Consider the following 116,399-nt stretch of genomic DNA (forward strand, 5'->3'; position numbering starts at 1 on the left):
TCAGTACAACCGTGGACAGAAAGTTCTCTGAGGAAGAGAGTGAACAAACATTCGTGTGCTGCTGGTAGATGAGACCCATGACTTGACCTTCAGGAATTGGTGGAACACTCTGTGTTGTCTCCAATAGTTCTGATGCTTATGGGTAGGCAAAGGAGTCCCATGTGTAGATGTTACATGCTGCATCTGAGCAGCCAGGGAACATCTTCTTGCCTCTTGGATCATCCTTTCCTCAGCACAGGGGATGAGTAAGTGGCACACTTGGTCAAAAAGGGCCACAACCACTGAGCTGCTGACCTCTTAACCCAGCTTCACCTTCCCAAAACTTCTGTCCAGCTGGATGCACAGTTGAAGATTCTCACAGACTCATGACTTTGTGCCAGTGAGTGGTTTTCAGGTACTGAACCTCCAGTATCTCTCCTCTGAGCATCTCTGGAGGATGTCAACCCCCTTGAGTCTGGACCGCTTTTAAAGTGCAAGCTCAGAAAGGAGAGGAACTGAGGTGTGCAGAGACTGTGGTTCTAGGTACAAATCTATGGAGCTATTTGGGGCACTATGTTTCCACTGGTTTCTTAAGGCTGGACAGGCCCAGAAGAGTTGAGTGTGGAGGCCCTTTCAGGGAGCAGCAAAGACCAGCTGCTGCTCCAGGGAAGGGGAGTTGGGAGCCAAATGCACCAGTTGGGTGGGCGGGAGCAGTGACTTCATGAACACAGAGCTAGGATGCTGGAGGATAATTCAGGGTCAGAACTGGTTCCAGAAAGAGGGACCGGGATCAGGCACAGTCAGTGGTCACCCAGCAAGTTGGGTAACAGCAGGGACAGACCCTTGTTTCTTGCTTTCTTCTCAACAGCTCATATTGGCAAAGGAGCTGGCCTTGGACTCAGCCATCTAAACTGCTTGACTGAGCCAGCTGAACTCCAGGAGGGACACATGCTCCAGATCTTGAGTGACTACACCCCAAAGACTGACATACAGTACAAGTTCTGTATTCTTAAGCTACTTTTGTTCAAACTTGTACCATCCACCCAGACCTATTGTGGTATGACTAAGCTTCCAGGTGTGCTTCTCTCCCTCAGCTGGCAACAAAAGTTATCTGATATAGGCTCATTTTCTTTAAGAAGTCCCACTAGCAAGTTTTCAGAAACTTTGGGACTTTAAGATAGTTTCCATTCAAATGGACAGAGGAAGGGAAGGAGTCAAACGGAGGAGAACTGATTCCTGCTTCTCCATACCTTCCAGAAAAAATTACTCTGGTAGAAGTGATTTTCACACAGTTGGGAGCAAGCCTTCCAGCCTTTCTACATGTTACGGAAATCCTATAGTGGAGTAAATCCCATTGGTACTTACCGATTTGAAAGAGCTTAATACTCACCATAGTGCATTACTGCATTGTATCTTGGACTGGGCTTTCTTCGCTGCTCCCTCATACTCCCCATGCCTTATTCAAGGACTCCAGCTTGCAGACGTACAGGTTTTACAATCACAGCATTTCTATTAGGGAAGACAACTTCTCTCACATGTCATCAGTGTGAAGTCATGGTCATCCATGCCCAGAGAATTGTTCTTGGAAGTCAGGGTTAACTTCTGGGTGTAGACCAAAGGACCATATGGAGTCTTGTGGGTCTTGTTCAGCTTGTAAATAAGGGTTGTAAACTTTTTTAAGGGCATATTGAGTCTGAAACGTGATTTGCTAGTAATCACAGGCCAATGCAAAGTCTTAGACTCTTTCTGAAAACAGCAAGCAAGCTTTGAAACTTTAAGTAGACTCTCTGTAGACTTCCAGAGCTAGATTAGACTACAGGCAAGGCAAGGACTACTCAAGTCAGGATAGAGTATCAAGGCTAAGGGGATGTCTGAACAAGGCTAAGGGGATGTCTGAAGCATGGACACAGATGTGTTACTTGCATAGGTAGTTGTCAAATATTGCAAGGTAAGGGATGAACTTCAGTTTGTGATAAAGGTTGAGAAATTCAGTTGTATCACCCTAAGTACCTTTTACCACCTGGGATGCTCCAGCCATGCAGATAAGTTTGGCAGATAGCAAAGCCCTCTGAATAACAGCTGACAGTTGTGGGAAATAACTTCCAGAGCCACATACCATGTTAGAAACCCATATTAGATGACTAAATCCCTTCCTAAGTCAGCTGAGGCATTCAAACTCCAGAGCTGGGAATGGAAAGAAAAAAGCAGGATCAGTAGGGTAATGGGTAAGAAAAGCATCTCCTCAGTTCAGAAACCATATAATGGCACAGTGTGCAATTTCTTCTAACAATTCGGCACGAGCACCAGACCAGGACAAGGAAAACTACAGTATAAAGGGAGTGTGATTCATCATCCCAACATCTGGAATTCTGGAGTACATGTCCAGAAATGTCTCTGGCAACAAATCTTTCAACAGCTCTACCTCAAGAGATGACTCCACCCTTTGGTCCGTAACTCACTTGAACCCAAGGAGCTCCCTATGCTCCTTGTCCTCCTCCCAGGGCCCTCTGACAGTTTGTCACAGACCCAAATGGTCTTTTGATATTAAATCAATCACAAGAACTACAAAATCCTCAGGGTACTTGAACAGTAAAGGTTATTTATTTCTTCAGCAAAGTTTGAGAAACTTGTACTTTCAAAATTTGTTCTGCTTTTTCAATGTGTAAATATTTTCTTTCTAAAACGTTCTTGTTATACTGTTATTCCACCCATGACCATTCTTATTCTTTCTGCTTTCAATAATAATTCACACAAATGTTCATAACATAAGGGTATATATGGATTTTCAGTAATAGAGTTTAAACATGATTGATGTGGGTTTGAAGGCTCTGACCTGATCCAGTCTATTTTAAGATGTAAAATTCAGTTGCCAAAGTGCAAAATACATGTATATGCACAGATAAAACACAGACATTGAAAGAACACAGTTTAGGAAAAATAAATCATTTTAATGTGACAAATATAAGCAGCTTCTTGGGTTTTTTTGACTAATAATGGGAAACAAAGTAGTACAGAAATTAAATTATAAGATGAATGGGAAAATTACTTGTAAAGATCTTATTTCAGACTGAATATTCTATTTCCACATTATTCCAGCTTCCTTTTCATAGTCTGAAAGAGATGCCTTCATACCAGGGTAAGTGTCCAAGAGCAGAGAGAAACAGGGTTGCAGAAGAGGCAGCTTTTCAGTTTCCTCCAACTAAACGTCTTGTTCACTTGTGGTTTGGCTGGGGTTTTGTAGTATGGGTGAAGTCAAAAGTTTATGGTAAGGTCTGCCTTGAGAAAAAGATATTATCTGAATTACTTCTGGCCACTGAAGTAAAATTTAGATGAGAAGTTACTGAGGAAGTAACAGGTTCAGTTTCCTTTAGTGTTTGCTTGTTCATCAGCACCCTTTAATCTGTGCAGTATAAGATAGTGTTTCAATCAGCAAATGAAAAGGAGATGAAATCCCACATGAGTACCTCGTGTCTCTTTAGAATGGGCAATCTGACTTGGCTTGTGGAGAGTATTTTCCTTTCCAAATACTCTTTTTTTCCTGACAGATAAAATCCAGTGTAAGGTTCCAGGCAATCCACGAAGATTTTGGTTGCTGTTTAATTAAATACATCCACAGAGATGAATGAGGCCTAAATAGGAAGATGGACAGCTCTGGTTCAAGGCTGAACTCAACTAATGGAGTATAAAAAGGTAAAGGAGGAATTAATGGAAATAACCAGTTTGTAATATAGCTAAATAACTTGTCCATTACTGTGCCAGGCTCACCAATCGAGAAGTCTCTAATTTTTGATCCCTGACAAGTTCAAACTTTCCAGGTGACATGAAGTGAGAAGTGTTTACTTTGTGTAATAGAGATGATGATATAAAAAATATGTGTGGAACAAAGTAATAAAGCCCATTAATTTTTTGCAATACCTACTGTGAACTCTGTAATAGAGGAGGGTACAAATAGGAAGAATACTCAAGTGGAAAAAGAGGAATTCCGATAAAAGCTTTCAAAAGGGTTAGTATATGGTTTTTCTCATTTTTTTTCTTGTGGTTTCTCACATTGTCCTCCCCACCTAGAAAATGGGGACAGTGTTGCAAACTACACAGGCTTCTTAAAACCTATATTCACTTTAAATGATAAGAGAATATAAGAGTTTTCATGATGATTCCTTTGACTATGAATGAAACACAAACCTTTCACTTCAATGCAGTGAAATTTAGCTTCTTTCAGAGAGGAAGGTGAGGAATCTGACCTTTACTTGTTCTGAGATGCCTGCAAAGTTCATTGTTTTCCAGGCCTCTTTGACAACCTTATTGCTTTATTCTGCCCATCCACTTCTGGAAATGTCACCTCTCAAGTGTGGTGGGAAAGGCACCCACCCATTGTTAGGCTTTGAGTCCTTCAGGGGTTCCATTGAGCAGCCCTGGAGGGATGCTGACCTGAGATGATTCAGGGCTCTAGATCTGGCCCCTGGAGCTCAGGACACCATGGAGTTTCTCCAAGAGCACTGCAGAGTTGGGCTGTGCCTCTAAGGAGACCATGAGAAACATTACCCCAGAGCCAGAGTGTGACTGGCTCACAGTGAGAGGTGACTGCCTCTCCCAGTGAGAGGTGACTGCCTCTCCCAGCCACTGTCTGTAATTAACACCTTCAGAGCTGCACTGAGGTGACCTCAGCTCTGTGTATGACTGGAAAAGGGAAGGATGTTATTGTTAAATGCAAAGCTCAACCTGGCACCCATCCTCTCTGATGTGCACTGTAGAAACATGAACATCTGGAGAGAATTCTTTCCTTTCTCTAACATTTCTGTCAGAGGAATGGTGGTGTTATGTCACTGCAATGTGGTTGGCTCAGCCTGCCTTGCTGTCCTGGCTCAAATGAGATTTTAAAGGCTCTAGGTTGACATTGGTAGGAATAAAAATAAAGACAATACTGCATCATGACCACAACATATTGAATCCAATGTAAAATCAAATACAGAGAGACAGATGTGTTTCCAAATACAAAATAACCCCAAACAGCTAAACCTCAAAACAAACCAAAAACCACAAGAGGGAAAAAAGGAGAAAATACTTCATTGTAAAAGGAAAGTCACAACAGTACTTGGATAGAATGATACATATTGCAGTTGTAATAATAACATATAAATAACAAAAATTCATCTATGGATGCAGTTCTTCAAAGGATTAACGGGACTCTTTGGCTTTCTTTTTTCCCCTTTTTTCCTCAGAGTAGTTTTAAAGCAATCACATTGCATAGTGGGTTTTCCCTGCCTGTAGTATGGACGTGGCCTTCTGCACATGAATACCAGAACAGAGATGCTGAGCCCTAATTTCTGCCTCTTTTGGAGGGCTCTTTGGATACAAAATGAATCTGCACTGGCAAAGCTATTGACAAGGGTGACATTATTTGAAGGGTGACATGCCTGAGCATTTGTGCTGATTGTCCTCTAGGGATGTGGCTGATCAGATAGAGATCAGAAACTGCCTGCAAGAGGATTTACTCAACATTTTGAGACTGGAGCTATGTCTAGGCTTGCCTTTCACCAACCTTGACTGCTGCTACCTGAGACTGGAGAGCTTAGTTCAGCACTGTAGTCACGACCTACAATGTGTGGAGTGGGACCCAGAGAGGTTTGTGAACTCCTTTGCTGCTCAGGGAGAAGTTTCTCCTTGTTTTCCCTCCTTGACAACAACACTGACATCAGTAAAGCTGATTTCTGCTCAGAACTTCTGCTGGAGATTCTTGGGCTTGAAACCTGACAGTGTCCTGAGCTGCACCATGAGAAGCAAAGTCTATGGAGGGAAGTGTTTGTCCCCTTTCAGGCAGCACTGATGAGATGGGCTCTGCAATAGTCCCTCCAGTTTGGGGTCCTCCAGTATGAGAAAGGTGTTCATAAACTTGGATGAGTCTATGGAGGTGACCAAGATAGCCGAGATGCTGGAAGAACACAGTGTATTTGGTGAGACATGGGGAATGGGGGAGTTTCTTGGAGACCAGAAGGCTTAGTGTACCTTATGACACACTCCAGTACCAATGGAGAGGCTACTGAGAAGGCAAACACAGGCCCTTCAGAGGTACGTACAGGAGGATGAGGCAATGATCACAGATCGAGAAAGCAGAGGTTCTAAGTGATTTTCAAGAAAAGTAAAAATGGCTCTGACCAGAACTGTGCATTGACAGTGGTCTGTGGAAGTTCATATTTCAGGGCTTGCAAGATGTACCTGGGCTAAGGCCTGAGCAACCCAGTCTGCGCTGAGGGTTGATCCTGACTTGAGCACGAGGTTGTAACAGTTGGCTGCTAAGGCCCCTCCATACCTGCATGAGTCTGAAACCCCAGGGTTTCCCGACCTTTTGCAGACAGGTGGTTTAAAGGCCAATGTCAAATGTACCAGGCACCATGGGGAAGGAGATCCCTGTGCCCACTGCAGACCCTGTGCCAGGGGAATCTCTGGGGCCATTAGGGCTCCTTTACAAAGTGCTGATGGGGAGGGGGTGTTGACACACTTTCACCCATCTCCCAGTGTATCCCATGGAAGAGCACTTTGGATTTTCCTCATTTCTTGTATCTTTACCAGACAGGCGGCTCTGTGATCACTCCCTTGCTAATCCCCCTCCCCAACATTTTCACTGACACTGTGCCAGCCCTTGCTGGTTGTGGTGTTAAATATCTATATGTAAATACACAGTTCTGTATAAATATATAACATATTTATACAAATGCTTTCAGGTTTTACACAATTGTAACATGAGCTTCTATTTGCTTTTTATTTTCCTACTGACAAGTTGTAGAAGCTTCTTAAAAACAGAATTTCAAATAAAACTTCTAATTTATATGAATGCTGTAGGCTGTGATAGTAGTAGGAAAAAGTAGGAAGGAAATACCTACAGGTGTGATTATCTGATGTATATCAGGTTTTACTTAACTTGCAAAGAGGGTGAGTAAAGAGCAAAATAAGGAGCAAATAAGCCAACATTCCAGGTGCAGAAAGCAAGGAAAGGTAAGTTGTTGCTTTACTTTCATCCTACACAGCAGAAACCCTGTTCTACAAGAGAGCTGAGTAAAAAGTTACTGAGAAAATACTGAAGAGTCTTCAATTTGGATGGGGATAAGCAGGGTGGTCCCTTCAAATAATCAATCAGGGGCCCCAATGGATTTACACACGTGGAAATGATGTATTCATAAGCGACTCTCTGGCACATTTCCTTCTTACATCCTCAGGCTATGTTTTTGTAATGCAAAGAAGAACAAGGAGCATCAGCTCCTAGCCAGGAACAAAAGGACATATCTGTGTTTAACTGCTCTTTCAAAGACTGGGGAAGCAGAAAAAATGTTAAAGGCCAACCTGCCTGCCTGAGGAATAATCCAGTTCTTAAATCTCTATCAATGTAGATGGGTCTATTAGTCTGTGCTTTCTGTAAAAATACTTGGAGTTGAAAGCTGATGCAGTTTGGGAGGATACCTGGTCAGCAGGTATTCAGCATTAAAGAGGGCTGGGGTTGGGTGAAGGGAAACAGATAAAAGGAAATTAAGGAAACAATAAATTTCTGGACACTCTAGCACTGATGAGGAGATATCTGAGAAAACAAAGTTTACTAGAGCTCACCCTGGACGTCCCCTGATGAAACCTGAAAACTGCTGTGACAACTATTGGACCTGTGCTGGATGCATGTTAACGTGGTCTGCCCCCTCTCACCCCACTGGAAATCCACACCCTTGAGAATGAACATTTACTCTTTGTGCAGAACACATCAGAGAAGGCTGGTATGTAATGTTGAGAGGATATAATCTGTTGGACCTGGTGATATAGCACTGGTCTTTGAAAGTCTGACTTGTTCAGGCCTTGGTAAGACATGCAGCTGCAGTAGGTTTTTGGTCTGGCAAAATAAGAACACGAATACCAAAAGGTATTTAAAAAGAGCAACTCTGTTCAGTGTCTGAGGATGGGACATAATGAGTCTTCACTCAGACTGCATAGTTCGGAAGGAAAAATACATGCCTGTAGGAAATTTCTGCTTGAGTGGTACATCCAGTGGTACATCCAAATACATCAGACAGAAATCCATCCCCAGACTTCAGTGCCTTGAAAGACAAAAAAGCAGCACTGTGGGCTCCTGCAATTGGTAAATTACAGAGGCTAGGAGATGACAGGGAGTATGTACATTTGTTCTTGCAAGGAGATTTAGCCAATAGGAGTAGAGATTCTTCTCTGTTGTGGCAGCCCTGTTAGAATCATATAATAGATATTAGGATTTAAAATTACCGATATCAGGTTTTTACACTTAAAATTTTGGAGGAAAATACATCATCCCAGATCCACCAATCTGAAAGAGGCAAGACTGCCACGGATCTATGTCCCCAGGGCTACCCAGTAGAGAGGCTCGAGATATATTCCTAGCAGGCACACACACAAATAAACCCATATAGACTACGTGGGTACATATATCTATACATACATTCATGGTTGGGCAGACAGATCCCAGACAGACACTCAGAACATTCACACAAACACAGGCAGCATCAATGGCCTCATCTTGCTCCCCTCTCCAGCTGGACAGAACAGAAGTGCACTGGTGAGAATAAAGAGATATACAACAATGTACGAGGTGGATCCCTTCAGTAGCTGGGCTCAGACACTTTCTGCCCAGTAGCTGACCCCTGGGTTCCAGTCTCTGACCAGGACTGACCAGGTCCCAGTAACTACATTGCTGTGCTCTCACCCCTGGAGACCCTCTCTCACACTCAGCCCATAGCTAATCCCCCTGTGCTCTCATACCACGAACTGCCCTTAAAGACCCTCTCACCTCCTCCTTCCCAGACCACTTAATCTGCTCACCAGCTCATCTGGTTGATTTTCCATAGCTGTTACACTTTCACTTGCACACCTGCACTTCACTCCGTTCACTACCCCAGGGATGCACAGACCTTCTGAGCCATGGTCTGGCTCTGGGTGCCACACTCACATCCTCATAAACACATGTGCATACTGAGTAGGGAGCTCTCACCCAGTAGAGAGTCAGTAAGGACTTTTTGAAGAAGACAGGATAGACTGTGCTGATCAGGGCAGGACATGGCCAGAAAAGTCAACTATTTACATGATGAGCTAGTTTTTATCCCCTTCCCCCTCTATTTTTCCAACATTGTTCCCCCCCAAATCACCTAGACCCCATCATTTTTCTGCCTTTTTTTCCTCCCCTAAGTATGCCTTAAGAAGTCCTGTATGATCTCAAGCTGCTTTTCCTCTGCATCATAATGTGTCCCAGCCTTAGGTAGCAGCACCCCTTAAGTCCCAAAGGTGATCTGGGAAGTTGATGGGTGTCATGCCCGGACACTGGGGCTGATGGCTTTGCTGAGACATAGCACTCCTTCCTCAGGAGTCCTTGATTTTGGTTCCCACTAACATGGTTTGTATCTGTGCTCCTCTGGGCTTTATTGGTTTGATGGCCCCTATGATGGGCCCAGGTCCAGCCCAGCAGGATATCTGGGCTCCCTTCCTGCCACTGTCTCTTTCAGCTGCTTTGTATGTGATCAGAGGAGCTTTATCACACACTATAACACAAAACTGTCACAGTCTATCACCCCATGGCTCCTCCTCTACAACACATCTTCTTATGTCTATACTAATGTTTGCAATTCATCATGGCTAGGCTTCGTGAACTAGAGAAGGACAAGCAGTAAATTGAAGGCTATAGGGACAAATGTCAGAGGGAACCAACACTACACATTCATCATCCTCCCTTACTCTTCTTTAGGCAGGTTGAACATGACATTCTCTGGTTATAACCTCACTGTCCAGGAACTTTGCAGGGCTTCTTTTCCTGACCAGATCTCACCTAGTACAAAGGTCCCAGGTCCACATTACAGTGATACAAATGGTTTATGTTATTCTAGAACCTAATTTTGTGAAATAGAAAAGTGGATTCTTGATTTGAGGCCTTGTTCAGTAATAATGTTTTGTAAATGTTCAGAGTGATTTTTGAGGAAATTTTTTTCTTATGAAGAAACTCACAATGGCAGGAAAAACCCCACAAAGAATGAGGTACACACTGGCCCTTCTGTTGAATTATTGCAACTCCAATGTGGAAGAATTAACAGCAATAAATTACTTAAAAGGTCTGATATACATCTCTGTTCACCAGCTCTCTTTTAATAGTCTGGTATGTATATACATGTTAATGAGAAAAATCTGTTTAATATGCGTTATCATGAAAAAAACAGTGCTATATAACTGTTAATTCCTTTCCTTCCAGCTCAACAGGAATAGTTCCAAGGGAATGGCTAATTCAGCCAATATGAGGGAAAATCATGACTACTATCCTAAGACTGAGCACATAATTGTGCTGATTAAATTCTCATGATGTTAAATGATTTCTTTAGTAAAGATCTGATTTTATACTACAAAGCTTTAAAAACATAAATATTGGATAGTTTATCAACAGTTGGTCTGAGGTAATTGTAGGAGACCATTCTCCTTTACAACAGGGAGAAACAGACCTCCAAGGTACAATTTCAGAAGCAGCAGGAAGTCTGGAAAATTCAAATGAATTCCATCCTTAAAGTGTTTTTTCCTCTCTGCTGACCAAATAGGGGAATTGATTTTAAGGCTCACCAGCATTTTCACGTCATCAGATGACTACAGACGAGTAGCAATCTGTGCTTGCTAAGAAGCTCTAATCTCAGCTCATAAACAGAACTATAAAGCCTCGATCAAAGCAACTGCAAAGTCATCTCCATTGAGTTTGTGCTGCTGCTCACCTTCCTAGAGGGTTCAGAGTAACAAATACTTCTAAGATTCACTCACCTCACCCTACTCTGGGTATGCTCTGGGTATTTCTCCTGAATATCTTCCATTGTTGTGGTCACAGGAACTTCAGTGAAAGCAATGTCACCCTTAAAGGCAACAAGGGTTACAGCTACCCCAAAGTGTGGATGATGTAGAACACGGCTAGAAAGCACAGATGTGTGGCTCTGGGTCTTACTTTGCCTTGTGAAATGGTGCTATTTTATGGTGTATTATTACAATACATGAATAAGTTACACGGACCCAACTAGCTTCTTGAGGGGTGCTGAGGCAAATCCCTTTATTTAATTCAAACAACACCTTTTATATGCATGTCAAAGTAACATGTGACTTTCTTGACCAATTACCATGGGGTATCTTACTGCCCATGTGCCTGGGAGTACATAGGAACTACACCTTGCAGGGTGCTGTTCGGCACCCTTTCCCGAAACCCGACTCTTACACTATTTCCTACAACAGCACTTCGATCTCTTTGTTGCACAGACTGTAGGTCAGAGGATTCAGAGTGGGAGTCCCCAGAGCACACACAGTGCTCACTGTTTTCATTTTCTTCCCTAAGTAGTGTTAGTTAGCTGGAGATGGGTGTGGATGACAGTGGAGTAAAACAAGTCACCGGCAGCAGGTGTGAGGGGCAGGTGGAGAAGGGGTCTTGAGGGAATTGACGGCACCGATTCCTCAGGCTCTGAACATTCAAGGGATGCAGGTCCCCTTGCTCATCATGGTTACGTAGTGAAGGGGCTGGTAAATGACCAGGTACAGGTCATAAGACGTGACTGTTAATAGCATAAGTTCTGTAGAGCCTGAGAAAGTAAAGGAGTAGGGCTGTGCTGTACAGACCTCAAAGGAGATGCTGTTCTTGCCCAGGATCAGGTTCTCTGACATCTTGGGCAGAACTGAGGAGGCACCTACCAAGTCAAGGATGGCCAGGTTGGAGATGAAAAAGTACATAGGGGTGTGAAGTTGTGAGTGGGCAATGGTAGCTATAAGGCCAAGGGAGTTGGTGAGGTACACCAATATATTGTAATATAGAGACTCTGGAGGTGAGGGTTGTCAAAAACACTGTGAAAGATGAATTCAGAGACCTTGCTGAGATTCTGTGGATGCATTTGCTTGGTACCCCCTACATAGGAATAAAAATAAAGACATTACTGCATCCTGGGCATAACATATTCAATTCAATGTGTTGGAGGGAGGCTGAGGTGTGTAATATGGCAAATAGACACCGAGGCAAATCTGGCTGATCAACAGCATTGGCCTGAGACATCCATACTGAGAGATAAGGAGGTGAGCTGGTGTGGAGCAGAAGCAGATTTGTGGCAGGGCTGCTGAGCACTGAGCTCTTAACTGCAGCACTGTTTTCATAGAACACTGCTTGCTAGGGGAACGGTCATCATACCCTAGTATGTCATAAGAGAGCAGAATCACCACTAAGTGGTGAAATTCAGCATCTGTCATGGGCCTAGAAGATGATCTACTCCATCTTGTTATCTAGAGAGAAACGAGGACCTTGAAGAGCCTGTTTTCTTCACTGCCTGTAGAAGGAGGCATGTTACCTGGTCCAAACACTGACATTAACATCACAGAGATTTGGATTGAGATACTTACTGCCCATCTTCACAGGCAGCATCCAGTTTCCTCAACATAACCACTGAATTTCATTTTGGATCCTCCAGGGTGTCCTCCTCAGCCTCCAGCTGCAGCTCTAGCGAGGTGCTGGTTTCCCTTAGGTCTGAGACACTTCAAGCTGTCCTACACTGATAACTCACACATCCTAGAGCATCCAAGCAACACCAGATGCCTTCCCATACATGTCCAAGTTGGCTCTAGTCACTACGACCTGTGAAGTGATTCATCTTTCTGATGACTCATCCTCTGAACACTGAGATGAAGACTGTGCCCCTGGTCGGGGTTATTTCGTGTGTTACACAGAGTCAGACAGAAGTTTTGCTGCTGCCTTGTTCAAGGTACTTTCGCGGTTTTTCACTGCTCTTCCTTTTCCTTTTGGACTGCAGTAAAATGTTGATCGTTTGGACATCTTTGGTCATCATGATTTTTTCTGTCAGTGTTTTGAACTGTCAGTGTGGCACACAAAAACTGTGAGATGGTTTAAGCTAAATATTGTGTCTTCCAGGTGCTGGATGTCAGTATTGACGATGTATTGAGGTTGATTGTGTGTTTCTAAACTGCATAAGAGCACAATTGAAGCATATACTCATTTAGTGAAGATACAACATTTAGGGTTCTTAGAGAATAACAAGTTTTGGCTGGTTTTCCTTGGCAACAGAATTACTAAGGAAGAATATGCATTACAATTCTATTTCTGAGCAAAAACTGCCTTAAGGCCACAAAACTTGAGGTGTTCATATCTAAACATTTCTGATTTTCAGTCGAGTCCAAAGGATCCATCAATGGCTGGTTGAAGCTGATACCTTCTTCATAGCAATAGATGGGAAAGATCATGGGAAATAATGAAGACAAATATTGAAATCCAGATCTTTTAGCTGTGAAAATAAAGTAGAAAAGGAGAAACAAAAGTGAAGGAGTGAAATGAAAGCAGTGCAAATGGGGTGGAAACAAAGTTTCTGCACTCAGTGACCAAATCTTTTAATTTCTCAGAATTGGCTTCTCATCCATACAAGAGAGGTTGACTAAACTTAAGTGAAACACAGCTATAGAATAGCTACTCAGAAATCTTTTCAGGTTGGTGATGGATACAAATTTAATTCCAGTAATTCCAATCAAATCTGATTTTTATCTGTTTGGTTCTTTTTTCCTACTGCAAGAAATGAACAGTCTCCTAGGTGTAGAGATAGGAGGCAGAGTTTTAGCTGTGTTTATTCCACACCACCCACGTCACAACAGGGATGTGGTTTTCAGCAGGAAAAGCCAAGAGCCAGAACCCAGGAGTTTGCCGTTTTGGCTGGCTTGCCCCAGCGGAGGGACTGCTGCCCATCGACTCTGGCAGATTCGGTCCCTCTGCTGGTCCTCCCTCCTGTTTTCCACATGACTACAGACCTTTTCTGTGCTGCTGAACTGGCAGCCCCAGTGGAGCACAGCCAGGGGAAGCCATAACTGTTGCTGGAGATGGGAAGACACAACTGCTGCTGCTGCTGCTGCCATCGGAGTCGGCATTTCAGCAGCAGAACTCTTTATTCTGGATGAACTATCTCTCCAGGTTTTGTTTTTTCTTCCTGTCTCTCCTTTGTTTCTGGGCTGGAAAACATAAACAGGCTGGAAAAAACCACACTGGGCACTCTCTTCCGGGAGTGTTTTTGTTTGGTTGGTGGTGGATAACCTTTTTGTGGGTAAACCATTCCCTCTTTTGTACAATCTTTTATTATTGTTGTTATGATTCTTGTGGTTTCCTCAGTAAATTGTGATTCCAACTTATAATCTCTCTGAGTATTTTTCCTCTGCTATGGAAAGGGGGCAGCTTGAGTGGGGTTAATTTCCCCCCTGGGTTTTTAAACCAGCACAACCATTAATTGTATTGCTTTTTGTAGGCTCATGAAAGAAAGAAAGTAGGAAGCAAGGAAGGATGGAAGTGGAAGAGGAGGGGGAAAAAGGCAAGGGAAAGGGGCTGTTACAACCCACCCCAGAGGGCAAGGGGAACTCAGGTTCTTGTTAATAGATCCCTTGGGGTGGATTAGAGTGAAGTAACACTGAATGGTTGGTGTTTCTAAATATATATATATATATATATATATACTGGGGGGTTGTTTTAGAAAAAATTGGCTGCAAAGGAAAGCAGATTTTGGTTATAGTTATCTATAGTAATACAGCAAGATAAAAGCATAAAAATAACACTTAAGAAAATGTGTAATGGAAAAGAAAGAAAGAGAAAGAAAGGATAAGAGTAGAAAGATCTCACCACCCAAGGATGCTGCGACAAGGCTTCATCGTTGCAATTTTGATGGCACAGTGATGAAGGTGATGGTCACAGTCTTGACCCATTGGGGATGGGGGAAGCCCATGAAGCACAAAATTCTGTGGGTTAATACACGCTCAGATTTTGGTGGAGCACCCAGGTACCTCCCTTGGCAGGGCAGGGGGGAATTTTACACTGTCTGATGTAACGCTGTGGATCATGTTAAGTCCTCTGGTGAAAGCCCCAGAAATAAGTTGGGGGTGCTTCAGGGGTCTTCGATGGTTCTTCGAAGACATGACAGCTGTCTCACATCAGCATAGTTGAGCCAATTATGCCCCATCAGAAGTGATGAATAATGTGAATGTCCCAATACATTCCCCAGGGTGGGGGCAGTTTTTCAACTGAGCCCGTTGTGAAAGGGATGACAATCGGCCTGGTAAAATGCGCTATCCTGCCTCTGCAGGGTCTGCTTCTTGTGAGCCTTCTCCCTTACCTGGCTCAAAACCTAGCCTCCAGTGCTGGCTGCTCACCCCCTCTGTCTTACACAGAGCAGAGGTTTCGCCACCATGCACAAAACACTGTCCTCTTTCCCTTTGCAAACCCGGCCCCAGTAAAACACCCCTCACATGGCTGGTTGTTTTGAGTCATTTGAACCTCTCACAGGAGTAAATGATTCAAAGATGACAAGTAGTCACTTAAGACTGAAGATTGAAATGTGAGCAGCTGGAGTTGAATGAAATTTCTACAAGAGACAGCATGGCCCCTAAAGGCACCCAGTCAAATTAAACAAAGGCAGGAGGCTTTATCAGACTAATTCTGTCCTTGGAGTCACATATCCCTTGATGTTCCCAGATATTTCTTAGAGCTTTTAGGTTAAAAATTGATCACCAGCTGGCTCGGGATGCACAGTTCATAGAGTTAGACATGTAAGACATGACATGCCTACGCCTGAAGGAGTCTCTCCTGTCCCACTTTACAGGCAAGGGAGGGAAAACTGCCATTCGGAATAGCATTTCAACTGCTACTGCAAGTGTGTAATTGGTTGGGGACATCCCCTTGCCCTCAGAGGGAGCATAGTTCTGAACCACCATCCCTGACCTGCCTAAAATCAGCTGAAATCAATCCCACCCACAGGGGAATTAGGGCTTTCAAGAGACTCTTCTTAAACCTGGAGTGAGTCATGTGTGGTGGTTTGGGCTAGGCCTTCCTTGGTGACCAGTTTGCAACCAAGGAAGGGTTCAGATCTACCCAGTATTCCCTACGATTTTTACGTAAGCCAGACTATAAGAAGAAAGGAGGAGAGGCCTTTGCTCTCTTTCCTTCCGGCGGCTTGGAGGTGCAGGTTCCCTGCTGTTGAGTCTGCCGTGTTGGGGAGCGAGGCCTGGTAAGACCTTGTCGACCTTGGGAGGCGGAGGTTGCCGGTGATCGTCCCGGAGCGACTCTCGGTTGTCCCAAGGAGAGTGGTGGGATATTTCTTTGCTAACTCTTTAGTTCCTAGATCTCGGTCTACTGATTGAGATATATATATATTTTATTTTGGTTTTGTTCCCTTTCCCTTCCCCCTTCCCTTTCCCTTGTGAAATTGTATATATTTTAAATTGTATATATTCCAATTGTAACATAAGTGCAAATATATTTATATATATCACTTTAGCTGTCTCTCTCTCTCGTTTCGAGTTTTCTTAGTTGGTTGTTTTTCTCCCTCTTCTCCCTGAGGTTTTGGGGGGGGGGACACTTCTGGTGGTAAGGTTTGAAAACTTGGCAGGGAGGCAGCTTCAAACCATATCATCATGTGTCAGAGGCAGCTCAGCTGTTCACTTCTTGGGAAAAAAAAAGAGACGCATTGAGGTTGCTGCCTTTTCAGCTGCAGCCAGTTCAACGGAGTTGAAACAAATCTAAAAATTCCTTTTTTTCCTCTCAGTGAGGCAAGGCTTTGGCTGACTTTCTATGGAGTATGCCATGTACTAATATCAACAGATTGCTCAAGCTGTGGCAGGAGATCATTTGCACTTAAATATAACTTTTAACCTGCAACTTAAGCTGACCGTAGGAATCATCAGCCCAACGCTATCCCTAATGTAGGAAAACAAGGGAAATACTTGTATCCAAATTTGCGTGACCCACATTGGAGGAATTGGATGGCAGAACTGTTGCAGGTAGGACACTTGAAACTGTTTATTGTGAATGTATAAAGCAAATACAAGGAAGAACTAAGGCCAAAACTTAAAGGGCCTCAGAGCCACTACGCACGAATTACACAAATTGAGAGTTGTGTCTGAGAGGTGTTCTGCGTTAGGAAATAAAAACTAACCTGTCAGTGAAACAATGACTGCTGTGAGGGATGTTGACTTAAACAAAGAACTAATGCTCAAAGCCATAGTCTAAAACTTTCATATGGGTTCGAAGAGCAGAATCAAGAAGCTTCCGCTTCAGCCACATGGATCTAACAATTAAGAAAACCAGTGTGAATGGGTGCCAGTGGAGAATGCAGGGAGTTTTTTATGTCATTCTCTATCTGTCATGCACAGGCTATATTGGGATATCACTCAAAAGTGTCTTCTTTCATTTCTACGTTAATGGAATCAGTCAAACCCAGAAAGATTCCTTTTAAATACACCAGACCATTAACTGTCTGAGAATTTTAGGAGTTTAGTTACTATGATTACAAGTTAAGGTTGCCTGTGGCTCCAGAATCTACAGCTTGCACCTTCATGTTCATGTCAAAAAACCCACAGACAAAAGAGGGCAAGTTGTAGCCAAAAGAGAAATTAGACGGAGTCAGTCCGAGGAGTGACTGAGTCATGGCAGGGTTGTGTGCTCTGCTCTTGCTTTGACAGCGTGTCCTTCTCTGGGTGCCAGGTCTGTTGAGATGACGTGTCTGAAGGGCACACAACTAACGCCCCCTTCCTCCTGTGCGTCAGGCTAATTTCTTCTTTCTTTCAGTGCGTCGGTTTCCCATCTCAGACATTACGAGCACACAGAGCTGCCACGGCTGGTCCAGCACTGCCTGAATTTGCCCCTGGCCTTGCACCCACAGCAAAACTGCTCGGGAGAACGGGCAAATGTCACTAATGAAGTGAATGGTGCTGAGCTTCACCCTCTGCACTTTCTTACCATTCTCTGTGGGCACCTCTCCCTGTAATTTTTCCTTCTTCCTTTGCCTGCCTGCAGACAGAATTTGGGTTTGGTTTACTTTGGTGCTGCCTTCTTTGGTCTGTGGGTGTTTCAGTTGTCAGCTGGGCTTTCCTCCAGTGACAGGAGTTGGCTTAGGTCTTCCCTTCACAGCTTCTGGTTCCTCCATTTGAGGGTGCTTTCCCCAGAGCTGGGCTCTTTGAAGTCTTTCTGTCCCACCGACAGCTGGGGAGTGACGTGAATATGAGCCAAAGCCTCCCACAGCCTGAGCTTCCCTGGCTTTCACCTAAAGTTGAGTTGCTCTAAAGGTAACTTTGGATATCTCAGAGGAAGCTGCCTGCCCTGTCAGTTCCACTCTGTAGAAAAAGCCAGGTCCCAGCAGAGTGCAAGGAGCAATGCCCACTGCTCCCTATGTAGCAAAATGGTTATTCTTTCTTAGGTCTGTGGGTGTTTCAGTTGTCAGCTGGGTGTTCCTCTCAGTGCAGAAAGTGCCTATGGGACCAGCTGGGAGCACAGACCTGACATTTGAGGGGAGCACATATTCTCGGCAATTAACCCTATGCCCAGAATGGAGCCAGCCCTTAAATGCTAACTCCTCATAGTCGAAGGCTTGGTCACTGTCCCAAACAATGCCACTTGGAGAGCACTGACACTGCACACTCCCACTACAGTCGTTGCCTTCTTACTTTGCTCAACTCAGCCTGTTCTACAGTTACACCCTTTGATCCAGCAGCTCTCCAGCAGTTCCCAAGAGACTCTTTGAGTAACTGGCTGAAGCACCGTCATGTGACTACAGCTCTGATAGTCTGTCTGCTTGATTCCTCCCAGATGGAGTCAACAGAGGAAACAGAATCAGGAAACCACACTCTGCTGACTGAATTTGTCCTCTCTGGATTGTCCAGCCGCCCAGAACTGCAGCACTTGCTGTTCTTCACATTCTGCTTAGTTTACACCATGACTGTCGTTGGGAACCTTCTCATCTGCGTGGTCACGGTGCACCCCACCCTCTGCACGTCCATGTACTTCTTCCTCCGGGTCCTGGCCTTCCTGGATGTTTCCACAGCATCGACTGTTGTCCCCAGGATGCTGGTAAGTTTCCTGTCGGAGGACAGGAGCATCCTCTACATGGGCTGTGCCACACAGCTCTACTGTGTGATTTTCTTCGGAGCCGCTGAATGGTACCTTTTGGCAGCCATGGCCTATGACCGTTGCGTGGCCATACGCAACCCCCTGAGATACACTGTCATCATGAATGCCAGAGTTTGCCTTTCCTTGGTCCTGCTGTCCTGCTGCAGTGGCAATGTTGTGTCTGTGGTGCAGACAGCTTGGGTGTTCACGATGCCCTTTTGTGGGCCCAGGAAGATTAACCACTTCTTCTGTGACATTCCCCCGCTCATCCTGCTCTCCTGCACTGACACCTCGCTGTATGAAAAGCAGATGGTTGCAGCCACAGCGCTGGTCATCTTCACGCCATTCTGCCTCATCCTGGTGTCCTATGCCTGCATCATCTCCAGCATCCTGAAGATTTCCTCTGCAGAGAGCAGACACAAGACCTTCTCCACCTGCTCCTCACACCTTATTGTTGTAATATTGTACTGTGCAAGTGGAACCTTGAATTACTTACGACCGAATTCCCATAATTCACAAGACACTAAGAAAGTTGTTGCTGTCATATACACAACCATAATTCCCATGTTAAACCCCCTGATTTACAGCCTGAGGAATAAAGAAGTGAGAGAAGTACTAATCGTAACTATGGCTGTGTTGGTGAAGAAATAAGTCTGTTCTGGCCCATGAATGTGTGTATTAAAAATCTTATTTCCATTTTTGGTGTGTGTGTAAGGTTCACCAGCTCAGTGGACACAGCAGAATCAAAGAGAAATTTCACATAGTGCAGGGCCAGAGGAAATGGCATGAAGCTGTGTTGGGAAGGATTAGGATAGATACTAGGAAAAGGTTCTTCATCCAGAAGGTGGTCAGACTCTGGAACAGGCTCCCCAGGGTGGTGGTCACAGCCCCAACCTTCCAAAGTTCAAGAAGCATTTGAACAATACTCTCAGGCCCATGGTGGGATTCTTGGGGTGTCCTGTGCAGGGACACAAGTTGGATTCAATGACTTTTGTGGTTCTCTGGCAATTCGGGAGGTTATGTGATTCTCTGAGTCTAAGAAAGCACCTTGGGATTCATCTCCACTAAGGTGAGTCTTCTGCTGTCAGAAATCAACATACACCTTAAGAAACCTAAATACAGATTTAATGCAACTGTACCCCCCTAGGGATAAATTTCCACGTTCTCTGTAGTTGCTGTTTTGGATACAACGATGGGGCCTGTGGATGTAACCCATGGCATACATGAAACTTATGCTTCTTTGCAGTGATACTCTGTGTGGAAGTGCTCTAGATGAGATGAGGTTGTCTAATTTTGAATTTTGAGGTATCTGAGTAGTTTCAGACTATTGCTGAGTCTTCTTGAAAGTCAAAGGAATGTAATGAAGAACTCCAGAAGGAAAGCTGGCCCAGTTCTATGTCTCCCTCTATGATTATATCCTTATGCCATTAGTTATAAAAGCATCCAAGACAACTTATTCCTGGTTCCATACAGGGACTTGTACATTCCCCTCAGATCAATGGTGCGGGAAAATGTGGTTTCCAGAAAGGATAAACAGTCAGGAAGCATGGGAGCAAAAAGAATAATAGAATCCACAGACACGACATGTCTGTGACTCCCATGGGAATAAATTCTGTCACCATGGCATGGGTTTGCAAATGAAAAGTCTCTAAGTATCTGTATCTAAGAGCTTTCCAAAGGGACAAAGGAATACACAGCATTCTCTCTGTGGATGGAGTTTAGTGACCTGCTATGAGCACAGGTTTCTGTTGGGATAGGGCTGTGTTACACTCAACTATGAAACCACACGCTGTGCTTATATTGGGGTGGCACGGCAAGGGTTGAGGGTGGAAGGGGAGCTGCAGAGGTGTCCTCAGTGAGAAGAGAGCAAGAGGTGCCCCCATGTCAGACAGAGCCAAGACTCCAAGACGGACCCACCACTGCCAAAAACAGAACCAAAGAGCAATGGTGGTGGTGGCTCTGTGATAACAGACTGACACTGCACAGCAGCTGTGAGAGAGGAGTGAGAAATTGTGAAACATCCCTACAGACACTGAGGTGAGAAAAGAAGGTGGGGGAGAAGGCATCCCAGGTGGCAGGCAAAGAGTCCCTTGACCACCGTGGAGAATCTCAGAATCACAAAATGGTTCAGGTTGGAAGGGGTCACAGTGGGTCATCTGGTCCAGCTCAAGTAGGCTCTTCCTTGAGCACATTGCACAGGATTCAATCCAGACAGTTCTGGAATATCTCCTGTGAGGGAGAATACACAGCCTCTCTGGGCAATCTCTTCTTCATTTGCTCTCTCTGGATCACAAGCCCCACGCAGCTGTGAGCCCGGGCTTTCCGGCTTTGCTCTTTTCCGCTTACTGTGGCAATAGATGTTTATGCATCTTCATACATGTTTTCTTTCTCCTTGGAGCTCGACTGTTTGGCCAAACTGCTCCCCTGATAGATCTGCTTGTTTTCCTGTGTATCCCAAAGGACCATTTTCATGCTTGAAGGAGATTTGCCTTGAAGACCTGTTGAGCTCTCTTGTGCTCCTTTGCCCTTTACAGAATATACCTGTGGGATCTCATCTACTGTTTCCTTGTCGGGATGGGAGGCTGACATCATCCTGGGATCTGTCAGCAGAAGACTAGCCAGGAAATCTAGGGATGTGATTAGTGCGCTTTACTCAGTACTCACCTGACGACACCTACAATGCTGCATCCTATCTTGGGCTCCATAAGAGAAGGAAAATGGGGATATACTGGACTGACATGCCAGGAAGGAGGTTGGGGCTTGAGGACAAAACCTACAATAGGAATCTTTCCCACAAGTTCCCAGTTGGCCCACTGCCCACCCATAGAATTGCTGCTCCTTCACATAGAAGGAAACCCCTTCCCTCTGTCCCTGCCTGTCTTTCCTGTACATCCCTCATGTGGCGCAAAATCGGTCAAATGAAGAGCTCAGGTACTCCAGGGACATCAGGGTTGTGCTTGCAGAGCTCTGACAAGCTTCTGGTTGTGTGTAGCCATGTGGCAGAGAGCCCAGTTTTATGCTGTTTCATCTTTCTTGAGCGTCTCCCCCCCTCATTCCCCTGCCCCATGGATTCAGCGCACAGAGCCCTGTGCCCCCTTCCACCAGTGAGCTGTCATCCCTAACCTCAGGTGCACCTGGTTTAACGTGTGTCTCATCAGTATGACTTCTTGACAGATATCTCACTACACTTCCTTGCACCTCTAGACAAGTGAGTGAATCACACATGACGTCTGGGTTTTCTTCATGTTTCAGGCTGAGAAATGGAGATGTATCAATGTGGCACAAATCCAGTGAAAAACCTGAGCTCACTTAACACAACAGATATCAAGTAGTAAGGGTTGGCCACTGCCATTCCTGGGAGACAAAGTCAACAGCCACCTGGGCTGCCTTAGCAGGGGCATGGCCAGCAGACTGAGGGAAGGAATTAGCCTCCCTTTGCTCAGTACCTGTCAAACAACATCTAGAATTCTGTGTTCAGTTTTGTGACCCACACAAGAAAGGCACTGATAATCGAACCCAGGGGAGGTTTAATGAACCCATCCTAGAGATGAATCAACACAAAGCCAGAAAACACAGATGAATGCCTCTTCCACAGTACATCAATGTGAGGTCAATCTCTAGCTGTCCTGTGCAACAAAATAGCTAATTCCACATGGAACTGAACTCATCATGAGCAGTTCACCCTACAAATTCTCCCACAGGTCTTTATGGAGGAAATCAGGCTCTAGTCCCTCTTCTCTACACAACTTTCTGATACTTCCAGCTCTATGTTACAGCCCCAAACACCTGCACACCACCCACGATAGACTCCACTCACAGCCCCAGTTTCATGTAAAGCAATTCTTCTCTTTGTCGCTTGGACCGTCATCTTCTTATTTCAAGCTCTTTGAAAGTAAGAAAAGTTGTTTTGTCTAAAAATTCTGAGGAGGGGATCACCGTCTGACGGAGATCTTGGCAAAGGGCTGCATGGGGGGCCGTGGTGACCTCTGTGGGTTCCTCAGCCACAGTACGAAGCAAAGCTGCTTTGCACTTCCCTGGTCTGAGCATCAGGGATCACTCACTGGAACAGTTTCTTATACAACTGTGAATATATCTTCATCCTAGTCAGTGCACAAGGCAACTCTCCTCTATCAACCTCTTAGCTAATGAGCTAAAATTCAGGTTATATCTTTTCTGTCTTTGTGCAAGACACTAGGAAGAGTTTCCAGGCCACCAAAGGTAGGTTTACAAAGAGGTTGCTGTCCAGAGCTTGGAGTCCCTGTGGTGGGACATGTGCTGTGCACAGGACACTTCTAGAGTCTTCTCCCAGACATCAATGATGCTGAGATAAAGGGGAGTTTTCTCTTGAAGGAAATGTCCAGTTTATAGAGGCTGAAGTTAAGACACACTCACTCATGCAGCAAGTTACCAGAGGCTCTACTTTTGATGCTTTTTCTTTTTAATTTTTTTTTTTTTTAAACACATCACCCAGGTTGTTTGCTGCAGAACTGGAGGGACACTGTGAATGAACATTTTAAAATGCATGATCTGCTGGGCTATTGATGGAAACAAACTTAGCGTGATGTTCATACTGTTTCTCTGCAGCAATGAGTTTTCCTCATGCATGGAAAAAGGTGTTTCAGTTCAGTAGGAAGCAGTTTCAGTTTTCAGTTCAGAGGACTTAATACATCCATACATTTATCAAAGCACAGAACAGAGTTTATATCCAGAACCAGACAACAAGCTCTCAGTACTCTGCAGAAATCTCAGTGATGCTTTGAAAGAATTCTGAGAACTTTTCAAAGGACATTTTTAATAATCAGCATTGGAGAAGAAAATTCCTGAAAAGCAACACTGAATCATCTTACTGAAAATCTGCGAGGTAAGGAAAAGAAAACTTCACTGTTCCAGGAGCAAATCAATATTGACCATGTCTGTCACTGCATAGTCATGCAGACGGACATCAGACTACCCTATAGCTGCTCCTCTGACAAGACTGGGAGCAAGCTACTGAGTGCACTTTGGGGCATTAGGTAACCAACTGGGTAACCAAGTTAAGTAACCAGCTAGGTAGCCAGTTAGGTAGCCAAGCCAACCTCAGGTACCACCACACTCTTTTACTCTCCAGCTCTCAGTATAAATGGCATTCACTTTTCTGCAGGTATATGGCTCTAAGCAAGCTTGGCAATATCTAGAATAAAGATCTAAGGCAACCATCTCTTCTTCTAAGGTTTCCTAACTGGTCCAAAACTGTCTTCCTACCTGTATCCTCTTGGAGCCAGTGAAGCCCACTGGAAAACAACAAGTCAGAGGAGGATGTCAGGAAGGCCACCTGAAGCACTTGTGTGGGCAGGAACGGAATGGTTCCCTTCCCAGCAGCCGCTTGCACTTCTGGTGGGGAAATGCCTCCTACAGTAAAAATGGGAGCCCAACCCCCAACACTTCAAAGCTCTCCCGTGGGGCAGGTGGTGCTGGGCAGCACCCCCCACCCTCTGCACCCTGTCCAGCACTGCTGCAGTTCACTTCCCAAGACATGCTAGCTTCACAAGAAGCGTTTCCCAGGCAACATCCCCAGCTCAGAGACCCCAGGATGGAGTCAATTCACAGCATGATCTCTATTATTGCCCCTGGCTCCCCATTCTGGGCACAAAAGTCACCCTCCATGTGGGTTCTGCATTGGTCCTGCTTCCTTCATGGTTCCATCAAACTCTCAGAGCTGCCCAGAGACCTGGAACACCCCTACACCCAGTGCCTCCCACCCATCCCAGCATGCAGGGCTGGCAGCACTTCTGGTTCCCAAGCGTATATCCCAGAGTGCGTGTTTGGCAGCATTCCCTTTCCTGGAACTGCCCAGGCACTGCGGCTGTGATCACAGCTCCCATCAATCCCTGTCGCTCACTGTGAAGACCAGCCCTTCTCCTCCTCCTCTTCCCAGCACGCCTGGGAACATCCTTCCCTGCCGCAGCTCACAGTTTTCAGGCCCGGGGCCTTTCCTGTATCTGTCTGCCTGTCGTTCCTGTTGCAGTCTGCTGTTTCATGGTGAGTGCATTTTGTGCATCCATCCTTCCCTGCCCCCACATGGAAATGTTGCAGTCCTGTTCTGTGTGCACATGTGCATTTGTCTGTCTGTTTGTGCTTTGTACCCTGGCAAAGGCTTGGCAGCTTCTGTGTATCTGTGATTGCTGCCCTGTCCTGCCAGGCTCCTTAGTTCGAATGGTACCTATGCATCTGGGATCTCTGAGATCAAGGACAGCAGGTTTAGGTCCAAATTCACAATGAGGCACATACCCAGTTCATGATATTTCCAATATATTGTAAATATACTTTATATTTCTAAAATACAGGAAATAGATGTGCAGGCAGAGGAACTTCGTTATGGGGATCCTTGAAGGCAGGTATCAGTAAATCAGGATTTTTACTATGAACAAAGAATCATATCTTCAGTCTTTTATCAGTTTAATGACTGTTTCATCTAATAGGAGCTATCTTATGGGCGCTGAAGAGAATGAGGCTGCACACCACACAGATTTTCATTTCGGGATTTGTCCACTGATAATTTTTGGCGTTCCCCTTTTATTCATGTTCTCTCATAAATAGCACATGGTGTTTGTCTTTTAGTTAACCAAAATTCCCAGGATTGTCCTAAACCAGTGCTTTGATCCCACACATTCACCTTGCGTCATGTGGTGGCTGTGTTCAGCCATGAGAGAAAAACACACACTATCATGCAGACCGTTGAAGTGGTTTTCCACTTTGAGAAACACAACATTCTCTCTGTCAAAGCACTTATCCAAGATCAGTCCTCCCTTTTGATTCCAATTAACTAAATGCAGGTGCAGAGTGACTCAGCTTCTGCCAATACTATCTCCCCAGGAATTCCTCTGATGAAGGGGCCCTCCAGAGTCAGGAGAATTATCCAAATACAGTTTAAAGAAACTGACAGCACAGCTATGGAGTAACAGACATCATCAAATTCTAATTTAATTCTAGATTAGTGAAGTTTTTTTTGCTTCCCTTGTGACATTTAAGTAAGCTGGGTTTTCCTTGTCTTTTCTTTGTTCTAATCTGTGTTCCTTGAGTCATGTTAATACTTCATCTGGGCTGAAATATTCTTCTGGGACATTCTCACTGGGAAGACCATCTGGGCCAAGTTTCTTGTGACCCTTCCTCTTTATCCTTTCTCTAGAAGGGTATTTTTCTCTAGAAAAATATTTCTTACTGGGACCCACTGAGTGCACCAAATGCATTACCCCAGGAGATAAGTGCTGTTTCACAGTGATCCCCAAGAAGAAAGATATTTAGGTTCTGCAAAGTTTCATTTGAAATGTCATTGCTTAGAGCTAACACTAGAAAGAAAGAGAGAACAGCATCAACAATCTTTCATCCCCTTGGATGCTGAGACCCTCAGGCTGTGCAGCACTGAAAGGTCTCTGATCAGCAGTATATTCCCTGTGCGTGCTCTGTCTCTGTTACAATGAGCTGACTGGGGTTATCCTGTGGCCATGGGATTGGTGCAGTCCAGCACAAGCCTGAAGGCCAAGCCAGATGTGCAGCACAGCACAGTCCTGTCCTGTGCCTCCTCAGATCAACTGCTTCAGGGGCCACTAACTCTGAGGTGCAACAATCCCCCAGTCAGGATCACTACAGCAGAGAATGCACATCCCTCTTCTCTTCCTTGTTCTATCCCCCCTCACATTCCTCTCATTCCCCATTCATTCCTTTGCCCCGTTCTCACTCCCTCTTTCCGAACTCTCTGGCAGTCCTCCTCACAGGGGTTTAGAACTTGATCTGAATGTATCTGAATGTACTGAAATACTTACTTTTATACATAATAATATTGAACTGAATCATACTATCGTGCAATTTAGGGGTGAGATGTCATTGAATGGGTATCTAGTACCATTTTAGATGTCCTGTCTGTTCCAAGATAGACACCCGATGCCAATATCTATAGCACAGAACCCCCAGGAGGCAGCTAGAAGGAATTTCCTCACCTTTGCTAGGATCACTCACCTATGCTAAGCCTTCTCACTGCAAATGACCCTCCTGTCCAATGTTTTGACAACAGAGTCAAGGCTCTACTCAGAGTTTGTAAGAGTTTACTGACTGTACACAGAACTGGTGGGTTTAGGTGCCTAACTGACAGATCGGTCACAAATCAGGCACTTTTTATAATCCTCTCCCTCACAGTCCACATAACTCCAGTTGCTCCTCAGTTCTGCCATTGTCCTCTTGCCTCCCATTTTTCTGGATGTGCATCCATACATCCCAGACACAAATTAATTCATCCATTCTTTTCCCCATTTCCCCGATGTAAGGATGCAAGGAGTTATCTTGACCCATGTACGTGGGTGTGAGCTAGAGATCATGGAGGAAGGGAAGATCGAAGTTTTGTTCTTGCTGGTTTTTTGTTTGGTTTTTGGTTGGTTGGTTGGTTGGTTTTGTGTGTGTGTGTGTGTGTGTTTTTTGCTTGTTTGTTTGTTTTTTCCCCAGAAGGTCCTCGTAGCCCATTTTTGCTCTTTTCCTCACAGAAGTTCTCTTCAACCAAAAAGTCAAGATGAGGAAAAGTGGCATCCTGAGCAAACAGTATATGTGTAGGGGTAAGTTGGGGACAGAAGGGTGGCACCTGTGAGTGGTGGAGAAGATCTTAGCTGAGGAGTAATGTGGGAAGAATGGATTTTTTGGCTGGTTGACAGGCAGTCACATCTCACCATGTTCTGGGAACCCAGGAACATGGCCTGTAGTCAGCCTTTACATTCTGTCACTGGCATAGCAAACATCATTCTGTAAGCGTGATTCATCTCACTCATAGTGCTGAAGGCTTTCCAGGGAAATGATTACAAAGTAGTAGGAGGATGTAGGCGAGATATCTACTACTGTGGGAAGCTGGTAACCCTCCTCAGTGCTATGATACTGCATCATCTCTACTGTGGAGCTAAATGAACCCCTGTGGTTGTCTGATACCTTAGTACATCACTTGATTAGTGAGTTGAATCATCCTCTCCAGGTGAACTCTACCATCTTAGGTACACCGTCTCCTTCCAAGACATTACAGCAACCCCTATGACGGTCTTATACCTTCCTTTGCAAAGTGTCACTCTCTTCCTCCTACAGTGTTGCACCATTCTTGACAAAGACACTACTCCAATGTATTTTACCAACAGGTCTGATGCCTCACTGATGCCCAGCCTTCCCCTAAAATGAGTGTTCTTTACCTCAAAGCAAGGGCAAAAGTATGGAGAAGGTTTCCCTCCATTGGCTGCTGTCACAGCAGATAGAGAGATAACCAAGACCATCTTCCAACCAAATTCAGATCTACACATTGTTGGTCTCAGATAAACCATAGGCTACAAGTATGACAGATAAGAAAGGGAGGTCAGTGAGAAATATCTCTGCTGTCAACAATGAAAAGGAGATAAATCATGGAATTACAGCATGGGTAAGATTGAAAGGGACCTCTGAAGGTCATCTAGTCTAACCTCTGCTCAAGCAGAGTCCTGTAGAACACATTACACAGGATTGAGTTCAGACAGTTTTTGATTATCTCCAGAGAAGGAGACACCAAAACCTCTCCGGATCTCTCTGGGAACCTGTTCCAGTGCTCAGTCACCCAAACACAGCTGGCCTTGGCAGTGAACGCTGAAGCAAATCTGCTTGGCACCTCCTGCCATATGTATGAAGCTCCAGTGTGAGACTGTCTCAGGCTATGTGCTGGGGGACAGACAGACTCTTCTTAATGTCATGGTAGGCCTGAGCTAAGATGAAGCATGGCAGGTGGCAATCTGAGGGTACAGCTGCCATGTGCTTTGGACAAAGAGGGGCTTAGAGAGCTGAGAAACTTTGGTCTAAGGGAAACTTTGGCAGCCTAAGAGACCTTTCATTTCTGTTTATCAGCTTCTGCAACTGACATTTCTGTGGCAGGTTTGGACACACAACTCTTTTCCACTACAAGCAGACACCTCAAATTTAAAGATTCCTACAGACAATCAGGGAGTTTGAGAACTATTGTATCTTCCTCAGGCTTATTCCAGAGGGGAATATGGTTCTTTTCTTCCTATCCTGAAGTGGAGCTGGAAACTGTGACAGTAAATGTAACCATTCAGGACTTTGTGGCTGATGTGGTGTCTGAGCTGGTTTTCCGCAACGTGCAGCAAGTCTCCAAGGAGACCATGTTCATCTTTCCTGTGGATTCAAATACTGTTGTAGACACCTTCCACGCTACCATGGGGGACTCTTGCATTGAAGCAATGCTCTGGGAGAAGGAGGAGGTACTGGGGTTGTAGTGGGAATGGGTGGTTTGTGGACTGGGTGAGAGGATCCTGTGGATTTAATTTCTTTCATTCATTCTTATGGAGACCTCAGTGATACATTTTTCTCCCTTTGTGGCAGGCCCAGAAGCTGTGCAAAGCTACTCCAGGCATGGAGAATTTAAGATACCTGCAGGATCAGTGGGATCTCTGGGGTCGTGTGTTCGCTTGTTTCTTGGGAACTCTGCCTCCTAACGGGGAGGTGACCGTCAGCCTGTGCTACGTCCAGGAGCTGCCACTGCAGCCGGATGGGGCTGCCCAGTTTTGCTGGCCACATGAACTGTTCCCGTGGATAAAATACACCAGTGAGTGATGCAGGGAGGAACAGGCGGCTCCCCAGCATCCCTCAGGGAGGGGCTGGGGGTGTGTATTTGCAGGAGTGCCTCAGTGAGAGAATCTGAATATTGCCCCTTGCCCCTCATAGTCATGAACCCCACAAGTCTCCTCATATATACCACAGCAAGAGACCCCCACAGAGCCCTATGCAAAACACAGTGTGTGTCTACAGATTCACCACCACCACAACTAAACACTACAGTGAGGGACTTAGATACCACATTTTCTCTCTAGAAATGAGAGACAGAGCCCCACCACAACTGAGTGCTTCAGTTTCTCACACCTCTCTCTCCTTGCAGGCTGGATCTCTTCCAAGGAGGAGATGTCCAAAAATCTGCACTTCAGCATCTCCCTGAAGTCAGCCCGTGGTGTGTCCCATGTAGTCATTAACAGCAGCCACACTCCTTTGCAATACACGGCTTCTGATCACACGTCTGCTCAGGTACATCACTGCCAGATGCTTCCCAAAGTGGGAGAGTAGATAAGGATCTGCAGCCTGCTGGTGCTCCTTAGGACTCCTTAATCCACTTATTTGGTTCTCTTTTATCCACACACCCTACTTATCCTCAGGTATTCTTGAAATCATCACCCTGGATGCAGGATGATCTGAACTTAATGGTATATTACAAAGGGCCTCACACCCTCAGTGCTGTGGTGGAGAGGAGAGATCCTAAAGCCCCACCTGGTGAGTGAGTAGGGTGGAAATAGGCATTAGGGAGAAGGTATCAGGGAGAGTAGGAGGATCTGGGGGCAAAAAGTCAGAGCTGAGGGCAAAAGAAAAGAGACAGGGAAGGATGCTCCAGTCTATAAATCCTTCTTGTTTCCCCACACACACCCTAGGCTCTCTGCTAGGACACCCTGTTGTGATGCTGACACTGATGCCAAACATTCCTGAAGTAGTGCCCAGTCCAGGCCATCTGGGGGAATTCCTCTTTCTTGTGGACTGCAGCCTCTTCCAGGATGCACAGGTACCACTGGACGAGATCTTCAGGGGACATTTTCCTCACCTGTCATGCTCAGGTGATGGGGATAGAGGCAAGCTGCTTCACGTGGGCAGATGTTCTGCTTAGCTTCCCCATCTCAGTTCTGCCCATCCCTCCGTCTCTCCACAGAACACACTGTTATTCCTCCTCAAGAGTTTGCCTCTGGGCTGTTACTTCAACATCTACAGTTTTGGGGCCACTTTCAAAGCCTTCTATCCGTGAGTTCAGGGTGATAAGGGAGTAGGGTCAAGGGGTAAGTATAGCATGACTTTTCTCCCCCTCTCTGACACTCTGGGTGCCTTCCCACAGGCAGAGTGTGGAGTACACACAGGAAAACATGGACAGTGCTGTGGGGCGCATCTCCTCCATCTGCCCTGATCTGGGGGGCTGTGACCTGTTGGGTCTCCTAAGGTCTATTTACAGCACTCCTCTCCTTTATGGGCACCCCCGTCAGGTATGAGGGGCCAAAGGATTTTGGGGAGGGGAATGGGTGTAAACAAATGTAGATTTCAGGGCTAAGGGTGAGATATTCTGATGCTGTTTGCGAGGAGAGTTGGCATGTGAGAGGCATCCTCATGGGAGAAAGTGACACCATCTTTGGACTGAGCAGCTTGGAAGGACTTCTGTTCAATTGTCCTGCACATGAGGGAGCTGGATCTTCCTTGTAGGGTGTCTCTTTGTGCTGAGAGGTGTCCTGGTGCTAATGAAAGGAGAATCACAATCTCTTTTCCTATGTCAAGGCCAGTGGGCATGAGAGTGTAAGGGAGCAAACTGGGAAGGCTGCCTGCATTTTAGAAGAGTGTCTTTCCTATGTAGGGGTTCCAAGACCTGAGAATCCTTGTTTCCTTTCCTCTCTCCCTCAGCTTTTTATCTTCATTCAAAGGAAGATCTCCAGTGAAGAGGAAGCTGTCATGGCTGAGGTCTACCGTTACCGAGACCACCACCGGTAATGCCTACACTGTTCACCTGATGGGCCTCCTCTCCCAGTCCTCTCTGCTCTTCTCAGCAGTATCTCAGCAGTATTCCTCTTTACCCTCATTAAGCAATACCTCAATGCACTCTTCAGCCCCAAAACCCATTCTCATGGTCATCAGGCAACATCTCTTATCCCAGAGTGAATGGGAAGACACAATATCGGTTTCATTTTTGCAATTAGAAGCTTCATTACCTCTCGAGACTTTGTCCTTTGGACCACTCTTGTTCTTCGTACCTCTCACCTGTGTCCCACTTCTAACATCTCCCTCTTTTCCTGTACAGGTGTTTCTGTTTTCCTGCTAACAGATGTGTCAACTTTCACCTTTCCCAGGCCATAGCCCTGGAGACAAAAGGTGAATGTGTGTGCATCCACTCTAGAGTGGACATGGCATCCAAGGTAATGACCTAGGTACCTGGGCTTCCAGGATCCCCTCTGCTCTATTCAATGCTTCCCATGGCTCACATAAACATGCAATGCAATTAAATACCACCATCCACACAAACTCCAAGACCCCTCCCAAATTCCCATCATCCCAGAACTGGGAGGGAGTCCAAGTGGTTTGTGCTCTCTGCTTCCTGTGTCACCAGGCAGCGAAATGTCTGCAGCGGGCTCTGCAGCCTGTGGCCAGTGGGATCTCACTACACTGGGACCTTCCACCTGGCCTGGAGGTGTCACTGATCAGAAAAGCTCCTGAGATGATCTTCCAGGGACATCAGAGCTCCATCTATGCCCAGATCCGTGGGCAAGCACAGGTGAGAGGGATCCAGGAACCATATGCACCAGGGCATGACTTTCTGGAAGGTAAAGGACCCACGTCCTGTTCCACCTTCCCAGTACTGAGAGTCTTTCACCTGCGTTAGACCTGGGAGAGACCATTATCAGGGCTCTGTAAACCTTCATTGCCTCTGCTCCAAGCATGGGTATGTACTTCCTCAGTAGAGCAGGAAGGGAATCTAGGTAGCCAGGCTGCCTGGGCCCAGAATATGAACTTTTCTGTCTGACTCTTCCCTTGCATTACCAGGATGCAAAGGTGGATGAGGGAGCTGTGACTCTTCAGTACCATGTGGGCAATCAGTTCTTCGATTACACACTCAGGTTCTCATTGTCCCCATCGTCAGATGACAGGTGAGAGGGTAACACACCTTGCACATGAGGCAGAGTGACATTGGCAGGGTCTGCAGGAGGAACAGCAGAAGTCCTTCACTTGCACCCTGAGGTGGGAAGAGAATCTGGGTATCTGGTGCTCCTGCCTTGTCCCTTCTGTGCTGACCTTGGGAGAGGAGCTCAATGACCATTAATCCACTGCCCTCTCCTCTTTAGTCCATGCATCCCTTGCCCCTCCCTGAGGTGGAACCAAGGACTAACTCCCTGCCCCTGCAGGCTGCCAGTGCATCGCATGACCCTGATGCACCTGCTGTGGGAACGAGCCTGGGAGGGGACAAGCAGGACAGAGAAGGACACCTGGCAGAGCACAGTGAAGTCCAGCCTCACCCTGGGGGTTCCATCTCCCTTCACATCCAGTGTGGCTGTACGGATGAAACAGAGGGACGCCTGGCACCACGGTAAGGCTGGAAACAGTGGGGATACTGGAAGACCTGGTGGTCTGATGCCTTCTCACCATCTGTAGCCCCTGGTCCTGTGGGCCTGACCACCCTTTTGCCTGTCTCTAATACCCACAATTCTACCCCTACCTCCCTGCCTTTCTTCCCAGATTCTTTGCCTCCAGACTCTTCCACGTTGCTCTCTCCCTCTTTAAACCTGGTTCCCTGCCAGTTGCTCTGGTTGCGTGGATTCAGGCCTGGGTTGTTCAAGTCCACCAAGTTTTGGATGGTTCAGAAATGCCAGTTATGCCTTGAGATGCTCGGTCACAAAGCCCCTGACACTGAGATACTCACCCAGCTTTCGACATACTGTAAAGGTAAGGAGAAAATTCTTGGCTGAGCATTCTCAAAATGTGTTAGACTAGGGCTGAACTTTCAGAATCACTAGACTTTCTGATTGTCACTATGCTGGGGATGGATGGAGTGACAGACCTACAAAAGTCTATGGGATTGGGTGCATCCAAAAGTGCCAAAGGAGTAGGCTGATGCAACTGCCACTCTATCATCTTCAAAAGATCATGGTAAATGGGAGAGGTTCCCATGGTTGGAAAATAGTCAGATGTCTCACCCATCTTCAAGAAGGGGAAGAAGAAAAATTCAGAGACATACAAGCTGGTCAGATTCCCCTTAATCTGAGGAAAGGATCTGGAGCAAATAATCCTCTTAGAAGGGCCATCCTGTATGGGTTTTGAAAAGAAAATCATGCCTGACCAACCTCACTGCTTTCTTGAATGAGGTAGCTGGAACTGTGAGCAAGAGAAGGGTAGTGGATTCTCTATACCTTGACTTTAGCACGGCCTTTGACAGTCTCTTAACTGAGACATGAATGAGATACTGGCTGGGATAAAGGATCAGTAAGGTTGGTGGAAAATTGGCTAGACTGCTGAGCTCAAGGAACAGTTATCAGCAGTTCAGAGTCCAGCTGGTGCCCAAAACCCCATGCAATTCCAGAGAGATCTCTCATGGTAGCAGTACCATTTAATATCTTCGTTAATGACCTGAACATTAATGGACAGAGTACACTCCCAGCAAGTTTATGAACAACACCAAATTGGGAGCAGTAGGTATGTGGTCAGTACAATAAAGCTGGAGAAACGGTCTGACAGGAACTGTGTGACATTCAGTAACAAAAATACGAAGTCTTGCATCAGGAATGGATCAGGAATTGGATAACCCTACAAACAATACGGGCTCAGGGCATGCACGTTGAAGGAAGCAGCTCTACAGGAAAGGATCTTGGGGTCCTAGAAGACAACTGCTTGAACAAAAGTCAGAAGTGTGCCCTGCAACCAAGAAAGCCAACAGCATCCCAGGCTGCAGAAGCAAGAGTATAGCCATTGTGCAGGGAGGTGATTGTGGGGCATTGTGTCCAACTTCTGCTTCCTTAACCAGAAAGGTATCGACACACTGGAGTGACTCTAGGGAAGGGCCACTGAACTGAGATGGCTGAGCACATGGCGTGTGAGGAGAGGCTGAGAGAGCTGGGTTTGCTCATCTTTTAGAAGAAGATACCTGTCTACTTGTCTAGTTGTCTTCCTTCAGTTGGCTGACTGAAGGAAAAAAAGAAAAAAAACAGAGGAAATTCTTTTTCGAAGTGCCCAATATTAGGACTTGAGGCAACAGACACAAGTTGGACCATGGGAAATGCTGACTGGGTATGAGGAATTATTTATTTTTTATTTAATCATAAGAAAAATATAAAAATTGGTGGAATCTCCATCCTTAGAGATATTCAAGACCTGACTACACAGATACCAGAGTGAGCTGTTCTAATGAGACCTGCTTTGAGCAGGAATTTGATCAAGAAGACTTCCAGAAGTCCCTTCCAATCTCTGTATACCTTTAGGCCAGTCTTAAATGATGCCTAGTTTTGCCCTAACTACTCTGTGCCCAACTACTTCATTTTCTGACCATAATAACTTTTCAGTCTGCTCCAGAATTGAGCCTAGGACTATAATAGTCATGGGCTGTGCTTGGCTCTCTTCATCTTCGCTCTCTTGTGATGCAATGGTGCTGTAGCTCCAAAGAAGTCTTATATCTTAGAATGAGGAAAAGAAGGACTCATGGTGATGTTGGTGGGTTTAAGAGTGGATGATGCAGAAGGACCACTGTGGGACCCTCAATGGTGAATGTGAGCCATAATGGGGGAAGTGACAGGAAGGAATAACATGAGTGATGTTCATGGGTGGAATTAGGCATGTTCCTACCCAGAGATAATTACTCTGGGTAAACTAGAGCATATAGGACAAATTTTAACATAGTTGTGACATATTTGAAAGACCTGAAGATACTCTGGGAGGTCTGGAAAAAATTCCAGATGCTTGTGTATGACTGGAAAAATTGAAAAATTTGGAGAGGATGGAGTAGAGCTAAGTATACTTGGAGAAGGCAGAATTTAAGGTTAGTGGTCATTGCCCGTCTCCATGTGAGTTGTGTGAACATTTCTGTCTTCCAGAGCAGAAGCTTTCTCCTGAAGAACAGGTGATGGATGAACTGCCAGCATTTAATATTAGTTGGGACTGGGCAATTTCACCGCTGGCAACAAGACTGTGTGACTTCTCTGGGCTCAGGGCAGTGGTGGCACTCCAGAAAGCAAATGGCTCCTGGGCCCTCACCACAGCTCTGGCCTCTGCCTTGGGGCTCAGCAAAGCTGATATTGAGGGACAGAGGCCCAGTGAGGTAAGGAGATCAGGGACAGGAGGGGGGCGCTCTCACGAGCTGAACTTTCCTGTTCCAAACAAATTTCTAGTCTGAGCTGAACTTTCCTCTTCCAACCAAATTTCTAGTCTGAGCTGAACTGAGAGGAAGAGATCAAGGCAGTGGAGTTTATCCTCTCTGCTTGTGGAAGAAGGTCATGGAGGGTGTGGGATGAAATCCAGAGGTACTAGGGAAGTTTCTGATGTTGAGGATTTCAGAAGCTTAAAGAGTTTGTTTGTATGCATTGAAGTCTTCTTCTCCTTGGTTGTTCTGTTTTCCCTCACAGGATGTGGAGCCAGCTGTCTGGGCCACAGTTTTGGCCTTGGTCTTGTTGCACAAGTATAAGTGGAAGGTACCTTGGTCAGAGCTTCTGGTGGCCAAAGCATGCAGGTGGCTGCTGGACCAAGATGGTAAGAAGATTTTACTGTGAGGAGTCACACTCTGGACTTTTCCCACTAAATCCACAGCTGACACCCACTGATTCATATTCCTCTTTCCCAGTGCTCCTGTGCTGCAGTCTGTGAGACTGTTGGTACACAACGTATTCCCTTAGTTGTAGTCCCTCTCTGCATTTTCTCTCTTCTTGCAGAAGTCCAACTGGATGAATGTCTGGAGGCAGCAAATTCCCTGCTGGGCTGCTTTGTGGAGCCCGCTGTCTTCAGGATGTGCACTTACCTCACTGCTGGGGGTGGAAAAGAAGCTAGGTGGGAACACAACCAGGAAAGCTGACCCAAACTAGTCAAAGGGACGTATCACATGCCATTAAAATCACACCCTTGTGGGATGGAGCGAGTGAACTGCTGGGTGGGTGCTTAGTTGCTGTCCATGGCCAACTCACCAAAGCTGGCTTGTTCACATATTTGTTCTCTACCATAATCACTGTGTTCTGAAAAATAATGCTAATCACAAGTACTAAAATTTGCTTCATTTCCATATTCTGCTTTTCTCTGAGATTTACTCAGTCATCAGTTCAAAATACCAGACTGCAGGGAGAAAAATCTGTTAAGATAATACAGGAAAACACCTTCATGTATCTGACTGTCTGTTTGTTTCCCTCCTCTCTTCCTGTGTGCCTTTCTGGCTTTTTATAGAAAGGTAAAAATAATGTTATTTGCTAGAGGAACTTTTTTTTCTTTTTCTTTCTTCTTTTTTTTTTCCTAAAAAACGGTTTGTCAAGTAAAGGGGTGGATTTCACTGGATCACTGCAGTGTTTACCATAGGTGTCCAGTGCTATTTCAGCTGTCCTGAGATATCTGAACCACCTGTCAGGTAGGAGGCAGGATAGAAAGGACTGGTTTTCTGAGGTGACAGCTGGAGAGTGAGTGAAATACCATTGTGGAATGGTATTTAGCTGCCTATGTATTGAAGTCCAGTGCCATTTATGATGTTCTAGGATTTTTAAGCATATTAGGTTTACATGACAAGGTTTTGGTAGTGGGCAGGTGTAGGAAGCGCCTCTGAAGGCACGAGGGATGTGCCAGGGCAGTGGGCGCAAGAGAGCATGCGCGGTCACATATAACTCTATTGGCTGAAGAAGTCACATGGCATACAGGGATATAAGGAGCGGGAATTTTGAAATAAAGGCTCTTTGTCCACACCACCGCACGAGGAGCGTACTTATTCCTTGTTATACAAGGACCCCGCTGCTACAAATGGCAACCCGAACGGGACCCTTTTAGCTTATATTAAGCAAATAATATCTGTCCTGAGTCAGGAATTAGCCGGTGGTTCCGGGATCGTCTCGATTTTGCAGAGACGGGAGCCTTTACCGCAAAAAACCTTGACGTCAATAATTCCGTGGTCTTAGTGGCATCTAAGAAACGGACAGTTAGTTCAGGAGCTCCAAAATATTAGAAATAGTGCACAAGAAAAGAAGAGAAGAAAGAAGAAGAAGAAACCGAGAGGTCAAAGCAGCCACCGGAGAGAGCGGAGAGGGTCAAACGCAACATCAAAAGCGGTGAGTCCAGCTGGGAGGCATCCCGCACGTCTAAGACTGCTCTCTGGGCGAGAGCGTGCCTGCAGCTCGGAGACCCGGGCCACGGAGCACCTTAAGATCGTCAGGGAAAAGCCTGTTGGTCCCCTGTGCGTCGGTCTCCTGGTAAAAGCGGTTTGCCGCTGCCGACAGCACCGACCGGACCACGTGCGAGAAGCGGTTTTACTGCATCTCAACACCCCCAGCCACCGCTGACCCCCGCGGAGCCCCGTTCCAGTTTCTCTGTCCAGCAGAAACTGTCGCGGCTCCCCGCCTGCTCGCCACCGCAGACTGACCCTGTGGGCGTGCTTAAAAAGCACTGCCACAAAAAAAGCCCCCGCGCCGCATTCAAACCGCGCGGGCTTTACCGAAGGTGCCGCGCCGCGCCTTCCTGATACAGTGCGCCCCGACCCCTGCACCGCCCAGTGAACTGCGGGAGCCCAGGAGCCGCTGCCACGCCGAACTGCTGCCGCCGCGAACGCCGTCCTCGTCGGAGACGGAACCGGACCCGGACTCGCGCCGAGCCGCCGTTCACCGCTTTTGCAGCCGTGCACACACCGATCGCCTGCAGCCCCAAGCCGCCACTTCTGCAGCCAGCCCCGTGCCCGTCGCTACAGCTGCCCCGTGCACTCGCCGCTTGCCGCCTGCACCGGGACACCAGCCGCCGCCGCCGGGACGCCACAGCCCAGCCGACAGAGAGCCAACACAAATCAACAAACCGACAGACCTCTTCAGCAGTGCATGCTAGCAGCGCCGAGACTCAAAGGTAACATGGGAAACTTCTTCCCCACCGAACTCTCACAGGACACAGACGCGCTAGCCACACTGCTGAAGCCTTATTATGTACAGGTCACAAGGGCTGAATTAACAGAGTTGGTACGGCTCATTAAAGCAGCCGTACCAGAATTGCCTCTGGTTGAAGCCCTCCACATACAAATTTGGGACAAAATAGAGAACCTCATCAAACTCAGGGCTCAGGGAGGAGACTCCCAAGCAAACAATGCTTACCCAGCCTGGCAAGCTATAATGACTGCCTTAAGCAGAGCCCACCAAAGAACGACAACTCACACACCCCCACTCACGCTGCAAGCAGTAGCCCAACTTCTACGCGCTGCAGTTTAAACACACAAAGCTCGGCAGGAGGAGGGGGTGGAGCTGTTCACAATTCCACTACGGGGAAGGAAACCAGGAGCCCAAGGGACACGGGTCGGCGGGAAGGAGTGGGACCCCAGATGCGAGGTCCCAGTCCGTGGGACAGCCGCAGGGGGTCCCGTGACAGGAACAGAGGGGTAAGCCCAGATTACTTGCCAACCCATACCGCGGATGATCGCCGACCGCGCGCCCAGGGGCGGGCACCGCCATCTCGCCAGCCACGCAGAACGGACAACAACCCGCCCTTCCCCGCCCCCGCGCCGTACACCCCCCCCCCCACCACCCACCCACAGGCAGCCGCTTTCGCCGAAGCTGCAAGGGGGGAGGGATGGGAGGAATGGGGGGAGGAGGAAGGGGGGGATTTCAGGATAGCTTTGCCGGGAGGGGAGGAAGCAACATACCGAGAAGGTTCGATTGATAGATGGGCTTTATGCAGAGAGGAGGCATTGCGAACTGGGGACTTACAAGTTATACAAGCATGTCCAGTAATTATCGGGCCACGCCAAAGCCGCAGGTTTCAGCCATTGCCACATGAACTAACCAAAGACCTAAGACAGTTGATGAGAGAAACTGGTGTATCTTCCCCTAACACACTTGCATTCTTAGAAACACTGAGCACCACGTACATTTTCATGCCACACGACTGGAGAACCATGTTGAAAATAAACCTCACTAATACACAGTATAATGTATGGTTGAACGATTTCAGAGAAATCTGTTCCACTTATGCTAATGACCCACAAGCAGGGGTGACTGCACACCAGCTCACAGGGGATGGTAACTACCGTTCCATAGATGCACAAACCGGGTACAATAGAGAAATGTATGAAGTCATAGCAAAACATGCCATGCAGGCAATGAGAAAACTACCCACATCAGATAAAGACACAAACCTGTCATTCACAAAGGTAATGCAGGGCCCAACGGAACCTTATTCACAGTTCCTAGATCGGCTGCAATCTGCCCTAGATAGGCAGATTGAGAATGAGGAAGCCAGGGAAATCCTTAGCAGAAGACTGGCTTTCGAAAATGCTAATGTTGATTGTAAAAGAGTTTTGCAAACCCTTCCTAACAGGGAAACTTGCAGCATCTCAGAATTAGTTCGTGCCTGCCAAGAGGTTGGTTCCTTCACACACCAAACTGATTTACTGGCAGTAGAACTGAGTGCTCAATTAAGAACACAGCAAGGGGCCAGATCCAGGGATGGTTGCTACATTTGTGGGGCCCCCGACCACTTCCAAAGGGACTGCCCTCAGAAACCTCTAGTAGTGGCACCTCGAAAACAATCCAAAGCAAAAAGGGTACCAAAAAACCGGAGGAGAGGGGCGCTGTCGCACGCCCCAATACAACAAACACATGTGACACAAGAGAGCAGACTGGCGATTTGTGCCCCCCCACAACAGCCAGCAATCTGTGCCCCTACACCCCAGTCAGCGCTCTGTGCCCCGCCACCCCAGGCAGCGCTGGGCTGGACTTATCCAACAGGGACACAGTCTTCATAACTTCCACTGAGGTAGTGCTAATCCCAACTGGACGTTGGGGTCCCCTTAGCCCAGGGGTGCATGCACTGCTGATTGGAAGATCCTCCACCACCAGAATGGGTTTGTTTGTGCTGCCAGGTGTAATAGATTCAGATTCTCATAGCGAGATTCTGATAATAGCATGGACCCCTTCACCCCCCTGTTTCATCCCAAAAGGACAAAAGATTGCTCAATTAATCCCCTTCTACAGTGCGTTGCCTGCAGGGGAGGGGGGGAGGGAGCGGGGTTCAGGGGCCTTTGGCAGCATGGGACACCCACAGGTTCACTGGGCAGCAGCCATTACAGCCTCACAGCCACTGATGACGTGCCAGGTTAATGGGCACCGATTTACAGGCCTTGTAGATTCTGGGGCTGATATTTCCATAATAAAAGACTCAGAATGGCCACTTGACTGGCCTACTGTTCGCCCAGCTGCAACCATTCAAGGGGTGGGAGGCACACAAAGGCCCAGACAGAGTGCTCAAATACTCACTGTCTTGGGACCAGAGGGACAATTAGCAAAGGTAGCTCCGTTCATAGCTCCAATCCCTTGCTCTTTGTGGGGACGGGATATTCTTGGACAATTCGGCACAGTAATGCAAATTCCTCCTGCAAGCAGCCAGGTTTTTCAATAGGGGCCATTGGTCAGCCGTTCCAAGCACCGATTAAGCTAGTCTGGAAAACTGACCAGCCGGTCTGGGTAGATCAGTGGCCCATGAAAAGGGAACGGCTTGAACATTTAAAGATGCTTGTAAAGGAACAATTAGAAGCAGGACACATTGTGCCGACAACCAGTTCCTGGAACACCCCTGTATTTTGTATCCCCAAAAAGACTGGCAAGTGGAGAATGATTCAGGACCTCAGGGCAGTAAACTCAGTCATTGAGTCTATGGGGGCACTGCAACCAGGGTTACCCTCACCTGCTATGCTCCCAGCGAACTGGCCACTAACAGTAATTGATTTAAAGGACTGCTTTTTTACCATCTTTCTGCACCCCGAGGATGCCCAGAGATTTGCATTTTCCATCCCGGCATTAAACAGCTCAGAGCCTATGCAAAGGTATCACTGGGTTGTCCTCCCTCAGGGGATGAAAAACAGTCCCACCATTTGTCAAACAGTAGTTGCAAATGCTATTCAACCCATCAGAAAGCGTTTTACCTCTGCAATAATTTACCAGTACATGGATGATATTTTAATAAGCATGGCCACAGAAAATGAACTGCAAATTGTTGTTACTGCTCTGATTGATGCTGTCCAAGAAGCAGGGTTGCAGGTTGCTACAGAGAAAATCCAGCGATCGCAGCCCTGGAGTTACCTTGGATGGAGAATCACACAACAACAGATTTCCCCACAGCCGCTGCAGCTCAAGGTAAAGGACACCCTAACCTTACATGAGTTGCAAAAACTCCTGGGAGCTATTAATTGGTTAAGGCCTATTCTGGGCTTAACCACAGAGGAGCTACACCCTCTCTTTGTGTTACTAAAGGGGGGCTCTGATCTAACGTCTAACAGGGCTCTGACAGCAGAAGCCAAACAGGCGTTAGACAATTGTGCCAAGGCAATAGAAACTAGGCAAAGCAGAAGGAGAGATCCTGAACTGCAAATCTGCCTGGCCTTAAATTCCCAGCAGGTACCAGCCATTTGCAGTCTTGTTTCAGTGGGACCAGACTGAAAAGGACCCACTGCTGGTTCTAGAGTGGCTATTTCTGCCCCACATACCAGCTAAAACTGTATGGTCGATTAATGAAATGTTTGCTAAGCTTGTTATTAAAGGCAGAGGACGATTACAGGAACTCGACGGAAGGGATCCAGCTGTCATCTACATTCCAGCCACGAAGGACAATTTAGCTTGGATGCTGGCTGAGGACGCCGAGTTCCAAGCTGCCTTAGCAGGTTTTGATGGTGACATTTCAGTTAATCTCCCTAAGCACAGACTATGGGCAGAAATCAACAATTTACCTTTAAAAGCCACAGCCAGATGTAAAACTGAGCCGGTAAAAGGCCTCACAGCCTTTACAGATGCATCTGGGCGATCACAGAAGGCTGCAGTGACTTGGGTATATCCTGATACAGGACAATGGGAACGGGAGGTACAGACCATGAACCAATGCTCTGTGCAGGTTCTGGAATTAGCTGCCATTCGTATTGCCTTGGAAAAGTTTTCTGAACAACCGGTTAATATTGTCACTGATTCTTGTTATGCTGCAGGGTTAGTTTCACGCCTGGAATGTTCATTTCTTCGGGATGTTTCTAATCCTCATTTGTTGTTTGAAATGCGTTCTATTTGGGTTCTTGTCAATCACAGAAGGTTTGATTTTTACATAATTCACATCAGGTCTCACACTGACATGCCAGGGCCAATAGCTGAAGGGAACCGGGAAGCTGACAAAGCAGCAATGTTCAACACAGTACCCAGGACCCTTGAGCAAGCAAAATTGTCCCATTCATTTTTTCATCAGAATGCACGCTCTTTAAAGAGACAATTCAAAATTACAATTAATCAGGCTCGAGATATCATATTGACTTGTCCAGACTGTCAAAAAATAACCCCTATGCCATCCCAGGAGGGTGTTAACCCCAGAGGGTTAATATCCAATGAGATCTGGCAAACAGATGTTACACATATTCCCGAATTTGGCACCTTGAAATATGTACATGTAACTGTAGACACACACTCACAGTACATCACTGCGACAGCACACACAGGTGAGAAAGCCAAGGATGTAATAAGACACTGGCTAAGCTGTTTTGCTACCCTTGGCACTCCAAAACAGATCAAAAGTGATAACAGACCGGCATACGTCTCTGAAAAGGTAAGGAATTTCCTATCAGAATGGGGAATCTCACATATCACAGGAATCCCACACTCACCTACTGGACAAGGAATTGTAGAAAGGGCACACCGTACACTGAAAGAGATGTTAGTAAAACAAAGAGGGGGGGAGAAGCTATGTAGTCCGCAAGAACATTTGTGGAAAGCCACATATGTGATCAATTTTTTGAATTGTGACAGTGCTGAAAGAAGTAGGTATGAGAAGCAGCACAAATCTCAGGCGTTTGCCTCTCCCAGGCCACTAGTCATGGTAAAGGATTTGATTTCAGGGCAATGGACAGGACCTTTAGACCTTATGACTTGGGGGAGAGGTTACGCTTGCGTGGCAACAGGAAAAGAACTGAAGTGGATCCCCTCCAGGTGTGTAAAGCCCTACTTAGATACACAGTCACAGCTGCAAGAACCAGATAACACAGGAGTTTAAAAGGAGTTATGTTTCAGTTTATATTAATGACCAATGTGGTAACAAGCAATCTACAAATATCGGTGTGTGTATGTGTGTGCGTGAATGATGACGGCCGTCAGTGAGTGAGATGAGTGAATGAATAAAAGAATTGTATGACTGGACAAACATAAAAACACAGAACACCTCACAAAAGCACATTACCTACACCACAAGGTCACTTTAGAAGAATTGAATTTTTTTGATATGCTTACCTGTTTCTTAAATAAAGTTTGAAATCCCCAGTTATTAAAAAAACCCTCAGATTAATAAAGGTTATAGTTTACACACGGTTGGGCTAAGGCCCTAAGTTAATAAATAATTATCCAAGTTGCACTACCCTATAGGACTATAAGAAAGTTATAAAAAAGGTTTACAATAGAAGTATAAGGAGCCAAGCAAGCAATGTACTGGGTTACTGCGAGTTTGACAGTTTACAATGTTTTGAATGTTTTGCACTGTTGTTTGCACTGTTGTTTTGCACTGTTTTTGTGACTTCTTTAGATAATTAAGAGAGGGGATGTGTAGGAAGCGCCTCTGAAGGTACGAGGGATGTGCCAGGGCAGTGGGCCCAAGAGAGCACGTGCGGTAACATATAACTCTATTGGCTGAAGAAGTCACATGGCATACAGGGATATAAGGAGCGGGAATTTTGAAATAAAGGCTCTTTGTCCACACCACCGCACGAGGAGCGTACTTATTCCTTGTTATACAAGGACCCCGCTGCTACAGGCAGGCTGCAGCAGTGACCTCTGTGGGAATCCCCTATGTGGGATTTTCCCATGCCAATCACAGGTGGTTCCAAACCAGACCCACTTACAGAGGCAGTCAGCAAAGCTGGTGGCCTCCCTATAAAAATCACATGTAAGAAAAGGCAAATAATGCTATGCAGACAGAACAGGAGGGAAAAGAAGAGTGAGAACAGCAATGCAAACACCACAGTAAGAGAGGGAGGAGGAGGAGGAGGAGGTATTTCCCTACAGCCCATGATGGAGCAGAGATTCATGCTGCAACCCATGGAGGACACTCTGCTGGACCAGATGGAGATTTGCTGAAGGAATTGCAGCCCATGGGGAGGACCTGTGCTGGAGCAGAAGAAAAGTGTGAGGATGACAAAGGTCCAGAAGGAAATTGCTGTGTATTGGTCAGAGGCCCCAGTCTGCCATCCTCCCTGTACAGATGGCAGGGCTGGGGAGCAAAGGAAGTCAGTAGAGAAGTGAAGCTGTGCCTGGGAATAAGGGGACATGGGGGAAGGGTGTTTTAGTTTTTGCTTTTATTTCTCACCCTCCTACTCTATTTTTAATTGTCAGTAAATTATACCAGTCTTCCCCAAGTTGAGTTTGTTTTGCCTGTGACAGTAATTGCTAAGCAAATGCCATATTTTTTCTTACCTCACAACCTTTTTCATTTATTTTTCTTCATGTCCTATTGAAGAAAACGAGTGAGGGAGCAGCTGTGTAGGTGCCTGGCAGCTAGGCAAGGTCAAACCCTGAAAAAATTCACCATATTTCAACAATGGTTACTTTTCTACATCTACACTTTTCATGGAGATTTTTTGTGTAGTTCAATCTCACACTTAAGTTACCCTTCACACTCCATGCATAGTCAAAGATGATAAATAGGTATTTCTTCTCATGGGGTTATTGGATCTGAAAGCAAAAATAGTATTCGGTGTTTAGAATCTCACACCAAACTTTTGGGATTTCCAACAAACAACAGTAATTCAGCTGCTCAAAATCAGGACACAGTGATTCCATTATGTAAAGGTTTAGGGGTGAGACTGGGAGGAAATGGAAAGCAATGACAATTTACTTTGGAAAAGAACAACGTGCAATTATATGGGTAATTTACAGTACAAAGCAGATAATGTGAACGAACATTTATTTAGCTTTAAATGATGATAATAAGTGATGATAATAAGATAAGTGATGATAATAAAGATGCACATCATGCACTCTAATCACCATAGCATGTAATGGACCTGATGTAATAAAGCAAAAACTCCAGTGGAGACATATCTAAATGGACACCACCAAAACCCTTCCCTGCGTTTCTCCTCATATTCAAATAAACATCATGACCTATTGGGCAGTTTCTGGAAGTTCAATAGTGGGCCCAGTATTGTTTAATTTATTTATCACTGGTTTGGATGAAGGGGCAGATGCATCCTCAGCAAGTTTGCTGATGATACAAAACTAGGAAGAGTGGCCATTACCCCAGAGGGCTGTGCAGCCCTTCAGAGGAACCTCAACAGCTTGGAGAGATGGGCAGAGAGGAACCTTCTGAGATTCATCAAGGGCAAATGCAGGGTCCTGCAGCTGAGAAGGAACAATCCCAGGCACCACTACAGGCTGGGCGTGACCTGTTGGAAAGCAGCATTTTGGGGAAGGACCTGGGGGTTCTCACAAGCTGCCTATGAACCAACCGTGTGCCCTGGGGGCCAAGAAGACCAATGAGATGCTTGGTACATTAGGAAGAGCATTACCAGCAGGTCAAGGAGGTGATCCTGACCCTCTACTCAGCCCTGGTGAGGCACATCTGGAGCATTGTGTCCAGTTCTGGTCTCCTCAGCACAAGAGAGACATGGTGCTCCTGGAGCAGGTCCAGTGGAGGCTGTGGAGATGGTTAAGGGACTGGAGCATCTTTGTTATGAGGGCAGGTTGAGGGAGCTGGGCCTGTTCAACCTCGAGAGATGACTGAGAGGGAACCTCAACAATATCTGTCAGTGTCTGAAGGGAGGAGGGACCAGGGTCTGCTTAGGGGTGCTGAGCAATAGGACAAAAGGCCATGGGCAGAAACTGATGCACAGGAAGTTCCACCTGAATATGAGGAAGAACTTCTTTACTGTTGTGGTGGATTGAGCTTGGCAGGACGCCAGGTGCCCACCCAGCCTCTCTATCACTCCCCTTCCCAGCAGGGCAGAGGAGAGAGTAAGGCGGGAAAAGAAACAACTCGTGGGTTGGGATAAGGCAGTTTATTTAAAGCAAAAAAGTAAAGCGAAGTTTGCGCGCGTAGAAGCCAAAGACAGCAGGGTTTGTTCTCTGCTTCCCATGAGCAGCCATGGTTGGCCACTCCTGAGGAGCAGGGCTTGGGGATGTGTGATGGTTCCTCAGCAGGCTGCTGTGGGGAAATGAGCTCCAGCTCAGCCAGACCCAATACAACTGTGCAGGTGACTGAACATTGGAACAGATTTCCCAGAGAGGTTGTGGAGTCTTCCTCACTAGAGATATTTCAGAACCATCTGGACACAATCCTGTGCCAGGTTCTCTGGGTTGACCCTGCTTGAGCAGCGAGGTGGGACCAGATGACCCACTGTGGTCCCTTCCAGCCTGACCCATTCTGGGATCCTGTCATTCATTCCATGATTCTCACATATACACACACATTGAGGTGTGTCCCTTTTATAAAAGAGCCCAATTATAAATTATATTCTATAAGCAGATATAAAGCAAAGAGAAGGTGAGATAGAGACATAGGCAGGCAGGTATGCACAAAGGGTTTGTGAGCATTACCCTGGATTTGTTCCGTTCCATTCCATATATCATTCTGTGAAAGCTGTTGCCATCAGCGGGTCAAAATTGCATGTATAATGAAATCTTTACAAAATCTTCTTCAAAAATAGGTCAATATTTTCCTCTCATTACAGTGATATAAACTGTTTGCTACTGGAAAATTAATCACAGAATCATGGAATCATTTTGTTTGGAAATGATTCTGAGATCATCAAGTCCAACCTTTGACAAATCCAGTTGCCTTATCAGCTAGACCATGGCACTAAGTGCCACATCCATTCATTTCTTGAACACTTCTAGGGATGGTGACTCTATCTCCTCCCTGGGAAGCCTCTTCCAATGCCTGATCACCCCTTCCATGAAGAAATTCCTCCTAATGTCCAACCTGAACCTCCCCCGCTGCAGCTTAAGGCTATTTCTTCACATTCTATCACTTGTTGCCTGGGAGAATAGACACCTTGCTACAACCTCCTTTCATGTATTTGTATATAGCGATAAGGTCTCCTTTGAGCCTACTTTTCTCCAGGCTAGAAAACCCCATCTCTCTCAGGTGCTCCTCATAGGACTTACCCTTGAACCTTTGCTCATGAAGTGCTCATTTCCTGGAACATAGAGGAAGCCTGATAAAAACCCTATTTATTTCTGTATAATAATCTGCAGCCAGTTAATTTTTGCATGGCAGCTTTGATGTCATTGTTCCTCATGGTGTAAATGACTGGATTTATCACTGGTGGCAACACAGAATAGAAAAGAGAAACTGTGAGATCCAGAGCTGATGGGGAGTTAGAGACAGGCTTAAGGTAGGCAAAAGAACCAGTGCTAACAAACATAGAGACCACAATGAGATGGGGGAAGCAGGTTAAAAATGCTTTACGCTGGATTTCCCTGACAGGAATTCTCAAAACCACAGTGAAAATCTGAATATAAGACATACTTATAAAAACAAAACAGAGGGCAACTAAAAGAAAACTAAATGTAAGAACCCCAACTTCACTAAAATATGAATGAGAACAGGAAAGCTTGAGAAGCTATGGAACTTCACAAAAGAACTGTTCAATAATGTTGGACTTGCAGAAGGTTAAAGAAAAGATGTTCCCAGTGTGGAGAGCAGAGTAAGGGACACAGCTGAGCCATGCACTGACTGCCATGAGGCTGCAAGTGCTCCCCTTCATGATGATATTGTAGTAAAGAGGTCTGCAGGTGGCAATATAACGATCATATGCCATGACAGTCAGTAAAGTAAGTTCAGCAGCGCCAAAAACATGGAAGAAAAAGACTTGGGCAACACAGCCGGAACAGGAGATGGATGTGGTATTCCATAGAAAATTGGCCATGGACTTTGGGAGGGTGACAGAGATGGTTGAAAGGTCTAAGATGGACAAATTCAGCAAGAAGAAGTACATGGGGGTGTGAAGGTGATTACTGGCAGCTATAACCACAATAATGAGAAAGTTTCCCACCATGGCAGTCAGAAATAACATAAAGTGGAATATCTGCAGTTCTCGAGTGTCAGAGAATCCCATGAGAAGGAACTCAGCCACAGTGCTTTGGTTAAACATTTTCTTTCCAGTGTGTTGGTGAAAACTGTGAAGAGAAAGTCAGGGATTTTGGTTGAGACTTGAAGATCTGCTCTGTAGTCTCTCCACCATATGAATTTCACAGTTGCCCTAAACATGTTTTGCTCACTGAAGACAAAGTTCACAAATCCCACATGATGTACCAAACTGTCAGAAACAAATCCTTCAGTAATCACAGTTCCATATATGAAATACACATCTATGCACGTATATACTATATGTATACACATATATGTCTAGTCTACATATGGTTTATATATGTGTATTACATAGAAGTTTTATATGCATGTCTCTCTCTATATATGTGTATATAAACACTGCTCATATTTCCTATAATTATTTTAATATATGTTCATGTTCATATTTATACATACATACCTATATATATGTATGATGAGATCCCATAATCTCCGTGATGAAAACCCAGTGTAGCAGATTTTTACCCCAGAAATATGTAGAGATAGAAACAGGAGTCCAAACGTGTCTGCAGTGACCCAACATGGACCTTTCAATGTATTTCTCCCAACAGCAGTCAGAGCTGCTAATATCACCTGTTATGGGGTGTGACTTCAGCCTTTGCTAATGGGATCCTGGTGCCTAAATGGAGTTAGAAAGTGCCAGTTGAGATGTACTTCCCCTCTTGGATTTTCAGAAAGTGGCAGGTAATCAGCAGCTTCATGCAAATATATTAGCAACCTCAGGGCATCTCAAAACATGCTAAACACACATTTAAGAATCTGCCTCCCACTGTAGGATGTTTTTCACGGGAGACAATCTCCCTTGATTACTGGAGAGAAAACATCAGAGTGGATTCCTGTGACCTCGTGTAAATGTCCTGGCTGAGGATGGACTGCAAAACCCTCTTTTATTGCTAATAAAATAACCACTTCTGCTAATAAAAGGAGTGCAATATGATTAGTCTGGATCTAAATGGACAATTCTAGATCTCAAAACTGTTGGCTAGATGAATACTTAAGTCTTCTAGGTCCCTACTTTTCTTCTCAGTCAGAGATTCACCCATCTCCACACGAGAATTCATCCTATTGCTGTAGGGCACATCCAGTCTGAAAGAGAAAAACCATTTATGGTCTCTAATTAGCTTTTACAAAATGTTACAAGTGCCTGCAAAATTAACTTTTTTTCTTGAACATTTTGCAGGGGGAGTAAATATGGAGCAAAATGCTCAAAGTGGCCTTGGAGGGGGCACAGGGCTCTGTGCGCTGAATCCATGGGGCAGGGGAATGAGGGGGGGAGACGCTCAAGAAAGATGAAACAGCATAAAACTGGGCTCTCTGCCACATGGCTACACATAACCAGAAGCTTGTCAGAGCTCTGCAAGCACAACCCTGATGTCCCTGGAGTACCTGAGCTCTTCATTTGACCAATTTTGCGCCACATGAGGGATGTACAGGAAAGACAGGCAGGGACAGAGGGAAGGGGTTTCCTTCTATGTGAAGGAGCAGCAATTCTATGGGTGGGCAGTGGGCCAACTGGGAACTTGTGGGAAAGATTCCTATTGTAGGTTTTGTCCTCAAGCCCCAACCTCCTTCCTGGCATGTCAGTCCAGTATATCCCCATTTTCCTTCTCTTATGGAGCCCAAGATAGGATGCAGCATTGTAGGTGTCGTCAGGTGAGTACTGAGTAAAGCGCACTAATCACATCCCTAGATTTCCTGGCTAGTCTTCTGCTGACAGATCCCAGGATGATGCCAGCCTCCCATCCCGACAAGGAAACAGTAGATGAGATCCCACAGGTATATTCTGTAAAGGGCAAAGGAGCACAAGAGAGCTCAACAGGTCTTCAAGGCAAATCTCCTTCAAGCATGAAAATGGTCCTTTGGGATACACAGGAAAACAAGCAGATCTATCAGGGGAGCAGTTTGGCCAAACAGTCGAGCTCCAAGGAGAAAGAAAACATGTATGAAGATGCATAAACATCTATTGCCACAGTAAGCGGAAAAGAGCAAAGCCGGAAAGCCCGGGCTCACAGCTGCGTGGGGCTTGTGATCCAGAGAGAGCAAATGAAGAAGAGATTGCCCAGAGAGGCTGTGTATTCTCCCTCACAGGAGATATTCCAGAACTGTCTGGATTGAATCCTGTGCAATGTGCTCAAGGAAGAGCCTACTTGAGCTGGACCAGATGACCCACTGTGACCCCTTCCAACCTGAACCATTTTGTGATTCTGAGATTCTCCACGGTGGTCAAGGGACTCTTTGCCTGCCACCTGGGATGCCTTCTCCCCCACCTTCTTTTCTCACCTCAGTGTCTGTAGGGATGTTTCACAATTTCTCACTCCTCTCTCACAGCTGCTGTGCAGTGTCAGTCTGTTATCACAGAGCCACCACCACCATTGCTCTTTGGTTCTGTTTTTGGCAGTGGTGGGTCCGTCTTGGAGTCTTGGCTCTGTCTGACATGGGGGCACCTCTTGCTCTCTTCTCACTGAGGACACCTCTGCAGCTCCCCTTCCACCCTCAACCCTTGCCGTGCCACCCCAATATAAGCACAGCGTGTGGTTTCATAGTTGAGTGTAATACAGCCCTATCCCAACAGAAACCTGTGCTCATAGCAGGTCACTAAACTCCATCCACAGAGAGAATGCTGTGTATTCCTTTGTCCCTTTGGAAAGCTCTTAGATACAGATACTTAGAGACTTTTCATTTGCAAACCCATGCCATGGTGACAGAATTTATTCCCATGGGAGTCACAGACATGTCGTGTCTGTGGATTCTATTATTCTTTTTGCTCCCATGCTTCCTGACTGTTTATCCTTTCCGGAAACCACATTTTCCCGCACCATCGATCTGAGGGGAATGTACAAGTCCCTGTATGGAACCAGGAATAAGTTGTCTTGGATGCTTTTATAACTAATGGCATAAGGATATAATCATAGAGGGAGACATAGAACTGGGCCAGCTTTCCTTCTGGAGTTCTTCATTACATTCCTTTGACTTTCAAGAAGACTCAGCAATAGTCTGAAACTACTCAGATACCTCAAAATTCAAAATTAGACAACCTCATCTCATCTAGAGCACTTCCACACAGAGTATCACTGCAAAGAAGCATAAGTTTCATGTATGCCATGGGTTACATCCACAGGCCCCATCGTTGTATCCAAAACAGCAACTACAGAGAACGTGGAAATTTATCCCTAGGGGGGTACAGTTGCATTAAATCTGTATTTAGGTTTCTTAAGGTGTATGTTGATTTCTGACAGCAGAAGACTCACCTTAGTGGAGATGAATCCCAAGGTGCTTTCTTAGACTCAGAGAATCACATAACCTCCCGAATTGCCAGAGAACCACAAAAGTCACTGAATCCAACTTGTGTCCCTGCACAGGACACCCCAAGAATCCCACCATGGGCCTGAGAGTATTGTTCAAATGCTTCTTGAACTTTGGAAGGTTGGGGCTGTGACCACCACCCTGGGGAGCCTGTTCCAGAGTCTGACCACCTTCTGGATGAAGAACCTTTTCCTAGTATCTATCCTAATCCTTCCCAACACAGCTTCATGCCATTTCCTCTGGCCCTGCACTATGTGAAATTTCTCTTTGATTCTGCTGTGTCCACTGAGCTGGTGAACCTTACACACACACCAAAAATGGAAATAAGATTTTTAATACACACATTCATGGGCCAGAACAGACTTATTTCTTCACCAACACAGCCATAGTTACGATTAGTACTTCTCTCACTTCTTTATTCCTCAGGCTGTAAATCAGGGGGTTTAACATGGGAATTATGGTTGTGTATATGACAGCAACAACTTTCTTAGTGTCTTGTGAATTATGGGAATTCGGTCGTAAGTAATTCAAGGTTCCACTTGCACAGTACAATATTACAACAATAAGGTGTGAGGAGCAGGTGGAGAAGGTCTTGTGTCTGCTCTCTGCAGAGGAAATCTTCAGGATGCTGGAGATGATGCAGGCATAGGACACCAGGATGAGGCAGAATGGCGTGAAGATGACCAGCGCTGTGGCTGCAACCATCTGCTTTTCATACAGCGAGGTGTCAGTGCAGGAGAGCAGGATGAGCGGGGGAATGTCACAGAAGAAGTGGTTAATCTTCCTGGGCCCACAAAAGGGCATCGTGAACACCCAAGCTGTCTGCACCACAGACACAACATTGCCACTGCAGCAGGACAGCAGGACCAAGGAAAGGCAAACTCTGGCATTCATGATGACAGTGTATCTCAGGGGGTTGCGTATGGCCACGCAACGGTCATAGGCCATGGCTGCCAAAAGGTACCATTCAGCGGCTCCGAAGAAAATCACACAGTAGAGCTGTGTGGCACAGCCCATGTAGAGGATGCTCCTGTCCTCCGACAGGAAACTTACCAGCATCCTGGGGACAACAGTCGATGCTGTGGAAACATCCAGGAAGGCCAGGACCCGGAGGAAGAAGTACATGGACGTGCAGAGGGTGGGGTGCACCGTGACCACGCAGATGAGAAGGTTCCCAACGACAGTCATGGTGTAAACTAAGCAGAATGTGAAGAACAGCAAGTGCTGCAGTTCTGGGCGGCTGGACAATCCAGAGAGGACAAATTCAGTCAGCAGAGTGTGGTTTCCTGATTCTGTTTCCTCTGTTGACTCCATCTGGGAGGAATCAAGCAGACAGACTATCAGAGCTGTAGTCACATGACGGTGCTTCAGCCAGTTACTCAAAGAGTCTCTTGGGAACTGCTGGAGAGCTGCTGGATCAAAGGGTGTAACTGTAGAACAGGCTGAGTTGAGCAAAGTAAGAAGGCAACGACTGTAGTGGGAGTGTGCAGTGTCAGTGCTCTCCAAGTGGCATTGTTTGGGACAGTGACCAAGCCTTCGACTATGAGGAGTTAGCATTTAAGGGCTGGCTCCATTCTGGGCATAGGGTTAATTGCCGAGAATATGTGCTCCCCTCAAATGTCAGGTCTGTGCTCCCAGCTGGTCCCATAGGCACTTTCTGCACTGAGAGGAACACCCAGCTGACAACTGAAACACCCACAGACCTAAGAAAGAATAACCATTTTGCTACATAGGGAGCAGTGGGCATTGCTCCTTGCACTCTGCTGGGACCTGGCTTTTTCTACAGAGTGGAACTGACAGGGCAGGCAGCTTCCTCTGAGATATCCAAAGTTACCTTTAGAGCAACTCAACTTTAGGTGAAAGCCAGGGAAGCTCAGGCTGTGGGAGGCTTTGGCTCATATTCACGTCACTCCCCAGCTGTCGGTGGGACAGAAAGACTTCAAAGAGCCCAGCTCTGGGGAAAGCACCCTCAAATGGAGGAACCAGAAGCTGTGAAGGGAAGACCTAAGCCAACTCCTGTCACTGGAGGAAAGCCCAGCTGACAACTGAAACACCCACAGACCAAAGAAGGCAGCACCAAAGTAAACCAAACCCAAATTCTGTCTGCAGGCAGGCAAAGGAAGAAGGAAAAATTACAGGGAGAGGTGCCCACAGAGAATGGTAAGAAAGTGCAGAGGGTGAAGCTCAGCACCATTCACTTCATTAGTGACATTTGCCCGTTCTCCCGAGCAGTTTTGCTGTGGGTGCAAGGCCAGGGGCAAATTCAGGCAGTGCTGGACCAGCCGTGGCAGCTCTGTGTGCTCGTAATGTCTGAGATGGGAAACCGACGCACTGAAAGAAAGAAGAAATTAGCCTGACGCACAGGAGGAAGGGGGCGTTAGTTGTGTGCCCTTCAGACACGTCATCTCAACAGACCTGGCACCCAGAGAAGGACACGCTGTCAAAGCAAGAGCAGAGCACACAACCCTGCCATGACTCAGTCACTCCTCGGACTGACTCCGTCTAATTTCTCTTTTGGCTACAACTTGCCCTCTTTTGTCTGTGGGTTTTTTGACATGAACATGAAGGTGCAAGCTGTAGATTCTGGAGCCACAGGCAACCTTAACTTGTAATCATAGTAACTAAACTCCTAAAATTCTCAGACAGTTAATGGTCTGGTGTATTTAAAAGGAATCTTTCTGGGTTTGACTGATTCCATTAACGTAGAAATGAAAGAAGACACTTTTGAGTGATATCCCAATATAGCCTGTGCATGACAGATAGAGAATGACATAAAAAACTCCCTGCATTCTCCACTGGCACCCATTCACACTGGTTTTCTTAATTGTTAGATCCATGTGGCTGAAGCGGAAGCTTCTTGATTCTGCTCTTCGAACCCATATGAAAGTTTTAGACTATGGCTTTGAGCATTAGTTCTTTGTTTAAGTCAACATCCCTCACAGCAGTCATTGTTTCACTGACAGGTTAGTTTTTATTTCCTAACGCAGAACACCTCTCAGACACAACTCTCAATTTGTGTAATTCGTGCGTAGTGGCTCTGAGGCCCTTTAAGTTTTGGCCTTAGTTCTTCCTTGTATTTGCTTTATACATTCACAATAAACAGTTTCAAGTGTCCTACCTGCAACAGTTCTGCCATCCAATTCCTCCAATGTGGGTCACGCAAATTTGGATACAAGTATTTCCCTTGTTTTCCTACATTAGGGATAGCGTTGGGCTGATGATTCCTACGGTCAGCTTAAGTTGCAGGTTAAAAGTTATATTTAAGTGCAAATGATCTCCTGCCACAGCTTGAGCAATCTGTTGATATTAGTACATGGCATACTCCATAGAAAGTCAGCCAAAGCCTTGCCTCACTGAGAGGAAAAAAAGGAATTTTTAGATTTGTTTCAACTCCGTTGAACTGGCTGCAGCTGAAAAGGCAGCAACCTCAATGCGTCTCTTTTTTTTTCCCAAGAAGTGAACAGCTGAGCTGCCTCTGACACATGATGATATGGTTTGAAGCTGCCTCCCTGCCAAGTTTTCAAACCTTACCACCAGAAGTGTCCCCCCCCCCCAAAACCTCAGGGAGAAGAGGGAGAAAAACAACCAACTAAGAAAACTCGAAACGAGAGAGAGAGACAGCTAAAGTGATATATATAAATATATTTGCACTTATGTTACAATTGGAATATATACAATTTAAAATATATACAATTTCACAAGGGAAAGGGAAGGGGGAAGGGAAAGGGAACAAAACCAAAATAAAATATATATATATCTCAATCAGTAGACCGAGATCTAGGAACTAAAGAGTTAGCAAAGAAATATCCCACCACTCTCCTTGGGACAACCGAGAGTCGCTCCGGGACGATCACCGGCAACCTCCGCCTCCCAAGGTCGACAAGGTCTTACCAGGCCTCGCTCCCCAACACGGCAGACTCAACAGCAGGGAACCTGCACCTCCAAGCCGCCGGAAGGAAAGAGAGCAAAGGCCTCTCCTCCTTTCTTCTTATAGTCTGGCTTACGTAAAAATCGTAGGGAATACTGGGTAGATCTGAACCCTTCCTTGGTTGCAAACTGGTCACCAAGGAAGGCCTAGCCCAAACCACCACACATGACTCACTCCAGGTTTAAGAAGAGTCTCTTGAAAGCCCTAATTCCCCTGTGGGTGGGATTGATTTCAGCTGATTTTAGGCAGGTCAGGGATGGTGGTTCAGAACTATGCTCCCTCTGAGGGCAAGGGGATGTCCCCAACCAATTACACACTTGCAGTAGCAGTTGAAATGCTATTCCGAATGGCAGTTTTCCCTCCCTTGCCTGTAAAGTGGGACAGGAGAGACTCCTTCAGGCGTAGGCATGTCATGTCTTACATGTCTAACTCTATGAACTGTGCATCCCGAGCCAGCTGGTGATCAATTTTTAACCTAAAAGCTCTAAGAAATATCTGGGAACATCAAGGGATATGTGACTCCAAGGACAGAATTAGTCTGATAAAGCCTCCTGCCTTTGTTTAATTTGACTGGGTGCCTTTAGGGGCCATGCTGTCTCTTGTAGAAATTTCATTCAACTCCAGCTGCTCACATTTCAATCTTCAGTCTTAAGTGACTACTTGTCATCTTTGAATCATTTACTCCTGTGAGAGGTTCAAATGACTCAAAACAACCAGCCATGTGAGGGGTGTTTTACTGGGGCCGGGTTTGCAAAGGGAAAGAGGACAGTGTTTTGTGCATGGTGGCGAAACCTCTGCTCTGTGTAAGACAGAGGGGGTGAGCAGCCAGCACTGGAGGCTAGGTTTTGAGCCAGGTAAGGGAGAAGGCTCACAAGAAGCAGACCCTGCAGAGGCAGGATAGCGCATTTTACCAGGCCGATTGTCATCCCTTTCACAACGGGCTCAGTTGAAAAACTGCCCCCACCCTGGGGAATGTATTGGGACATTCACATTATTCATCACTTCTGATGGGGCATAATTGGCTCAACTATGCTGATGTGAGACAGCTGTCATGTCTTCGAAGAACCATCGAAGACCCCTGAAGCACCCCCAACTTATTTCTGGGGCTTTCACCAGAGGACTTAACATGATCCACAGCGTTACATCAGACAGTGTAAAATTCCCCCCTGCCCTGCCAAGGGAGGTACCTGGGTGCTCCACCAAAATCTGAGCGTGTATTAACCCACAGAATTTTGTGCTTCATGGGCTTCCCCCATCCCCAATGGGTCAAGACTGTGACCATCACCTTCATCACTGTGCCATCAAAATTGCAACGATGAAGCCTTGTCGCAGCATCCTTGGGTGGTGAGATCTTTCTACTCTTATCCTTTCTTTCTCTTTCTTTCTTTTCCATTACACATTTTCTTAAGTGTTATTTTTATGCTTTTATCTTGCTGTATTACTATAGATAACTATAACCAAAATCTGCTTTCCTTTGCAGCCAATTTTTTCTAAAACAACCCCCCAGTATATATATATATATATATATATTTAGAAACACCAACCATTCAGTGTTACTTCACTCTAATCCACCCCAAGGGATCTATTAACAAGAACCTGAGTTCCCCTTGCCCTCTGGGGTGGGTTGTAACAGCCCCTTTCCCTTGCCTTTTTCCCCCTCCTCTTCCACTTCCATCCTTCCTTGCTTCCTACTTTCTTTCTTTCATGAGCCTACAAAAAGCAATACAATTAATGGTTGTGCTGGTTTAAAAACCCAGGGGGGAAATTAACCCCACTCAAGCTGCCCCCTTTCCATAGCAGAGGAAAAATACTCAGAGAGATTATAAGTTGGAATCACAATTTACTGAGGAAACCACAAGAATCATAACAACAATAATAAAAGATTGTACAAAAGAGGGAATGGTTTACCCACAAAAAGGTTATCCACCACCAACCAAACAAAAACACTCCCGGAAGAGAGTGCCCAGTGTGGTTTTTTCCAGCCTGTTTATGTTTTCCAGCCCAGAAACAAAGGAGAGACAGGAAGAAAAAACAAAACCTGGAGAGATAGTTCATCCAGAATAAAGAGTTCTGCTGCTGAAATGCCGACTCCGATGGCAGCAGCAGCAGCAGCAGTTGTGTCTTCCCATCTCCAGCAACAGTTATGGCTTCCCCTGGCTGTGCTCCACTGGGGCTGCCAGTTCAGCAGCACAGAAAAGGTCTGTAGTCATGTGGAAAACAGGAGGGAGGACCAGCAGAGGGACCGAATCTGCCAGAGTCGATGGGCAGCAGTCCCTCCGCTGGGGCAAGCCAGCCAAAACGGCAAACTCCTGGGTTCTGGCTCTTGGCTTTTCCTGCTGAAAACCACATCCCTGTTGTGACGTGGGTGGTGTGGAATAAACACAGCTAAAACTCTGCCTCCTATCTCTACACCTAGGAGACTGTTCATTTCTTGCAGTAGGAAAAAAGAACCAAACAGATAAAAATCAGATTTGATTGGAATTACTGGAATTAAATTTGTATCCATCACCAACCTGAAAAGATTTCTGAGTAGCTATTCTATAGCTGTGTTTCACTTAAGTTTAGTCAACCTCTCTTGTATGGATGAGAAGCCAATTCTGAGAAATTAAAAGATTTGGTCACTGAGTGCAGAAACTTTGTTTCCACCCCATTTGCACTGCTTTCATTTCACTCCTTCACTTTTGTTTCTCCTTTTCTACTTTATTTTCACAGCTAAAAGATCTGGATTTCAATATTTGTCTTCATTATTTCCCATGATCTTTCCCATCTATTGCTATGAAGAAGGTATCAGCTTCAACCAGCCATTGATGGATCCTTTGGACTCGACTGAAAATCAGAAATGTTTAGATATGAACACCTCAAGTTTTGTGGCCTTAAGGCAGTTTTTGCTCAGAAATAGAATTGTAATGCATATTCTTCCTTAGTAATTCTGTTGCCAAGGAAAACCAGCCAAAACTTGTTATTCTCTAAGAACCCTAAATGTTGTATCTTCACTAAATGAGTATATGCTTCAATTGTGCTCTTATGCAGTTTAGAAACACACAATCAACCTCAATACATCGTCAATACTGACATCCAGCACCTGGAAGACACAATATTTAGCTTAAACCATCTCACAGTTTTTGTGTGCCACACTGACAGTTCAAAACACTGACAGAAAAAATCATGATGACCAAAGATGTCCAAACGATCAACATTTTACTGCAGTCCAAAAGGAAAAGGAAGAGCAGTGAAAAACCGCGAAAGTACCTTGAACAAGGCAGCAGCAAAACTTCTGTCTGACTCTGTGTAACACACGAAATAACCCCGACCAGGGGCACAGTCTTCATCTCAGTGTTCAGAGGATGAGTCATCAGAAAGATGAATCACTTCACAGGTCGTAGTGACTAGAGCCAACTTGGACATGTATGGGAAGGCATCTGGTGTTGCTTGGATGCTCTAGGATGTGTGAGTTATCAGTGTAGGACAGCTTGAAGTGTCTCAGACCTAAGGGAAACCAGCACCTCGCTAGAGCTGCAGCTGGAGGCTGAGGAGGACACCCTGGAGGATCCAAAATGAAATTCAGTGGTTATGTTGAGGAAACTGGATGCTGCCTGTGAAGATGGGCAGTAAGTATCTCAATCCAAATCTCTGTGATGTTAATGTCAGTGTTTGGACCAGGTAACATGCCTCCTTCTACAGGCAGTGAAGAAAACAGGCTCTTCAAGGTCCTCGTTTCTCTCTAGATAACAAGATGGAGTAGATCATCTTCTAGGCCCATGACAGATGCTGAATTTCACCACTTAGTGGTGATTCTGCTCTCTTATGACATACTAGGGTATGATGACCGTTCCCCTAGCAAGCAGTGTTCTATGAAAACAGTGCTGCAGTTAAGAGCTCAGTGCTCAGCAGCCCTGCCACAAATCTGCTTCTGCTCCACACCAGCTCACCTCCTTATCTCTCAGTATGGATGTCTCAGGCCAATGCTGTTGATCAGCCAGATTTGCCTCGGTGTCTATTTGCCATATTACACACCTCAGCCTCCCTCCAACACATTGAATTGAATATGTTATGCCCAGGATGCAGTAATGTCTTTATTTTTATTCCTATGTAGGGGGTACCAAGCAAATGCATCCACAGAATCTCAGCAAGGTCTCTGAATTCATCTTTCACAGTGTTTTTGACAACCCTCACCTCCAGAGTCTCTATATTACAATATATTGGTGTACCTCACCAACTCCCTTGGCCTTATAGCTACCATTGCCCACTCACAACTTCACACCCCTATGTACTTTTTCATCTCCAACCTGGCCATCCTTGACTTGGTAGGTGCCTCCTCAGTTCTGCCCAAGATGTCAGAGAACCTGATCCTGGGCAAGAACAGCATCTCCTTTGAGGTCTGTACAGCACAGCTCTACTCCTTTACTTTCTCAGGCTCTACAGAACTTATGCTATTAACAGTCACGTCTTATGACCTGTACCTGGTCATTTACCAGCCCCTTCACTACGTAACCATGATGAGCAAGGGGACCTGCATCCCTTGAATGTTCAGAGCCTGAGGAATCGGTGCCGTCAATTCCCTCAAGACCCCTTCTCCACCTGCCCCTCACACCTGCTGCCGGTGACTTGTTTTACTCCACTGTCATCCACACCCATCTCCAGCTAACTAACACTACTTAGGGAAGAAAATGAAAACAGTGAGCACTGTGTGTGCTCTGGGGACTCCCACTCTGAATCCTCTGACCTACAGCCTGTGCAACAAAGAGATCGAAGTGCTGTTGTAGGAAATAGTGTAAGAGTCGGGTTTCGGGAAAGGGTGCCGAACAGCACCCTGCAAGGTGTAGTTCCTATGTACTCCCAGGCACATGGGCAGTAAGATACCCCATGGTAATTGGTCAAGAAAGTCACATGTTACTTTGACATGCATATAAAAGGTGTTGTTTGAATTAAATAAAGGGATTTGCCTCAGCACCCCTCAAGAAGCTAGTTGGGTCCGTGTAACTTATTCATGTATTGTAATAATACACCATAAAATAGCACCATTTCACAAGGCAAAGTAAGACCCAGAGCCACACATCTGTGCTTTCTAGCCGTGTTCTACATCATCCACACTTTGGGGTAGCTGTAACCCTTGTTGCCTTTAAGGGTGACATTGCTTTCACTGAAGTTCCTGTGACCACAACAATGGAAGATATTCAGGAGAAATACCCAGAGCATACCCAGAGTAGGGTGAGGTGAGTGAATCTTAGAAGTATTTGTTACTCTGAACCCTCTAGGAAGGTGAGCAGCAGCACAAACTCAATGGAGATGACTTTGCAGTTGCTTTGATCGAGGCTTTATAGTTCTGTTTATGAGCTGAGATTAGAGCTTCTTAGCAAGCACAGATTGCTACTCGTCTGTAGTCATCTGATGACGTGAAAATGCTGGTGAGCCTTAAAATCAATTCCCCTATTTGGTCAGCAGAGAGGAAAAAACACTTTAAGGATGGAATTCATTTGAATTTTCCAGACTTCCTGCTGCTTCTGAAATTGTACCTTGGAGGTCTGTTTCTCCCTGTTGTAAAGGAGAATGGTCTCCTACAATTACCTCAGACCAACTGTTGATAAACTATCCAATATTTATGTTTTTAAAGCTTTGTAGTATAAAATCAGATCTTTACTAAAGAAATCATTTAACATCATGAGAATTTAATCAGCACAATTATGTGCTCAGTCTTAGGATAGTAGTCATGATTTTCCCTCATATTGGCTGAATTAGCCATTCCCTTGGAACTATTCCTGTTGAGCTGGAAGGAAAGGAATTAACAGTTATATAGCACTGTTTTTTTCATGATAACGCATATTAAACAGATTTTTCTCATTAACATGTATATACATACCAGACTATTAAAAGAGAGCTGGTGAACAGAGATGTATATCAGACCTTTTAAGTAATTTATTGCTGTTAATTCTTCCACATTGGAGTTGCAATAATTCAACAGAAGGGCCAGTGTGTACCTCATTCTTTGTGGGGTTTTTCCTGCCATTGTGAGTTTCTTCATAAGAAAAAAATTTCCTCAAAAATCACTCTGAACATTTACAAAACATTATTACTGAACAAGGCCTCAAATCAAGAATCCACTTTTCTATTTCACAAAATTAGGTTCTAGAATAACATAAACCATTTGTATCACTGTAATGTGGACCTGGGACCTTTGTACTAGGTGAGATCTGGTCAGGAAAAGAAGCCCTGCAAAGTTCCTGGACAGTGAGGTTATAACCAGAGAATGTCATGTTCAACCTGCCTAAAGAAGAGTAAGGGAGGATGATGAATGTGTAGTGTTGGTTCCCTCTGACATTTGTCCCTATAGCCTTCAATTTACTGCTTGTCCTTCTCTAGTTCACGAAGCCTAGCCATGATGAATTGCAAACATTAGTATAGACATAAGAAGATGTGTTGTAGAGGAGGAGCCATGGGGTGATAGACTGTGACAGTTTTGTGTTATAGTGTGTGATAAAGCTCCTCTGATCACATACAAAGCAGCTGAAAGAGACAGTGGCAGGAAGGGAGCCCAGATATCCTGCTGGGCTGGACTTGGGCCCATCATAGGGGCCATCAAACCAATAAAGCCCAGAGGAGCACAGATACAAACCATGTTAGTGGGAACCAAAATCAAGGACTCCTGAGGAAGGAGTGCTATGTCTCAGCAAAGCCATCAGCCCCAGTGTCCGGGCATGACACCCATCAACTTCCCAGATCACCTTTGGGACTTAAGGGGTGCTGCTACCTAAGGCTGGGACACATTATGATGCAGAGGAAAAGCAGTTTGAGATCATACAGGACTTCTTAAGGCATACTTAGGGGAGGAAAAAAAGGCAGAAAAATGATGGGGTCTAGGTGATTTGGGGGGGAACAATGTTGGAAAAATAGAGGGGGAAGGGGATAAAAACTAGCTCATCATGTAAATAGTTGACTTTTCTGGCCATGTCCTGCCCTGATCAGCACAGTCTATCCTGTCTTCTTCAAAAAGTCCTTACTGACTCTCTACTGGGTGAGAGCTCCCTACTCAGTATGCACATGTGTTTATGAGGATGTGAGTGTGGCACCCAGAGCCAGACCATGGCTCAGAAGGTCTGTGCATCCCTGGGGTAGTGAACGGAGTGAAGTGCAGGTGTGCAAGTGAAAGTGTAACAGCTATGGAAAATCAACCAGATGAGCTGGTGAGCAGATTAAGTGGTCTGGGAAGGAGGAGGTGAGAGGGTCTTTAAGGGCAGTTCGTGGTATGAGAGCACAGGGGGATTAGCTATGGGCTGAGTGTGAGAGAGGGTCTCCAGGGGTGAGAGCACAGCAATGTAGTTACTGGGACCTGGTCAGTCCTGGTCAGAGACTGGAACCCAGGGGTCAGCTACTGGGCAGAAAGTGTCTGAGCCCAGCTACTGAAGGGATCCACCTCGTACATTGTTGTACCTCAGCCTCCCTCCAACACATCATAACTGTGCATTCTGTTCCCACTGTCTCTTTGCTCCTTCCCTATTTTCAGAACTCCAGACAAGCTTTCATTCATTTTGTGCCTCCTATAACCATGTCTTTAGGCTTCCCCAAAGGATCACCCACCATCTATGCTGCTTCTACTATTGCTGGTCTTTTATGGTATCTTCCAACTCAAACCAGGCTCTGGTTCTACAGGTACTTTGCCAACCACTACTTGTCCTATTTACAGACAACTCCTGGGATGGCAGCAGTGTAAAACAACACCCTCCTAACTCCTCCTTCTAGCCTTAAAGTTGATCTTAGGACAAGGGTTAAGTGCTCTGCCCTTTTACTATCTCAAAGCACGAGACAGCTCTGCAGGTGTCTCCTAGGTTATGCCATCTCAGAAAACACTTCTGCAGATTGAATCCTGAGTGTCCAGCACAATAAGTAACTATAATAAGTGGATAATTCAGATAAAAGGAGTTTTCCTTTGGGACCTCTTAAATAAAAGCATTTTTGTTTTCCATCTTTGACTATGTAAGGAACACATATATTTCTGTGATTTTATGTGGATAACATAATTTTCTTGGGGTCAGGCACTTAGTGAAAAAATAACCCAAACTGGTATATCAGAAGGACAATTAGGTGACAGATTCAATGGATCTGTGATATTTGTGTCTTATTTCTATGTACTGAAAATTCTCCCAAACATGGTCTAGTAATTTAGTGCAGCTGAGACCACATCCACCGTGTCCTTTATGCTATGTTGTCCAAGTTTGTCTTCCATGGATACACTGGTCCCTCTACTCACTGGGACAACCTCTCCTGGTTCTGCCTCTTTGCTTACTCCCACTTCCCACAACATCTTCCTTTCTCTAGGGAATCCATGATGCTGAAGGAAAGGGATGGCTGGATCTAAAGACTACAGCTCCCTTTACACCAGGGCTGAGATCACCTCAGCGCAACTCTGAAGGTGTTAATTACAGACAGTGACTGGGAGAGCCAGAGTCACCTCTCACTGTGAGCCAGTCACAGTCTGGCTCTGGGGAAATGTTCCTCATGGTCTCCTTAGAGGCACAGCCCAACTCTGCAATGTTCTTGGAGAAATTCCATGGTGTTCTGAGCTCCAGGGGCCAGATCTAAAGCCCTGGATCACCTCAGGTCAGCATCTCTCCAGAGCTGCTCAGTTGAACCATGAAGGACTCAAAGCCCAACAGTGGGTAGTGGCCTTTCCCACCACACTTGAAAGGTGACACTCTTAGCAGTGGATGGGAAGAATAATTCAAACAGAAACCAATAGGGCTGTCAAAGAGGTCTGGAAAACAATGAATTTAGTGGGCACCTCACAACAGGCAAAGGCCAGATTTGTCACCTTCCTCTCTGAAAGAAGCTTCCTCTCTAAATTTCATCCCATTGAAAATGGTAACTCTTATATTCTCTTCTTATTTAAAGTGAATACAGGTTTTGCAGAAGCCTGCATAGTTGGAACACTTCTCCCCTGCTCTAAGTGGAGGGACAATGTGAGAAACCACAACAAAAAAATGAGAAATACCACCAACTAATATTTCTGAAAACTTTCATGGGAACGCCAACTTTTCCACTTGAGTATTTCTTCTCTTCAAGCCTTCCTCTATTTCAGAGTTCAAAGTAGGTATTGCAAAATATGAATGGGTTTTATTACTTTGTTCCACCCATACTGTTAGAGTTTTTTATATCATCATCTCTGTTACACAAAGTAAACACTTCTCACTTCCTGCCACCTGGAAGGATTAGTTGGTGTTTAGGTTTGAACTTGTCAAGGATCAAAAATTAGTGACTTTGTGACTGGTGAGCCTGGCACAGTGTTGAAACAAGTTATTTAGCTCTGTAATAGACTAGCTATTTCCTTAATTTCTCCTTTTTTTTTTTTTTCCTATTGGATCAGTTGAGCTCACCTTTGGACCAGAGCTGCCCATCTTCCCATTCAGTGGTTGAAACACTGTCTTTTACAGGAAAGGTCAAAGGGTGCTGATGAAGAAGCAAATGCTCAAGGAAACTGAACCTGTTATTTCCTCACTTCCCCCATCTAGATTTGACTTCAGTGGCCAGCAGTAATGCAGATAATATCTCACAGACCTCACCATAAACTTTCAACGACACCTGCACTACAAAACACTCCTCTCCTTAATCATCCTCACTGATCTTGAGCTTAACCGCAAAAGAAGCAGAAGTTTAACTGGAAGAAACTGTAAAGCCGCCTCTTCTGCAACACTGTTACTCTCTGCTCTTGGACACTTACACTAGGATGAAGGCTTCAAATCCATGGATGGAACACACATCTGAAGGTCCAGCTCCCACGCATGGCTGGACGTGTCGCGATGAGGGAAGTGAGGGACCCTCAATATGAGAATCAGCAAACTTCGTTTATTGATAAGTGCTAACAGCTTAATATAGGCCTCATAATTAGCTCATGCATATTGCAAAAGTCGAGCTCACCATTGGCTCTGGCTCAAATGTTGATTCCACCTCTCACTCCCTTCTCATGTTGACACAGGTGGCTCTCTTAGTTGCTTTTGCTCCGTTCCTGTTTACCATCCAACTAGCAGGCACAAAAACACCGTGGCCTTGGCATGGCCTTGCTGTCTCAGATCTTCCCACGGGCCTAGACAGGCCGTGTTCTATACTCTGACAGCTCGTCCATAGCCTTAGCCATGTCCATATGCCCTCGCCCTGCTAGCCAATCCTCTACAATACCCCCGTTTTTATTTGAGGCCAACAATACTTTCTCTGTCATAGCACTTACATGTTTAACAATACAAGAAAAAGCAACACGAACTATTACTAGAATTACAACAATTGTCAATAACCATTGTAGGCTTTCTTTAACAAAACTTAGAACCCATTCAGACATAGAACCAAAAACAGACTGAAGCCATGAGTCTATAGGACTAGTTGCTACTGTGTCACTACAAATAAGAAACACACCTGGTGGAAAAGCACGTGCAGTGTTGTTAACCCAAATGCCCGGAGAGGAAGGTCTTACTTCAGCCCCATATGCCCCAAGGCCTTGGTTGTTACTATTATTAGTACCACAATAGTCTCTTGTATTTTTTGTAATTAAATCCAGGGGTATGTGAAGTGACGTTAGTCCAGCTGGACAAGTCGTGGCTTTGATAAACACTTAACCCAGATTGAAATAATCCCAACATAAAACAGGTTTGAGTCCCATTATCACTTGTGTTACGTACAGACAGTGATCCCATTAAATCTAACTCTTGGGGATCCCAGGGCGAAGAGGTGTTGAGAGCCTTCATAAGGCAGGCAGATGCATTAGAAATAACTGTTTCACTCTTACAGACGATGAAACCCAACCAGTAAACACTAAGTTCAACTTGTATACTGAACTAAAAAGCATGCCAAATAAACAAGTGTGAAAAGGATCTGAGGCAGATGCTAAAGACAAACAAAAGGACGATTGACCTGTTATAGTTATTGGAGGGGATCTTCTTGCCAGAGTAAGACCACCCACTCCTGCAACTGTTGCTCCTGAAAGTTGTCAGAATGTTTGAGCAGGTCAAATAGAGGTGCCAGCTGGGTGTTTGGCAATTGCAAGTACGATGCAATCTAATTCAAAGACTTTAATAGCTACTGTATGTCAGTAAGAGTTTTAACATTAATACCCAATTGAACTGGTTGAGGAATGACTGGTTTCTGTGTACGTGAACCCTAAATATTTCCAGGGTATTTTTCACTGCACCGTGTCAGGAGCAACTACTAGGCCAAAGAATTGTAGACTCTTTTTGGTTTCAGCGTCTAACACACCCAGCTGATCCTCAGTGGCTACAGCCAGCAGAAATATCATCTATATAATGACAACAAAAGACAGTCAGAAAATTGCATTAGTACAGGGAATAATGTTGGAAACATAAACCACTGACAAATTATAGAAAAGCCTTTCATTCTACGGGAGAGGGTTTTCTATGGATAACACTCATAAGGTTCTGCACGAATAATAGATGGAACTGAAAATGCAAATTTTTTCTCTATCACTGGGATCTAACTGGATTGTGAAAAGATAACCTGTCAAATCAATAATAACAATAGGTTATTCAGCAGAAGGCACAGAAGGGGTCAGTAAGCCAATGCTTACTAACCATGACTGCACCAACCCGTCTGAGATCATGCAACAGTTTTCAAAGACAGGGGTAATCAAAGGATTCTGAGATGGTTCAATGTAATCAGCATCAAGCTGCTTTTTGACAAGCTGTTGCAGGGCCAACAGCTGCTCTGTAGGTAGGAGCCATTGCTTAAGTCACACAGGATCTGTATGTTCTAAAAGAAAACTCTGAGCAGTACCTCCTAGTATTACAACTCTAACCCTTGGAATGACTACAGAAGTTTGTTTGTTTGTTTGGACGATTAACAGCAAGCTTTGAGCATTACAAAGAGTACAGGTTGCCTTCTACAACCCTAAACATTCACTAGTCAAATTATGCAAGCAATACCTCTGGTATGAAACAAGTAGTAGTCACAAGTAGTGAGGCTATTTTGCTGAGAACACAACTGCAATGGGTAGGGCATATTTTAAGGAGGAGAGACTAGCCGTTTTACAATGAATATTGCTACCAGCTGTTGCAGGGGAGGGGTTTTGAAGACAATATATAAGGACTCTTTAAAACAACACTTCAGCTCTGGTCACACTGATCAACGTAACTGGTCTGCTCTGGCCTCCAGCCAGGAGGCCTGAAGACACACTATCCACAACGCTGCAGATGTTTTTGAGAAGGCACACAGGATGGCCTTGACAGTCTGCAAGGGCCCCCCCTGCAACGAGCTGAACAAGCAAGGCAGCAACATCGACAGCACCTGATTTAAATCCTGGAAAACACAGAAAAGCTCAAAACGACCCTCACTACTGCCATAGCAGATGCAACTGCAATTATTTGATGGTCTGAGGACCCCACCCCAGCACAAGCCTGCATTATCTCTAGCTAGTTATGTAACTAGCAGCTTCTGTAACTGTCACAAAACTTGTTTCTCTACAGCGTCTTGCAGCTTCTCTACGAATTGTAAGAATGGTTCCCGGGCACCTGGACGCATAGTGGTGCACCTTGCTCCGGGCTCTGCTAACCTTGCAGTCTGCACTAATGTTTGCTGGCTTATGGTTTTTTACTTGCTGTAAGACTAGTGGTCTCCTGCGCAGCTCGCACAGCTGAGGAACAACAGCAGTGGAAAAACTCCACCTGAGACTTAACTTGCATTAATTTCATACAAGGCTGTAATAGAATACCAAATTTTTGTAAGAATCTCTTATTTAACTTCAGTCTTAACACCTTGTTAAAATCTCAACACCGACGGAAAGTATTTTTAAGTTCACACAGTTACACATTCATGTAGCTTTTCTCTTTCACACAGTCTTTTTCCATACACTCTTAGGTGGCCACCTCAGACATTCATCATGCACACACACATTTTCAAGTAGTCATTGGCTGTGCGCTTCTTATCAGTTTCATAATTCAAAGGAAATTCATGGCATAGTCACCCGACAGCAATCTGCAAATCCTGCACAACTCTCCATGTAAAAGACAAATGCAGCAAGAAAGAACAGAATATTATCTTGGAAATTTTCAACCCTTCTTATAGAGCAATGATATTCTGTCATAAAGGCAATAAAACTACTTCTGCAGGCGGCAGAACTATATCCCCTTTTGTCTCATCGTTCCGTCTGCAAACCTTCTACCTGCACCCTGCTCCCGGGGGAAACAGCCAAATTTCATGTAAGAGAAGCAAAATGGCAAACTATAGGAAATTCCTAACAGCTTTCTGCAATATATAAAAAGCTAAGCACGGATGTTGCGTTATTTCTAATTTGATTTATAAGTTGGGGTATTGTTAATCTTGTTTTTTCCCTTTTCCCTTTTTTCCGTGTTTTACCGTTTTTGCCCCCCCACGCCCCTCATTACCGAAGGACGAAGGAGGGGCCGGGCTCACCCAGAGAAAATCAGCAGAAGGAACTTAACTTAATCACAGGGTCTGCTTAAGAAAAGACAAAAACATAGGAGAGAGAGAAAACAGCTGCAAACAGGCACGTTTCAGAGAGGGGGTGATTGGTGTAACGAGGAAAAAAGAGAAACAGCTTCCCCCCTCCCCCGACCGCACCTCCGAAGCCTTTGCTACCGTCATTAACTCGACACTCTAGGAAGAGGAGCGGCACTAGGGAAAAAACATTCGCTGTAAAGAAGGGGAGGGGAACCTACATCTCTTGGGACCATGGCTGTCAGCAGTGCGGGGGAAACAGAGCCCCCCCGCCGCCCGCCGCGCCCAGGGCTGCCAGCGTGCACACGCACAGGCGCACCGCTCCGAGCCGGGGCCGCGCACGGCACCGCGACCACCGCCACTGCCCCGCCGCCCGGCACCGCCCCGGGTTCACTCAGCACGGCGGCACAGGCACCTAGCACCGTGAACACAGCCACAAATGCGCGGCGCAGTCCCGCAGCACAGTTCAGATGAAAAGCTGGAAATGTCTTAAGGTGGAACTCAGTCATAGTGTTCGTAAAGTTCATCCCCGGTCCATCAGCAGTACTTTCACGCCGCAGCCGTCGTCTCCGATTGTCCTGGATATGCACTGCCGAGACGCTAGCACCGCGTTCATTTTGCCGGGGCCGCTCGGTTGTCCCCGGCCCTGCTCCGTGATCTCTGGTCCCGCTCCGGCTCCTTCAACTCCACTCGACTCCCTTTTTGCACGATTTCTCCGTATGATGGTATCTAGTAGCATTCTAATGTCCTCAAACTGTGCTTTAATGTCTTTTACTGTTCCAGATAACAATCGCCAAGTTGTAAGGAGGGAAGCAGCAACTTTTTCTCCCTTAGAGTCAGCAGTAAAGAGCTTATCACTAAGTTCTTTCCAAATAGAGATAGTAAAGGCAGTTACAGCGTTCGCTTCAAATCCCTGGCCCTTACACGAAAGCAGCATCTGTTGCAAAGCCAGTTCGTCTAATTTTTCTCCTCTTTAAGCAGGGTAGACTTCCATATAGATGCAACATTAGATCCCTCTTTTGCTAAGAGTTGTCCCCTTCATCAAAAACTGTATTAGGGTCCACAAAACAACCTTTAGCAACCCCCGCCGCAAGCAATCTTGGTAATTCTTTTTTCAAATCTATACCCTTAAGTCCCCGCTTTTCTAAAAAGCACTGGAGTAATAAAAGCGCCGCTTGTCTTTCCATACCTATTCAGTGCGCTGTTGCAGCCCTTTGAAGACTTCGGCGGCGTTGTCGGCCAGGACCCTCCAGTGAGGTCGCCTGGGGCACGGAGTCCAGCTCTTTTGCCTCTTGTGCTGCTCCAAGACCAACCAGCTGCTGCGTCAAACCATGGCTTCGGGGAGTGCAGATTTAACTTAGGCTCTGTTCAGGTTTCGGGGACCGCAGATTCAACTTAGTCCCTGGGACCGCAGATATAACTTAGCCCCCGTGCAAGCTTCGGGGACCGCGGGAACCGTGCAAAACTCAGCAGAATCCTTGTTTATCGTCCCTTGCTTCGGGCGCCATTTGTCGCGACGAGGGAAGTGAGGGACGCTCAATATGAGAATCAGCAAACTTCGTTTATTGATAAGTGCTAACAGCTTAATATAGGCCTCATAATTAGCTCATGCATATTGCAAAAGTCGAGCTCACCATTGGCTCTGGCTCAAATGTTGATTCCACCTCTCACTCCCTTCCCATGTTGACACAGGTGGCTCTTAGTTGCTGCTGCTGTTGCTTAGTTCCTGTTTACCATCCAACTAGCAGGCACAAAAACACCGTGGCCTTGGCATGGCCTTGCTGTCTCAGATCTTCCCACGGGCCTAGACAGGCCGTGTTCTATACTCTGACAGCTCGTCCATAGCCTTAGCCATGTCCATATGCCCTCGCCCTGCTAGCCAATCCTCTACATGGACGTGCTTCAAATATCTCTCCAACATTTTTTTCCTCATATATCTATTGAGAATGACAGATGAACAAATTATTCTTTCCAGTGGTATTCCTGTGATCCAGATCATCTCTGGCTGACATGTCTATTCCTCTCTCTTGCCGTGTGAAGGCAGCACTGCTGCAGGAGGCATTTCAGATGCCTCCATTGGAGGCATCTGAAATAAAATTCAGAGCTTAGGCTTGAGTGGAGAGCTTTGTTTTCAAGGCCAATGTCTATTAAACACACACAGCTGAAGTGCAGGCAGCAGGGAGAGTCGGTGGCAGAAATCTGAAGCAGGAAAAAAGCACACCGAGCAGTAATCCATGACAAGTCCACGAGGACAGCTCAGGTGAGATCAGAGTAGGAATAAAAGGGAGACATCATGCAGTACCCAATTTACTACTACTTCCGTATGGATGCCCAAAGTTTGTTTCCTTTTGTGCCAAAGTAGAAGGATCTGTTGGACATAGTGATGTCCAAGCTACCAAGAAGGGCTCCTTGCTGTAAGGCCTGGGTAGGATCTGTGGGAAGCAGATCCAGTAGCTCCCACCATGTCTCCCCAGTGCGGTTGAGCCTTCCAGGCACACAGAAATGGGCACCCCAGGCACTCCAGCACATACACACCAGGGACATGTGTCAAGGCAGACCAAGCACCGCCAGCACCCACACCCAGGCACAGGGATCCCCCAGCAACACTGAGACACTCAGCCCGCATTGACCCAGCAGCTGCCCTGGATCCCAGGTATCCCAGTTGTTGGCACCCTGAGGCCCCCAACCCCACTCCAGCCGTGGGGACACAGAACCCCTTGCCTCACACACAAACTCCTCCACAGACGCGTGGGTGTGATGGATCCCCCAGTAACCAGAGCCTGATCTCCCCCTTTGCATGAAAACACCAATGGAGTGTGAAAAGCTGTTGGAATCATTGCAAGTGCTGAAAGGAAGAGCCTGGTATTCTTCCAGGGAAAGTAAAATGTCTGAAGCAAGGATGGTGCTTGTTTGAATGAGCCTTGTGGTCTGGTGCTGGGAGAGGGAGGGGCAGAAGCAAGTGTGGATATATGGTCAGTCAGGTGTCCCCGCCCATGGCAAGGCGTTCGAACGAGATGGTCTTTAAGGTCCTTTCCAACCCAAGCCAGTCTATGATTCTGGGATTCTATGAACTCCTTTTCAGCAGTGGAAGGATGTGCCCGGATTCATCTTCCTGAATTTCGATCTTTCAAAAGCCATCTAAGTCTAGTACACTCTGCTCCACCCATGTCAAGGCACAGAGGATGTGTCTTTGTTTTCATGAAGGTTTCCCTCCAGTTCATGCTCAGGTTCTGGTCCTCTGAGCATCCCAAAAGGGTGAGAGCACACTCAGTCTCTGCTTTACAGCAAATCAATCAGGTACCTACCTCCATGTCCCTGTGACTCCCAGAGCACTCAGTTCCCAGGAAGCCTCCAAGTAGTTGGTATGAGTGGGATGGCTCAGGTTTGTTTCTCTCCATGTTCTGTGGTTGTCTGAGGGCTCAATCACCTCCCGTCAGCCTCCTGAAACATCCCAAGAGAGGCAGCACACATTCACAGTGCTCACCTTCAGAAGCACTGCCCTGGTGAGCTGCAACACAACCATGTCCACTCTGGTTCTTTCCATGTTTGGAACAGGAACATACAGGGGAGCACAGAACAATAATTCTATAATGGCATCATGACACAGGGTCTGGACATGTCCCAGCCCACATGCTCAGTAGTGGGGTTGCACAAGCCCATCCAAGAGGTCACAAGCCTTGCAGAGGGTCTTCTCACTTGGGAAGACTCAGTCTCCTATTTACAGCTTTTTAAGCTTCCAGCCAAGAGAGGAATTGCGGAGAACATCAGCACTTTGCTGGAAACATCAGAAGGCTGAAGAAGAGTCTGGATTTGCTGAGGTCATGTTGATGAATGAAAAGGTGAAAGCTGAAAGAAGAGGAGTGTAGCAGGGAGATTGCCGAAACTGAAATCAGTACACCATTGAAAGCTCAACAAAACAACATTTATTACAAAGAAATAGTAAACAAAATGAGAAATCAAGAGACAGGAAAGAGAAGGGAAACAAATCTCCAAGACAACACCCCACTCACTCAGGTGTTACTTTCGAGGTTGTCTTACAGACCCCAGAATGCCTAGAATTCCCCATAGCAGAAGCTGCATCCTCAGAGCATCGGCAGGCTCACACAATAGCAGGCATCCCTGCAAAGGCAACGTTGTCCTCCCTGTGAAGCTTGAATCCACTCTCAGCAATTTTTATGCAATTAACCTGTGACATCTACCTGGGCAGGTGTGGCCAGCACTGCCCAGCCAGAGGCCCTCGGTCCCTCCCCCTGTGATGTAAGTGGTGCCCCTGCTGCACCTCGGGGGTCTTTCCTAAATGAGTCTGGGGGCTTATTCATCCTCCTCCTCTTCACTTTTTTCTTCAAATGCCCTTGGAGGGCTGTCAGCCAATAGTGAGGCCCCAATTAATTTCGGTTTATACAAGATGCTTCCTTCAAGGACAAAGTTCTCGTTTATCAGTGCTTGTTTTCACATAACTTGGCAGGAAAAGAACAGACTCTCACAGGTGGCTGGGCTAAACACAGACCAAAAGTAACAGCATCTAATTAAGCATGAATACAAGGAGGGAAGCCAACTTTTTCCAAGGAGTCTGGAAAACTCACAGAGCAATTCCTCTCATAATGCACGTTAGGGCACATGGAGCAGAGGAAGGGGATGGCAACAGTCAGCAAGCACTTACCAAGTGTAAGCCAGGCTTGACCAAGGTGATTTGCTTCTCTCATTATGGCATTATGAAGGAAGGAGAGCAGTGAGTGTCCTTTACCTTGACTTTAGCAAGGCTTTGGATATTGTCAGGACCCAGCATATTCTTCTCCGTGGGTTAGAATGTTATGATCTAAATGAACAACTTGATGGGTAAAAACAGGTTGGATGTTCGTGCTCAGAGAGTGGTGATGGTGGTTCATAGGCCATACTCTATGTGGAGGTCTGTAACAAGTTCAGACAGAAGAGAAGCTTTCCAATGCCTGCAAGCTACCACTAGGAAGATGAACCAGGCTCTTCACCGCAGCCAGTGGTGGCAGCATGAGAGAGAAAGATAATGGGTAGACAGTAGAAAATAAATTAAAAAGTCAATGTGTAAGAAAAAACTAAAAGTGTTTTCATGATGAGAAGACTGAAGCATTGGAATGAGATGCCCAGACAGGATGTCCAGTCTTCCTCTTCTGTGTCAGTGCCTTAAGTGCATTCCCCTTCCTGGAGGTTTGAATGGCTGGACTCACGGCAAAAGGAGAGTCAGCAAAACTGGGGGCTGAGTCCCTTCCAGCTTGAAACCCTGGAGCCAGTGCAGCCAGGGAGGACCTCAGAGAGGCCTCAGGCAGGGCTGCTGCCCTTCTCCTGGGGGCTGCTTTGAAGAGGACACTCTGACTCTGGTCCCCACCTGAGCTCCAGCTCCAGTAGTGTCTCAGCCAGGCCTGCACCTGGCCATGGTCTCTGCTGATGTGGACCTGGGCCCATGGACTGACTTCCCAACTGGACTTCAGATTTTTCTCAGCAAATGGACTTCTCAAATCATCTAGAACACAAGTGCTCAGGGATGTGAGGTTCTGAACAAGCCCAGATCTCTCCAGCTTCTGGAGGAGATGGTGACAAAAACCAGAGCATGTGCAATGAACTCCCTCACCAAGCCACAATCTGGGGGTTGCAAATAAAAAAGCAGAAAATGACACAACCTAAGAGCAGGCTGAGGTTTCCTGTTTCAACTCCACACTGCGTATATAGAGATTGCCATTCTGTACCTATCTCCTGCCTGGCCTTAATAACTGCTTTAGCTCCTCAGGACAGTGGTAGAAGATGCTGCTTCTCCTACTCCCAAGTGCTTTTCTCCTTCTACCATGGGCTGGAGCTGGTGAGTATACCAGGACAAGGACATGCAAGGGTTCAAATGGACACTAACAGGAAATCTCAGGAAATGTTCCTGCCTGGTCTTCTCTCTTATCGCTGCACTCCTACTCTCCTCTTTTTCAGCTCAGACTGTGCCTGAAACCAGTGATGCATTACAGGGATTAGAGTTGTGCCCTTTGATAACATTTCAGTCATCCAGAGCCAGGTGTGGTCAGTCCTCCCCAGGTAGTGCTGCTTGTCTTTCTCTCCACTGTGCACCAGCAATGCTTTGGACAGCCCAAGGAAGGAGAGTTGTGGATATCATTTGCATATGATGTTAGAAGAGGTCCCTCTCTCCTCATGCAGTTCCAAACTTGGTAGGAAATATTGGTATATGTGATATTAACACTTCTCATCTGTCTTCCAGGAAGGATCATTGGAGGAAGGGAAGTTAAGCCCCACTCCAGGCCCTACATGGCTTACTTACAAATTGAAAGTGGCTCAGATACTTACAGATGTGGAGGGTTCCTGATTCAGCCAGATGCAGTGCTCTCAGCAGCTCACTGTGTGCATGGAAAAGGGTAAGACCCTCTGTTTCTTCTGTGTGGGATATTTTCAAGTCTCACACAGTCCTGAAAGGCCCCAGTCCTGGTCTGGGCTGAAAGAGTTCTCTGTGTCTCTTCAGGCAGAGCAGGGATCTCTGTGAGCTGAGCTCCCCCTATGAGTTGCAGGAATTGTCTGCCAGGTTGCTGTGTGCTCCTGGGGACAGGAATGCTCAGCAGTGATCTCCTGATTCATGGCTCCTACCATGGCTCAGAGGTACTGCTGCAAAAGAGGGGCTAGTGTGTCCCATTCCCTGCTTCCCCTTTGTCTTCAGAATGGGACAAGTCAGATCTATGTGAGTGTGTGGGGAGGGACCCTCAGTTGAACGGTGGAAGGAACCCAGGTTCCAAAAGGGAATTTGCTGAGAGCAAATCTCTGGGGAGGTACATCCCAGTGCCACCTCCCTCCAACCACCTGCCATGGAGCTGTGCTGCTCTGGCCAATGCAGCTGCAACATGTTGGTGTTTCCTGGCAGAAAGGTGAATATCACTGTGACTCTGGGAGCCCACAACATAAAAAAGAAAGAACTGAGCCAGCAGAAGTTTCATGTTGGATGTTGGGTCATCCATCCCAGATACTTAAATTATAGATCTGGAAATGACATCATGCTGCTGAAGGTATGTTCTCACACATCTTTTCTGCCCAAGGGATCTCCTCCCTGCTCACCTCACCAAACCCATGAACTTGTTCCCATTCCTTTGCTGGCTCTAACCCCATGTTCTCTCTGCTTAATAGCTGAAGAAAAAGGCCAAGATGACTAAGTATGTGAAACCCATCTCCTTGCCCAGTCATAACGAAACTGTCACACCAGGAACTAAATGTAGTGTGTCTGGCTGGGGCCAGACATCAGTGACAGCGCATAGGACTGATGTGATGCTAGAGGTGGACCTGGAGCTGCAGCGTGAGGAAGTGTGTGAGGAGTCTTTCAAAGGCTATTGGTGCCAGTCTATGATCTGTGCCGGTGATATGCGTGGCAGAAAATCAACTTACAATGTAAGTGTTTGGATGGTGCTGGGACCACAGTCAGTCAGGTTCTCAGATGAGGGTCAAAAGGGCAGTACAATGAACCAGATTCTTCAGGAGGATGTGCTGAGGCTCCTCACAGCAGCTCTGAAGCTGATGTGCTCCCTGAGCTGGGGTGCACTTGCCCAACTCCCAGCATCAATTTGCCTCTTTACTCACTTGGGGATGTTCTACCTATCCCAGCCAGTGCCCCAGCAGGCTGTAAAGCCTGTGTAAATCCTTTGTCATATCCTCACTGGAAGTGTTCAGATAGTCCCCCACGTCTAAACTAGGATTAGATCCTTCCTTTCAGAAAGGTTTTGAATCTCAAATAGCCTCCAGTCCTGAGTTGCTTCCCAGAAGGGCTTAGAGGAGTAGTGAGGCAGCTACAAACACTACAGAGCTGGGTCTGGAGGGAGGGAGGGGGTCAGAAGAGGAGATTCTTTACATGGGAAGAGGGAAGTGGAATAGTTTGTTCCTTAGGGCAGGGAGAGCTGTGCTGTGACAGGTCTGACCCCTTTCACTCCTTTCACTCCACAGGGTGATTCTGGAGGCCCATTAGTCTGCAATCGGAAGGCTCATGGCATTGTTTCTTATGGATATCAAAATAAACCCTTCCCTAAGGTATTTACCAGAGTCTGCTATTTTGAGCCCTGGATCAATGAACAGTTGAGGAAGTTTGCAATCCAAGAGGCTTCCAAATGCAGCTAAAACAGAGTCAGAGATGCCTTGCCAGGTACATTTTCTGCACTAAGGAAAGTCTCCCTGGCAAGGTAAGAAAGCAAGTCTCAAGCACATCCAGTTTCCCATTGTTCCCTTCCTCCCACTATTGCCCAACAGTGCCACCTCCTGCTCTGCTTTCTGTCCATCAATAAAAGCTCCTTCAAACTTGCTGGTGTGTGCTGCCTTCTTGGGGATGGGATGCAAAGCCTGAGCATGAGAAGGAGGAGATGACACTCCTTGGGAGAACCTGAGTGGGACTGTAGGTGGGACACACAATACAGATCTTTGTTCCTGAATTGCTTCAAATGCTCTCTCTTGTCTCCCTCAATCTCTTGCACTCAAACCAGCAGGTAGAGACAGCAGCCTTACCAAACCATTTATTCAGCCTTTCAGAAAGAGAAGCTTCTCTGCCTTCAAGGGGGGATCATGTGGGTTTCTATTACCAACTTGAAACCATCTCAGGATCCTCAGACAGACCAGCCAACCTTACATCCCATCTTCCCTTTCAACCCTCTTGAACCTCAGATGAAGTATTTTCTCTGCACCAAGGGCAAGTGTGGGGCCCTCCACCTGGGGAGGGATAACCGCAACTACCAGAACAGCAGCTCTGTGGAGAAGGACCTGCAAGTCTTGGTAGATGACAAGTTGACCATGAGCCAGACACATGCCCTGGAGGCCAGGAGGGCCAATGGGATCCTGGGGTGCATCAGGAACAGTGTGGCTGCAGGTCAGGGAGGTAATCCTTCCCCTCTACTCGGCCCTGGTGAGGCCACATCTGGAGTGCTGCATCCAGTCCTGGGCTCCTCGGTACAAGAAAGACAAGGAACTACTGGAGAGAGTCCAGTGGAGGCCACAAAGATGATTAAGGGACTGGAGTATCTCTCTGATGACTAGAGACTGTGGGAGCCAAGCCTGTTCAGTCTAGAGAAGAGAAGACTGAGAGGGGATCTCATAAATACATGTAAATATCTCAAAGGCAGTTGTCAAAAGGTTGGTACCAGACTCTTTTCAGTGGTGCCCAGTGACAGGATGAGGAGCAATGAGCACTCCCAACATGAGGAAGAACTTCTTTCCACTGTTGCTGTGGGATTTAGGTGCTGAAAAAATCTCCAGAGCAGTTAATTAGGGGTGAGATAAGAAAGGGTTTATTTGCCAAGGCTAAGATGTTACAAGACGCGCACCGTGCCCGAGAGGTTACATTTTATAATACCATCCATCCAATCCCAGATGTGTCCACCCTGTGGCCTTTACTCTGGTCCGCCCCGGGTCCACCCCCTTAAAATGGGTCTGGGGTGTATTTCAGGACCCCCCATTCATCCCTTCTTCACCATCATCAGAGCACACAGGGTACATAGTTACCCAGTTTTTGACCTATTCTGTGGTTTAGGCCCTGATACACTGTTCTGTCAACCATCTAGGCCTTGCCTTGACAAAAGACTAAACATTTCTGCTGTATTCAGAAGTAGGATTGATATGGGGAGCATAGAATGGGGTAAGAGGGTTAAGGAATGTATAAACAAGGGTATTGGAGAAAGGGAAAGGGACAAGGGACAAAGAAGGGAGGGTTTCTGCTTTTAGAATCTACTTATAAAACTTATAAGGCTTACCAATATTAGAATTATAAAAAACCATTAGGGGCTTAAGGCATCACACTGAGAGTGGTAGAGCACTGGATCACCTTACCAGGAAGGAATCACCTTGCCCTCTCTGGAAACATTCAAAATACTCCTGGTTGCATTCCTGTGTCACCTGCTCAAGGTCACTCCGCCTTGGCAGAGGGATCAATCTAGATGATCTCCAGAGGTCCCTTCCAACCCTAACTGTTCTGGGATTGTGTGATTCCTGTTGGCTGGCTGGCAGGAAGGAAAAGGACACATTGGATTTGAGCTGCTCTTTTACACAAACTCTGCTTCTCACCCAAATCTTCACTGTCAAAGAAGCATCTGCTCCAGGAAGGCGCCAGTTCTGAGGAACAATGGGCCTCAGATCCCTCCCTTTCTCCTCACAGCTGTGGTTAAGCACCAAGTCAGCCAAGACCCTGATAGTACCCATAAGTTCTGCATTACCCACCTCAGCTACAGAAGCACATAGTTCTGCATCTGTGCGAGGACAAAAGCAGCCCCAGAGGCTCCAGTGAAGCTGTTGAGAGATATCTCCACTTTTTGAAATCCTCCTGTTTCACTCCAAATACTTGTCTCCCTTCTACCATAATTTCAAATCAAATAACATCAAGATTGCCATAGGATGAATACAGGAGGTTGCAGGATGTCCAACCATTTCATAACAATTCGCAAGCCTTCTTTTGAGTCATCCCAAACACACACCTCTATTTCTGGCCAAACAACACTCAGTTTGCAGCCCTGAAACAGGAGAAAATAACATCTCCAGAAGGGACAAAGGGATGCCATCCAAGCTTTCCATCCAGTCCTGAGCCACACTGGCTTTGCTCTGCCCCCCCCCATAACATCCCTTTCCTCCCAAATTCCACTCCAGAATACCCCTCCCTAGGTCCAGCAATTTCTTCTCTCTCATGCAGTCAACGTGTGCCATGTGAGCAGGAAAGGAGCAGTCAGTAGCACCAGTGACCGTGGGGCAGATGAACACGGGCCCCACAGGCTCTGGAGCTGAGAGTCACCACAACCAACAAGGGCTGGCACAGTGTCAGTGAGAATGTTGGGGAGGGGGATTAGCAATGGAGTGATCACAGAGCTGCCTGCCTGGTAAAGATACAAGAAATGAGGAAAATCCAAAGTGCTCTTCCATGGGATTCACTGGGAGATGGGTGACAATGTGTCAGCACCCCCTCCCATCAGCATTTTGTAAAGGAGCCCTAATGGCCCCAGAGATTCCCCTGGCACAGGGTCTGCAGTGGGCACAGGGATCTCCTTCCCCACCCCACCCCATGTCATTCTAGGGGGGCCACAGGAACATCCATTGCCACAGGACCAGGCCCAGACACCTCCCAGGACAGGGGCTTGTGGGAACTGTGGGAGGGAGAGCAGGATTGTGTCCCCAGTCACAGATGCTGCTTTTCTTGCTGCTTCTCAGTTGCCAGAGCTGCCTGCCTTTTGTCAGAAGGCTGCAGAGGACCATCTGGGCATGAGGTGAGGGGTGCAAGCACATGCCCAGAGCAGAGCTCTCCTGTATAGTTTGCAGTGTCAGAAAGTGCCTGTGGGATGGTCTGCTTTGAACTACTCCAGTGCACTAGGAGCACAGGGTCAGTCTGCATTCCGAGCTCTGAGCTCAGGTGCAGGGACCTTGACAGGTCTGGGAGGTGTTGAGAGGTGCCAGCCCTGTTCCTGGAAGCACTGAGCTCTGCCAGGTGCCTTCCATACCTTGGGGGACCTCACACGTTGCTACTCTTGTTTTTGCAGCCTCAGCTGCCCAAATACCAGTGTAATCTTTACCTGCCCTCTCAGTGTGGTCCTGCAGATTCAGGCAGCGCTCAAATAGGAAGCCCAGGCAGAAGCACGAGGAGCAAATAAAGTGCAAAAGAGTCTCCAATCTACGGGCTCACATTTGAAAGAGACATGAGGCTTGAGGAAGATTCTTTTCAACCACCTCTCTGGAAAAGGTCGGGAAACCCTGGAGTTTCGGACTCATGCAGGCGTGGAGGGGCCTTAGCAGTCAATTGTTACAACCTCATGCTCAATTCAGGGTCAACCCTGAGGGCAGCAAAGGAGCTCAGAAACCCTTGTGGGTCTCACTCCACGCTCTGGCGGGTCATGACTTCAGTGCTGAGCTAAGGTTCCAGCACTTGGCTCCTCTTCTTGGGTCATGCTCTTGAGTTCATTCTTGGCTGCCTTCCGGAAGGAGGAGAAATCTCCAGAAGAAATTGCCTGGATAGATGGGGCATAAGTTTGGATCTCTTTTCAGGAGGGCTTGTGAACACTGTTTGGGCCTCTGATGAAAGGTGAGAATATTAGTCCTTTGGGGTTGGCTCCTTTTCTGTGCTGTGTTTTTCTCTTTTGAATGTTCTTCACTGGGTCACTAACACAAAAATGAGCTCTAGTTCGTGTTCTGTATTTGTCTGACACTTTCAGTGTCGTAGGTAAACTGAACTGTTACCTTTTTTTCTGATTTCTCTCTTATCAGCCATGTTCCCGGAGGATAATCACCACAAATGCTCAGACATATCACCCTTCAACTAATGTCAGCCTTGTAACCAATAGCTTTGTCAGTGCAGATTCATTTTATATCCAAAGAACCCTGGTGGGAATTAGATCTCAGCATCTCTGTTCCGGGATTCATATGCAGAAGGCCACATCCATACTACTGGCAGGAAAGATCCACTGTGCAGTGTGATTGCTTTAAAACTGCTCTGACACTGAGTAAGGAGAAAAAAGTAAAGAGAGGAAAAAAAGAAAAAAAATGAAGAATCCTGTAATAGTTTGAAGAACTTCACCCATATATGAATTTCTGTGATTTATCTGTTGCTGTGATGACTGTCATATCTATCGTTCTGTCCAAGTACTGATGTGACTTTCCTTGTATACTGAAATATTTTCTCCTTTCTTTTCCCTGTTGTGGATTTTTGGTTTGGGGTTTGTTTGTTTGGGGTTTTTTTGTTTTTGTTTGGAAGCACATCTGTCTCTCTGCATCTGATTTTTACCTTGGATTCTGGTCAAGATGTAGTAATGCCTGCATTTTTATTCCTACCAGTGTCAACCTAGAGCCTTTAAAATCTCATTTGAGCCAGGACAGCAAGGCAGTCTGAGCCAACTACATTGCAGTGACAGAATGCCACCATTTCTCTGACAGAAATGTTAGAGGTGGGGACACAATGTAAGAAACCACAAGAAAAAAAAGGGAGAAACTCCACCAACTAGCCCTTCTGAAAACTGTTACGGAAATTCTTCCTTTTCCACATGAGTATTGTTATTATTACAGCCTTCCTCTACTTCAGAGTTCACAGTAGGTATTGCAAAAAATGAATGGGTTTTATTACTTTGTTCTACCCATACTGTTAGCGGTTTTTATCACACCATCTCTGCTACACAAACTAAACACTTCTTACTTGGTGCTATCTGGAAAGATTCGTTTGTGTTTAAGTTTGAATTTGTCAAGGAACAAAAATTAGAGACTTCTTGATTGGTGAGCCCGGCACAGTAATGGACAAGTTATTTAGCTATATTACAAACTGGTTATTTCCATTAATTTTTCCTTTTTCTTTTTATACCCCATTAGTTGAGTTCAGCCTTGAACCAGAGCTGTCCATCTTCCTATTCAGGCCTCATTCATCTCTGTGGATGTATTTAATTAAATAGCAGCTAAAATGCCTGGAGCCTTACACTGGATTTCAACTGTCAGGACAGAAAGAGCATTTGGAAAGGAAAACACTCTCCACAAGCCAAGTCAGATTGCCCATTCTAAAGAGACACAAGGTACTCATGTGGGATTTCATCTCCTTTTCATTTGCTGATTGAAACACTGTCTTTTACTGCACAGATTAAAGGGTGCTGATGAACAAGCAAACACTAAAGGAAACTGAACCTGTTACTTCCTCAGTAACTTCTCATCTAAATTTTACTTCAGTGGCCAGAAGTAATGCAGATAATATCTTTTTCTCAAGGCAGACCTTACCATAAACTTTTGACTTCACCCGTACTACAAAACCCCAGCCAAACCACAAGTGAACAAGACGTTTAGTTGGAGGAAACTGAAAAGCTGCCTCTTCTGCAACCCTGTTTCTCTCTGCTCTTGGACACTTAGGCTTACTTCAAACCATGGCTGAAACACAGATCTGAAGGTTCAGCTCCCACTCACAGCTGGGCCAGCTTCAAATGTCTCTCAGGTTGTTCATGGCTTTGATCACACAGATTGAAGTCTAACTATCCTCTCCAACATTTTTTTCCTTATATCTGTTGAGAATGACAAATGAACAAATTATTCTTTCCAGTGGTATTGCTGTGGTCCAGATCATCTCTGGCTGACATGTCCATTCCTCTCTGTTACAGGCAGTGTCCCTGTAAGTTAAGGGATGCTTCCATGCCTGGGAGCCCTCCCAGTGATGGTGATCTTGGATCCAAATTCGCCAGGTTTGAGATAACCTGCAAACTCATATTATGAATTTGCCCTGTGCCAGCATATGAGGAAACTGGGAAAAATCCTGCCCATCCTGATCTAAACTAAGGGGTCAGTGGGGAGTGTTGGTGGCAGAAGTCTGAAGCAGAAGCAAAGAAGACTGAGCAGTAATCAATGAGGACAGCTCAGGTGAGATCAGAGTACGAATAAATGGGAGACCTCATACAATGCCCAATTTATTACCACTTCTGAATGGATTTACAAAGTTTGTTTCCTCTTGTGCCAAAACAGTGGGACCTGTTGGACATGGTGGTGCCCAAGGGACCTAGAGGGTACCTTGCTGTAAGGCCTCGGTAGAATCTGTGGGAAGCAGCTCCAGCAGCTCCCACTACGTCTCCTCAGTGTGGCTCAGACCTTCCAGGCTGTAATGCTGGGGGTATCCCTGAGCCAAAGTTGACTTATAGCTGAACCCTCTGTAACAGGGAAAAAGGGAGAAAAAATATGTCAGGGGAAAAAAAACAGGTTCGAGGGATTCTGGAACGTGAATAAACCAAACACCGTTGCTAGTTGGCAACAAATAGCTATTTATTAGAAAAGGTGGCAAACAGGGAAAAAAGTGGAAAAAACAGGCGCCTGAGGGAAAAGAATTAGGGCGGAGGAAAAAGTGCACAAAAGCCCAAGTAAGATAGCTCGACACCCTACTCACCTAGGTGTCACCTGTAAGAAAGTCTTACCCACTCTAACTAGTAATAAAACCTCTTTGTAGCAGCTGCGTGTTCCGGAGGGGTGGCAGGCTCCCGCTTCACCAGGTGTCCCCGCTAGAAGCAGCTTGGTCCATTGTGAAGAGCCGGCGCCCCCACAAGAAACGAGTCTGCCTTTATAAAGTTTATTGAGAGCACCTGCCCCGGGGAGGTGTGGCCAGTACCGCCCTGTCAGGGGCTCTCAATCCCACCCCTTCTGTTATGTAAGTGCACCCCTCCTGCGCATGCGTGAGCACCTTGGAAATCCCCTGACACAGGCGCAGTGAATTGGGGGGGGTCTTTCCAATTGAGTCTGGGGGATGCCTTCCTCACCTTCCTCATCACTTTGTCCTCCAACTGCACTTGACGAGCAATGAACCAATCACAACAGACCAATTAAAACAGTTTACACAGAAGTTCTCCCTCCAAGGCCAAGTTCACTGCTTTATCAGCAGACTTGGCAGGAGAAAACATAAACTACTGCAGGTGGCTAGGGCCAAACACAGACCAAAAAATAACATCCCAACTTCGTCCTGATACACCCTCCAACCTAATATTATATTTAGCTTAGTATTGTATTTAGCCATTGTCGTGACGAGGGAAGTGAGGGACGCTCAATATGAGAATCAGCAAACTTCGTTTATTGATAAGTGCTAACAGCTTAATATAGGCCTCATAATTAGCTCATGCATATTGCAAAAGCCGAGCTCACCATTGGCTCTGGCTCAAATGTTGATTCCACCTCTCACTCCCTTCCCATGTTGACACAGGTGGCTCTTAGTTGCTTTTGCTCCGTTCCTGTTTACCATCCAACTAGCAGGCACAAAAACACCGTGGCCTTGGCATGGCCTTGCTGTCTCAGATCTTCCCACGGGCCTAGACAGGCTGTGTTCTATACTCTGACAGCTCGTCCATAGCCTTAGCCATATCCATATGCCCTTGTCCTGCTAGCCAATCCTCTACAAGCCATATATCTGCTTATTAACCAAGATGCTATATAATCCTTAGTAATGCTTTAAAAGTAGCACAACATATTATTAATAATTAGTATGTCAAGGCCATGAAAGCAGTAGGCCTCACATGGTTGCAGATAGCCTTAGCCATATCCATATGCCCTTGTCCTGCTAGCCAATCCTCTACAATACCCCCGTTTTTATTTGAGGTCAACAATACTTTCTCTGTCATAGCACTTACACGTTTAACAATACAAGAAAAAGCAACACGAACTATTACTAGAAATACAACAATTGTCAATAACCATTGTAGGCCTTCTTTAACAAAACTTAGAACCCATTCAGACATAGAACCAAAAATAGATTGAAGCCACGAGTCTATAGGACTAGTTGCTACTGTGTCACCACAAATAAGAAACACACCTGGTGGAAAAGCGCGTGCAGTGTTGTTAACCCAAATGCTCGTAGAGGAAGGCCTTACTTCAGCTCCATATTCCCCAAGGCCTTGGTTGTCACTATTATTAGTACCACAGTAGTCTCTTGTATTTTTTGTAATTAAATCCTGGGGTATGTGAAGTGACGTTAGTCCAGCTGGACAAGTCATGGCTTTGATAAACACTTAACCCAGATTGAAATAATCCCAACATAAAACAGGTTTGAGTCCCATTATCACTTGTGTTACGTACAGACAGTGATCCCATTAAATCTAACTCTTGGGGGTCCCAGGGCAAAGAGGTGTTGAGAGCCTTTATAAGGCAGGCAGATGCATTAGAAATAACTGTTTCACTCTTACAGACGATGAAACCCAACCAGTAAACACTAAGTTCAACTTGTATACTGAACTAAAAAGCATGCCAAATAAACAAGTGCGAAAAGAATCTGAGGCAGATGCTAAAGACAAACAAAAGGACGATTGACTTGTTATAGTTATTGGAGGGGATCTTCTTGCCAGAGTAAGACCACCCACTCCTGCAACTGTTGCTCCTGAAAATTGTCAGAATGTTTGAGCAGGTCAAATAGAGGTGCCAGCTGGGTGTTTGGCAATTGCAAGTACGATGCAATCTAATTCAAAGACTTTAATAGCTACTGTATGTCAGTAAGAGTTTTAACATTAATACCCAATTGAACTGGTTGAGGAATGACTGGTTTCTGTGTACGTGAACCCTAAATATTTCCAGGGTATTTTTCACTGCACCGTGTCAGGAGCAACTACTAGGCCAAAGAATTGTAGACTCTTTTTGGTTTCAGCGTCTAACACACCCAGCTGATCCTCAGTGGCTACAGCCAGCAGAAATATCATCTATATAATGACAACAAAAGACAGTCAGAAAATTGCATTAGTACAGGGAATAATGTTGGAAACATAAACCACTGACAAATTATAGAAAAGCCTTTCATTCTACGGGAGAGGGTTTTCTATGGATAACACTCATAAGGTTCTGCACGAATAATAGATGGAACTGAAAATGCAAATTTTTTCTCTATCACTGGGATCTAACTGGATTGTGAAAAGATAACCTGTCAAATCAATAATAACAATGGGTTATTCAGCAGAAGGCACAGAAGGGGTCAGTAAGCCAATGCTTACTAACCATGACTGCACCAACCCGTCTGAGATCATGCAACAGTTTTCAAAGACAGGGGTAATCAAAGGATTCTGAGATGGTTCAATGTAATCAGCATCAAGCTGCTTTTTGACAAGCTGTTGCAGGGCCAACAGCTGCTCTGTAGGTAGGAGCCATTGCTTAAGTCACACAGGATCTGTATGTTCTAAAAGAAAACTCTGAGCAGTACCTCCTAGTATTACAACTCTAACCCTTGGAATGACTACAGAAGTTTGTTTGTTTGTTTGGACGATTAACAGCAAGCTTTGAGCATTACAAAGAGTACAGGTTGCCTTCTACAACCCTAAACATTCACTAGTCAAATTATGCAAGCAATACCTCTGGTATGAAACAAGTAGTAGTCACAAGTAGTGAGGCTATTTTGCTGAGAACACAACTGCAATGGGTAGGGCATATTTTAAGGAGGAGAGACTAGCCGTTTTACAATGAATATTGCTACCAGCTGTTGCAGGGGAGGGGTTTTGAAGACAATATATAAGGACTCTTTAAAACAACACTTCAGCTCTGGTCACACTGATCAACGTAACTGGTCTGCTCTGGCCTCCAGCCAGGAGGCCTGAAGACACACTATCCACAACGCTGCAGATGTTTTTGAGAAGGCACACAGGATGGCCTTGACAGTCTGCAAGGGCCCCCCCTGCAACGAGCTGAACAAGCAAGGCAGCAACATCGACAGCACCTGATTTAAATCCTGGAAAACACAGAAAAGCTCAAAACGACCCTCACTACTGCCATAGCAGATGCAACTGCAATTATTTGATTGTCTAAGGACCCCACCCCAGCACAAGCCTGCATTATCTCTAGCTAGTTATGTAACTAGCAGCTTCTGTAACTGTCACAAAACTTGTTTCTCTACAGCGTCTTGCAGCTTCTCTACGAATTGTAAGAATGGTTCCCGGGCACCTGGACGCATAGTGGTGCACCTTGCTCCGGGCTCTGCTAACCTTGCAGTCTGCACTAATGTTTGCTGGCTTATGGTTTTTTACTTGCTGTAAGACTAGTGGTCTCCTGCGCAGCTCGCACAGCTGAGGAACAACAGCAGTGGAAAAACTCCACCTGAGACTTAACTTGCATTAATTTCATACAAGGCTGTAATAGAATACCAAATTTTTGTAAGAATCTCTTATTTAACTTCAGTCTTAACACCTTGTTAAAATCTCAACACCGACGGAAAGTATTTTTAAGTTCACACAGTTACACATTCATGTAGCTTTTCTCTTTCACACAGTCTTTTTCCATACACTCTTAGGTGGCCACCTCAGACATTCATCATGCACACACACATTTTCAAGTAGTCATTGGCTGTGCGCTTCTTATCAGTTTCATAATTCAAAGGAAATTCATGGCATAGTCACCCGACAGCAATCTGCAAATCCTGCACAACTCTCCATGTAAAAGACAAATGCAGCAAGAAAGAACAGAATATTATCTTGGAAATTTTCAACCCTTCTTATAGAGCAATGATATTCTGTCATAAAGGCAATAAAACTACTTCTGCAGGCGGCAGAACTATATCCCCTTTTGTCTCATCGTTCCGTCTGCAAACCTTCTACCTGCACCCTGCTCCCGGGGGAAACAGCCAAATTTCATGTAAGAGAAGCAAAATGGCAAACTATAGGAAATTCCTAACAGCTTTCTGCAATATATAAAAAGCTAAGCACGGATGTTGCGTTATTTCTAATTTGATTTATAAGTTGGGGTATTGTTAATCTTGTTTTTTCCCTTTTCCCTTTTTTCCGTGTTTTACCGTTTTTGCCCCCCCACGCCCCTCATTACCGAAGGACGAAGGAGGGGCCGGGCTCACCCAGAGAAAATCAGCAGAAGGAACTTAACTTAATCACAGGGTCTGCTTAAGAAAAGACAAAAACATAGGAGAGAGAGAAAACAGCTGCAAACAGGCACGTTTCAGAGAGGGGGTGATTGGTGTAACGAGGAAAAAAGAGAAACAGCTTCCCCCCTCCCCCGACCGCACCTCCGAAGCCTTTGCTACCGTCATTAACTCGACACTCTAGGAAGAGGAGCGGCACTAGGGAAAAAACATTCGCTGTAAAGAAGGGGAGGGGAACCTACATCTCTTGGGACCATGGCTGTCAGCAGTGCGGGGGAAACAGAGCCCCCCCGCCGCCCGCCGCGCCCAGGGCTGCCAGCGTGCACACGCACAGGCGCACCGCTCCGAGCCGGGGCCGCGCACGGCACCGCGACCACCGCCACTGCCCCGCCGCCCGGCACCGCCCCGGGTTCACTCAGCACGGCGGCACAGGCACCTAGCACCGTGAACACAGCCACAAATGCGCGGCGCAGTCCCGCAGCACAGTTCAGATGAAAAGCTGGAAATGTCTTAAGGTGGAACTCAGTCATAGTGTTCGTAAAGTTCATCCCCGGTCCATCAGCAGTACTTTCACGCCGCAGCCGTCGTTCCCGATCGTCCTGGATATGCACTACCGAGACGCTAGCACCGTGTTCATTTTGCCGGGGCCGCTCGGTTGTCCCCGGCCCTGCTCCGTGATCTCTGGTCCCGCTCCGGCTCCTTCAACTCCACTCGACTCCCTTTTTGCACGATTTCTCCGTATGATGGTATCTAGTAGCATTCTAATGTCCTCAAACTGTGCTTTAATGTCTTTTACTGTTCCAGATAACAATCGCCAAGTTGTAAGGAGGGAAGCAGCAACTTTTTCTCCCTTAGAGTCAGCAGTAAAGAGCTTATCACTAAGTTCTTTCCAAGTAGAAATAGTAAAGGCAGTTACAGTGTTCACTTCAAATCCCTGGCCCTTACACGAAAGCAGCATCTGTCGCAAAGCCAGTTCGTCTAATTTTTCTCCTCTTTAAGCAGGGTAGACTTCCATATAGATGCAACATTAGATCCCTCTTTTGCTAAGAGTTGTCCCCTTCATCAAAAACTGTATTAGGGTCCACAAAACAACCTTTAGCAACCCCCGCCGCAAGCAATCTTGGTAATTCTTTTTTCAAATCTATACCCTTAAGTCCCCGCTTTTCTAAAAAGCACTGGAGTAATAAAAGCGCCGCTTGTCTTTCCATACCTATTCAGCGCGCTGTTGCAGCCCTTTGAAGACGTCGGCGGCGTTGTCGGCCAGGACCCTCCAGTGAGGTCGCCTGGGGCACGGAGTCCAGCTCTTTTGCCTCTTGTGCTGCTCCAAAACCAACCAGCTGCTGCGTCAAACCATGGCTTCGGGGAGTGCAGATTTAACTTAGGCTCTGTTCAGGTTTCGGGGACCGCAGATTCAACTTAGTCCCTGGGACCGCAGATATAACTTAGCCCCCGTGCAAGCTTCGGGGACCGCGGGAACCGTGCAAAACTCAGCAGAATCCTTGTTTATCGTCCCTTGCTTCGGGCGCCATTTGTCGCGACGAGGGAAGTGAGGGACGCTCAATATGAGAATCAGCAAACTTCGTTTATTGATAAGTGCTAACAGCTTAATATAGGCCTCATAATTAGCTCATGCATATTGCAAAAGCCGAGCTCACCATTGGCTCTGGCTCAAATGTTGATTCCACCTCTCACTCCCTTCCCATGTTGACACAGGTGGCTCTTAGTTGCTGCTGCTGTTGCTTAGTTCCTGTTTACCATCCAACTAGCAGGCACAAAAACACCGTGGCCTTGGCATGGCCTTGCTGTCTCAGATCTTCCCACGGGCCTAGACAGGCCGTGTTCTATACTCTGACAGCTCGTCCATAGCGTTAGCCATATCCATATGCCCTTGTCCTGCTAGCCAATCCTCTACAAGCCATATATCTGCTTATTAACCAAGATGCTATATAATCCTTAGTAATGCTTTAAAAGTAGCACAACATATTATTAACAATTAGTATGTCAAGGCCATGAAAGCAGTAGGCCTCACATGGTTGCAGATGGTTCATATTTGAGATATAAGTGTAGCCACAGATCTGTATTCAGAGACTAGTCGAGGCCATGGGGCATTTGGTAGTAGTTAGTCCAAACTGACTCCCTGACTTTGTCCTGGGCCCTGGCCAGACTTCAAGGGAAAACCAAGGAGGGAAGAAAGCCAGATTGTTTTTCTGCACCAATCGAGTGATGTCAGCTGTTTTGTTTAACACTATATAAGCTGGACTCTCTCACAGCAAAGATGGAGGCCACCCCTGTGAGTAGATGCACTGCGTAGGATTTCCAAATTAGCAGGAGTGGTTCTCCAGCCCTTTGCTGTGATCAGGGGCCTCTCCAGCTGATGTGCAGGTCTGGATGATGGTAATGTAAATAGGGTAATTGATGATGTATCTCTCTCTTAATCACTATAGACACTTTTGTAGTAATGATTAGTTGCATTTCTAAGTGTATCCTTTCATAAGCCTCTGCTTCCTTTGTAATTCTTTACTGTTTTGCACTGTAGTAAACTTACACATTTATTCTTTAAAGTTGGTGCCTGTATTCCTTTAATCCATCTTCGTTCGTGGAGCAAAACAGATTGGCAAAACACAGGCACACAGATATGTGCACCCCAGGCACTTCAGCACATACACACCAGGGACGTGTGTTAAGGCAGATCAAGCACCGCCAGCACCCACACCCAGGCACAGGGATCCCCCAGCAACACTGAGACACTCAGCCTGAGATGACCCAGCAGCTGCCCTGGATCCCAGGTGTCTCAGTTGTTGGCACCTGTGCAGGGAAGTCCCTGAGGCTCTCATGAGCTGCAAGGCAAACCTGCTTCAGCGTGGGCTCTCCACAGGTCACAGTTCGTTCAAGGTAAATCCGCCTGCACTACCATGGTCTCATCCACTGCCTGCAATGTGGAGATCTTTCCCAGTGTGGTCCTCTTCACAGGCTGCAGTAACATCCCTGTTCCACCATGGTCTCTCCCCTCTCTGACCTGGCACCTGGAGCACTTCCCTCTTCTTCTATGACTTTGCTGTTCACAGGATTGTTTCTCACCTTTTTTTTTCCCCTCACTCCTGTGAGATCCTGGATCCAAATCTCACTAAATTATTGATACAGGTCAGAACCAACACACTCTGTGTGTGTGTGCATGTGGGGAAGGGCTGGGCCCAGACCTGCAGGAACGTGGTAAGGCCTGCACATAAGGCCTGTGCTGAGAGCACAGGGCAGAGCTGGAAGGCAAGGCCTGCACCCACACAAAGCACACAGCAGAGCTGAAGGCCTGCGGTCCATGCAAAGCACATGGCATCACTGAAGGCCTTTAGCTGGGCTGTCGGTAAAGGCAGACCTACCTGGTAGCCCACCCACACCACACCCCTGGAGCCTGTGACTGGCTACAGCACAACTCTGGTCTGGAAGGCACTGACCAGATATCCTGCCTGGGAGGGAAAACTGAACTCTGTAAATACATGAGACTCCATGAGGTCTCCCTCTCTCTCTTTCCCTCCTGCAGCCTGAACTATGTGAGTCAGTAACACTTTTTTCCTCCTCTTCCCTTCTCCCTCTCCAGCCATGTGAACCATCAAATCTTGTCGGTAACTATTCTCCTCTCTTTTCTCTCTCTCCTTCTCTCTTCTCCCTCTCTTTATTTCTTTTAATCTGTTTTCTTTTACTCTTTTTATCCTCTTGCGGGTAACTTACAACCAATGAATTGTGTTTTACTAAAACTGGTATATGGATTGTTTTAGTGGATGTTTCCTGTGGAATGGGTTTTTGTGCTGAATGTTTTAGTGAAATGCTTTCTTGGTTGTATTTTACTCCTGTAAAAACCTTTTGCCAAAATATCTTTTTTTTTCTCACTAAATTAAAAAGAAATTCTCTTAGAGAAGAATGCGTGACAAATATTGCAAATATTTTTTTTTGAGAGGCACCATCAGCTTCATTGATTGGCTTAACCCTGGTTTGAGGTGAGTCCACTGCCAAGCCCTCTGGAACTCTGTGTCTGGTATTAGGGTACCATGAAGGCAGCCCCTGGTCTCCTCTCAGGGAGGCCACCATGCTGAACACCACCTTTCTTTCCTGCTCTGGTTGTAGCACCCAAACATTTATTTTCTGTGTTGCATCAAGCTTAGCCTTTCCCACCATGAATATCTATCACTGTTGAGTCACTGTCTGCAAACCTCTGAACTATGAGTCAGTGTAGTAGTTTTAGTCTAGGCCTTCCTTGGTGACCAGTTTGTGACCAAGGAAGTGGCCAGATTACCCGGTGTTCCCTATGATTTTTATGTAATCCAGGGGTATAAAGAAAAAGGGAGGAGAGGCCTTTGCTCTCTTCCCTTCTGGTGGCTCTGGAGGTGCGGGTTCCCTGCTGTCGGTTCCGCCATATGGGGAGTGAGGCCTGGTGAGGCCTTGCCAACCTTGGGAGGCGGAGGGTGCCGGCGGTCATCCAGAGTGATTTCTGTTGTCCCAAAGAGAGTAGTAAGATATTCTTTTGCTAATTCTTTAGTTTGCTAGATCCTGAGTTTCTGATTGTGTGTATATTTATTTTTTTTGTTTGTTTTTTCCTTCCCTTTCCCTTTTCCTTTTGGAACTGTACATAATATTTCAATTGTATATAAATGTAATATAAGTGTAAATATATATATATTGCTTTATCTCTCTCTCTCATTTCAGTTCTCTTGGGTTTATTTTTTCTTTTCCCTTGGTTTTGGGGGGTGAGCTCTTGCAGGGAGATTTCAAGACTTGGCAGGGAGCCAGCTTCAAAGCACTACAGTCGGGCACAGGAAACATTGCATGCAGACAGTCACTAAAGCATGAATTAGAGCTGTTTTCTACTCTGTGTTGCACACTGAGTCCAGCACTCAGTCACCGTCACAGAAAAATGTGTTTCCTGATATTTGAACAGAACATCTCATGTTTCAGTTTGTGCCCGCTAGCTCTTGTCTTGTCCCTGCATAACTCTGTGGAAAGAATCTGTCTCTCTTCCACTTACACCCTATTTTCAGGTATTCCTATACATGGATAACATCCCATCAGAGCCTGCTCTTTCCAGGGTAAAAAGTTGAATTCCACCCTTTCTTAGCTTCAAAAGATGGTGTACATCCCCGTGCTGGTGTAAAAGTAAATCGGTGGGAGAAATGAACCCAACTCAAGAGAGATTACAAGTCAGAGTTACAATTTACTAAAAAGATTAGAATAAATACGATGATACAGAGTGGGTTTAACCCACAAAGCCAGATGTATAACCCAGCCCCCCTGGGACAAGAACAGAACAGTGCTGAGAACATGAACTGGAGTCTTGTGCACTTTTCTAGACAGGTCAGAACATGCAAGGCTCAAAGAAGAAAGCTACTTTATTTATCCCTGAAATAAATATTGATACAAAAAAGTGAAATGTTATGAACACATTAATAAAAAAGCAAGAAAGAACCATTAAGCTTCAGAAGGAAATATTACTTCACTCCCTCAAAACAATTCTTTTCAATCCATAGATTTTAACTGTAAGAAATATTGCTATTTACTTCTTTCACTTCTATTGTTTCACTTATGATTATGTTTTTGTTTTGTATTGCTAACAAGGGTCCTTACCGTTCTTTCGGCTATAAATAATATATCATAGAATCATAGGATATTTTGGGTGGTCATGAACCTGGTCTTTACTTACAGTAGGGAGCACTTTGCTCCCCCATCCTGCTGTCCATCCACTCAAGAGGTGTGGGAAAAGAAGTTGCTATTGAAGACTGGGGCAAAAAAGTTGTTGAGCACCTGAGCCTTCTCCTCATCTGTTGTTACCAGTTTTCCAGCAGTGTTTCTTTGGGAGGTAACATTTTCTTTGACCTTCCTTTTCTGGCTGACATACCCATAGAGGCCATTCCTATTATTCTTTGTGTCCATTGCCAGGTTCAGTTCCAGCTACTCACCCCATCCCTGCACAACTGAACTTCATCTCTAGACTCTTCCCAGGTCATCTGTTCTTCTTTTCATTCCTGTGCATTTGTATCTTTCCTGTTTTTGACCAGCAGGTCCCTACTCAGCCATGCTGGCCCTTTGCTTTCCTTACCCAATTTCTTGCTCCTAGGGATCACTGGCACTTGTGCTCTGTGGAATATTTCCTTAAAGATCTGTCATCTCTGCTCCACTCCCTTGTCCCTGAGGAACAATATGAATTTTAAATCAACAGTTCCAAAAATTATTTTGACATTTTCTAAAAAAATTCATCCCTGTGTTCTAGTTGCTTACATTTGAGCTTTCTATGTTATAACTTCCCATGTCATGAAAATGTTGGGAAAATGTGGCAAAATGGTATTAAGTTTAAAGAAAATAAGCCATCTCAAGTGAATGCTCCTCTCTGTAGCTCTATCTCATTCACTCTGTAATTCCTGAACCAGGCAAGTGGATACCCAGCTGCCCTGTTCACCTGCTAAATTATTTGCAAACCAATGCCATTTCCTTCCACATGTGCATTCAGTTTTCCTTAATTTACTTCTGTTCATTCTGTTGTTTAAATATTTCTTGGTCTAATTGTCCCTGAAAATTTCTGTCACCTGTCCATCTCTCCCCTAAGCCAGCTCTTTTCAGGGTTCATGTCCTGAGGAAACTGGAGTTCAGGGGGATCAGAGTAAAAGGTATGACTTTTTTGTTAATCAAGGTTTTTTTGTTTCAATCATTAGGAAAGGCCTTGAAAACCTTTTGCAATGGTAATAATTATTCCTCCTGTTTCTGTGTAGACTTAGTACAGTAGGTAAGGGTAGTGCTAATTAGAGCAGAGAAAGGCTTTGCAAATAAAGCCTTTGGTATTACTATGGGTTGCAGTAACAGGAGAAGGGACTGGAATAAGAATTGCCTTACTGCCAGCACATGAATCCAAGTCTGACTCTCCTCAGGTCACACTCTGCTTGATCACAAAGATACTTTTCCTCTCTCTGCCTGGTTCCTTCCAGGGCATAAGCTGGACTAATTTCCTTTCAAAACGGCTCCATTTCCATTCTTCCTGTCATACCTAATTAAAACAAAAGATAAACAGAAATGGTGCTGTAGGTATTCATTGAAACACATCTGGGAGCTCCCTAATTAACTACACAATGCTCACAGCTCTGCAGGGAGGGCAGAAAAACAACACAAAGCACATTATGGCTGTCAACATTTTAATGAGCCCCTGAGGACCATGGTACCATCTCCCTGTTAGTTGTAGCAGTGGCAAAATCTGGCAAGGTACCTTGGGGAAATGACAGGCAGAAGCAGAAACAAAGTTGCTTGGAGCAACTTTAATGGAGCCCTGTGTGAGATGGGCTTGGACAAAGTGTTCTCACCAGGGCTCATTACAACAGAAACTCACAGATTTTGATCACAGACAGCTCAGAAAGCCTCAGACTTCTCCTGTATCAACCTTCCCTTACAGAAGTCAAACGGTAGTGCCCAGGTAGGACAAAGGTGGTGCTTTCTGTCAGCACCCCGTAGACACAGCAGGTGGAAAGGAAATGCCATGGACCCACCTCTCCAAACCTGCTCTTCCAAAACGCTGGCAGATGCACAAGGCCTTGCTCCCAAGGCTTCAGTTACAGTGCTTAACACACGCTGTGACTGTAACACACTGTGACTGTAACACGCTGTGACCGTAACACCTTGTGACTGTAAGACAGTGTTTTGCTGACAGGCAGGGTACTCAAAAAAATGCCTTCACACTAGTCACTTTATAGCATGAACAGTTATAGAATATAAATCATTATATCATCCATATAATGTATCACTTGTACTGTCTCTGGCAAGGACGATTCATCCAGGTGTTCTGCCATGATTCGATGGCAGAAGGTGGGACTGTGGAGCCACCCTTGAGGTAAGTGGGTAAACACATACTGCCTGCCTTGCCAAATAAGAGCAAACTTATCCCAATGTTCCTCAGCAATGGATATTGTCGCGACGAGGGAAGAGAGAGACGCTCAATATGAGAATCAGCGAGCTTCATTTATTGATCACTGCTAACAGCTTAATATATGCTTTATAATTAGCTCATACATATTGCAAAGCTAAGCTCATTACTGGTTCTTGCTTAAATGTTGATTCCGCCTTTACTCCCTTCTTTTGTTGACACAGGTGGCTCTCAGTTGCTTTTGTTTTGCTAATCACAACGTCCTGTTTACCAGCCAACTAGCACGTACAAGGACACTGTAGCCTTGCCATGGCCTTGCTATCTCAGATTTTCTAATCGGCCTAGACAAGCTGTGTTCTATACTCTAACAGCTCGTCCATAGCTTTAGCCATATCCATATGTCCTTGTCCTGCTAGCCAATCCTCTACAGGATATTGTAAAGAAAGCATTAGCTAAGTCAATTACTGCATACCAGTTTCCAGGGTGTCATTGTATTTTTTCAATAAAGTGACAGTATGTGGTACCACAGTTGTCAGTGGTGGGGTGTATTTGTTAAGCTCCCTATAGTCTACTGTCATTCGCCACATTCCATCACTGTTTTTAACAGGCCGGATAGGATTATTAAAGGCAGTGGTTGTTGGTTTCAACATTCCTGTATCTAGTAAATCTTTAATGATCTGTGAGATTTCTTCATGTCCTCCTGGTATACGATATTGTTCCATTGTCATTCCTTTGGTGGTAGGTGGAATTTGTCCCAGAGGTATTTTAGCTTCCCCAATTAAAACTGGCTGGGCTGACCTATATGTCCAGGTTCCAAATTGATATTTACCTGATGGCAAGTGTAAAGTCAGCCCTTTTAAAATATCAATTCCAATTATATATTCAGGGACAGGAACAATCATCACCGAATAAGTTTGCTTTGGCAGGATGCCAATTTTCATCTCAGTTTTTGTCTGTATGGCTTTAATATGTTTGCCACCTAATCCTGTAATCAAAACTTTTTGTTTTTTAAACTTTTTAGGATTACCAGAAATTAAAGAGGTCTCTGCTCCAGCAACAATGGCCTTAACTATTTGACAAGATTTATTTTTCCAAAACATTTGAAGCTCCATGTGAAGATAATGGTCTTTTCTTGCTCATCGTTGTGCTGGAGCTTGGCCTTCATCTCTCTCTGCTTTTAATTCTTTCAGTTGTTGCAACATTTAACATCTGACCATGGATAGAGATCAGCATACTTTTGTCCCTGGGAACAGTTGACTCACCAATTGGGGTTGTGGTGGGTTGACCTTGGCTGGATGCCAGGTGCCCACCCAGCCATTCTATCACTCCCCTTCCCAGCTGGACAGGGGAGAGAGTAAAAGGGAAAACAACTTGTGGCTTGGGATAAGGTAGTTTATGTAAAACAAAAGCAAAGTAGACACTTGCATGCACAAAAGCAAAGAGAAAGATAACACGGTTTATTCTCTACTTCCCATGAGCAGCGATGTCCAGCCACTTCTAAAAAGCAGGGCTTCAGCACATGTAACAGTTCCTCAGCAGGCAGCCACTGCAGATAATGAATGCCTGCCTTCCTGCTCCTTGCCTCCGCTTTTATATCTGAGCTGATGTCACATGGTCTGGAATGTCCCTTTGGTCAGTTTGGGTCAGCTGGCCTACTTGGGTCCCCTCCCAGGATCTTGCCCTCGACTGAGGAAGGAATGTTACAGGGCTGATGCTGTGCCAGCCCTGCTCAGCAGTAGCCAAAACACCAGTGTGTTATCAACACCTTCCTAGCTGCCAATGCAAAGCACAGCATCGTGAGGGCTGCTGTGGGGAAATAAACTCCAGCGCAGCCAGACCCAGTACAGGAGCCCTCTCTTGGCAAGTGTCCTGTCCCATTGAGGTTCATGGAGGGGAGCAGAAGGTCGAATTGTTCGATCCATCATGTCATCTTTTTGGTCTGAACTTGAACTCTTTACTTTTGTAACAGGTTTGTTTAACTCACACTGCTTGTCTAAACTCCACATCTCATTAGTGGGGAGCCCATCAGTCTTATTTTGGACCATCCCATCTTTCAGCAAGGCAGCAAACATTTCCTTTCAAGAGATTTAATTGTCTTTCACCTCACCATTCCTGTTATCACCTCTCCCACTTTGTTTGGGTCCCCATTTCCCCAAATCTCCTAACTGCTGGATTTTTTCTATGACTTCTCCTATGGGGTTTCCTGTTTCATTTATCAGTAAAATCATAATAACACTTTTATATGCATGTGGAGCAGTCTTAGTAATCCTCTTTTGAATTGGAGCTGACAATTTTGCAGCATAGTGTCTGCGCTACCAATAAAAACAGCAGTCTTCACTCCTTCCACCTTAATACGCTGAATACAATCCCATAGAGTATTCCAGGGCCCATCTGCACTGGGCTACTCCCCTTCCATGGGCTATTTTCTATTACAACCTTCCACCACTACAGCCAATAAATTAGTCTCTCCAGCTGAGCCTTGGAAGGCATCCTGAACAAATGAATCAAAATTTAACATTACAAACTTCTTACTGTCTTCCAAGTTGAATCTAATTCCAGAGGCACCAAGATCATGCAGCCTGACTACCCAGGAGATGAAAGACTCTCCAGGCTGATGTCTAAATGTATCCATAATATCGTTGATTTCATCCTGAGTAAAATCATCCATGGCATCATGCCTCACTGGATAACCAGTAGCATCACCTTCCAATTTTCTTGATGTTATTGGCTCTGCTTCAGCAAACACTTCACCCTCTGAACTACTATCTAAATCAGTTGAATCCCATTTTTCAGGATCCTAGTCTATCCCTGCCTCTGCAATCAGAGCATGCACTTTTTCTTATTTACTCAACTCCTTTGCTTTCAATATTTATACTGGGCTACTCGGACAGCCGCTCTTTCTGCTACTGTTTGATAAGTGTCCAACTTCTCCATTAATAGTCAATTTTGGCATTGCACCGTAACTATTTTCCCCTGCAATTCGCATACTTGCTTCTCCAAAATAATCTTATCCTTACACATTTGTTCTCTCTGTTGATGCTACTTTTGATATGCAGCCAGCAAAATCCCTCCTCGTCTCCCTAGAGTATTCCCTTCCTTCCCCTTCTCTACTGAAACCTTTTGTAAACATTTCACTACATTACATGGTTCTGCCTCCTTCAAATAAGAGTCCCAGTTCTCACATAAACCATAGCATGACCACTCAGGGGCCCAAATACGACAACGTTCCCATCCAGGAATACCCAGGTCTACATCTGTCTTGGCAACATTTTTGTGTACTTAAAAAAAAGCCATTTTGTTTCATATCCTGTGCTGTGATGCCAAATTGTTTTGCTGACAGGCACGGTACTCAACCAAATGACTATACACTAGTCATTGCAAAATATGAAAAGTTTTTTAAACAAGCACAATAAAATTATTGGATATATGTATAAAAAATACAAAAGAAAATTAGCAATGTATCAAATAATTACTGCAGAGAGAGAGAACAGTGATTGAGAAGAAATATATCACCAGTTACCACCTAATGCTCAAAATGCAGGTCCATATGTCAGCTGGAAATCCCCGTTTCAGCCAATGCCCAGAGTCTGAGGTAACTGGAGAATTCCTAGGGTATTGGCCAGGCACCCTGGTGTGGTCAAATGTAGAGGTCATGGAACAGCTGCACACACGTTTCCTACCTTTTTGCAACATCATCACCATCATCATGGCTGGGCTTTGCAAACGAAGATTTGGGAAGGACTCTACCCACATTTGCTGCAAGTGCGCTGGTGGCTAAAAAGGCCAATGGAGATAGACATGTCCTGTTGCAAAAGGCACAGCAGAAAGACTCCTTAGGTGGTATCAACAAGACACGGTTCTTTCTGTGTTGTCTTTTCTCCTCAAGAATGATTCTGTGTGTGTTCTCAAAAGAAGCAGCAGCGTTATGTACAGTGTGTCTCCAGACCTCCCAGCTGGAGGCCAGAGTAGACCAGTGATGAAGGTCAATATGGCCAAGGCTGAGATGTTGTTTCAGGGAGTCCTTGTATCTCCTCTTCGGGGCTCCTCTCTTGCGGCAGCCGGTGGCAAGTTCACCATAAAGCAAGATCTTAGGGAGGTGGTGATCTTTCATCCTTGAGACATGTCCTGCCCAGCGCAGCTGTGTTCTCAGCAACGTACAGTCATAACAACTACATACTTTATTGAATACAGTTTATCAGAGACATTCTTTATCAAGTTTCTCATAGACATGAGGAGGGGTCAATTCTTGGTTAAGTTTTCATCCATTACATCCTGTGACTGTAACACACACTGCTGACAACACTCAGGAACCACCAGCCATCCTAACTCACAGCTCCCTCCTTCCAACCCCAGTCTGGATCAGCTCTGAATTCAAACATACGGGACTAAATGTTGCACCTCAGGCCCTATCCTCTGTTCCATCAGACCTTGAACACCTTCTTCTCTGCTCCATGAGATAAAACCATGAGATTAATGGCTTCTCAGCCATTAAGAGGTGCTCCAGGCCTCTGATAATATGTAAATATATTACATATGCACTATACTATCCATCTATACTCTGTTGTAATATTTCAGATTAAAGTCTTTTAGTCTAATCAATATCATCATCAATTTAAATAAATCACTTATTGATATAAATATGTTTGGTTTACCATCCTTAATCCTGCAGGACAAAGTTGTATACAGGCTCAATTGCACATCTCTGGGACTAGGATTGGATCCAGGTGCCCTGAGACTCTTCTCAGAGAAGGAGTTTAGAAAGCCAGGGAGTTCTTTTTGTACCTTGTGACCTGACATGGATGTCTCCCTGATTAACCTTCTCCAAAGCTTCTATTCTGGACATGAGTTATGCCAGCTTGTACACAAGTCACAGCACAGTGATTTCACAGTGCTGTGATCATCCCTTTTGCTCCTTCCCAGTGGTGCGTTGGCAGCAGACACTGAACCTCACACTTGCATGGTGCAAGTGCTGTTCCTTGTTTCTGTGTACCTTGAAACAAGGCTTTTGACCATAATTCCATTTCTTTTCTTTATCTATTAATCAACCCTGCTTTGGGAAAAAACATATCAGAAGTAAAGGATAATCAGGCAATTCACATGAAAAAAATAGGTCTGGTTGGCTTCAGTTGGTAGTTGGAAAAATCTGTTAAGAAGGATCCAATAAACCAGACTGGCCACACAGTTTCTTTGTTAGACCCTAGACAAGGAATAAACAATGAAATTAGTCTATAACAAAATGGAGCAGTGCACTTTGTTTGCAGGGTCCCTTGCCATGGGGGGAAAGTGAGCAAGCTTAGGACAGCTGTGGATCATGATACTAGATCTTTTCATGTTTGAGGTTATGCATTTTTTCTAAAACAATGAGGATCTCAATATCTCACAACCTTGCAAGTTTCATCAAAGAGCTCTGGGAGGAGACAAACAGATATTCAACAAGGTGAAGTGCCAGGTCCTGCACTTGGGTCACCATAACCCCTGCAGTGCTCCAGTCTTGGGGCAGAGTGGCTGGAAAGCTGCTTTGTGGGAAAGGGCCTGGGAGTGCCGGTTGATAGCGGCTTGAACATGAGCCCAGGTGTGGCCAGGTGGCCAAGAAGGCCAGGGGAACCTGGCTTGTACCAACCATGGTGTGGCAGCAGGACCAGGACAGTGACCACTCCACTGTGCTGTAGACTGGTGAGGCCTTGCCTTGAATCCTGCAGTGTTTTGGGCCCCTCATGACAACAAAGACATTGAAGGGGCTGGAGTGTGTCCAGAGAAGGGCAATGGAGCTGGGGAAGGGTTTGGAGCACAAGTCTGACGAGGAGCAGCTGAGGGAGCTGGGGAAGCTCAGCATGGAGAAAAGGTGGCTCATGGGGGACCTTCTCGCTCTCTCCAGCTCTCTGAAAGGAGGGTGAAGCCACGTGTGGGTTGATCTCTTTTCCCAAGTAGCAAGTTGTAGCACAAGAAGAAGTGGCCTTGAGTTGTGCCAGGGAGTTCTGGATATTAGGAAAAATTTTTTCACCAAGCGTGTTGTCTGAAAAAGTTTGCCCAGGGAAGTGGTTAAGTCACCATTCCTGGAGGGATTTAAAAGTTGAGTGGCATGGTACTTAGGGTCACTTGGCCATGTTAGTCCACAGTTGACGTACATGGCAAAATTTCGGTAACAAGGGACCTGCAGGTGTGGCTTCTGTGAGAACTTCTTGTTCCATGCTGGACACGGTCAATTCCAGCCAGCTCCAAAATGGACCCAGCATGAGTCAAAGCTGAGCCCACAAGTAAAGCTGGTGGCACCTTGGGGAAAACATCTTTAAGAAAGGGCAGGAATTGCCAGCTAGTGAGAGGAGCAGGGAACAACAGGAGTGAGAAACAAAAGAGGGAACAGCAAGATCAGAGGAGGAGGAGATGATCTCTGGTGGAGCAGATATTCACTGCAGCCTGGGAGAACCCATACTGGAACAGGGGAAAAGCGTGAGAGGAGGGAAGCAGCAGAAGGGAAGAACTATGTATTGACCATAACCTTCCCCACCCACCCTGCACTGCTTAGGACAGTGGTGGAGTATTCTGGAATAAATGAATAAAATGGAGCACCGGAAAGGGGAAAGTAGAGGTGTTTGTTTAGTATTTAACTTTGTTTCTCACAAGCTAAAGCTATTTTAATTGGCAAGAAATTACATCCGCTTTCCCCAAATCCAGTATGTTTTGCTCCTGATAGCAATTGGTAAACCATCTCTCTGTCTTTATCTCAATCCATGAGACTTTTTGTTTCATTTTTTGTGTTTTCTGCCTCTGCTCCATCCCACTGTGGGGGTGAAGGAGTAGGAATTTTCTTGTTAGCTAAGGCTGACACATCACAGCAAGGAGGTGAAATACTGAGGCAAAGCTGAGGCTGGGTACTGGAAGGCTGGAAAATCCTTTCTGTGTTGGCATGTTTTGGTTGCTAACACAAGGTTAGCAGAAATGTAGAAGCATAAAGCATTTGAAATCAGCGTCTTTAATTCACAGTTACACAATACTGATATTACATCGAGGAACAATTTAGTTACTTGGATAGGCTACTCTGCAATACACAACTGCCTCAGGGAGGCAGAACACACCTTCAGCATGTTCTCCTTTAAAGCTTGTTTGACTCACTTGTTCTTGAGAGAGTAGATCTATGGGTTAAGCATCTGAGTCAGCACAGAGAAGAAGAAAGAGAGAACTTTGTCAGATTCCTGCCCACCTCGCTGTGCTGGGCGGATGTACCTGTAAATAAAAGTGCTGCAAAATACCATCACCACTATGAGGTGAACTGAGCAAGTGGAAAATGCCTTCTTCCTACCTGCAGAAGATGGTATATGGAAGATGGTGATAATAATGCAGCCATAAGAAACAACAGTTACTATAAAGGTACCACTAATAACTATCCGCCAGTTTGAGTTTGCAGTATTGACCATCCCCTTTTGAACTTGGAGGTCCAGCACTTTATAATTCACTCCTCCATTGCACATCTCTCCAGGGTTTGATGTGCAGCCCAGCTCTGGGGTACCAATTATCTCCCTCCCAAAACACTGTTCTTCAGGGCCATGGAGAGATCAAATGCAGGCATCCTCTGATGAAAGGAGATCACTTCCAGCCTGCTTTTGTTCACTCAGCAGCAAGGAAAGTTCCAACAAGTCCCAGCAATCCTGAGCACCACCAAAATTTTTAGAGTGCCCCAAGACTGCAGTGACAGCAGCACTGTGTCCACGTCTGTAGTTCTCAACACAAGAACAGACCTGTTGGAGCGGGTCCAGAGAAGGCCACAAAGATGCTTAGAAGGCTGGAGACAGGCTGAGAGAGCTGGGATTGTTCAACCTGGAAAGGAGAAGGCCCAGGGAAACCTTACTCTGACCTTCCAGTACTTAAAGGAAGGTTATAAAAAAGATTGAGTGACTTTTTACATGGGCAGATAGTGACAGAACAAAGGAGAATGGTTTTAAGCGATGAGGAGAGATTTGCATTAGATATTAGAAAGAAGTTCTTTACTATAATAGAATGGTGAGGCCCTGGCACAGTTGCCCAGAGAAGCTGTGCATGCCCCACGGCTGGAAGTGTTCCAGGCCAGGCTGGGCAGTGTCGCTGGGTATCTGTCGAAGGGTCCCGGTCCAAGGGGGGAAGAAGACACACAACACACACGAGGATGATGAGACAAAGGGATGTCCGCCTGCTCAGAGCAGCAGGCAGCCTTTTATTAGGTTCTCCTACTTCTACTTTCTCACATACATAACACAAACATATTTCTACAAAAATACTGAGGAATGCGCACCTGCACTTCAGCCACACAGCTCAAGGCTGTGTCCATGGGAACTATCTAGTTAGCTTCACTGCTCTCACGGAAAATGGCCCAACACTCTGCAATACTCCAAATCCCTCAAACTTCAGTTGTGAGGCTGTTACTTCACCCCACAATTCCCCCTGTCTGTAATTGTGCCACAAAGACCGCTCGCATCGCATCCTGCAGGGCCCTTTGCAGGAGCGATACTAAACAAGGCAGCATCAGCAACACAACTACAACCATCAACAGTACCAAGCATCCCGTTTTGAAAAGTGAAGCTAACCAGCTCGGTATTCTTCATCTGCCAAACCAGTTCTCCAACCCAAAAAAACCCAGTGCTTTCTTTGATCTTCTGAGTTGCCGCCTGCAACTCAGCAATGCTTCTATAAATAGACTTAGAATGATCTGACAGATTCATACAACACCTCCCATTAAAGTCTTGACACCCGTATCCGTGGACTAGAAGTAAGAAATCCACGGCTGCTCTATTTTGTAATGTTGCATGTCGGACAGAATTCACGTCAGTAGCCAGTTGGTACAATACTTGTGAAGCTTTATTGACTTGCTTCGCTACCCAGCAAGCCATATGATTTAAAGTGCTTAAGGCCTTAGCTGCAGCTGCCCAAGGGAGAACTACAGAAGCAGCCACTCTCTGTCCATAATTCCAGAGCAGTATGTTATCATTACACTGTTCATTAAGGTGTACCGCCCTGCGGCTTCGTTGATGGAGCAACAAGTGATTAAGTGGTAGTCCGTGAGCGGGTGTCAACAACCCCAACCTTCCAAATGTACAAGGTCCCCCTATTGGCTGTGCAGGGATTCCTGGCTAGATTCTATCTTTACACAGAAGAAACACTCCCGTGGGGAGTCGACAAGGTGCACTCACTGCTGGAGTACTCCAAGTCGGATTCCCACCGACACCAGAAGGAACTATTTCTACAGAAAGACAGTTCAGGGAACACATCCCGTACCATAGACTCACCACGTGCTCGTTCTATGTCATAACCTACACGATGATTAAAATACACACAGTCTTTTACAAACAGTGACTCTAAAATACCTAAATTTTAAAGTGGAGTGTTAACAGACAATACATCATCCCAGCTATCAACATGATCAAGACACCCGCGCACAGTATGACAGCCCCATTTCAACAAGTCACGCTGTCGGATGACATCCTGCACCAGGAGAGACGCTTCCGTGTCACTCAGAGGAACACCAACAAGACAGGTGTGAAATGGTTGCTCTGGATACGCCAGTGATGCACAAAAGGTCGTGTGGTTCAGTTCCTTCATTAGCATCACCCAGATGTTCCGACTATGCCATGGAGTGAACTTTGACGGGTCAGGAACTGCACTGACGACTTCCAGGACCAACAGCAGGACGTACATACCGTGCAGGTATTCCGCGAGGACTATTATCTGTAGAGACAAACATATCCCTTTTCCCAAGTTATCAAGTCATGTGGATCAGACCATTGACCAGAGACAAGTTCTGCATCTGCATGCTGTGCTCTGTCCTCAGCTCTCACAGGGATCACAAGATTATCAGTTTGGAGGAGACTTTTTGCCAAGCACAGCATATTTTTCCTGAAACTCTAAAAGAAGGTAAATAAAGACAATTGCCAGAGAAGGTCAAAAGGTTTGAGAAATACAGAGCTTTGTCTAGCCTAGAGACTGAGGGGGTTATCCCCTCATTCCTCCTTTCTATTCTTTAAGCAAGTGCTTCAGGGCACCATACACTCTCTCCACCATAACGCGTCCTGTAGAAGAATGTGAAATAGCCGTAACATGAGTGATCCTCCACAAAGCAAAGAAAATTTGGACAGATTTACAGACATAAGACAGCTTATTGTTCATCCACACTTGAGCGGGTGCTCCAGATGTAGCAAAAGCACAACTGAAGTGTTTAATGACATCATGGCTTTTTTGTCTAGCATGTGCATTAGCAACCACCACATGGGAAAACATGTCAGTGGACACATGGACATGCTTTAAATTACCAAATTCATTGACATGAGTGTCATCCGATTGCCACATCTGTAAGGCCTTAAGGCCTCAAGGGTTAGTACCAAAATAGACAGGAATATAGGCATTATGGCACTCTGGACAAGAGCATAGGCATCATGACAGTCTAGACAGGAGTATAGGCATTATGACAATCTGGACAAGAGTATAGGTATCATGACAGTCTGGACAGGAGGCAACAATTAAGCGAGCAATAGAATGAGTCAAGCCAAATTGACGTCTGAAAGCTTCTGCACCTTGATAATAAAAAAAAATAACGAGACAAGACAGCTTGCTGGTGAACGTTAGGAAAAAGTCTCAAAGCGACAGCAAAAACAAAAGCATCTGCCCGGACATTACCCTCTGTGAAGAAACCTCAGAAAGAGGTATGACTACAAACATGTAGCACAAAATAAGGAACAGGCCTCTGCAAAAGAGTTCTCTAGAGCTCGAACAAAACTTGAAAAATAAGACGTGGAGACGGACAATACAACACCGCCTGATAGAGTTGCTGTAATAAATTAACAACATATGCAGAATCAGTAATAACATTTAAAGACTGATTAGGAAATAACTGAAAAGCAAGAGTTACAGCTCGACATCCCATAATTTGAGGAGAACCCTCTTGATGAACAATTTGATGTTGTCATCCACATTCTACTTTCCACGCTACCGCAGCTTCACTTGTCTTCCTCGAGCCGTCCGCAAATACTGTAAGGCCATGGAGGGACTCTGCGCTGCGTAGTGTTTTTGTCCAATTGGAATTTCCCTAACAAAAAATCTTAAGAAGGGAATGTGAAGATAAATGATAAGAAATTTGGCTGTGGTACCCAGCTAAAGCAGCTTGCAATTCACATTCGTTTTCAAGGCACCACTCAAAGTAGCAAGATTATACAGGTACAACAATGCATGCTGGATTTCTGCCAGAACACTCTACACACCTTTTTCTAACCTCAATGATGATTTGAGCTATGAGCTCAAACAATCCAGGAGCAGTTTTTGAGCCCGATAAGGCAAAAAATAGCCACTCTATGATGTGCAGTAGATCAGACCAATGGTCAAACCACTGTACCAATGCCCCAAAAGGAACACTGTGATCTGCAAAAATAAAAAATTAGACCATTTGACAATGATCAATTCGTGAAACAAATTTAGAATATAAAGCCTGCTCTACTTGCTGGATGGTTTGAACTGCTCTTTTAGTCAGTTCCCCTTGGTTCCTGAGGATTGTCAGAATGTTTGAGTAGGTCAAATAGAGGTGTCAGCTGGGTGTTTGCCACTTCCAAATAGGACCTAATCCAACTGAAAGACCCTAACAGCTTTTGTACATCAGTGAGAGTTTTGACATCAATATCCAATTGAACTGGCTGAGAAATAACTGCTTTCCGTGTAATTTTGAACCCTAAATACTTCCAGGGTTCCTCTCGCTGCACCTTCTCAGGAGCAACTACTGGGCCAAAGGATTGTAGATTCTTTCTGGTTTCAGCTTCCAACACACCCAACTGATCTTCAGTGGCCACAGCCAGCAAAAATATTACCTATATAATGACAACAAAAGACAGCCGGAATATTACAGGAGATAATGTTGGAATCATAAACCACCGACAAATTATAGGAATATTTTCATTTCCTGGGAGAGGGTTTTCTATGTATAACACCTGTAAGGTTCTCCACAATTAAGAGATGGAACTGAAAATGCGATTTTTTCTTCTATATAACTGGGGTCTAACTGGATTGTGAAAAAACAACCTGTCAAATTAATAATAACAATGGGTTATTCAGCAGGAAGCATAGAAGGGGTCAATAAACCAATGCTGACATGGTAACCATGACCGCACCACCCATCTGAGACCATGCAACAGTCTTCATTTCACAGATTTTTTCTTTATCACAAAGACAGGGGTGATTAAAGGATTCTGAGATGGTTCAATGAGATCAACATCAAACCGTTGCAGAGCCAACAGCTGTTCTGTAGGTATAAGCCACTGCTGAAATCACACAGGATCTGTATGCTCTAAAAGAAAATTCTGAGCAGTACCTCCTAGTCTCACAACCCAAACCCCTGGCATGTCCACAGGCCAGGAGGCCGGCCAGGATGCCTATGCAATGATAGCTACGCCAGGTCCCGAATGCAGAAGTTCGTTCGCCTGGACAACTGACAGCAAGCTCCAAGTATCGTAGAGAGTGCAGGTCAGCTGTGGACGTTGTGCAGAGATCGGCACTGACCAAAAGACTTGTGGTGCATCAGTAGAACCAAATACTCCATCCTGACACTCACGAGGCTCTGCTTGGGGAACATAACTCAGAAAAGATACAAGCTGAGCTATTTGTGTCCCTTTAGGAATTGTCACTGGAGGATAAGGTGTGGAGACCATAGCACAAATCTGCCTCGTACAGTTAGCATCAATGGCTGCAACATGAACAAAAAATCCCAAAACCTCACAATTGTGCTACTAGAATGGCTGATCAACAAGGCACTTAACCCATGCTGCCTTCGTACAATGCTAAACATCCACCAGTCAGATTATGTGATCAATATGTCTGGTATAGAACAAGCAGTAGTTACAAGCATTGAGGACATTTTTCTGAGAACACAGCTGCCACAGGCAGGGCACGTCCCAAGGATGAAGGACTAGCTGTTCCACAATGAATATTGTCACCAGCTGCCGCATGAAAGAAGCCCAGAAAAGAAGACACAAGGACTCCCTGAAGCGACATCACAGCCCTGGCCACACTGATCAACATAACTGGTGTACTCTGGTCTCCAATCAGGAGGCCTAGAGACACACTATCTGTAGCGCTGTCGATGATTCTGAGAAAGGACGCAGGATGGCCCTGACAGTCTGCAGGGCCCCCCCCGCAACAAGTTGATCAAGCAGGGCAGCAACATCGATAACCCTTGATTTAAACCCTGGAAAACACAGAAAAGTTCAAACGACCCTGCCTCCTGCACAGCCCACACAGCTAAAGCCCATGGGCAGCATGACACATGAAAAAGGAATAGCACCGGGGGAAAGGCTCCACCTGAGATTTAACCTCTATAAGCCTCTGAAACAAGGCTGAAATAGAACACCAAATTTGTGTAAGAATCTTTTATTTAACTTCAGTCCTGATCATATGGCTAGCCAGACAGGGCTAGTCTTGAAATATCTAAAACCTTACCAGTTTTCATAAGAGTGGAATTACTCATAGTGGGAACCTGAAGAATTCATATACCATTCAGAATAAGGAGTCACTATGGTTCAACAGAATCATGTTACACATCCCCGTAAAATCTTGACACCGGCAGAAAGTATTTGTAAGTTTACACAGTTACACATTCATGTAGCTTCTCTCTTTCACACAATCTTTTTCCAATCATGCATTCAGGTGGCCACCTCAGTCATTCATCATTCACACACACATCATAAGTTGTTATTGGCTGTGTAGTTCTCATCAGTCTCACGACTTAAAGGGCATTTATGGCATATTTGCTAATATTAAATTGTAAATCTTGTACAACTCTCCATGCAAAAGACAAAGACAACGGGAAAGGACAGGATATTACCTTGAAAACTTTCAACCTTTTTCATAGAGCAAGGACACTCTATTTGTCATAACAGAACCACTTCTGCATTTTGTCTTCCCTTCTTCACCTCCTCCCGCCCTCTGCCCCCTCCTGTTTCTCTTGAGCACTCAGCCCCCCTGGAAGCAAGTGTTGCTTCGTTAAGGGAGCTTTCACTAGCACTTGTCGGAGGAGGGGGGAATAGAGGTTGGGCTCTTTCGGAGAAAAATCAGGAAGAGAAGTCAAATTGCCTTTGCTGTCCTTATGTCGCAAGTTATCTATATGGTCTGCTGGGAAAGAACGATACACAGGAGGGAAGGAACAGCTGCAGATGGACACGTTTCGGGGAGGAGGAAGGGGAGGGGGGTTCGGAGGGGGGGTGTAAAACAGGGGAGAACACAGACAGCCCCCCCCACTGCACCGCCTGACACCGCGGCCGCCGCTGCCAGCCCGCTACCCCTCCGCAACGCCGCTCGGGACCATGGCTGTCGGCAGCACGGGGGAAAACAGACACACACCCCCCCCCGGTCCGCTGTGCCGAGGCCCGCGCCCGCCGTTACCGAGGGCCGCTGCCGGCGCATGCGTGGGCGTACCGCTTCGGGCCGGGGCCGGGGCCGCTCCTCCCGGAGCCGGCGCCTGGGCCCGCAGCTGCGACCAGTCTGCCGGCACCCAGGGCCGCGGCCGCTGCCCGCGCGGGCACAGATGGACTCGGCAGCGCCGGAGCCGGGGCCCGGCGCCACTCCGCAGGCACCCGCAGCGGGCGGACCAGACACGGCTGCACAGGCACCCCGGGCCGGGTACACAGGCACGGTACCGTCCGGAGAAGACGTAGAAAGCTCCTTAAGATGAAATCCAGCCACTATGGTCATAAGATCGTCTCCCGGGCCATCAGCAGCACATTCATGCCGTAGCTGTCCTTGATCATCTTGGACAAATGCTGCCGAGTCTCCAGCAGTGCGTCCCTTTCGGCGGGGCCGCTTGGCTGCCCCCGGCCCCGCTCCGCAACCTCCGGTCCCGCTTTGGCTCCCTTCGGCTCCGCCCGGCCCCTCTTCTTTAGTACTCTAATGTCCTCCCAGGCAAAGCAGCCTTTCTCCCAGTCCGAAAACACAAAAGTAACAAGCGACATAACTTAGCTTCGTCGGTCTAACACCAAAACGCCGTAACGAAGCTTTCCAGGCGATAAACACGCCTGTCGTTTGCACACATGGTCTGCCCCCATGGTGACTAGGAAGAAGTGCCCGGGAGCTCACCTGCGCCCTACCAAGTGCCAGATGCACCCAGGCTTCCCAGGCAACTCGTGCCTCAAGTGCCGCAGAAACACTTGTCTGCAGGTGTAGAAAACCATCGGACCCGGGTCCTGCAGCACGCCCGCTGCTATTCAGCTCCTGAGTACCGAGACCCTGCTGCACCTCGCCCTGCAGCTCTCACCTGCCTCCGGCCGCGATACCCCTACGACCCAGGCAATAGTCGACAGTCTTTTTTCTTTTCTTCTGGTTCACACGGGGCACCACTGTCGCTGGGTATCTGTCGAAGGGTCCCGGTCCAAGGGGGGAAGAAGACACACAACACACACGAGGATGATGAGACAAAGGGATGTCTGCCTGCTCAGAGCAGCAGGCAGCCTTTTATTAGGTTCTCCTACTTCTACTTTCTCACACATATAACACAAACATATTTCTACAGAAATACTAAGGAATGCGCACCTGCACTTCAGCCACACAGCTCAAGGCTGTGTCCATGGGAACTATCTAGTTAGCTTCACTGCTCTCACGGGAAATGGCCCAACACTCTGCAACACTCCAAATCCCTCAAACTTCAGTTGTGGGGCTGTTACTTCACCCCACAGGAAAGGGCTTGGAGGAACCTGGATAGGGGAAAGTGGCCCGGCCCATGGCAGGGGGTGGATGAGATGAGCTTTAATGTCCCTTCCAACCCAAACCACTCTGTGATTCTATGATAGAGAAATGCCCTGTCTTCACTGCAGAGCCCGTTCAGGGGTATTTGCTCTCCGAATTGAGCACATCCCTCGTTTGGGAGAGAGAGGAAGGCTGGAATGATTTAAACGGGACGAATATAAACAGGAAAGTTCTGTTTCCGATTCACGGAAAAGTCGTTCCCTCCTCCAGAGCAGAATCGTTTTGCTCCCCCTTCAGGCTCCGTGTCGTGACGGTTTTTAACCAACAGCAATGAAAGCGGCGGTTTGCCTTTCCCCAGCTCCGAGCGGGGCGACAGGATTTTGGCTCCTCTTGGGAGAACCGGGACAGTCCTTCTGCAGCAAACTCCCATGCACCCGCTGAGCCTCCCCTTCCCTCGGCCACAGCCTCTCCCAACGGGATCCGCAATTCCCAGTACGCAGGGACTGGGACGCGGCGGGTGAGGGCGCTGTAATCCGCCTGGCAATAGGCGGAGCTCGGCGCTAATTGGCTCCTGGGCGGAGAAGCTATCTAATCTGCCTGGCAACAGGCGGCTCTAGGCTCTGATTGGCTTTTGACAAGCTGCGGGGGCGCGGACCGCACGGAACCTTCGGCGCATGCGCCGGCCGAGACGCGTGACCCCGTTGCTCCCCCGCCACGTCAGTCGGAGGCGCAGTCCCGCCGCCGCGCGTGCGCAGTGCGCGGCGCGGCCATGGCGGGGTCGGTGCGGGCCGTGGCGCGGCGGTTCCTGTCCGAGTACGGCGGCGGCACCGCCGGGCGCCTCAAGGCACTGGACGCCTTCCTGCTTTACGTGCTGCTCACGGGCGCGCTGCAGTTCGGATACTGCCTTGGCGTCGGCACCTTCCCCTTCAACTCCTTCCTTAGCGGCTTCATCTCCGCCGTCGGCAGCTTCATCCTGGGCGGTCAGTGCCGGGCCCTGCGGTCGGCGGGAGAGCCTCGGAACCCGACGGGGGTCCCTGGGCAGCCACAGGGACCCACCGGGGCCCCTCGGCACCTCCAGCACCCCGGGCGGGCAGGGGCTTCTTGGGGCCAGCCTCGATCCTTGTCCCTCCCGGGGTCCTCGCAGGCTCCAGCAGGGGCAGCTGTAGGCGCTGCTCTCCCAAAGTATCCCCAAACCCACCCTGTTCCTCTGCAGCCCCCCCAGCGCAGGGACTAACGGGCTGGGGGAGCTGGGGTGTTCACCTGGGGTGTTCGCCGGGGAGACCTTGGAGCCCCTTCTAGTGCTTAAAGAGGCTCCAGGAAAGCTGGAGAGGGACTTGGGACAAGGGCCTGGAGGGACAGGACAAGGGGGAATGGCTTCCCACCGACATAGGACAGGCTTAGATGGGTTATTGGGACGGAATTCTTCCCTGTGAGGGTGGGGAGGCCCTGGCACGGGTTGCCCAGAGAAGCTGTGGCTGCCCCATCCCTGGAAGTGTCCAAGGCCAGACTGGACAAGACTTGGAGCAACCCGGGAAAGTGGAAGGTGTCCCTGCCCATGGAATTGGATAAGCTTTCATGTCCCCTCCAACCCAAACCATCCTGTGATTCTGTGTTTCTAACACACCCAGTAGAGGACATAAGAATATCTACACTTCTGTGTGAGTCTCATCCTGCTCTGAGCCTGTTCCTCTCCGGATTCTCTTGGGCACCCCTGTGGTGTGTGCGTGTGGTGCTGTGGGAGCACTGACTCCATGACAGCCCTATGCAAATCCCCTACCTGTGTCTTCCTCATCTGTAGTAACGATGGAGTAACTTTTCACTGGTGGAACAGTACCTGGGCTGGGCTGCCCCAGGAAGGCTATGCTTCCCACCAGAACCTCTTTCTGTGCTCACTAATCTCTCATTCTCTCTCTCTGCTCTGCAGTTTGCCTCCGGATCCAGATCAACCCCCAGAACAAGGGCGAGTTCCAGGGCATCTCCCCAGAGCGGGCATTCGCTGATTTCCTCTTTGCCAACACTATCCTCCACCTCGTCGTCATCAACTTCGTTGGCTGAGCTCTGGGAGAGGCTGCTAGGTACTGATCCATGGGATCTCAAAAGGGGCAACCACAGGGCGTCAGTGTTTCTGGGGGAGAACTAGAACCAGAGTGAATCCGGGAGTCCTCCCGACTCCCAGCTGCCTCTGGGCCAAGCACAACCAGGCTGTTGTTCTCTGGGTTGGCACAGGGTGAGGATTTACGGCTTTCTGCTTTTGAGCATGTATTTTTTGGCTTTTGTATCATTTGATAGGGCATTTAACTAGGAGTGTTACAGAAACCTACCCACATTTCTCTCTTATGAGAGGTATTCCTCATTCTTCTTTGCAGGAGGGGCTTTGGGAGCTGGAACTCCCGGGGGAATTTCCTCCCTTTGTGAGGGTTGTCCTTTCTGGAGGCCATGGTGTGGCTGGGGTCCAAGTCTGCAAGTTCCTCCACAGATGAGGCAGTTTGGGACAGGGACAGTTGGGTTGGGAAGTGGAGGACATGCCCTGTTGTTACTATTGCAAGGGGCCACAGGATCACGGGAGCTTGGAGGAATTTCCTCCCCCTTAGCAGTAACATTGCTCTTGTTGCCTTCTCTCTTTCCAGGTCTTGAATTGCTCCTGAGCTCTGATGGCAAAGCCCGGCATAGGGAAGTGCCGTTCCCAGCAGACTCTCACCTTCTGCCTTGGTGGAGGAAGGGGCTCAGGTTTTTCCCCACAGTGTCCTATGGAGGGGTCTGCAGCCTCATTATGTACCTGTAATCCTTTCCATCAATAAAACCCTGTGTGACACTGCAGCCTTTTCCCTGTTGGTGACAAATACAGAGCTTCTCCTGCACCCAAGTTCTCTCCCTCTCAGGCATGACTCCCTGATTGTACCCCTCTCTCTCCCTTTCTACCCAACAGACTTTTTTTTCTGTGCTCCAATTTTGGAGGGAAGCAGGAAACAAGTTGTCATGAAAACTCAGTTGTCATCCACCCTTTTCATCTCCCTTTTTCCTGCACCTTTATCTTACAGAGTCTGTTGCCAATGTGCCCCTGGGCTTCAAAGCTGTGAAAAATTCGGGTTAGGCTGTGGTGAGTGGTCATAAAGGGAAGGAGCTGGTGGGTGTTCTCCAGCGTGTCCCCAGGTGTACCCACCTTCCCACAGGTCCTCCCACATCCCTCAGAGGCACATGGGCCATGTGTGGATGTCCCAGGTGGACTTAGAGCCCCACTAAGGCTTGTGAGTTGTTACAGCCACCCTGCCACGGTGTAGAGGTCCCTGCACTCTGATGTACTGATGAGCACAAGCATGTTGGAAGGGGCTGTCAAGCTGTCAGGGCCTCTGAGCTGCACTGAAGCTCCTCTGAGGGAAAAGCTCCCCCCTCAGATTTAGAATCACAGAATCATCAAGGTTGGAAAAGACCTTCAAAGTCATCCAGTCCAACCCTCCACCCACTGCAACCCCTAAACCATCACCCAGCACCAGATCCAGGCACCTCTTGAACACCCCCAGGAACGGTGACTCCATCATCTCCCTGGGCAACCTATTCCAATGCCTGACCACCCTAACAGTGAAAGCATTTTCTTTTAATATCTAATCTGAGTCTCCCCTGGCTCAGTTTGAGGCCATTTCCCCATGTCCTCTCACTGCAGGCACCGGAGAAGAGACTGACCCCACCCTCCTCTCAGGTGTTTGTGAAAGCGATGAGTTCCTCAGACTAAACAAGCCCAGCCCCGTCAGCCATCCCTCATAAGGCATGTTTTTCATGAGCCTTGTTGCCCTTCTCTGGACACACTGCAGCCCCTCAATGTTCTTTTTTAAGTGAGGGGCCCAGAACTGAACGCAGCACTCAAGGTGTGGCCTCACCAGTGCCAAGTACAGGGAAAGGATCACTTCCCTGGTCCTGCTGCCACACTATTATGGATACAGGCCAGGATGCCGTGTGCATTCCTGGCCACCTGGGCGCGCTGTTGGCTCATATTGAGGGAGCTGTCAACCAGCACCTCCAGGTGTCTTTTCTGCAGAACAGCTCTCGAGTCCCTCTTCCCCCAGCCTGTAAGTCAAGCAGAATTCTTGAGGGAGAGTAG

At 46.2% G+C, this 116,399-nt stretch overlaps 6 protein-coding genes across 8 annotated transcripts; 4 read left to right on the top strand and 2 right to left on the bottom strand.

The window, feature by feature from the left end:
• The first annotated feature begins 16,523 nt into the window (after positions 1 to 16,523).
• Positions 16,524 to 19,549, top strand: LOC116798693 (olfactory receptor 10A7-like). The gene is made up of 2 exons (XM_032711281.1): positions 16,524 to 16,794; positions 18,599 to 19,549. Exons 1-2 carry the CDS (start codon positions 16,777 to 16,779, stop codon positions 19,547 to 19,549), a joined length of 969 nt encoding a protein of 322 aa, XP_032567172.1. The 5' UTR covers positions 16,524 to 16,776.
• A 5,324-nt stretch (positions 19,550 to 24,873) lies between these two features.
• LOC116798873 (von Willebrand factor A domain-containing protein 5A-like) lies at positions 24,874 to 45,589 on the top strand. Its single transcript, XM_032711557.1, has 19 exons — positions 24,874 to 24,916; positions 27,409 to 27,477; positions 28,898 to 29,145; positions 29,267 to 29,489; positions 29,820 to 29,962; positions 30,091 to 30,205; positions 30,361 to 30,488; positions 30,633 to 30,721; positions 30,813 to 30,957; positions 31,367 to 31,449; positions 31,761 to 31,875; positions 32,067 to 32,231; positions 32,501 to 32,604; positions 32,860 to 33,041; positions 33,206 to 33,397; positions 35,536 to 35,759; positions 36,064 to 36,187; positions 36,367 to 37,219; positions 44,433 to 45,589. The coding sequence occupies exons 2-18, from the start codon at positions 27,435 to 27,437 to the stop codon at positions 36,504 to 36,506; spliced, it is 2,463 nt and encodes an 820-aa protein (XP_032567448.1). The 5' UTR covers positions 24,874 to 24,916; positions 27,409 to 27,434; the 3' UTR covers positions 36,507 to 37,219; positions 44,433 to 45,589.
• A 2,251-nt stretch (positions 45,590 to 47,840) lies between these two features.
• LOC116798525 (olfactory receptor 14I1-like) lies at positions 47,841 to 48,767 on the bottom strand. The gene is given in 1 exon segment (XM_032711021.1): positions 47,841 to 48,767. A coding segment is annotated over 1 exon segment (927 nt).
• Positions 48,768 to 52,429: 3,662 nt separating this feature from the next.
• On the bottom strand, positions 52,430 to 55,455 carry LOC116798698 (olfactory receptor 10A7-like). Its single transcript, XM_032711289.1, has 2 exons — positions 55,185 to 55,455; positions 52,430 to 53,380 (listed from the first exon to the last, which is right to left on the bottom strand). The coding sequence occupies exons 1-2, from the start codon at positions 55,200 to 55,202 to the stop codon at positions 52,430 to 52,432; spliced, it is 969 nt and encodes a 322-aa protein (XP_032567180.1). The 5' UTR covers positions 55,203 to 55,455.
• A 4,400-nt stretch (positions 55,456 to 59,855) lies between these two features.
• Positions 59,856 to 77,722, top strand: LOC116798846 (mast cell protease 1A-like). Of its 3 annotated transcripts, none has more exons than XM_032711504.1 (5): positions 59,856 to 59,974; positions 75,670 to 75,823; positions 76,321 to 76,462; positions 76,581 to 76,838; positions 77,388 to 77,722. In XM_032711504.1, the coding sequence occupies exons 1-5, from the start codon at positions 59,944 to 59,946 to the stop codon at positions 77,556 to 77,558; spliced, it is 756 nt and encodes a 251-aa protein (XP_032567395.1). In that variant the 5' UTR covers positions 59,856 to 59,943; the 3' UTR covers positions 77,559 to 77,722. The 3 variants fall into 3 exon arrangements, with proteins under 3 accessions (XP_032567395.1, XP_032567396.1, XP_032567394.1); XM_032711505.1 differs by lacking the exon at positions 59,856 to 59,974 and adding an exon at positions 64,882 to 65,072; XM_032711503.1 differs by lacking the exon at positions 59,856 to 59,974 and adding an exon at positions 75,162 to 75,267.
• A 35,325-nt stretch (positions 77,723 to 113,047) lies between these two features.
• On the top strand, positions 113,048 to 115,123 carry DAD1 (defender against cell death 1). The gene is made up of 3 exons (XM_032711540.1): positions 113,048 to 113,286; positions 114,231 to 114,381; positions 114,934 to 115,123. The coding sequence occupies exons 1-2, from the start codon at positions 113,076 to 113,078 to the stop codon at positions 114,359 to 114,361; spliced, it is 342 nt and encodes a 113-aa protein (XP_032567431.1). The 5' UTR covers positions 113,048 to 113,075; the 3' UTR covers positions 114,362 to 114,381; positions 114,934 to 115,123.
• The last annotated feature ends 1,276 nt before the right edge of the window (positions 115,124 to 116,399 follow it).

Source organism: Chiroxiphia lanceolata, chromosome 26, assembly GCF_009829145.1.
Source record: "Chiroxiphia lanceolata isolate bChiLan1 chromosome 26, bChiLan1.pri, whole genome shotgun sequence".
In the NCBI taxonomy this organism is placed as follows: domain Eukaryota; kingdom Metazoa; phylum Chordata; class Aves; order Passeriformes; family Pipridae; genus Chiroxiphia; species Chiroxiphia lanceolata.

Coding starts and splice junctions, on each gene's coding strand:
- DAD1 (XM_032711540.1), top strand. CDS start 113,076: ATGGCGGGGTCGGTGCGGGCCGTGGCGCGGCGGTTCCTGTCCGAGTAC. Junction 113,287..114,230: donor CGGCAGCTTCATCCTGGGCG/GTCAGTGCCGGG, acceptor TCTGCTCTGCAG/TTTGCCTCCGGATCCAGATC.
- LOC116798846 (XM_032711503.1), top strand. CDS start 75,213: ATGCTGCTTCTCCTACTCCCAAGTGCTTTTCTCCTTCTACCATGGGCT. Junction 75,824..76,320: donor CACTGTGTGCATGGAAAAGG/GTAAGACCCTCT, acceptor GTTTCCTGGCAG/AAAGGTGAATATCACTGTGA. Junction 76,839..77,387: donor GCAGAAAATCAACTTACAAT/GTAAGTGTTTGG, acceptor TTCACTCCACAG/GGTGATTCTGGAGGCCCATT.
- LOC116798873 (XM_032711557.1), top strand. CDS start 27,435: ATGAGGAAAAGTGGCATCCTGAGCAAACAGTATATGTGTAGGG. Junction 31,876..32,066: donor GAGTGGACATGGCATCCAAG/GTAATGACCTAG, acceptor CTGTGTCACCAG/GCAGCGAAATGTCTGCAGCG. Junction 33,042..33,205: donor GAGGGACGCCTGGCACCACG/GTAAGGCTGGAA, acceptor CTTTGCCTCCAG/ACTCTTCCACGTTGCTCTCT.